The sequence below is a fragment of the Hyaena hyaena genome, unplaced genomic scaffold, assembly GCF_003009895.1.
Source record: "Hyaena hyaena isolate Hyena2069 unplaced genomic scaffold, ASM300989v1 scaffold_1544, whole genome shotgun sequence".
In the NCBI taxonomy this organism is placed as follows: Eukaryota; Metazoa; Chordata; class Mammalia; order Carnivora; family Hyaenidae; genus Hyaena; species Hyaena hyaena.
The window spans coordinates 151,702-295,880 of NW_024082179.1; the positions used below are offsets into that span (position 1 = coordinate 151,702).

Below are 144,179 nucleotides of genomic sequence, written 5' to 3' on the forward strand. Positions count from 1 at the left end.
GGGTAACAGGTATCTTTGGGTGGCTTGGTGGATTCCCATATCTCAGGTTCCTTGAAGGGTGCCCCAGAAGAAGCAGGTTCTGAAGGTACATGCTATAGTATCTGCAGGGAATGATATTGAGCACTCCCTCTACCATACAATACTTTGAAACCATGCTGCTCATTGAGGGCCCAGGACCATGGAGCTGATGGAGGAGTTTGTGTTCCAGCTGTCCCAAGTTGTGAGTGAGTAGGGTTGCAGAAAGGCCAGGTTCCTGGATGGTGTAGCTATAGTCAGTGGCATTAAAATTCTGTCTGCATCTGTATCAGACACTTTGTTTGAGCTAATGTGTCCTTTCAGTGCTGTCTCTACCAACCATAGAGCAAATAATCCCACAGGGCAGGCAGATTCTGCAAATTACAGTACCATGATCATGTAGAAATATGAATAATTCTGAACAGATTTAAAATCCATTTGCATTATTAAAAGACATTGCAATATTACATTTATCAAGAAAACAAAACAAAAGCAGTATTCTAGTCTTTAAGTCTAATTACATTTGTAAAGTCGTGTGGCTGGAAACACTGTTTTTAAGTTTTTATCATCTACCTCTATATTTCTCACATTAAGACTATCAAAAATTTAAAGAACTCATTATTTTAAAAGGCTTCTCAGAGACTTCTGCTTCCCACCATGGTGGAGTAACTGGAATTGAATTAATCCTTCCGCTATGAACAGTTGTAACACTGGACAAAATAAATGAGGTGATTGTTTTCTGGTATGAGATAATAAGTGGTGCAAAACTACAATCCTTCAGAAAGGGGAAATTCATAGATGAGTGCTATAGTCAGCCTAGTTTTCTGCCTCAGGTCACTTTCCACACTACAGTGTGAGGAGATGTAGCCTAAGCAGAGCACAGTTGTCTCACTGAGGTTGGGGGACTGAGACCAGAGAATAGAGCTGCTAAAGTGAAAGAAGTTTTTAGGGCAGCATGCTGGAGAGAAGAGAGCTGTACGTAGAAGGAGTTCTAGAAGTCCTCATAAGAGTCCCCAGTTATTTAACCAAATAATTAAGCTGTATGTATGCAGGGTGAGATTCTACAGGGCCTGACAGAGAAGAAATGCTGGAGGGCAATGAGCTGAACAGATTTCAGAAGCTGCACAATAAGGCAAGGAGTTCCAATGATGAGAAGACATCACTGAAAAGCCTGGGCAGTGAGCCCTAGCCTAGAAAGGCCATGGTTTCAGAGTAGATCTACCTCAGCTCTAGAGTAAGGATTACTATAGATTGTGGGTTGGCAATCTATGGTTCATGGGCCAAATATGGTCTTTTTGCCTGTTGTTCAACCCATGAGCTAAGAATTATTTTTACATTTTTAAAGTGTTATATTTTTAAAAATAATAATGAAGAAATATATTCAACAGGGAACATACATGACCCACAACATGTAAAATACTTACTAAAGAGGAAAAGTTTGCCAATCCCTGTTCTAGACCCATCTTAATAAATCTTAAAGAGAAGCTCAAAGGGATTCAGCTGATCCACCAATAAACCAATTACTTGCTAGAATTAAATTCACTCTCTGAAGGAAGAAACTAAAATCCAGATTCTAATAGTACCACAATTTCTAGCATACAATCAAAACTTACTAGATGAATTCATTAGAGAACAAGTTTCAGACAACCAAAATGACCTGAGACATTGACAAAAGACAATTGGAAAGCTTTTACTGGCCAAAATTGGGACAATATGTTCATCAAAAGGAATAAAGTTGAACAGAGGAGTGAAACATATTAAATGTGTTTTGATCTATGAGTTCATAATGATCTTTACAAAAAGCAAATTTCTACTCCCAGATGATGCTAGAGAACCAATTTATTCTCTTGAAGACTAAATACAGGGAAAGATTTAATCACAGTAGATAAATAGTTCCATCTCCATATGAAAGAATTCAGGCTAATAAATGAGGAAGAAATAATATAATTAGAGTATCATCACTTTGCAACCTCCAGCTTATTAATGAATCTAGGAATTGGCAGCCCGATTTGACAAGGTTTCTTACGAGTGAATACAGTATGACCTGTAATCTTACCGAAGAGAAAGAACCTGAGTCCAATCAGGCCTCTAAATCCTGTTGCTTATTTTTTGTTGTTGTTCTTGCTTGTTTTTAAGACATTCATGTGAGAAACAAACATTTTGAACTGCGCCAAAAGTAGACAATCCGTGAATCCATACAGGGGACTACAGATGAAATGCCTGAAGCCCTTCAATAAGATAAAATATAAGGAAGAGGTACGGATGGAGATTAAAAGAGACAAAAAGACATGACAGTTTTTAAAATGAACAGATGAAACTACTGTGTCTTGGGATGCACATTTAGTGCTGAAACAATAAAAGAATGAAGTAGCAGAATGCACATGGTTCCTAGAACATTTATAAAAATTGGCCATATGCAGGGCAATAAAGCAAGCGTCACCAAATGTCAAAGGTTTGAAACACAAGAGAGTATGGTGTCTGAGAACATATTGAGCTAGAACTACATAACCAAAAGCTAAATAGCAAAACTGTATATAGGGTGCCTCAATGGGTTGGGTATCCAACTTCGGCTTAGATCATGATCTTGCAGTTCATGGTTTCAAGCCCCGTGTCGGACTCTACACTGACAGCTCAGAGCCTGGAACCTGCTTCAGGTTCTGTGTCTTCTTCTCTCTCTGCCTCTGCCCCCTCATGCACTCTCTCTTTCTTAAAAATTAATAAACATTAAAAAAAGAAAAGCTGCATATGTTTGGAAATTAAGTACTATACTTCTAAATAGCCTATGGATCAAAGAAGAAATAATAACCAATAGTAGAAAATATTTTGAATGGAATGATCATATCAAAACTAGTGAGATACAATTAATGCTGTGTTTAGAGGGAGTTTATAGGTTGGAAGTATATATAAGAAGAAACAAATCTGCAAATTAATGACCCATTCCTCTCAGGAATTTAGAAAAAAAAACTGCAAATTAAATGGAAATTGAATAAGGAAGAAATAATAAAGAATGAAGATAAGTACAGAAAGTAACAAAATAAAATTTTAACATATAATAAAAAGGATGAATAAAGGCCAAAGAGGTTTGTTGCTAACTCATAAAACTGATAGATCCATGGCAAGACTGTTGAAGAAACTAAAGCAAAGGATAAATCACTAATAGCAGAAATGAAAAGGAGGTATCACTTAAGATCCTGCAGACATTACAAAGACAACAAAAGATACTGTCAACAAATTCATGACAATACATTTGAAAATTTGGATGAGGAATGCTTAGAAAAACACAAGCTACCAAAACTGAAACAAGAAATAAAAAAAAAAAATTGAATAAACAGTTAAAGAAATTGAATTCATAATGAAATGCCTTCCCTGAAAGAAAACCTCAGGCCTAGATGACTTCACTGGTAAATTCTACTAAACACTTAAGGGTGAATTTGTGTCAGTTGTACGTGAATTCTTCTAGAGAATAGAAAAAGAGGGATTATTTTCCATTGCTTTTATTATTTTATTTTATTTCATTTCACTTCACTTTATGTCTTATTATTTACTTATTTTTTTGTGGGGGGTGGGGGGAGGAAGTGGAGTGATAGAGAGAGAGAGAGGGAGAGAACCCAAGCAGGGTCAGCATGGAGCCCAACATGGGGCTTAAACTCACAAACCATGAGATCATGACCTGAGCTGAAATCAAAAGTCTGATGCTTAACTGGCTGAGCCACCACATGCCCCTTCCATTGCATTTATGAAGGCAGCATAACTTTAGTACCAAACCTAACAAGGGCCTTTTGATAAAGGAAAATTACAGGACCATATCTGTCTTGAATATAGATGCAAAAATCCTTTAAAATTTTTAATAAACATGACTCTGAAATGAAGGAAGAAAATCAAAGGAAATATATATAGACATAAAATTGTCAGTGTTTTCTGGAAGGAGTCAAAAGATACCAATGGAAATGTCAGGGAGAGGGAATGGAATTCAGGTGACACTGGATATCTTACCTTCTCATTTAGTCTTTTTCTTCACAGTTTGAATTTTCTAATGATGCTATTAATATTTTTTCTTCAAAACATCAGAAGGGGTTTTCTTGGTGGCAAATGAGTTTTTTTCCTGCAGTGCTCATTGCTAAAATAATAAATAATTGCTATAAAATAAAAAATATAGGTAATTTCATTTAACAAAATTCATGAAAAGCATTGCTAATCTTTAGGGACTTCCTAGAAGTATGGAGAGGTTAAATAAAGATTAAGTGGCACTCAGTATTTTCTCTTTGTTAAGGCTGAAAACTTCTACTCATGTCCTTAAGGTATTCATCAACAAAAATTTCATATCATCAGAGCACTCTGTTCCCTACACTGCTCTCCTGTAATTTTATTCTAATTCATTGTAGATTGACAGACTCTTAGCAAATGGGAAAAGTTTTAAAATTTGTATACTAAGTTTTATGTCTGAATCTGTGGCTCTAGATGTTGACCTTGACTCCTTGGCACCATGATTATCAATTAAATTATAGTACCCTGGAGTTCTCTAGGAGAGCAGGACTTTTGAAGCCTTGGGATATTTGTCCAATTTTGTGTAGTTAAGCTATAAACCAATGTCCATTTTCTCTGTGCTTTTTCACTTTTGATGTTTGCTCAGTTTGTAACATGTTTTCACTCTTCATCTTCACTGCAAATATCTGATATAATACAGCATTTGCTGGAGGCTCCTTTTCCAGTAAAATCCCATGAGGAGAATGAAAGACAAATATCATTTTTTTTGGAAAATTGAAGAAAGTCATTTAAGGAATGCATCTGATTACCGAGACCCACAAAAATGACTTCATTTATCATGATAACCTTTTCATCTATCTTTTCATGTTACAATGTGAAATATAAAGTCCCCATTTACTGACTTTTTTAAGTAGGGTGATGCTGGCTAAGAGGAGTGCAGATTTCAGTGTTTGGACAGTCCTGTGCAGCTCACTTACACTGAAGGCAGATAAGAATTAATTCTACTGGAACTTGATGAAGTTTAAGTCCATCAGTAGCCAGACTCCTTTATATTAGATTTTCAAATGAATGAAAAATTAATGAAGAGCTCCCACAATAGCTTCAGAATGGGCATATTTATAACCTTATCCTGCTTGCCAAAAATAATTATATCCCATTTTTTTCCTGCCAACCACTTTAATGCCTTTCACAGAAAATGGGAAAAGGGAGTTGGTGCAAATAGGGTGTTTCCTACAAGAAAGAAGAAAGGTTTTGGAACCTTTGAGCAACTTGTATGTCTTTTTGATTCTGGAACACTTAGGTTCCCTATATTTAGGTTTATTTGTTTACATATCATCCTCCAAGTCAATTACATGACATTTATTTCCAAATTCCATAATTATGAAAGTCTGGCATCACATTAGAAGTTGCTTCTTATGGCACACAATTGCTGAGGATCCTGGATTTGTTTTATAAACTGAGGCTGAGCTCAGTGACCCCAGCTGACCTGATTCTGGGTTACCCTGGGGAGGAGCACACCAGCCTGACCAGACTTGGTGGGGAGAGAAGGAGAAAGGGGGACTTGCTTCTATTTAGACCCATCTTGCCCCCACCACCCTAAACCTCTGAGTGATTTCTAAACTCACCCCGCCGTCTTCTCAGGAGCTGCCCGGGCTTGCCCACCCCTTGGAATATGGGACTTTGGCACCTGATATTCTTTCTCAGTCCTGGGAGAATCCACTAAAAAGGAGACAAAAAAGATCCACTTTCTAACATTATAATGTTTTAGTGTTATTGCTGCTCATTTAGTTCATAGATGGGTGCATTTGTTTCACTTTTTAGATTTGTATTATATGTCCTGAAAAAGTTATGTGGTTTTATTTTTTGGTCAGTGCCGTCAAATGCACAGAAACGCTTAATGTATGATCAAAACAGATTTTTATTTTGACTCTAGAGCCTTAGAGAGTTTTTCCAGGTGAATCCTGGGCATTCTTAAATTAAGAAAATATGTCTAAGTGAACATAGCTTTAAAATGAGAGTTGAGTTAATAAAATTAGAATTAATTAAAAAGTGAACTACCCTTTTAGAAAAAAAATTGTAGGTAATCATGAAAGTACAAAGTGGGAATGGGCAGATAGAGACAGAGCACAGAGAAGAGATAAATTTTATGCTTTGTATAAATTCCTTTTAAGAAAGTTATGATTTCTTACCATGATGACCACATCAGAAGAGGCACGTGTTCTTCTTGGGTCCCCACCATTGACCTGTATAGGTGCACCAGGACAGGTACAGTTTCGGGCCTGAGCTTCCTTCCCCACCACACCCCCACCTCAGTGTACTTGTATTTTAGTAGCACGGTGAGGGTGTGGTTGAAGGCAGAGTTGGTTCATTCTTGGCTCTAGCCACTAAATGTTAGGCTCTGCTCCTACATTCTACATGCTTCTCTGAACTTCCAGAACGCTGGTGATAGCGTGCCTCCAGGATTTGCCAGTCCAGCTTTGCCCTTCCTGATGCCCTTCCTGTTTCTTCATTCCTGGTCTTTTATGCTCACTTCTGAGGCTCTGAGCTCTGGTCTCCTTGGGCTGACTGACCAGAGGGCTCTCATTCTGATGCGATTCAGTATGTCCTCTTTGGCTCTGGGCACCTAGCCTAGAGGTTAGAGGCTTTGCTGCTGGCCTTACGCTGCAGGACTGCCTGGTGACCACATAAGGGGGTGAGGAGTGGAGGTCAGGTTACTGGAACAGTGATCATGGGCTCAGCAGCATCTCTTTGCTGCCTGCAGTTACTCCAAGAGCCCCCTGTGAGGACAACATGACTGTATTGATTTGGATATAACAACTAGCCCCTGGTAGACTAAAGAGTTCTGCTACTCAGAATATCTGGACTTAAATCAGGGGGTCCCACAGTCAGTCTGTCTCCATTGGCAGAGTTTGAAATGTGCTGCTCAGTACTGCCTACTTTTTAATGTTTTATTTATTTCTAAGAGAGGGAGACAGCGTGAACAGGGGAGGGTCAGAGAAAGAGGAAGACACAGAATCTTAAACAGGTTTCATCCTCTGAGCTAGCTGTCAGCACAAAGCCTGACATGGGGCTCGAACCCACAAACCATGAGATTATGACCTGAGCTGAAGTTGGACGCTTAACCGACTGAGCTACCCAGGCGCTCCATTACTGTCTACTTTTGTGCTTCCTGTGTGTGACAAAAGCCATGCTGCAGGGAGAGAGTAAAGCCAAGGACAGAGAGATGGGTTTCTATCACAACCCCAAATCTACTTACCTAATACATATGTCCACCTCTGTTTTCTGTTTTCTGCAATAATGTTGGCCCCCAGGAGGATCTTAATCCAGAAAAGATGTCATGATAAGCAATGGTTGTTGTACTGTGAATCATATAGATCCATCCTGCTGGTATGTTTTTGTGAAGCATCATTGACACGTGGTCTCTCAAACAGATTCTGGGTGCATCACTGCAGTGGAAAGAGGGCCATCATTATATTTTAATACTAAGTAGTATTGAGAAGCAGGAAACTTTGCTTCTTGTTTTCCATGGCAAATGTATTTGACCTGCATCTGGCATTTTTTTATAACCACGTATTCTAGAAAATAACATTAGAGTGGAAAAGAAGTGAGAAGGGAAAGAAGCATTATCCTCCCCACTCTGTTTCTTTTTAAACCAAGATATCCAGGGCTTCTGGGTGGCTTAATTGGTTAAGTGTCTGACTTCGGCTCAGGTCATGATCTCACAGTTTGTGGGCTCAAGTCCCATATTGGGCTCTGTGCTAACAGCTCAGAGCCTGGAGCCTGTTTCAGTGGGCCTCACTGGGGGTCCCCCTACGTCTCTCTCTCTGCCCTTCCTCAACTTGTGCTCTTTCTCTCAAAAATAAACATTAAAAAACCCCCATAAGATATCCAGTGGTGAATCTCTGTATTTTCCAATCTCAAAATATACCTCCCCATTATACTATTATACATTTTTGTGTTTTGTGACTTAATCCTATTAAAAGTCATATATGAAATTATGAACCAAAGCCTATGATTGTTGGTATTCATATATTGGTGAAGTAACTTGTTAAAGTCCTGAAAGTATTGGCAAAATTACAGTCAGGCCTCAGCTAGGTATCCTTTGAGTGATACAGATGAACTTTTTATTGAAGGTGGGAAAATGGGATATAAATTATAGCGCTCAAGGCAGTGTCTAGTAGTAGAAAATCAGAAAAATATGAGATGGGAGCTTAGACTGTGTCCCAGTGTTTAGGTGGTGGACAGTTTCTAAGCTCTCACGGGGCTTTACTCTGTCTAGTTTCAAAAAGATAGTAATGACATTTCCTTTTGTTCTTTTAGCTGATATTTTAAATGGACTTTGAACCTCTTGGAAGAAAGAAATTCTATGTAAACCTAAATGTTTTGTTATTATTAACAATGACTACAATAAATATTCAAAGTAAGTATGCAATAAATATTCATTGTTTATCACCATTCCTCCTGAAATACCAATAAAATGAAGATAAAGAAATTAAAAAAAAAAGATTCAAAACTCATAAAGAACAAATGAGCAGATAGGAAATACCAACAGAGTTTTGCAAGGATGAAAAGGATATGGCTGTGTGGGGACTGGCTTAGGTTTCTGCTTTTCTCCATTTGGCTTAGTGCTGGGGGTGCAGGGTGGAGCCAGGAAGAAACAAGCTGATTTGTACCTTATGGCCCTCAAAAGTCTCAGGAATTAGAAGGCAGGGATGTGGGTGTGGCAAAAACTAGAAGACTAGTTTAATCTGTGTGATAAGCAGTTAACCTCCCACCCCTCAAGTCTCAAGCTGAGACTATACAGCTATGAAATTGTCCCTGTCCAAGGGCAGACAGAGGTTGAGCCAGAGAGACATCAAAGGGAGCTGGAGGGATGCCAGGTAAGCTAAGGCAGGAATGTGGTGCCTTATGGAGAGTCAGGATGAGATAGTCTATGCTGCAGTAACAACAACAGAAAGACCTTGGAATTTCAGTGGCTCAACATAGCAAAGGTTTGCTTCTTGCTCACAAAATGTCTTGTTGGCTGGACAACTCCTCAGGGCAGCTTTCTTCTGTGTGGTTAGGATGGTATTGAGGCCATACATAGCTAACTGCCTAGGGAGAAGAAAGGGATGGAGGAAGTCCCCTGACTGCTACGTGCCTCAGATGAGAGGTGACATACTCCTGCTGCTCCAGATTTGGCCACATGACCCATCGCATCTGTGAGGTAGGCTGGAGCTCCAGGGGAGCACATCGGTGTTCTAGAAATACAAACTGTCTCTGTCACATGGGATTAAGTGAGGGTCTGGGGAGAAGGGTGAGGCTGCACCTTCATCTGCCATCTCAGCCTCCCCCTTCTCCGCTCTCTGAGTGCTGACTGCTGGTCTGAATCATTCTCAGGCTGAAGTGCGAGGCTTCCTTTCTGTAGAAATCCACTGTCCAAGGGAGAAAAAGACACAGGTCCAGAGAGGTAGGGGGACCCCCAGTGAGACCCGCTGGTAGATAAGCTCCTCGTGAGGATACAGAGCTTCTGTCAGCATTTTAGGGCCTTTTGTGTGGTTTCTCTTAAACAGGATTTTATTTATTTTATTGAGCACATTCTGTGTCCCAGGAAATGTTCCGGATGCTGAGGATATAACAATGCAAAAAAAGAAAATAGACAAAATTCCCATTCTCATGAAGCTTTATTTTAGTTCGGGGAGATGGAAAAACATAGATAGATCCTATGTCACATGCAGGTAAGTGTTAGAGTGAAAAAGGAAACCTGGGAAGCAGATAGGGAGTGTGTGGAATGGGGAGCTATTTAATGGAGTGATGAGAGGCGCTGTTGCTTGAGACCTAAGGAAATGAGGGAGTGAGCTGTGTGATCATGTTGTGGGGGGAGAACTTTCCGGGCAGAGGGACTAGTCAGTGCAGAGGCCCCCACATGGAGGCATGCTTGGCACACTCCAGGAATAGCAAGGAGAAGTGTGGCTGGAGGGAAGTTAGAGGCACAGCAAGGGCTACCTTGTGTGGAGACTGGTGGATGATTTAAAGGACTTTGTCTTTTTACCCTAAGTAAGGCTAGGACCACTGTAATGGTGAGCAGAGGAGGGACTTTTAAGAGGGTCCCTCTGGTACCTGTGCCTTGGGAAGGCAGGGCAGAATCCACAAGAGCAATGAAGAAGGAATGAGATTACTTCATGTTGCATTTAGATGTGGTGCCTTAATTCTCACTGCTGTGTTGTATTCCATTGTGTGTATGTCCCACATTTTATTTATGTATTTTATTGTGAATGGACTGTTGGATTATTTCAGTTTGGTGACTATTGCAAATAATGCTGCTATGAACACTGACTTCTGTATCTTTTTGTGCATCACCTAGAAGTGAAATTCTGGGTGCATGGGTTCCATTTTAGTAGATAATGCCAAATAATTTTCCAAAGTGTTTGTTTCATTTACATTATCTCCCATTATCACCAATATTTGGTGTTGCCAGTTATTTTCCTTTGAGCCATATGGTGGGTGAGTCATGATACCTCACTATAGTTTTATTCTGCATCTCCTTGATTATTAATTAGGGTGAATACCTTTTCATATGTTTATTAGACATTTGGATCCTCTCATTTGTGAAGTACCTATAAAAGCTCTTGCACATTTCCCAATGTGTTGTATGTACTTACTTGTTTTATTTTTTTTTATTTTTTTTATTTTTTTACAAATAGTTTATTGTCAAATTAGTTTCTACATAACACTCAGTGCTCATCCCCAAAGTGCCCTCCTTCATGCCCATCCCCCCCTCCCCCCCACATCCATCAGTCCTCAGTTTTTGTCAGCATTCAAGAGTCTCTCATGGTTTGCCTCTATCCCTTTCCCCCACCATTTCTGCCCTTCTTCTCCCCCTTGGTCCTCCGTCAAGTTCCTCCTAATCCTCCTATACGTGCAAACATATGGTATTTGTCCTTCTCTGCCTGACTTATTTCGCTCAGCATAACACCCTCAAGGTCCATCCATGTTGCTACACATGGCCAGATTTCATTGTTTCTCATTGCCATGTAGTATTCCATGGTATAGATAAACCACATCTTCTTGATCCATTCATCTGTTGATGGACACTTAGGCTCTTTCCATGTTTTAGCTATTGTGGAGAGTGCTGCTATGAACATTGGGGTACATGTGCTCCTATGCCTCAGCATTTCTGTATCCCTTGGGTAAATTCCTAGCAGTGCTATTGCTGGGTCATAAGGGAGTTCTATTGTTAGTTTCCTGAGGAACCTCCACACTGTTTTCCAGAGGGGCTGTACCAGTTTACATTCCCACCAACAGTGTAGGAGGGTGCCCGTTTCTCCACATCCTCGCCAGCATCTAGAGTTCTCTGATTTGCTCATTTTAGCCACTCTGACTGGCGTGAGGTGGTATCTCAGTGTGGTTTTGATTTGTATTTCCCTGATGAGGAGGGATGCTGAGCATCGTTTCATGTGTCTGTTGGCCATCTGGATGTCCTCTTTGGAGAAGTGTCTGTTCATGTCTTCTGCCCATTTCTTCACTGGGTTGTTTGTTTTTCGGGCGTGTAGTTTGGTGAGTTCCTTATAGATTCTGGATATTAACCCTTTATCTGATATGTCATTTGCAACTATCTTTTCCCATTCCGTTGGTTGCCTATTAATTTTCTGGGTTGTTTCCTTGGCTGTGCAGAAGCTTTTAATCTTGATGAGGTCCCAACAGTTTATTTTTGCTCTTGATTCCCTTGCTTTTGGGGATGTGTCAAGTAAGAAGTTGCTGCGGTGGAGGTCAAGGAGGTTGTTTCCTGCTTTCTCCTCTAGGGTGTTGATAGTTTCCTGTCTCACGTTCAGGTCCTTTATCCATTTTGAGTTGATTTTTGTGCATGGTGTGAGAAAATGATCTAGTTTCATTCTTCTGCATGTTGCTGTCCAGTTCTCCCAACACCATCTGTTAAAAAGGCTGTCTTTTTTCCATTGGATATTCTTTCCTGCTTTGTCAAAGATCAGTTGGCTGTATACTTTTGGGTCCACTTCTGAGTTCTCAATTCTGTTCCATTGGTCTATGTGTCTGTTTTTGTGCCAATACCATACTGTCTTGAGGATGACAGCTTTGTAGTAGAGGCTGAAGTCTGGGATGGTGATACCTCCCGTTTTGGTTTTATTTTTCAGTATTACTTTGGCTATTCGGGGTCTTTTGTGGTTCCATACAAATTTTTGGATAGTTTGTTCTAGTTTTGAGAAGTATGCTGGTGCAATTTTGATTGGAATTGCATTGAATGTGTAGAGTGCTTTAGGTAGTAATGACATCTTAACTATATTTATTCTTCCTATCCATGAGCATGGAATGTTTTTCCATTTCTTTGTGTCTTCTTCAATTTCCTTCATAAGTTTTCTATAGTTTTCATCATACAGATCTCTTGTATCCTTGGTTAGGTTTATTCCGAGGTATTTTATGGTTTTTTGTGCAATTGTGAATGGGATCAGTTTCTTGATTTCTCTTTCTGTTGCTTCATTATTGGTGTATAAAAATGCAACCGATTTCTGTACGTTGATTTTGTACCCTGCAACTTGGCTGAATTCTTGGATCAGTTCTAGTAGGCTTCTGGTGGAGTCTGTCGGGTTTTCTATGTAGAGTATCATGTCATCTGCGAAGAGTGAAAGTTTGACTTCCTCTTTGCCAATTCTGATGCCTTTGATTTCCTTTTGTTGTCTGATGGCTGATGCTAGGACTTCCAGCACTATGTTAAACAACAGTGGTGAGAGTGGACATCCCTGTCGTGTTCCTGATCTCAGGGGGAAAGCTCTCAGTTTTTCCCCGTTGAGGATGATGTTAGCTGAAGGCTTCTCATAGATGGCTTTGATGATGTTTAAGTAGGTTCCTTCTATCCCAACTTTCTCGAGAGTCTTTATTAAGAAGGGATGCTGTATTTTGTCAAATGCTTTTTCTGCATCTATTGACAGGATCATATGGTTTTTATCTTTTCTTTTATTGATATGATGGATCACATTGATTGATTTGCGAATGTTGAACCAGCCCTGTAACCCAGGAATGAATCCCACTTGATCTTGGTGGATGATTCTTTTGATATGCTGCTGGATTCGATTTGCAAGGATCTTGTTGAGAATTTTTGCATCCGTATTCATCAAGGATATTGGCCTATAGTTCTCTTTTTTTGCTGGATCTCTGTCTGGCTTGGGAATCAGAGTGATGCTGGCTTCATAAAATGAGTCCGGGAGTTTTCCTTCGACTTCTATTTTTTGGAATAGCTTGAGAAGAATTGGGATTAATTCTGTTTTAAATGTCTGGTAGAATTCCCCAGGGAAACCATCAGGTCCAGGGCTCTTATTTGTTGGGAGATTTTTGATCACTGATTCGATTTCTTCACTCGTTATGGGTCTGTTCAGGTTTTCTATTTCTTCCCGTGTGAATTTTGGTAGTGAGTGTGTGTTTAGGAATTTGTCCATTTCTTCTAAGTTGTCCAATTTGTTGGCATATAATTTTTCATAGTATTCCCTGATAATTGCTTGTATTTCTGAGGGGTTGGTTGTAATAAGTCCATTTTCATTCATAATTTTGTCTATTTGGGTGCTCTCTCTTTTCTTTTTGATAAGCCTGGCTAGAGGTTTGTCAATTTTGTTTACTTTTTCAAAAAACCAACTCTTGGTTTCATTGATCTGTTCAATTGTTTCTTTGGTCTCTATGTTGTTTATTTCTGCTCTAATTTTTACTATTTCTCTTCTTCTACTGGGTTTAGGGCGTTCTTGTTGCTCTGCCTCTAGCTCCTTTAGGTGAGCTGTTAGATTTTGGACTTGTGCTTTTTCTAATCTCTTGAAATAGGCCTGGAGAGCAATGTACTTTCCTCTTAGGACTGCCTTGGCCGCATCCCATAGATTTTGAATTGTTGTGTTTTCATTTTCATTTGTTTCCATATATTTTTTAATTTCCTCTCTAATTGCCTGATTGGCCCATTCATTCTTTAGAAGGGTGTTCTTTAACCTCCATGTTTTTGGCGGTTTTCCAGACTTCTTCCTGTAATTGATTTCAAGTTTCAAAGCATTGTGATCTGACAGTGTGCATGGTATGATCTCTATTCTTTTATATTTATTGAGGGCTGCTTTATGTCCCAGTATGTGATCTATCTTGGAGAATGTGCCATGCGCACTTGAGAAGAAAGTAAATTCCCTGGCCTCAGGATGTAAAGTTCTAAATATATCCGTCAGATCCATCTGGTCCAATGTGTCTTTCAAGTCCATTATTTCTTTAGTGATTTTCTGTCTGGTTGACCTATCCATTGCTGTAAGCGGAGTATTAAAGTCCCCTGCTATTAGCACATTCTTATCTATAAGCTTGTTTCTGTTTGTGATTAATTGTTTTAGATATTTAGGTGCTCCCATATTCGGTGCGTAGACATTTATGATTGTTAGTTCTTCCTGATGGATGGACCCTGTAATTATTATGTAGTGCCCTTCTTCATCTCTTGTGATTGTCTTTAATTTAAAGTCCAGTTTGTCTGATATAAGTATCGCTACTCCGGCTTTCTTTTGATTTCCTGTAGCATGATATATATTTCTCCATCCCCTTACTTTTAATCTGAAGGTATCTTCCCGTCTAAAATGAGTTTCTTGTAGACAGCATATTGATGGATTTTGTTTTTTAATCCATTCTGCTACCCTATGTCTTTTGATTGGAGCATTCAGCCCATTTACATTCAGTGTTATTATTGAAATATGTGGGTTTAGAGTCTTTGTATCTTTTGTAGGGTTCATGTTTGTGGTGGTGTCTCTGGTATCTTTGTTCCTTGCAACCTTTCCTTCAGAGCATCCCCCTCAGGATTTCTTGTAGGGCTGGCTTCGTGGTGACAAATTCTTTCAATTTCTGTTTATTTGGAAAGGTTTTTATCTCTCCTTCTATTTTGAATGACAGGCTTGCTGGATAGAGGATTCTTGGCTGCATATTTTTACTGTTCATCACATTGAAGATTTCCTGCCATTCCTTTCTAGCCTGCCAAGTTTCAGTAGATAGGTCTGTCACCACTCTGATAGGTTTCCCTTTGTATGTTAGGGCCCTTTTCTCCCTAGCTGCTTTCAAAATTCTCTCTTTGTCCTTGTATTTGGCCATTTTCACTATGATATGTCGTGCAGAAGATCGATTCAGGTTACGTCTGAGGGGAGTCCTCTGAGCCTCTTGTACTTCCACATTTACTTCCTTCCCCAGGTCGGGGAAGTTCTCTGCTATAATTTGTTCCAGGACTCCTTCAGCACCTTTCCCTCTCTCTTCCTCTTCTGGGATTCCTATGATACGGATATTGTTGCGTTTGACCGTATCGCTGAGCTCTCGAATTCTTCTTTCCTGTTCCTGGATCAGTTTGTCTCTTTTTTTGTCAGCTTCTTGTTTTTCTATAATGGTGTCTTCTAAATCACTTATTCTCCTTTCTGCCTCTTCAATCCGTGCATTGGAGGCCTCTAATTTATTATGGATCTCATTTATCGCATTTTTTAATTCTTCATGCCTATTTTTATTTTCCATTCTGTCTGTAGCCATAGTTTCTTTGATGTCCCCTATGTTTTTTTCAAGCCCAGCTATTAATTTTACCATTATTATTCTAAAATCTTGTTCAGTGATGCTGCTGATATCTGTTTTGAGCAGTTCATTAGCTGTCATTTCTTCTTGGAGTTTCTTTGGAGGAGAGGTCTTTCGTTTCGTCATTTTAGTTAGCTTTCCGGCTCTTGTTGGTTTTAAAGACCTATTATTCTCTCTGTTTCTATGAGCACTGCTATATCCAAGAAGGCTCTTTGACTTTCCAGGGCCTACCCTTTCAGAGAGTGTTTTTTGAATGGTATCCCCTGGTCTCTCTTGTTGGGACCTTGGTTATTTTATTTTCCTATTCGTAGTGATATTTGGGACTCTCCACCTTGTGCACTCTAGCTTGTTTCTTGAGGTAGCCCTGGAAAAGAAAACAGACAGACAAACACACAGGGAGCAGGAGCACACAAACGCACAGGCTAATTCAACTAACATGCAAAGCGGGAGGGAAAACGAAAAAGTTAAGAGAAAAGATGGAGGAGGGAGGGCGAATAATAGGGAATATAAAATACATAAAAGGGTCAAAAAGGGGAAAGGAAAAGGAAAAAAGAAGAAAACCGATGGACAAAGAACGGTTTAAAGGATATAACCAGATTTCCCAGCTACAGTTAAATAGCCGTGTGTATGCAGTGCTGGTTGAGGAGCATAGAGAAACAGAGAGAAAGCAGGGCGGGATGAGACACAATTGGAAATAGAATGAACAGGCAGAAGGGATAAGAAGCTTTTTTCAAAGAGGTAAAGGGTAGAATATGGTTGGATAGGTGAGAGAAGGGTGCTGGAATTATCCAGAGAAACTATATAGTCTAATTACTCCTGAGAGAAATAGCTGAAAATGTCAGTAGGTGTAGAATTTACATTTACACAATGGACTCGTGAACGTTTAAGCAAGCTGGCGACCAGAGTTAATCAGGTCAGTGTTCTGGGGAAAAAAGAGAGAAAAGAGAAAAAGACGAAAAAAAGAAAGAGTAAAAAAGAAAAAAAAAAAGGAAAAAAAAAAAAAAAAGGGAGGAGAGCACCTCTCAGGCAGGGATGGGCGTGGCGTGATCCAATGCCTCAGGCGGGAGCTCTGCCTCGGCGGTTGTGGGGAGGAGAGTGACGGTGCTCCAGTCCCTTCTCGAAGCAAGCGCTGCTCCTCACTCTTTTGGGGGTGTAAACTCCCCGTACCAGGGGCGCAGCCGAAGTTGGTTGCACTCTTCAACCCAGGGCAGTTCCAATCTCCAAATCCCCGTCCGCGCGCCCCGCTGAAGTTGCCTTAGACACAGCTTCCCAGGCAACCCCCTCGGGCAATTCCAGGCTCCCTGCCGAGCTCTGGGAGCGGAGTCAGAATCGCTGCTTCCTTCTCTGGGTCGGGCTGGCGCGCATGGGCGGGGGCTTGCCCGCAGGGTGTTCTAAGCCGGAGTCCGCTGGAGTGGGGAAAACCGGGTCCCTCTATGGCTCGTCACCCGAAACACGAACTCACAGGCTAATTTCCCAGTTTTTAGTTCCTTGCCTTCCCTCTCGAGTCCCAGCCAGCCAGGGGCGCGGACGCCCGGTGTCTGCGCGGCTCTTCCAGGGGCCCCAGCCGCCCGGGAGCTACAATGGCGGCAGGCGCGCCACCACTCTGAAGTCTAGCCTCCAGGAGCAGCACAAAGAAGCAGTTTGTGTGATCAGCCCCCTCCAGGACCAGCTGGCGCGAGGGGACCTGGTGTGCAGGTATTTGGCAAGTACGGTCTTTCCAACGGAGGTTTTTCTCCCCCGTGCGGAGGTTTTTCTGTTTCGGACTCTCTCCTTTTCCCCTCTCACTCCCCGTAGAGGGTAGAGGGGGATCGCCTCCCACCCTGGAGTCTCCGATCCCGGCCCGATTTTATCTTCCCCGGTTCGCACTCACGTTAGAAGGCTCTCTCAGTGGATTCTGCGTCTTTTTTCTCCCAATCTCTCAGGTTTTGTAAGGTTTCCAATGTCTTCAGATCTTTTCTGTGTGATGTATGGGCGCGAGTGCAAGTACGGAGCTCCTTACTTCTCCGCCATCTTGCCCTCTCTCCTGTACTTACTTGTTTTAAAGAGATCTTTATATATGCTAGAGATAAGCCCTTTGTCCAGTTATTTGTAATTTGTCAGATGTGTATAGACACACACACATACACACACACACACACACACACGTATTACCTTCTTGCATTCAGGGGCTTGCCTTTTAATTTCACAATGATCTTTTTGATGTCTTGATTAAAATAAAGATTTCCTACCTCAATTTTAGAAAGATTTTTTTCCTGTGTTATCCTTAAATAGTTTTATTTCTCCCTTTTGCATTGAGAACTATAATTTACTGTGAGTTGATTTTTTTTTTTTTGTGAGTTGATTTTTATAATAAAAAATTTTATTTCATTTTTCCATATGAACATCCAGTTGATCTAGATCCATTTATTCAAAAGTCAGCCCTTTCCTCACTGCTGTGCTATATCGTCTTTGTGATGTCAAAGTGTTCTTATATGCAAGAGTCACCTCCTGGATTCTCTGATCTTTCGGGTTATTTGTCCATACCATACATTGTCTTAAGTAACTAAAACTTTATAAGTAAATCTTGGTATCCAATAAAGTAATCTCTTTTTTTTTGTTGTTCAATATTGTTTGGCTATTCATAGTTCTTTGCATTCTTGTATAAATTTTGTAGTCAGTTTGTCAAATTCTACAGAGAAACTCCACTAGAATTTTTGATGGGATTATAGTGCATCTGTAAATCAATATAGAGACAATTGACATCTTTACCATAGTTTGTTTTCCATCTTGAGCATCTACTAAGATCATCTTTTTTAAAAAAATTTTTAACTGTTTTATTTATTTCTGAGAGAGAGAAAGAGAGAGAGAGAGAGAGAGAGACAGCGTGAGAAGGGGAGGGGCAGAGAGAGAGGGAGATACAGAATGTGAAACAGGCTCCAGGCTCTGAGCTAGCTGTCAGCACAGAGCCTGATGCAGGGCTCGGACTCACAAACCATGAGCTCATGACCTGAGCCAAAGTCAGACACTTAACTGACTGAGCCACCCAGGCACCTGTACTCAGATCACTTTAATTTCTCTCAATAATATTTTGTTTTATAATTTTCTGAGTAGAGGCATTACATAGCTTTAATGAGCTAGAAATCCTATCTATCTTTCATTTTTTTGGCATCATGGTGCATAGTGTTCAATTATCTATTGCTGTGCCACAGGCCACCTCAAAATATCACGGCTTAGATATCTATAGTTTATTATCTCTGATGATGCTATGGGCATGACCTCTGCAGGTCTTGCCTGGAGTCCTTCCTGTGATGGTGTTCAGATTATGGCTGGAAGATGCTTGATGGTCCCAGTGGCCTCACTTATATATTCAGAACTTTGATGCCACTGAAGTTGGGTCTCCCCTGTCATCAGTTAGTAATCTAGGTGGGGCATCTGTCTGTGGCAAAGAGAGCACTGTGAAAAGGAGTGTCCTAAGAGGACAAAAGCAGAAGAGGCAGTCCTCTTAAGTCCTAGGCTCCAAAATCCACATGATATAACTTCTGCCACACTCTGTTGTTCAGAGAAAGCCATAAAGTTAGTCCACATGTGAAGGGGTAGAGATTATCCCCACCTCCTGATAGGAGAAGCAGCCACCCACATTACAGTACGAAACGGCGCGTGGGATCTGTCTCTGGGAAAATGTGTCACATATGGCATGTATTTTAGTTCCATTTTCTGTTTGTCATTGAAAAATGGAAATGAAACTGATTTATGGATATTGACCTTATACTCAACTACTTTGATAACTTATTAATTCTAATGGCTGATCTGTACATTCTTTTGAATTTTCTTTGTATAGAATCATGTCATTGGGAAAAGAAAAGACAATTTTGTTTCTTTTCAATCATCATAAGTTTTATTCCTCATCTCAGAGGGAACATTTTCAATATTTCATAATAAAGAGCAATGTTTAATGCAGATTGTAGTGATCAGTTAAGTTCCCTTCTATTTCAAGATTGCTAAGTTTCTTGTTTTGTTAGTATTTAAAAATTTTTTTTTAAATATTTATATTTGAGACAGAGAAACAGAACATGAGCAGGAGAGGAAGAAAAGTAGAGAGAGAGGGAGACACAGAATCTGAAGCAGGCTCCAGGCTCTAAATTGTCAGGACAGAGCCCCATGCAGGGCTTGAACTCACAAACTGTGAGATCATGACCTGAGCCAAAGTCAGTTGCTTAACCAACTGAGCCAGACATCCCTGTTTTGTTTGTTTGTTTGTTTGTTTGTTTTAAGATCGTAAGTAGATACTGAATTTTCTACTGTGACTTTTCTTTCTTTTTTGAGATGACCATAAGAAAGTTCTCCTTTATTCTGTTAATATATATAGTGAATCACCTTGATTGATTTTTGAATGTTCAGCAAATTTGCTTCCCTAGGTTGAACTCAACTTTCTCATGCTGAATCTCTTGATTTTGTTCAATGTTTTTGTTCAGGGTTTTGATTATGTGTTTTTGGGGGAGATTGGCCTTTTATCTACATTTTTCAAAATGTCTTTATGAGGTTCTTAATATTAAGGTTATGCTTTCTTTATAAAACACAATGGGGAAATAAGTCAGGCAGAGAAGGACAAATATCATATGTGTGCACGTATAGGAGGACTAGGAGGAACTTAACAGAGGACCAATCGGGAGAAGAAGGGGGGAAATGGTGGGGGAAAGGGAGAGAGGCAAACCATGAGAGACTCTTGAATGCTGACAAAAACTGAGGACTGATGGATGTGGGGGGGAGGGGGGGATGGGCATGGAGGAGGGCACTTGTGGGGATGAGCACTGGATGTTATGTGGAAAGTAATTTGACAATAAACTATTTGTAAAAAAAAAAAAAAACACAATGGGAATAGTTCCTCGTTTTCTTTTCTGGAAACATTTACTTAAAAGTGGTGTTATCTGTCATTTAAGTGTTCAGTAGATTCCGCTAGTGAAGTCTAGTGGGTTGGATTTTTTTGTTTTTTGCTTTTTGGAGTTTTTTTGAAGGAAAGTTTGGAGTTACAGGTTCAGTAGTACCCAGGACTAGTAAAATTCTGTGTATTTTTGTTGTATATGTTTTGTTTGGTTATGTTTTCAAGGAATTTGCCCATTTCATCTGTTTTCAAATGTATTGGCAAACATTGTAATTAATATTCTGTTATCCATCTAATATCTATAGGGACATACCTTGTTGTTGTTCATACCTGTGTGAGAGCACAATGAATCTAGTCTTGGAGTATTAAAAGAGGTTGGAACCAATTGCTGCTGTCAGAGCAGAGGTATTCCTAGGACCTTACTGACAGGAAGAGCATGCAAATAGGAAGAAGAAAGTCCTACTCTGTGCCCAACTTTTCAGGTTACTCCATTTTCCCCTATTAGGAGATCCCAAAAGCAAGTCACTTAACAGAAAAAAAAACATAAGCTTACAGAGATCCAACCCCAGTATTAGAGAGCAGCGGATTTGGAATGAGAGATCATAGCTTAATAAACAGCACACTCTCACACGGAAATATTTTCAGTGTCCTCTTGACCTCACCCCAGCTAGAGGAGACCTGAGAACAAACTGAGGACTAATGGGGGGTGGGGGGGAGGGGAAGGGGGGTGATGGGCATGGAGGAGGGCACTTGTGGGGATGAGCACTGGGTGTTATATGGAAACCAACTTGACAATAAACTATTAAAAAAAGAAAAAAAAGAATCCTTTTTCTTTCCGCTCCATGTTCCCACTCTTATCCTTTTCCTTGGGGTATGCAGAGATCATTTGGGTCGAGGCTCTTACCAAGATCTTCCTTTTCCTATTTCAAGAATCCTTATGAACAACTGTAGTACAATTTACATTCACATTGTCATTGTCCATTAAGATTTTAAAATAAATATTACAAGATTTGTTCTCACTATTGCTTACTAAACTCTGTCTTCACCTCCCATGGGTCCTTGTTTGATTTGGTTCTTTGGCAAGAGTATACTGAAGTATCCTCAGCGAGGACACCTGAGACCCCTGCTTCCCACTCTGCACATCCCATGATCTCCTTTGTACTCACATAATAATAGCTTGCCCAGGTTGAGAATTTTTGGATTAAAAGTGAGAAATGTGATGTTAAGCTGATTGTTTCTAGAAACAACTTATTCTTTTTCTCTGGAAGCTTATATCTTGTTCTTGAAATTCAGAAATTTTAGCAGGATGGATCTAAATTCTGCTTTTTCAGAACCCTTTCAAATCTGAAGACTTGAGTTGCTTTTCCTTTGATATAGTTTCTCTGCTTATTCTCTGTCACATGTTTTGTCTTCTCCCCCAACATCTTTGATTTGCATATTATACCTCCTATTCCTGCCCTTCATATCTTGATTATTGTTATCCAATTATTATCTTTATTCCATTAACTTTTGTCCTGTGTCATTCATTTGAGCCTTCTTGGTTTTCGACAGGGACCATTCTCTTTTATAGTATCTCTACTAGAATTTTACATTTAAAAACCAAGGACTATTCCATTCTAGAAGTATTTTATCGTGTTCTAATAATATCTCCTTATGTGTTCTCATTATGTTTTTATTTGATAGTATTGTTCTATTTATTCTATTCATTGTGCTTCATTGTAGCCATCTGTTCTGGAATTTGGCTGTCTCCTTCCTTTAAACCACTGTACTTAGGTGTGCATATGAGTTTACTTTGCCTGATCATTGTGCTCTGAGTTTTCCCAGTGCTGGTTTGGGCTCAGCTGGTGGCCATGACAGGATCCCCTTAAGGCCATGGTAAATAGGAAGAGACAGAAGCAGGTAGGGGAAGGATTTTCCTCTGTGGGGAGGGGGTAATTGGGCCTCACAAACTATGTTATGCTTTAGATATGGCAGGGGGAGGGGTGAGGATAGGGATAGTGTCCGTTTTCAGAATCAAATAGAGCTAGATTATCTTCAGGCCCACCTTGCAACTTTTTTTTTTTTTTAACATTTATTGTTGAGAGACAGAGCATGAGCAGGGGAGGGGCAGAAAGAGAGGGAGACACAGAATCCAAAGCAGTCTCCAGGCTTTGAGCTGTCAGCACAGAGTCAGGGATGGGGCTCGAACCCACGAACCGCAAGATCATGACCTGAGCCAAAGTCAGATGCTTAACTGACTGTTGGGGTGCCTGGGTGGCTCAGTCTGTTAAGCATCCAACTTCAGCTCAGGTTACGATCTGAGTACGATCGAGCCCCATGTCAGGCTCTGTGCTGACGGCTTGGAGCCTGCTTTAGATTCTATGTGTGTGTGTCTCTTTCTCTCTGCCCCTCTCCTGATCATGCTCTGTCTCTCTCAAAAAACAGAAACAAAAACATTAACTGACTGAGCCACCAGGTCCCCCCCTTCTTTTCTTAAGTTGTTTATTTATTCTGAGAGAGAGAAAAAGCAAGGGAGGGGCAGGGAGAGAGGGAGACACAGAATCTGAAGCAGGCTCCAGGCTCTGAGCTGTCAGCACAAAGCCTGATGTAGGGCTCAAACTCACAAACTGTGAGATCGTGACCTGAGCCAAAGTCGGACTCTTAACTGACGGAGCCACCCAGACACCCCACAACTCCTCTTTCAATAGGGAGAGCAGGGTAACACCTCAGGTAAGCCTTAAAGGCTCCCTTTCTGCTCACAAGTCTCCTGGATGACCCCACTGTGGCTTGGAATGTCAGTTTCTCACTCTGAGCTTTTCCAGAGGTGCAGCTTTTCTCCATACTACCTGACCTTTGGCCAGATCTTACTGATTTAGGCTTCCTGTGCTGAGCCTGCACCTCTGCCGTAGGCCACAGGGTGCAACTATGAGTCAGCCTCCTGACATACCTCCACGCTAGGCAACATGAGTACCCGCAGGATGCAGAACATGTGGCTAACTGGCCAGCCTGAGGCTGTTGGAGCTCAGCTGTCCCTGGATCATCATCACATTAGGAACACCTCTTGGCAGGAAACAAGGCTAGACTTGGGGGGTGCTGCAGAGTCCAGGCAACAAGGACATACTGGCACTCCTACAAACCACCAGAGCTTCAGGCTGTAACTTCCTGTCTTCTCTTTCCAAGAAAACTGGGGACCAAAGTTTGTAGCATATAGTAGGGTCTTAGGGGTCAGGTGACAGTGAACTAAAGAATCAGTCCTCTGCAGGATGGCCTTGAGAAGCTAAAGTTCCAAGTCCATCAGGTGGGTAGAGAAATGGTGACCTTGCTGGAAAGAGTAAGAGCAGAGCACTGGGAAGTCTGCAATATCCCCTGAGGTTCTAGCATACGGTCAGAGTAAACTCCTCAGTAGATGCTCACAGGGAACCACTGGCTGAGGATGGGCATCACTCAGGCTAGGGTGAAGTTCCTTAAATATGAGGATACATCTTCAGTACTTCCAAGCAAATTCTGCCCTTCCAACTTACAGACTCTAGATATCTGGGCAAACGTTAGATTCTTTCCTTTCCCAGGTCCCAGATAACATCTAAATGTCTTTTTGCACAGAAAGGAAGGCTGACTGCCAACTTGTGGTCTTGTACCACTACCTCCAGCAGCGTTTCAAACTGGTGTTCAAATGTCTATAGATGTCAGAGCTAGGTGGAGGGGTTGGCTCATGGCCAATGACTGGGAGCCAGGGCTTCACTAGGTGAAGTCTGTGAACCACCAACTGATATATTCCCTTTGTTGGGATTCTCTCATCTACAGATATCAGTTGGGATGCTTTGGGCTGCAAGTGATATAAAGCTCAACTCAAAGCTTCAATGACAAAGGAAGTAAATGATCTCAAATAACAAATTCAGAGGTGGGCTTCTCCAGAGTTAGTTGGTTCAGCAGCCTAGAGAAGTCATCCAGGATCCATATTCTTTCCAGCTTTTCATTCTGCCAATTTCAATATTTTGATGTGTTGGCTTAGCTCTACTTATGGTCACAAGATGATTACCACTGCTTGAGGCATTACATGCAGATGTAAAATGTCTGTAGAAAAGTAGAAAAAAGTAGAAAAGGATTTTTTTCCTGAGAACCTCTTTTTGAGAGCAAGTAAACATTTCTCAGATGACCCTTACCACGCACGCGCACACACACACACACACACACACACACACAACCAAAATATTCCTCACATCGCGCTGGCCAGAACTGGGTCCCATGTCCACTCTTAAACCAGTCACTTGTTATTTGGGTTGTATAACTTATTTATAAATTTAGAAAATATTTCCCTTGAGTAAGATTAATCAAGGGAACATGTGAATGGATGTTAATATTAAGTGGCGATGAGTTATGTTTGCACGTATAGGAGGATTAGGAGGAACTTAACTGAGGAACAAGGGGGAGAAGAAGGGGGGAAATGGTGGGGGAAAGGGAGAGAGGCAAACCATGAGAGACTCTTGAATGCTGACAAAAACTGAGAACTGATGGATGTGGGGGGGAGGGGGGATGGGCATGGAGGAGGACACTTGTGGGGATGAGCACTGAGTGTTATGTGGAAACTAATTTGACCAACTATTTGTAAAATAAATAAATAAATAAATGGCGATGAGTTGCACTGCATTTCTGTCATTTGCACTTAATAATTACACCTGGACACAAAGGATTAGGCATAAACATAACATATATATCCATATTAATCATTGTGTGAAATTTCCCAGTGTAAGTTTTTAAAGGCCCAGAGTAATAACCACACTGAATCAGGTAATTTGCTTAGAGGTGCATGTGAAAGGAAAAGAAAACATGCATGAGTAGTATGAACCACTTGGATAATTGCAAACAATTGAGCAGCTCAAGAAAATTTCATAAGCACATTTTTAATGACTGATTGGATCCTAGGAAGCAGTTAATTAGTGAACATTTGCTTTTCCCATGCCACCTCTCTCCAACCTGTGGGATTAATAAAATCTGAATAAAAAAAAAAAAAGTCTTGCTTCTCATGAAAGAAAGATGCCCTGCTTTATCCAGCCAGATGAAGGGATGTTGTTGCCAGTTTCAAGAGGCAGGGGTCCTTCAGAAAACCGAGCTCCTCTGCCTCTCATGTGTTTAGGGCTGGCCTTCCCACAGTGGCTTCCTGGTTGCTGGAAGCAGCACTGCAGCCAGGCCAGTAGGGTCAGACACATATGTAGGCGGCAGGCTCCCCCTCTGTGCTTTCTTCCTTCCCAGATGCTTGGGATTCTCACTGATGTGCAGGGCTTTCTCTCTCCCTTGAATCACTTGCTCCTGCGCAGCACTGATAGGTTTGCTGTTCAACATATCTGTATTTCTAAGGTTGCTATTTTCCCCTGATGTTACAGGGTGTGTTCCATCTTACCTATTCTGTTTCTTCCTTCCCCAGGCCTTGTGCCTCCTTTTGTCCAGTTGAGGTCAAACTTGTTTATTCCCTGGAATGTCATTCTTTCTTATTTTCTCTGTTCAAGGCTTCTGAAAGCTCCACATAGTTGCCAGAACATCTCATGTGTGTGCAAAGAAAGCACTTAGAGGATACAGGACTGAAGTTTCCTTTAGTATTTAGCTTCTGGGGGTAACTTCTTCGAGAACTAGACACTTTGTAACAAATGAGCTGGTCAAATTCTCTTCTTAGCAGGGTTGTCAACTATGCCCTATATGATTACAAATTTTCAAGGAATTAGAGTAGCAATCAGTCTTTTAATGCTCTAAGACAAGTGGACAGAAGTGAGAGTTCTGGCTGAGCACAGGTTTTGCTTGTTTGAACAGTTTTCATACTAAGAAAGGCAGTGATCATAGGTGAGTGAGAGAAAGTCCAGGTAAGAGAAAGGGTTGCCCATGTACAAAGGACAAAGCATCTGACTTTCTTGTTCCCTCCAGGTAGAAAGATAATTTACGTCAATTCTTAGTTTTGAAAATATTTTGGGGGGAAGTATTACATTTACTTGACTACATGAACTGAAAAAAAACCTGTTGTTGCTGTTCTTCCCTTTCTTCTTCTTTTATAGTAAGATTTTCTTTTTCTACCAGATGGGCAGCTTCCAGAAGGTACACATGGAAATCTGGCTAGCCAAATAAGTGGACTGAACCCCATGGTCAATGAGGTGACATGTCTCACCTGAATCATTCTCACATTTCTAGATTTTTTTTTTCTCTAGGTTTGATTAAGTTTCATGATCCTTGTATAGTTCTTGTATATGATCTCATTGTTCCCAATTGTCATGTTAAGAAACTGTAAGAGCTAAATTCCATTCAGTATAGTGTAGTAAAGAGATGATATAAGAGATGATACTACACTATAAGTATAGTGTAGTAAAGAGATATGTAAGAGATGATATAATATAAGAGAGACTGTCAGTGTTTGGGCTAGATCAGTAATCAAGTTGTATATGACTTGTTTATTAATCCATTGTATGTGTCTGAAAGACTTTTTTGGGGGTGGGGGTAGGGGTGCTTTATTTTTTATTGCAGATCCTGTCTTCAGCTCAGTGTTATATGTGGAAATAAAAAAACGAGCATGTGAAACAAGGGAAAATTTAGTTTAAAATCACATACTATAAATATACCTATACATATTTTTGCAGATGTTAACTTACTTTGCATTTTTTGGTGAATATCCTGCATTGAGTTATACATACTGCACTATGATTAACTCAGAGGCAATTTTCACAGTAGAGGTTGATATGTTTTGATATGGTAGATCTCTTTGAAGGCACAGGTACTTGTTCTTGCTCGTGAGTGGGAAGATACAGTTTTGAAAGCACTGGATCACGATATAGGCACAGTTGACTTTATTACCTGTTTCTGATTTTTCCCTTTTCTCAAAAAATATCTGAGGGCCAAGGCTATTTATGTAGCCCCCAGAGCCTACATTTGTCTGATGTCTCTGGTACAGGGAGCAGCAGGAACAAGGAAAGCCCCCATTTCCTCAAGATAGTTTGCAGCTATTGAAGATTCATTCAACATCCTAGTGGTTTTAAATGGAAACCTCCACTTGTCCTAAAAGTCACAGAATTTTGTCACTTAAAGAAAAAGAGAGCCAAGTTAGGAAGTATTTTGTTTAACGAGCAGATGCTGTGAGAAACTTAGGATGCTCCAGCACATGGGCATCTAATAAATGAGGAACAATGAGTTTCTTTAAATGTTACTTTCAGGGGCTCCCGGGTGGCTTAGTCGGTTAAGCGTCCGGCTTTCGCTTAGGTCATGATCTCGTGATTCGTGGGTTTGAGCCCCGCGTTGGGCTCTGTGCTGACTGCCAGCTCAGAGCCTGGAGCCTTTTTCAGTCTGTGACTCCCTCTCTCTCTGACCCTCCCCTGCTCACGCTGTCTCTCTCTCTCTCCCTCCTAGAAATAAATAAAACATTAAAAAATTTAAAAAAAAAAAGATGTTCATTAATCGCCTAAAGTATAAACAAACATCTTTGTGACAGTGGCAGAAATCATTATTTCAACAGTAGACTCTCCTCCACTTTAGTTTAGCTTTTTAATTTAAAAATATCTTTCTGTTGGGGCATCTGGGTGGCTCAGTTGATTAAGTGTCTAACTTTGGCTCAGGTTTGTGAGATCTCATGGTTTGTGAGTTTGAGCCCTGCATCGGACTCTGTGCTGACAGCTCAGAGCCTGGAGTCTGCTTTGGATTCTGTGTCTCCCTCTCTCTCTGCCCCTCTGTGCTCTCTGTCTCTCTCTAAAAAATAAATAAATATTAAAAATTAAAAAAAAATTCTTTCTGTTGCTATTGACCCAGAAAGTCTGGTTGCCCTAACTGCATCCACTTGATGGTTTTCATTACTGTTTTCTTAGTCTTTTCTGATTTCATCTCATTATACTTTAGAAGGAACAGCTTATTAAAGATTCTTCAGCTTGGCTTTCTTCAGGTTCTTTTTAAAACAGGTTTATAAAGATATAATTAACATATAAAATTAATACATGTTTAAAGTATACAATGTTTTTTAGCATACTTCAGAGTTATGCAGCCATCATTATCTAATTTTATCACACTTTAATCACCCCCCAAAAGAAATCACATACTCTTTAGCAGTCACACCCCACATCCCCATGACAAAACTATGTTCTACAGAAGCTGTACCATTTTACACTCCCACCAGAAATATATGAAGTTTCCAATTTCTCTACATCCTTGCTAACACTTGATATTACCTCTTTTTTTGTTTATATCTATTCTGGTGAATGAGCCATTCTTATATCTTTGGAGACAGGTCTATTCAAATCCTTTGTCCAGTTTTACAGCTGGATTTGTGTCTTCTTACTAAGTTGCAAGAGTTGTTTATATGTTCTGTATGTATGTCCCTTATCACATACATGATTTGAAAATAATTTCCCCCAGACTATGCAGATTGCCTTTTCCCTTTGAGTATCCTCGGACACACACAAGTTTTTCATTTTGATGAAATACAACTTCTCAATCTTCCTGTTTATCACCTGTGTTTTTAGTGTCTTATCAAAGAGATCATTGATGAATGCAAAGTCATGAAAATTTGCTCCCGTCATTCTAAGAGTTTTAGAATTTTAATTTTTACATTTAGGCCTATGATTCACTTTGAGTGAATTTTGATGTGGTGTGAGGTCAGAGTCCAATTCATTTTTTTGAACGTGGATATCCATTATACCAACACCATTTGTTGTTATCCTGTTGAATTATCCTGGTTCCTTTTTTGAAAATCTGTTAACCATAGATGTATGGGTTTACTTCTGCACTCACTTCTATTCTACTGCTCTGCATGTGTATCAGTTACTAGAGATGCCATAACAAAATACACAGACTGGGTGGGTTAAACAACAGAAAATTTCTCACAATCTGGAAGCCAGAAATCCAAGATTTTAGTAAGAAATCCGAGTGTTAGTAAGTGTGGTGTCCCATGAGCCTCTGTTCTTGACTTGCAGACAGCTGCCTTTCCACTGTGCCTTCACAAGGCCTACTCTCTGTGTGCACATATCCCTGGTGTTTCTTCCAGTGATGAAGAAGGATGGTGTCCTTATGAGGGCATTAGTCTTATTGGATTAGCAACCTGCCCTAATGGTCTCATTTCAACTTAATCCATTTAAAGACCTTATTTCCAAAATCAGTCATATTCTGAGGTAGTAGGAATTGAGACTTAAACTTATGAATTTGAGGAGGAGGGAGACACAATTCAGCCCATAACAATATGTCTTATGTTTGTGCTTGTACCGCACAGCTTTGATTACAATGGTGTTTTATTTTTTTATTATTTTTTTAATGTTTTTATTTATTTCTAGGAGAGAGAGAGAGACAGCGTGTGCAGGGGAGGGTCAGAGAGAGAGGGAGTCACAGACTGAAACAGGCCCCAGGCTCTGAGCCGGCAGTCAGCACAGAGCCCGACGCGGGGCTCGAACCCACGAACCACGAGATCATGACCTAAGCGAAAGTCGGACGCTTAACCAACTAAGCCACCCAGGCGCCCCTCTAGTACAGTTTTTAAAGGGCCTCAATTCTTTTTTTTAAATTTTTTAATGTTTTATTTATTTCTGAGAGAGAGCGAGCGAGTGAGAGCAGGGGAGGGTCAGAGAGAGGGAGACACAGAATCCAAAGCAGGCTCCAGGCTCTGAGCTAGCTGTCAGCACAGAGCCTAATGCGGGGCTCCAACCAACCCACGAACTGTGAGATCATGACCTGAGCCAAAGTCGGACAGTCAACCAACTGAGCCACCCAGGCGCCCCCTTAATTCTTTTTTAAAGAATTTTGGTAGAATTCACCAATGAAACCATCAGGACCTGGGTTTTCTTTATGGGAACTTTTTAAACTACTAATTCAATCTTTGTTTCTTCGTATTTTCTGTTTCTTCCTGAAATCTGTATCTTTCTAGGAGCTTTTCCATTTCATCAAAATTCTCTAATTTGTTGGTATACAGTGGTTTATTGCTTGTAGCATCCCCTTATAGTCTTTTTTTTTTTCATTTTTAAGGTTGGTAGTGATAAACCCCCCTTCATTCCTGATTCTTTTACATTTTATTTATTTTGAGAGAGAGCACATGCAAGTGGAGCAGAGAAAGAAAGAGAGAGAGAGGGAGAGAGAGAAAGAGAATCCCAAGCAGGCTACGCACTGACAGCACAGAGCCTGATGTGGGGCTCAATCTCACAAACTATGAAATTATGACCTGAGCTAAAATCAAGAGTCAGATGCTTAATCTACTGAGCCACCCAGGTGCCTGCATTCCTGATTTTTTTTTTTTAAATCAATTTGAGTGTTCTTTCTTGGTCAGTGCAGCTCTCTGTCAGTTTTATTACTTTTTCAAATTCTTGGGTCATCTTTAATGAGTTGTTTTCTTATTTCACTTGTGCCAGGTTTGCACTTCCTTCTTTCCTCTACAGATCACGCTTTTGGGAGTTGCTGGTAAAATACTAGGCTGGCGCAAGTGGTGAGAGGCCCAGAAGTTTCTGGCACAGCAGACTTTTTTATAAGCCACTGGGAATCAAAGAACACACTGTTTACATGTCTCCTGAGGCACCATGAAGCAGCCTCTGGGAGCCCAGGCTGAAAAGGAGCAAAACTGCTCAAGGCCTCCATAGCATTTGACCTGCCTGTAAGGCTTCTGCTGTGGGCAATAAGTCAGCAGTCTGGGGGAGGCTTTTGGAGAACTAGCCTCAGAAAGAAGATAGCTGCAGGCTCTCAGAGGGGAGACATGGGTTTCTGAAGGCTGAAAGTATGTGATCCTGGGTCTTCCCAGGCCTTGGGAAGGGGCAGGCCTTCTCCTTATCAGGTACATAAGCTCTCACTTTCATCTCAGGAAGGAGGAAGCCCTGTACTAGCTCTCTTCTCTGCAGATTTTGGAGAACCCATAGTCTTGGTGTACTCGCTAGCCTTGAAAGCATCCCTGCTTCAGTTGTTAATTTAACTCAAGGGAAGGAACCAGGAAGGAGAGGGTATCAGAGACAGGGGACCTGTGCAGAAATACCATTTCTCCAGGATTCCTACAGCCACCTCTAAAGTACCTCAGAATATTATTTCTGGTTTTCTGTTTATAATTGTTGTCTCCTTCAGAACCACCAGTTATGCATATGTGGGATCTTTCTTGTCTGCCTTCATTATTTCTGTATTTTGTTCTAATTCACTTCTTTTATTCTTAATCCATTTCAATTTGCTCAGTTTTCTCAAAACTTACCTGTCTTATCCCTCTCTGGGTATTAACTTTGTCCATTCTCTTTCTTGGTGCCCTTGCCTTGTGAGTTACCTCTGTTATAGGCTAAAGTGAAATCTAGAAGAAAAGAATGAGGCTTCTGGCATCTTGAATGGTATGACCTGTAGGGAAATGCTTTGGGTTAAATATGGAGAACACAGCTACTCTAGAATAGCAAATGCCTTCAAATACGTTTAGGTCATCTGAAACTTCTTTCTGCAGAGGTAAATCACCAGATTAGCTCACATGCACATTCTATAGGGAAAAACAGTCTTTCATGATTTCTATGTTGGCCTTATTGCCAGCAATTAAAATCTTAAGTGCATACATCAACCATAGAATATGCCAAGAAACAATAAAAATGTCAAATTGTATTCAGATAATATCTGATTACACTCAATAACCTTACAGGTAATATTAACTTTGTCTAGCCCCCTCCTTTTGAAACAAAGTCTCATTCCTTAGTACCCTCTTTTCCCCTGCTTAATTGGGTTTGGATATTGCTTGGCCATAATTTTTTCAGTTCCAAGTGAGGAGAACCAACCGGAAGCAGATAAAGCAAAAGAACATCTGACTTGCATCATTAAGTAGTTATCCCTAGGAGTCTGACCTTGAACTCAGGATCCAGGAGGTGGTATTAGGATTGCCTTTGAGTTGGCAGTCACCATGAAGCAGGTTATACCCAAGCAAAGGCAAAGGGGGCTAGGCTTCCATCACTGTTTAGCTTGTTAGCTCAGGAAAGGAGAGCCTATGTGAGCCTCTGAAAGGATGCTGACTAGACTTTCCAAACCAGTCGCTATGGCTGGCCTGAACCATGTGCACTCAGGAAAGACAGGTAGAGCCTTACTAAGGTCTCCTAGAGATGGGAACCAGTTCCTAAAGGGAAAAAATGCAGAACAAGAGGCAAAAACAAGCAAACAAAAAGAAACTTATTGACCACTACAGAGACCTTGTGTGTTTCTAATTTTATAACTTAGCAGACCTTAATGATTTTCATAAGTAAACTGGATAACTGGAAGGTTTTTATTTCTTGAAAAGAGAGTCTGAGAAGGTACTTCTGGACCAAATGGCTGCAATGCTTAGAAAGAGCTATCTCATCAAGCTGCACCTCTCCACCCCCTTCCACCAGTCAAGGAAAGCTCTGTTGACACTTAAAAGTATTCTTTCAAGAGCGACGACAAAGTGTTATCATGTAGTCCTGCTGTGTGGATCTTTGTTATGAGTGAACACAAGGAATTTTATTACAGCCATTAAAAATATCTGGAATCCTTTTCCTCCTGTCTACTCACCAAAATAGTACCTGCCTCCCCCGCTCCAACTCCTTTGCTCACATGCTGCATAAGGTCCCACTTTCTTTCACTGGAAAAGGCAGTGAAGCTGCTCATACATGGGGCTGCATGCTTTTATCATTGCTTTTCTCCCCAAAAAGCCTTTCCCTACTTTTTGCACTAGGTTGCCAGCAGAAAATTTTAAACCTTTCTCTGGTTCTGCAAGATATACTAGGGAATGAAGAGGAGAATCTAGTAAATAAAGATGATTAGAGATTGCTGGCAGTCATTTGCTACCAAGGAGATGAAATAAAGCAATTAATTACTCAGACATCTAAAGAACAAGTGATAGTAGGCATTTCTTTGTTCAATGCATTTGAAATCTTAGCTAGCTTAATTTTTGCCTCAAAGAATTTTTACTTTTTTGTCTAGTAATAAAACCATAAGGTCATTACCATAAACTATTTGAAAATGTTTTTCTTTTTAAACCACTTGTCTTTATTACTTCACTGGCTGAACAAAAAGTCACAAATGTCATATTCAGGTCACACTGCATTTACTGAAAATTTGAATGTGCATAACTGTTAATGGCATGGTGTCACTGTGAAGTTAAAATCATTGAGAATGTATTTCTATCTCCCAAGCAAGACAATCAACATTAAATTTCATTTTTAAAATAATTTTAATAGCACCTTAATGTTTTTTTCAGACTTTTTCCCCCTGACTTTTGTATGTACATGTGTTTCACTGCAGTAAACATCTTTCTATATACAGTTTTCTAAAGTCTCCAGATATTTTCTTTAACATAAACCCTCTAACGAAGTAAACTTGTTATCAACTACGTCGTCCCACTGTTGGGTGAGGTACTTGGCAAACCTATCTCCTTAGTTCCCTAATGCCTGGATTATTATAGCAGTCCCCCCTTACTGTGGTTTTGCTTTCCAAGGTTTTCGTTACTTTTGGTCAACTGTGGTCTGCAAGCAGATGATCATCCTTCTGACATATTCTCAGAAGGTCAATGGCCTAACGCTACATCACAGTGCCTGAATTATTCACCTCACTTCATCTCATCCTGTAGGCATTTTATCATATGAGAAGGGTGACATTTTAAGGGAGATGACATTTACATAACTTCAATTATAGTATATTGTTGTAATTGTACTACTTTATTATTAGTTATTGTTTTTAATCTATTGTGCCTAATTTATAAACTTTGTAATAGGTTATATGTATGTATAGGAAAAAACAGTATATATAAGATGCGGTACTATCTGCAGTGTTAGGCATCCTTTGAGGGTTTTGGAGCGTATTCCCTGTGGACAAGGGGAGACTACGGTACTCTCATTTTGTTGATTTGGAAACAGAAAGGAGTGTCAGTGGGTGCCCAGATATTACACAGATTTCTTTTTTATTTTTTGAAAATATTTTTAATGTTTATTTTTGAGAGAGAGAGAGAGAGTGTGAGTGGGAGAGGGGCAGAAAGAGGAGACACAGAATCCAAAGTAGGCTCCAGGCTCTGAGCTGTCAACACAGAACCTGACACATGTGACAAGCCATGAGAACAGGGCCTGAGCCAAAGTCGGCCACTTAACTGATTGAGCCACCCATGTGCCCCTACACAGGTTTCTAATCTAGGTCTATAGGGCTCCATAACTTTGCTTTTTTAAGGACACTATGTTTATGTTCTCTCTGCTTTAACATATAGTTAAGAGCAGTCTCTGAAGGCACACGGTCTTAATTCAGAACCACTTACTTGCTATAGGACTCCAACACAGTTAATTTGTTGTGCCTCAGTTTCTTCCTTTGTGAGAAGAGAAACATAATAAACACACAGGCCTTATAGGGTTGTTGTAGTGACTAATGAAGTAATATATGTAGACCACTTAGAATAGTCTTTGTAATAATTATTAGCTGTTGTTTGTATGTATTATTATTAGTGTTTGTGTCATTATCATCACGTTTTCCCCCAAACATCCATGGTTTCCCTTGTCAATCTAAAATGGAGTGTGGGTCTGGGTGACTTCTCCATGTGATGCCTAAACTTCATTCTCATATTATTATATGTATGTCTTTTCTCAGGTGCACTCTCCTGGATACAGTGTAGAGAGGTGCTTTAACTGGTATCTTTTCTGACTTATTTTGAGTATGACAATCTGCTGAGTAAAGATGCTGCTGAAGGACACTGCAGATTTACACTGAAAATGAAGCCTAATTGTTAACAGTGGGTTTCATTTCATTTTGCACTTCTGTTTTCTGTTGGTTGCTGATCCTTCCCACCTTCTTTCTTTTTTTTTTTTTTTTTTAAATTCACAGTACAGCTGATCCTACTGGAGGGAACTTTTGCAGAATTCTTGATTTCAGGAGGTTTAACATGAAGTCCTGTAAGGAAAATTTTCTCATTGTAAAAAAAAAAAAAAAGGAGTGCCTTGATGATATATTTGTTTTTCTTAGTAGGCTTCTGTCATTAAGACTGATGCTTGAGGATATACTGTTGGATCGTGTGTGGAACAGTCATTACTCATAATTCACTAGATTTTAGCATACTTGCATCACAACATGGAATATCATTTTACATTTAGTATTGCAGTTCCAATGCCATTATCAGATTGCATTTTCATATTGAATTACAAACAAAAATTTTATGTTACTAACACTTAATGAAATTTTAATAAGGTTGTGTTTTGATGCTATTATTCAAATAATGTGTTTTGAATTGCTTTCCTTTGAATATATTTGCATTAAAGAGGAACTCAATTTGATTTGGTTCTTTGAAGAGTTTTCCCACTTTCTGGGCAGCTTTAAAAAGGCAAAGTAGGAAATTCAGTTTCTTCTCTCCGTAAATAGAAAAGGAACACATTTGCTAAGATCTGTAGAAGTAATGGCAGCAGACTGCAGATGGTCTGAGTTAATGAAATGACTCATGTTGGCTATTAGGGTTGCACAATTAAATACATACATACACACACACACACACACACACACACACACACACACACACACAAAGGGCACACATTACAGATTATGAGGAATGATACCCCTGGGTTCTCTTTTCTTTCTGAGCCCTAAGGCTAATATATTAAAAATTAAGAAATTTAAGAGATTCACATTATTGCAGTTCGTGATCAGTGATGCCCAAAATTAACTGAGAATCTCTTGAGAGAGCACGTTTCTGTTTGTAGCATTCTTACCTATTTCTGCTAAAATCGTGGTGTGGCCCAACGCAGTTTACATGAGCAAGTGCTTTCCAAGAGAAATAAGCAAGAACACTTGATTATAATGGGCTTTATATAGCGGCGTGTCCTGGTTGTCTAGCAGGGGGGAGTTTAATGCATAGACTATAAATACTGAAATAGCGAAAATATGGTCGAGTCCTACTTGAAAGGCAAGCCTGCCTTTACCAAACATTCATTTTTCATAAACTCCTCGGAGCGTTACAGAAAGTAACTGGTGGTAAATGCTTAGGCGGATTTGAACCTGAACCGAGGGAGTGGCGAAAGCAAAGCAGATGGAGTCATCTGGGTCTTTTATTCTGTCAGTGTCGCTGTATGTAGAGAGAAATGCTTTTACTTCACTTCCATACTCTTAATCTTCCTCCTCCCCTTACTTTTCTCTCACATTCATCCACTGGAGTTCCCTCCATCTGAAAATACTCGCGATTTTAAAACTCTTAATACTCTCTGCAGTACTTGCCTGAGCCCGTATGGTCCTAAAATCAGCCGCACACTTGCTTAGGAGTTTCGGTTCCTGTTCTCTATGTGGGGGGCTTGGTAAGGACAACACTTCTAATTACAACAAAAACCAGGGCTGTGACTCCCAAGACTGCACGGAGACCCCCGCTTCTTTCCGCCGACGCGCGGCGGCAAGGAAACGCCCCTGACGCAACGCGCAGCCCTCGTGACGCAATACGCAAGCTCCGCCGACGCAAGCGCAGTCTCCGTGATGCAACGCGCGCCCCCTCCGGCCCTGCCCAAGGTCGACCAGACGGCCGTGCGCTAACCCACAATTCCCGCTGCGCGCTGCTCTCGCGCCTGCCGCCGCTGCCCCTGCTGCCGCCCGTTACGGCTCCAGCCGCCGGGGACATGTTGCAGAAACCGAGGAGCCGGGGCCGCCCTAGCAGCCAGGCCGAGAGGGAGAGGGACTGGGGCCGCGACGCCGCGGAGGAGGCTCCGAGCACCTCCCGCGGGGCGGGAGGCTCCCGGGAGTCCCGGGGCACGTCGTCGCAGGGCGGCCGCCGGGCCGAGGCCTCCCCTGAGGTGGGGCCCAGATCCCAGCAGCAGCTGGAGCTGAAGGTGGCCGAGCTGGTGCAGTTCTTGCTGATCAAGGACCAGAAGAAGATCCCAATCAAGCGCGCTGACATCCTGAAGCACGTCATCGGTGACTACAAGGACATCTTCCCTGACCTCCTCAAACTGGCTGCCGAGCGCCTCGAATACGTCTTCGGGTACAAGCTGGTGGAACTGGAACCCAAAAGTAATACCTACATCCTGATCAACACTCTGGAACCGGTGGAGGAGGATGCCGAGGTGAGAGGCGATCAGGGCACGCCCACTACCGGCCTCCTGATGATTGTTTTAGGTCTCATCTTTATGAAGGGCAATACTATCAAGGAAACGGAGGTCTGGGACTTCCTGCGTCGCTTAGGGGTGTACCCCACAAAGAAGCACTTAGTTTTCGGGGACCCAAAGAAACTTATTACCGAAGAATTTGTGCGACAGCGTTACCTGGAGTACCGGCGGATACCCCACACTGATCCTGTAGACTATGAATTCCAGTGGGGTCCCCGGACCAACCTGGAAACCAGCAAGATGAAAGTTCTTAAGTTTGTGGCCAAAGTGCATAATCAAGACCCCAAGGACTGGCCAGCACAGTACTGTGAGGCTTTGGCAGATGAGGAGGCCAGGGCCAGACCTGGGACAGGTGGCCCTGCTCCCTCCTCTTGAAGTCCGAGATCAATTCGGGCTCCAGGGGAGGTGGTGTCAAAGGCACTGAGTCAAGGGGTAGGGGTGGGAGGGAGCATATTTCTGTAACGCTTAAATGTGTGTGTCTTTAGGATGTGTTTGCAAACTTCTGTTCTCTTTTAATATTGTAAGTTATTTGGTTCCAACTTCTTATAAAAAATATTTGGAGAGGATTATTGTCTGTATATTTTGGCATAAAAAACTTGCTAGCTTTATACAACTAGTTGGAAAACTTTGCACCATCATCTGGAACAGGTGTTTAAGAAAGAACACATCGGTAAATTGCTTTGGCGCCAAGAAAGTAAAAAAGCAAAGTGGCTACTCTCTGGGCTCTTAACTTGTCCAATTTGTAAGTTAAAATAAAAGCCTTTATAAATTAAAAATAAAAATGTAATTGCCTATACCCTTTTTTACCTTAAGACAGCTATTGTATATTTATATATTTTTTATGTGTATAAGCATCATGCATCATTTAAGCAATGTGCATATTGTGTTTTCTCTGAATAACAGTTTTTTATATTCATAATTCTCAACTCTGGCCGACCGTTTAGTTCCATTTAGCTTTTTTATTTGTTTTTGAGGGGTTTTTTGTTTGTTTGTTTGTTTTTTGCTGCTGTGGTTGTAATAAATACAATATCTTTGAAACAGTTAAGCACTATGCATTTTCCAATCGTGAGTCATGAGATGGTAATTTCATGACTCAAAACCAGCATCTTAAAAACAATATTTTTAGCTTGCTACAAATTATTAAGGTAAATAGCATTTTGTAGAAGTTGCTTTAAAATGATCTAAAATAAATTTCTCACTGCGTACAAAAAAGTAGGTAAAACTGTTACTGATTAATCATGCCTATTGGGTTTAGATCCTGGCTTCACATAACTAGCTATGTGAATTTAGGCAGGTTACTTTACTTGCATACAAATGTTTCCTTACCTGTAAAATGAGCTCATGATGCCCATGTTATGTGTAGAAATGTGATTATTCTATATTGGAAGTATATAAAGCTCTTGATAACAATGTCCGGTGTGGAGGATTTTAGTTTGTTCCTTAATGTTTTAAACGTGTTTTTTGTTGTTGCTGTTTTTTTATTTATTTTGAGAGAGAGCATGAGCAGGGGACGGGCAGAGGAAAAGGGAGAGAAAGAGAATCCTGGTCAGTCTCTCTGCACTGTCTGCACAGAGCCTGACACCGTGATGGAACTCGTGAACCTTGAGATCATGAGCTGAGCCAAAACCAAGAGTCCGATGCTTAACTTACTGAGCCACCCAGGTGCCCCAATTTTTTAATCTTTTTGGTCTGGAGCAGTTAAATTTTTTTTCAGGTTTTCTTTCACTGTCTTCTAAATCATAGATTAGGAGTTACTGGTTCAAAAGTTATCACAGTATTCTGCAAGCCTGATTCTATTGTGTGATTTCATGGGAAAACATAACTCATGGTATCTTGTGAGTATAGCCCACATAGAGTAGAGCAGGACAGTTAGACATAAGATCTCCCCTGGACTTGAGAGTTAGTTGTATAGTGAAAAGGACATGGGTTCTGAGGTTGTCTGACAAATAGAATTTGAATTCTGGCTCATGCTATGTCAGCATGGTGACTAGGAGTATATTTAAGTTTTCTGAATCTCAATTTATCTGTAAGATTGGAAAAACAGTAACTATATTATAGTTTGTTATATGGATTAAATAAATGTGAAGAAAAGAGCTCAGTCTCCTAATACTCCTCCATAGCTTCTGGCAAAATGTTGTTCATAGTCAGAGATTCAACAAATAATTATTCAGTGAGGGAGTAAGTTTAACTGGGGGGAAGGTACTACAAATTAACCCCAAAATGAGATAAATACTTGAGTTCAAAAAAAATGTGGACTTGATCAACGCCTGACTAACTACTGCCATTTAGAAGAGTCTGGAGGGTGTGTAGTGGTGTGGAAGAATGTGGTAGGCTAACTGGGTATTTTGTTTTGTTTTTTTTTCAGTTGAATTGGAATTTGCCTTTATTTCATCAATTAGAATATCATTGCTCCTTGAAGGCATTTCTCCTTGGTTTGCATTTTATTTCAGTATATAAATTATCTTGTGACTAAGCGTCCTGCTTACTGGTCCCTCGCCTCACTGCTTTCCCCTTAAACTGGCATTTTCCTTTGTATGTGAAAATTACTACCCAACACCCACTCTTAGTTACATCTGAGGCAGATACCTTCTCCCAGCACTTTTCCATAGAGATGTTAACCATTTACATTTAATGAGTTACCATTTTGTTTCAGATTTTATTTTAAAAAATTATTTTTTAAAGCAGTCTCTGCAGCTAACATGGGGCTTGAACTCACGACCTCACGACTAGAATCAAGAGTTGAATGCTCCTACAACTGAGCCAGCCAGGCAACCTCATTTTAAAATATAAAACGTTACAGACCAGATTAGGCCCTTAACAGTTTTTCTTTTTACCCTTCTCAGAGGTGTCTAAAGTTTGTGGATATCGTTCCATTGCATTATTTAACTCTTTTTGCCATGTATGTGTATATATATGAACAATATATAGTAGTAGTTTTTGAGCTTTGATGACATATATGGGGTATCAGACTATACTCTTTTGCAACTTGTTTTTGAACTCACTTTTTGACATTATTGACATTAATTTTGACAAATTAATGATTTGTAAGATTTCTTTATATGTTCTGTATATATAATCCATTTCATGCAAATAGTGTTACATTTCACTTTTGTCATATAGATGATTTAATTTTAATGTGTTGAAATTATCAGTGTAGTGCTTTAAAAAAAAGTCTCCCTTATCCTAATCAGTGTTAAAATTTTTGACTTACATACACATTTATGGGTTTTTTAAAGTTTATTTATTTTGAGCAAGAGAGAGTGCATGCACAAGGGGGGGGGGTGGTCAGAGATGAGAGAGAATTGCAAGCAGGCTCTGTGCTGTCAATGCAGAGCCCAGTGTGGGGCTTTATTTCATGAATTGTGAGATCCTAACCTGAGCTGAAATCAGGAGTCAGAGGCTCAACAGACTTGAGTCCCGCAGTCAACCCACATTTATGTTTTTAATCTTTTTTTGTATTTATGGATATAATTTTCTTATTTATTCCTGTAGAGATTGCCTAGCACCTATTTCTCATAGTTTATCCTTTCCACACTGATTTATAATATGCTCTTTTATTATAAAGCAATATCTCATAAATAAATTTATGTCTAGGACCAAATTGATTTATTTGCTATCTCTTTGCCAATACTATGCTATTATGATTCTATAGCATCATAAGGTTTTTTCTCCTTTTCCAATTCTTACACCTTTTATTTTAGTCTTCTTTGCATTGGGTGGAACTGCAATGTGTTTTGTTTTAAAATTTTTTTAATGTTTTTATTTTCTTTGTGAGAGAGCGTGAGCAGAGGAGGGGCGGAGAGAAGGAGACATAGAATCTGAAGCAGGCTCCAGGCTCTGTTTGAGCTTCTGGCACAAGGCCCGATGTGGGACTCTAACTTACAGACTGTGAGATCCTGACCTGAGCCGAAGTCGGATGTTTAAGGGATGTTTAACAGACTGAGCTACCCAGGTGCCCCATGAAATTGCAGTATGTTTTTGAAAAGAAATGGCAACACAGGCTTCAAAGATGTTATTGATTCCTTTCTCCTGATTTTAAAGGGAATCTTTTTTAAAGTTCTACATCGACTAGGTTTGCTTTTAATTTCCCCTCCCACAAATATCTTTACTTGTATTTTTAAATTTCTCCCATTTCTAGTTTGCTTAGAGATAGTTTTAAAAATTATGAATAGTTTAAAAAAATTTTTATTATGCTCTTTATTAATCTGCTAATGTGATTAAATTTTTATTTTTACTCTGTAAGTTCATTATACTTTTTGATACAGTTTAGTGTAACAACACAGGTTTTTCTGATATCTGACCATCCTGCAAATCCTTCTCGTGGGTGATATATTTAAAAGACAGTTTTTTACTTGCTAAAAAATTCTAAATTTTATGTCTTTGGTCCTAAAGGGAATTAGCATGTAATTTTCCTATCTTGTATCATTATTGACTTTGAGATTACATTTATTTTATTTTTTTAATACCCATACTTCAGAAAAGTTGCAAGTACAGTGAAAGGAACTCTTCCCCCGCCCCCCCAAATATTTGAATGCATTAGTTATCATGTTTCTTTAGTCTCCTTCAATCTGCATACAATTCCTTAGTCCTTTCTTGACTTCCCTGATGTTGACAGTTGAGGACCGTAGGCTGTTACTTTGTGGAACATCTGCAATTAGGGTTTGTCTGCTGTTGCTTTGTGATCAGATTCAAGTTACACATATTCGGCAGGAATACCACTTAAGTGATGGCAATGTTTTTCTTTTTGGATTCTATCAGTGGCACAAAATATTAATTTGTCCTGTTATATTGTAATCTTGCTCACTTTGGTTAAAGAAATTTTGTTTTTGGGTTTTGTTTTTGTTTTTTGTTGATTTTTCATCATTCCTCTTTATTGTGAAATTGTTCTGTTTCCTTCTATAATAAATGAGTAAGTGGTGTGGAGATACTTTGAGGCTTTGTAAATACTGTATTCCTCACCAAATTTTCAGTTTATTCATTGTCTATTTTTATTTGTGTACTGTGTAGACTCATGGGTGATAATCTTGTACTATCATTATTTGATACGCAAACCAGCCCTGATTTGGCCAGTACTAACCTTTTTCAGCTGCCATGTGTCTCTAGGCCATTATTCTGAGGCTTCCTTACTTTCTGGGTCTGTCCACTATCTACTGAAAACACTGAGATTACACTGATAACATCATTTCTGTTCTAACACTGCAGTGTTTATTCTAGCATTGCCCCTCTCTATATTTGTATTTATCTTCTCCAACAATGAGCAACTCAGATCCTGTTATCCTCATAATGTTTACTTGATCAATCCCCCTATACATAACAAGTCTCCTGTTGCCGCTGCTGCACCTTCCCACATGGGGATGCCCTTTGTCCCCCAGTGCTGAGCTGACATTCTGCAGGAACTACCCTCGGGGCATATACCCTCCTCACTATGTTTGGGCTCTGGCTCCCTCCTAGGGCCCTTGCCTTTTTCCTCCCATGTATGTATCTTGCTCTGTTTATGCTTCATGGCTTTAGCATTGGATTGCCCAGGAAGTAGGAAATATTCTATTCTCATAAATGAGTTGGGCTGCTTTTCTTTTGCCATGTTATATAAGGATTACATGTTTTTGAAGGTTTTGAAGAAATCCACCTATAAAAGTCTTGGTCTAGTGTTTTTGGTGTGTAGATTTTTAACTACTGCTTCTATCTCCTTAATAGGATGTTCAGGTTTTCTCTTCAAATTACTTTTGGTCACTTATATTTTCTAGAAAGTGTTTTCATCAGTTTTCTGATGTATTAATATAGAGTTGTTCTTAGTATTTTCCTTTGATTAAAAATAACTCTATTTTTGCATTCTCAGAATTATTTTTGCTTTCACTCTTTTTTTCTCCCCCCACCCCCACCCTGGCCCCAAGCCAGTTTTGCCAAGAATTTTGATTATCTGGGATCCATTAAGATTTCATATGAATCCTAGTAGGGTTTTATAATGTTGATTTATTTATTTTTAAGAGAGAAAGAATGCGTGCTTTAGCATGAGTGGGGGAGGGGCAGAGAGAGAGGTAGACCGGAGAATCCCAAGCAGGCTCCGTGCTTTGAGTGCAGAGCCTGACATGGGGGCTCAAACTCACAAACTGTGAGATCATGACCTGAGCTGAAATGAAGAGTCGGACACTTAACTGACTGAGCCATTCAGGCGCCCCAATCCTAGTGATTTTGCTATAATATAAATTCTTGGTTTACTTTTAGCATGACTTTACTTTTAGCATGTAAATAAAACATTGTCATTTATTCCATAACTACAGAGAATTGTCAACTGTTCCAAGAATTCTATTATGAATATATGATGAGAAAAAAGGAATTTTTAATTTCCTTTCCATTTATTAAACAGAACATGTATTGACTTGGCCATTTTGGAGCTCCATTGTAGTTTATCTGGCCTTGGGGTACTCCAGAGTTCCTAAGTATCAAAATCGTGTTCTCTGGTTATAAATTGTCAAGCCCTAAGGGGGGTCATGGGGAATACAGCGGGCTTCCATACACATTTGTAAACCCAATCTCTTTTTTCTGATTTATATGGAAGGAAGCAGATTTTAAAAGGTTTATAAGTGCCATGCCATATAAAGAAATGACATAGAAACTTCTGTCGAGTAACTGTAATGACATAGGTGATGTCTAAAGATGAATTGGAAGTGAAATTTAAAGGAAAAAGATGGTTTTTTTTTTTAATGAAACAGAACAGCATAGTGACTGTTCATTGGCGAATCATTTCTTTTCATGGTAGTTATTTCATTTTGTACGTTTGTGAGCTTTTCTTATTTTCTCACTGGGAAATAACAAGCCTACACAAGTACCCTATAAAACTTAAAAATGCCTTTTCCTTATTTGGCAACTTAGATTCTCATTTTAGCCAATTTTTAAAAATGTTTTATTTATTTCTGAGAGAGGGGGAGAGAGAGAGAGAGAGAGAGAGAGAGAGAGAGAGAGAGAGAACAGGGGAGGGTCAGAGTGAGAGGGAGTTACAGAATCTGAAACAGGCTCCAGGCTCTGAGCTAGCTGTCAGCACAGAGCCCAATGCGTGGCTCGAACCCACCAACCGTGAGATCATGACCTGAGCTGAAGTCGGACACTTAACCGACTGAGCCACCCAGGTGCCCCGCCATTTTTTATAAAGCAACAAATGTGTCATTGTTTCATGCCCTTATATAGGAGATCTTCTAGTTAAATGTAATCAGCCGTGTTTTGGGCTTTGTAGAGGCAGCACTGATTCCTAATTACTGGGCTCTAATTCTTAAGAGAAATTGCTGAGTTTATGACAACTCTAGCCATCATTTGTTGGATTTTTCTCCATGTGTTTCCCTGTATTTGCATTTAGCCCATTACATACTCAGACCCATTTACCTATCTCATTTACTAATATGTGATGTATTTTGTTTCATAAGTTATGCTTTAAAGGACTAATTAGCTCTTATAGTTTCAAAAAACATTTTGTTGCTAGATCAGTAATCTTCCTAAATACTCAGATCCGTGTTAACAAGTTAACTTTTCCATCTTGGTCTCATATCTTCAAAATTGTTTTCCCTATCCTAGGGCGAAAGTTCATGGAATCAAAGTGAAATTTTGAAGTATTCTGCCACAAAGTATCCATAGTTCTGTGGCCACCAAGAATGTGTGTTCATTGCTTGCTTGAGATTGGACTGAACGTTTTGAAAATCTAAGTGGAAGAGTTTTACATGGACTAGAATTGTATCTTGATATCCATGTCTAAAAATTAGTTTGGTTCTGTACTAACACTTGAAATTAGGTCTAGGAGAGCCACTGCAGCAGTCCTGATCTTTGAAGATGTAAAGGTAAAGACAAAGAACCTTTCCCAGTTCAAAATCATTCCCCAAAATATAACAGATTGTGGGCAGAGTAGACTCTGGGTGATTTCATTAGGCCCTGAGTGAAGAGGGGAGTATGCATCCATCCATTTTGGCATCCACACCACTTTTTACAGCATCTGCCTCCTGCTGGGGGCTCAAAATATGCTGAATGAGTTAATGAATGAATGGCCCATTAGTCCCTACTTGTGTAGTCATATTAATAACAGCTGACATTTAGTAATCTTATTCTCTGCTTGGCATTTATGCAGTAAGTGATGAACTGTCAAGCTGATCCTCAGTGACATTGTTTTCTCCTCCTTTTTGCAGATACTCATTTCCATTTTGATCATTGTGCAGCAGTGGCTTATGTATTTCCTCACCATAACCTTTCTTGTATTTATTTGGTAAATATTTTTCAACACCTCCTGGGTATCAGTTACTGAGAATGCAGTTGTGGGCAAGATACACACAATCTCTGCTTCTGTAACAGGGAATCTAGCCTCATCTACAGGAATCAGTGAAGGCTTCTCAAGAGGTCAATATCAGATGATGGCTGAGGGATGGATAAGAATCAAGTGAAGAAACCAAGGGTGGAAAGCAGCATGTTTAGGGAAAAGAAAATAGCATGAACAGAAACTTAAAGAATTCCAGGAATTAAGACACTCACTATAGCTAGATGGTAAAGGATGTGGCAGGAACAGCTGGACATAGGCTATGGAAATAGACAAAGGCCAGGTCAGCCATTTATAAGATTTGTCAAGCCTTGGACATCCAAGCCAAAGAGTTTTATTTGGTTAAGGAGATGCTACTGAAGAGTTGTAGGCAGAGGAATGGTGTTCATTCATTTATGGTTCATTATATGGTTCATACCATATAAATGGTATATTTATCCAACAAATATATATTAAATGCCTAGCTGGACTCTTGGGGTAACCAGTGAATAAAAGAAATCCCTGCTTTTGATAATCCATTTATATTTTATTAAGATAATTATTGTCCCAGAGTCAAGAGAGTCAAGACCGGAGGCAGGAAGAACAAAGAAAAGCCATTCATGGAGAAGATGATGATCATTGAAATTATAGAGTGGCATCATTAGGGAAACACAAATCAAAGCCACACTGAGATACTAGCTCATAACAGTCAGAGTGGCTAAAATGAACAAATCAGGAAACTGTAGATGCTGGCGACGATGTGGAGAAATAGGAACCCTCTTGCACTGTTGGTGGGAATCAAACTGCTGCATCCGCTCTGGAAAACTGTGGAGGTGCCTTGAAAAATTAAAAATAGAACTACCCTTTGATGCAGGACTAGTGCTACTAGGAATTTACCCAAGAGACAAAGGAGTGCTGATGCATAGGGACACATGTACCCCAATATTATTGCAGTGCTTTCAACAATAGCCAAATTATGGACAGAGCCTAAATGTCCATCAACTAATGAATGGATAAAGAAGATGTGACTTATATAACAATGGAATACTACTTGGCAATGAGAAAGAATGAAATCGTGCCATTTGCAGCAATGTGAATGGAACTGGGGGGTATTATGCTAAGTAAAATAAGTCAGAGAAAGACAGATATGTGTTTGCACTCATATGTGGATCTTGAGAAACTTAACAGAAGACCATGGGGGAAGGTAAGGGAAAAAATAGTTACAGAGAGGGAGGGAGGCAACCATAAGAGAATCTTAAATACAGAAAACAAACTGAAGGTTGGTGGGGGATAGGGGAGAGGCGGAAATGGGTGATGGTAATGGAAGAGGACGCTTGTTGGGATGAGCACTGGGTGTTGTATGTAAGCCAATTTGACAATAAATTAAAAAAGAAAAAGAAAAGAAATTGTACAGTGGCACCAGTAAGGATGGAGAGAGATTTCTTATGTAGAATTAATAGGACTTGCTGATTTATTAGATGTGGTCAGAATAAGGGAGGGTGAATGGAAAATGTCTCACAGCTCTAATGTCGGAAATTAAAAAGGATGGTGGTGATGTCAGTGGTTTAACAGCACGTCAGGAAGATTTTCCTGAGTTTGATTTTCTATGCTAAGTGAGTATGAGGAGCCTCTGAGATGCATAGGTAGAAATGTTGAACAATTTTTTGTATAATTGTACAATAAGTCTGGGAGGGAGACAAAAATAAGAGTCATCAACATAAATGGAACCATACATCATTTTCTTAGACAAAGTAACAGAGGGGATTTACAGTGTAAGAACAATATATGGATGTTGTGGTTATTAGGAATGTTCACAAATAATCAGGTTATTTCTTTTCAGGGCATTTGGTAGAACTGTATTTCCCCATCCCCTTGGATGTCGAGTGTGGCCATGTGGCTTCTTTGGCCACTGAAATGTGAACAGATCTTGCAATACAACACCTCCTGGCAGCAGCTTTAAGTTCTATAGCTGAAATGATTGTAAGAGCATCGCTGAAGTGAAGCCTTCATTGACTTGAGTGCCTGGGTGAATCTGAGGCAAAACCCACTTGCCCTGTTTTGGCCATACAGTGGAAGCAAAAAATACACTTCTGTTGTGTTAGGCCACTGAGATTTTAGAGTTATTTTTAACCTATCCTATCCTGATCGGTCCAGAAAGAGATCCAGAAATCCTACCCTGATACAGAGGAGATTGGAAAATGACCATATATGTTAGGTAATGGAAAAGCATTTGATAAAAGTAACTTTTGTGGTAACTTGAAGAAGCAGGTCATGCACCTAATGAACCTATAACTCTAAAGTTAGTAAACAGAACCCTGGGAACATGAACGTTGGTGCCTGTGGCTTCATCTAGCAACTTTAAGGAAAGAGATGAAATTGGAAAACACATGGTTGGTACTTATTCAGTGATAAATAGAATAGAGAGAATACAGAAGTGTGTGGATATGCAAGTGCTTCTGAATCCCCAACCAATAAAAAATAAAAGTGAGAGGCAATGGCAAATTAAACCACATTCTTGAGGCAAAGATCATATCCATGGAATAGTTGTAATTCCCATTGTCAAAACATGTGAATGTATTAAAGTGGCTTAGGATAAAGGTTTAACTATGAGTTGGATGTCCATATTTTAAAAAGAACAAGGTGAGAGTAAAGAATTTAAATGTGGTCTGTCCACCAAAAGCATGAAGACTGGAGGACACAATCAAGTAGAGAGAGAAAGAGGAAAATGATGGGAGTAAATATGTGTGTGTGTATATCAAATGATATGTCATATATTTTGATATATATCAAAAAAAATATATATAGCAATATACACACACACACACATATATATGCATTGAAATATAAAGTGTATGCCTAATGCCTAGGAAAGAAGTATACAGGTGTGGGGGCGCCTGTGTGGCTTAGTCGGTTAAGTGTCCGACTTTCGCTTAGGTCATGATCTCGCGGTTCATGAGTTCGAGCCCCGCATCGGGCTCTGTGCTGACTGCCAGCTCAGAGCCTGGAGTCTGTTTCAGTCTGTGACTCCCTCTCTCTCTGACCCTCCCCTGCTCACACTGTCTCTCTCTTTCTCTCCTAGAAATAAACAAAACATTAAAAAAAAAGAAGTATACAGGTGTGGCTATTGGTACATGGCACCAAATAAAATCAACCTGTACTTAAAGATTTGACCTGTCAAAGAAACACTGGCCTGAATTTGCAAATGTTTATGACTGTTTGAGGCTTAAAATAACCCTTATATCCCCACCTTTTGTGAGCCAATGCCAGTAGTACATGTGGCCCAGCAGGGTACTGGAAAAGATAGAATCCCAGAGCGGAGTCAAGGCATACAGTTTCAAAATAAATGTCATGACTTTATTTACATAAAAAAATATTAAAATCTTACTTTTTCCCCATGGCCAAGTGGGATTTATTCCTGAAGTGCAAGGGTGATTAAACACATGGAAAGCAGTGTAATATGCCACATTAATAGAATTATTTGAAAAAAAAAAAAAAACAAAGCTTAGAGGTGCTTGGGTGGCTCAATCAGTTAAGTGTCCAACCCGGCTCAGGTCATGATCTTGCAGTTTGTGAGTCTAAGCCCCACATCGGGCTCTGTGCTGACAGCTCAGAGCCTGGAGCTTGCTTCAAATTCTATGTCTCCCTCTCTCTCTGGCCCTCCCCCACTCACACTCCATCTCTTTCTGTCTCAAAAATAAACATTTTAAAAATGTAAAAAAATATAAAAACAAAACAAAGCTTGATCATCTTAGTTAATACAGAAAAAGCATTTGAAAAAATTTAACACACTTTTATGATAAAAATACTAAAAAAACTAGAAATAGAAGAAAACCTTTTCAGCATAGTAAAAGCAATATATAAAAAAACAAACCCATAGGTGACCTCACACTTAACAGTGAAATACTGAAAGCTTTCCAAGGTCAGTAATAAGACAAGGATGACCACATTCACCACTATGATTGAGAACAGTATTGGAAATTCTAGCCAGCTAGGGAAAAAAAAGAAATAAAATATATCCACACTGAGAAGGATTAAGTAAAATCATCTGTTGCAATTGACATGATCTTATATGTAGATCTGTAAAGGTTCTATTAAAAAAAAAAACTCTTAGAATGAATAAGTGAGTTCAGCACAGTTGCAGGATACAAAATCGAAGTGTAACAATTGGTTGTATTTTTATACAACAATAATTAATCTAAAAGGGGAGTTAGAATAACAATTTCATTTACAATAACACAAAAAAGTAAATATTTTAACCAAGTATGTGAAAGACTACACTAAAGATGATAAAATATTGTTGAAAGATATTAAGGAATGCATAAATACAGGGAAAGACATCCCATGTTCATGGATTAGAAGACTAAATATTTTAAGATGTCAGTAGTGCCAAAGTGATCTGCAGATCCACTGCTTTCCATATCAAAATCTCAAAAAACCCACGTTTTTCAGAAATAGAAAAATTCATCCTAATATTCATATGGAATTTTAAGCAATCCCCTCAATGACCAAAAAATCCTTATAAAGAGCAAAGGTGGAGAATTCACACTTCCTGATTTCAAAAGTTTTGGAGCAATAGTAATCAAAACTGTGTGGTACTGGCATTAATGACAGAAACGTAGACCAATGGAATAGAATAAAGAGCCAAGAAATAAACCCTCACATATATGTGTTATATGGAAACCAACTTGACAATAAACTATTTGTAAATAAATAAATAAATAAATAAATAAAGGTATATGAATGAAAAATAAATAAATAAAATGCAAAAAAAAATTTACATTACTAGGCTTATTCTACAATGTAAAGAGTTGTAAAATAGCCTAAAGACAATGAAAGACACAAATAACTCAAAAGAGTGCACTAGACAGGATATACAGTATTTTTTTCCTATTTCAAAGTCTTTAACAAGTTTTCATGACACTCTCTCCTCTCTTGATTATATTAATGTTAAAGATTATTCTTGGTTACAAGAAGAGTTTTGTTTAAAGTTTTGTTTCATTAGAGTTAACCTGCTTATTTACATAGGTGCAGCAAGAGTATTAACTAACCATTATAGGCCTGAGTTTACTTAGTAAAATAGCACCATATCAACTAATTATTTTGAAATCTGGAAAATAAAGAATTAAGCATACATCCTGGTTTCCTATATGAACTGTACTCTAGAGTGACAAAATAATTGATGAGGAAAAGTATTCTATATACTGATCCCTGAGAATAAACAAAGAAGAAATGATGGCATTATGCTAGCACTATTTTGGAAACCCTAACAAATTAATGATCTAGGCAATCATTAAGAAGGGCTGCCAACATCATAGAGATACACTGTTTGCCTTCTATTAGTCTGAATGTTATCAAACCTCTGTGTGTAACCACCAAATTACAAGAAATCCAGAGGATAGGGAAATAATAACTAATAGGAAGAGACATTCAGCAAAGTTAGGCTGTAGAAAACTCTATAGGACAAATTAACTGGTTTCTTCAATAACTTTCATGGAAGAAAAAAATACAGTGGAGGAGAAAATCCATAAATTAAAAAAATACCTAAGATTCAGAACAATTAGTTGCATTATATGGAACTCCTTTGTATCCTGTGTAAACGGATTCAAAATGAGATAGGGAAACGTGAACCATTGAACATTTGATATTAATGAATGATAAATTTTCTAGAGGTGATGACATTATTTTGGTGATGTTTTCAAAAACAAGTCTTATTTTAGAAATTAACTGTCATATTTAAGGATGAAATCATATAGTGTCTGATACTTACTGCAAAGTAATATGGAGTGGAGAGGGTATAAATGAAACACAATAGACCATGAGTTGGTTAGTTGTTGAGTCTGGGTGATAGGTATGTGGAACCTCATTTAACTGTCTTTCTGGTTTTGCATAGGTATGAAGTTTTCCACAAAAAAAGAAAAGAAAAGAAAAGAAATACATTTAAAGGCCTTCTAATAAACAAACTTCTTTCCTTTGGTTTTCTTTAGTAATTTCTAACTTGTTATTTTCAAGACTGTATAAAACTGTTTTTGTAGTTTTATAGTATTTTCAAGATATTTAGCCTCTAAGCTATTTTAGCCCCTAAGATATTTTACAATGTAATTCAAATGGAGAAATAATACTGCCCTTTAAAAAATATAACTGTTATTCAGTTTTTTGATCAACTGAAAGCTTTTTTAAAGCCAAATCACTTTTCCTTCAAACTTCTCCAAGTGAATAATCATTTTTTGTTTGGTTTGTTTCCAGATAACCTTTTTCATGCTGCTCTCTGCAGTGTGTGTAATGCTGAATTTGGCTGGTTCAATTCTCTCCTGTCAGAATGCTCAGCTAGTCAACTCCCTAGAAGGCTGTCAGTTGGTGAGTAATGAAATGCAAACCTTTTGATAAAGGTCATAGACTTTGATTTTACCTGAAAGTAATTTTAAAAATAAATTTTGTTATGTCCTTGGATTTACTCTGATATTTTATAATTGTGTAAGGAATTTAAGTTGACTCATTTCTAAAAGCTACCTCATATTAAAACCCATCCTTCTTGTAAATCAGTTACAAATAGCATATTTCTAAGGATCACAGTATGATGCTGTTTTAGAACAAATGTCTTTAGTAATGACTATATTTTGGCATTTGTTGCATTGATTTTTCTCTCCACTGAATTTTTTAAAAATCAATTTTTCAAGTCGATCTTAGGTGCTGAGATACATATAATATAGATTGATAATCGGTGCTATTTCACATTTTTTTTTTCAATTCAAAAAGGGGATTAACTTTTAGGAATAGATCTAGGAAAGGTGTAGACAGTGTGCTGTGTACATTGTAGGGGATCAATAAGGGTTTGGTTAGATACAACCTTCATTCCATATCATGACTTAGCTCCCAGTACAGTAATATGTGCTTCTGGGTGGGGCAGAAATTAAAGTGTATCCAGTCCCATTCAGTAAGAGTACAGTTTGACTCCCGATATGATCATGGCTGCTGGATGTGAGGCATTGGTATTTGTTTATTTATCTTGGAGACTACGTAGGCTACTTTTTAGAGCCATTCTCCTTCACAGCTGCCTGTGCACTTGCTGGGCCTTTGGTGATTGTTTTTGGGAAGTCAGAGGCTATACAGCTTTTCTGTAGCAGGGAGATGCTTACTTTTCCCGTGGCCCTGATTTTTGGGTTCAAAGGAACAGCTGTTGCAAACTGCTACTCTCGACAGTTCTTAGCAACAGAAGGCTAGAAGGACTAGTTTAAGTTGGCACAGTTTCAGTCAGAGGCACCTACTGAGTTCCAAAAACTAACTGTGAGAGCTTCATCTTGCTATTTTCTGTTCAGTATGACCTAGACCAACTTAATCAGATTTCACCCCGATATGATGTACATAGTATCCTCGGTATGATGCAGTATTGCTCGTGACTTAGAAATGATAAACCTGGAGCCCCTCCACCATCAGAAAGGGTGACTGCCAGCTTGTGTCCATAACTGGGTCAGCCTCTTTATTCCTAAATACAGGGTGCTGTGAATATGATAACATCTGGCAAGTGACAAGGGACTGGCCATTTTTCCTCTGACCCCCATGTTTCAATGCGAGACCTTGTGTGTGGGAGGCAATGTTTGGGGTGGCAAGAAGTGCATGGAAGTCCGGATCAAGCAGAAGGCCCACACCTAGGGCCCCATCTCGAAAGGCTGACACCTGTGGGTCTTAATCCCAGACCCCGTTTTCCTACATCAAAAGCATTATGAAAGGATAGAACAGGTAGATTTGGTTTCCTTTATTCCTTTCTGTCTTCAGTAACCCCTGAATAAATTAAATGGACATCATGTACACTCATGCACTTTCACATACATCTTAGTTATATAGTACTGTGGAATCATCAATATTTATCTGACTTTAGAGCTTAATCCTAATCATCGCTCTGCCCTGGCTCATACATGGCCGGTAATTCCTAAATGAGATCAGTGTACTCGCTTGTTGAAGTGCAGTGTGTATAATGAAGAGAGTAGTGGATTTGGAATCAGCAAACCAGGATCAGTGTCATGGCTTCATAACTGACTACTTATATGACTTAGGACAAATCACTTTCCCTGTCTCATCTTTACTTCTCTTTTCTGTTATGTGTGGGCATTACCTTCCCTGAGCTTCTCATAAGATACTATTATTTAATAGGAGGTATAAAACAATGAAAAATATACTCCTTATAAAAATGTATAATTATATAATTACTATATATAAGAATTACATATAAAATATATAATTACTATAGAAAATATACAATTACTATAGAAAACTCAGGAAAACAAAATACACTCGTCACCCTACAACCCAGTCTATTATGTCTTTCCAGTCTTTTCTGTACGTATGTGTGTATGTACGTATGTGCATATGTATGTGTATACATATGTGTGTATTTAATATATATTTAAATATGCTATACTCTTCATGCAGCTTTGTGATTTGGTTATTAATTATGAACATTACTTCATGCTTTAAGTTTTTTCTATAACTTTATTTGTAATGGATGCTCTGTATGAATGACTATAGCATTGTTTATTTAACTAGTCTCTGCTTTTCACATGTATGAAAGTTGCCATTATCTTTAAAACATGTGCTACATATTGACCTACTGTGTTCTAAATGAGTTTACCAATTTATAATCCCAATTTATGAGAATGCTTTTCTTCCCACACCCTTGCCAGCACCGCAAATTGTTACTTTTTAAAATTTATGCTAATTTGAAAGGTATAAAATGACATCATTACTTTAATTTGAATTCCTTTAATATTAATAAGACTGAACTTTATTATAATTGCATATATATGAGTTTATATATGTACATACATATGTGCAGTTAAATATATGTGTATACACACCATTTATATTTCTTGTTCAGTGAGTGAGTTGACTCTGACCTTTACCATTTTTAGAAGTATTTATCTTAGTGATTTGTAAGATCTCTTCATATATGCAATTGTATAATTCACTTATATTATAATTGTACATACAGAAGTTTATATGTACACATACAATATTATTTGTATATCATTTATATTTCCCCTATGAATTGACTGGGGCCTTTACCCATTTTTAGATTTAACTATCCTTCTGATTTTTAAGAGATTCTTACAAATTATGGTCTTGAGTCCTATAGCTCGTATTGGTCAAATATATTTCCTGGATTGTTAGGTGCCTTTTAGATTTAGTGTATTTAAATCTATGAATGTTTTCCTTTGTGGTCTTATCTTGGAACCAATAAAAAAGACATTCTTTCCAATATCATGTTACCCCCTGCCCCTTTTTTAATATAGTTAACTCTTTCATATTTGGAACTTATTTAATGAATTTGAATAATCTCCCCCAAATGAGTAGCTAACTTTCCTAAAATGACTCCCTGAGTAATCTAATATTTTCCTGATGATTTGAAATGCCACCTGAATTCTAAGAGTCCTTTGGTGGCAAGTTACAAAAGCTGACAAAGCTATAGGCTATATATTGCAAAGACGATAGGGCCTGTAGAATAACCAAGAGGGTTAAAGATTAAGCTTGGAAACTGGATGGTTCCAAGGAAACTTCTGTGGATACAGAAGCCTGTCCCAGAGAGTGTTCTGGCTGCAGGAATCCTGAACTCATCGAGATACTGTTCTCCTCAGTGAACAGTTCCAGTGCTTTTTAATCTCTGTCTAGAGTCAGAACCCAGAGAGAGAGCATTTGACCGATGGGTCAGGGCAAGACAGAAATCTGCATAACTGTTCCACCACACTGAATCCAAGGCAATTTAAGAGATAATTCCCCAAAATGAATTTAGGTGCTATTAGGAAGGGTAGGGAGTTGGAGGAGGCAAGAAATGTATGATCAGTGGTCAAAAAACAACCAATGTCTGCTCTATCAGCATTATCACATATATGGACACATACACGTATGTTCTTAGGTCTATTTGTCTATGATTGAACTTTTCATTCTTTTTTTTTCTTACGAATAGTTTATTGTCAAATTGGTTTCCACATAACACTCAGTGCTCATCCCCACAAGTGCCCTCCTCCATGCCCATCCCCCGTACCCCCCCACATCCATCAGTCCTCAGTTTTTGTCAGCATTCAAGAGTCTCTCATGGATTGCGTCTCTCCCTTTCCCCCACCATTTTCCCCCTTCTTCTCCCCCTTGTTCCTCAGTTAAGTTCCTCCTAATCCTCCTATACGTGCAAACATATGATATTTGTCCTTCTCTGCCTGACTTATTTCGCTCAGCATAACACCCTCAAGGTCCATCCATGTTGTTACACAGGACCAGATTTCATTGTTTCTCATTGCCATGTAGTATTCCATGGTATAGATAAACCACATCTTCTTGATCCATTCATCTGTTGATGGACACTTAGGCTCTTTCCATGTTTTAGCTATTGTGGAGAGTGCTGCTATGAACATCGGGGTACATGTGCTCCTATGCCTCAGCATTTCTGTATCCCTTGGGTAAATTCCTAGCAGTGCTATTGCTGGGTCATAGGGGAGTTTTATTGTTAGTTTCCTGAGGAACCTCCACACTGTTTTCCAGAGGGGCTGTACCATGAACTTTTCATTCTTATTTCCTCCTATGTCCATTTATTTATATTCCAAACAATATTTCTTTAATTACACACACACACACACACACACACACACACACACACGCATATAATAACTGGAAGGGCAAGCCCTACCCCCACCTACTTTCCAGGCTTTAAACTACCTCTTAAAAAATATTCTTGCCTAGTCTTAAAAGTTTAGTCTTCCAGATGAGTTTAAAATTTTTCTGGTAAAGACTCAAAAGGAATAGACTTGAGAGATGAATTGGACTCACATTAAAATTATAGATTGCATTGGGATAGAATTGACATGTTAACATGCCATGTGTTCCCATTCAGGAACATTGTGTGTTTTGGTTTATCCAAATTGTTCTAAAAATCCTTCACTGGAGTTTTTGTTTTCCTTTAGGATATCTAGCATATTTCCATATCTGTAGGTGTGTTTGTCTTTTTCCTCTGTGTAATTAAAAATTAATTTATTTTTCTCTGCGTATATATAATAAAATAAATATAAGTATATATTTGTATTTCTATATGCTAAATCTCTTTTCTATTCCAAACTCTCACCCCTTCCAGAAAGTTTTTGATAGCCAGACATTGTATACGCTTATTTTGTATATTATCATTTTTATACACATGGGGAACCTTTTCTGTACATCATTATTCACACTGCTTTTGTCAGCCAGCCACTTGGAGAACTTCCAGCTGTGAGAGGGCAGCAGAGAATTCCACTGGATGGATGGATGCAGGGTGACTGATTCAACCACTAATGAAGGATGGGTTAGGGGTGTTTCTGGTGTCTTGCTAAAACAAACATGGCAGACATCACCCTTTGTGCACATTCATTACTCAACCAGTAGAGAATGGTTATTATAGCTGCTGTGGGGACCGGTCTAATGTAAAGGGTACCATGGCCAACCAGAAAGGAATAAGCAAGTAGATCTCGAGAAGAAATTACTGAGTGTCCTTTCGGACAAAGTGTAAGAAGACACTTTACATTTCGGATGTTATTCCTACATTAACCCCAAAGATGGGACACCAGACTCTTGCCAACAGTATATGACTGTGCCTGATTACCAAGACACCCGCAAACTTCTGTGTGTCATCAAAAAAATTTTTCTTGGTGTTTGCCAATCTGACAAAAGTATAAGATCTTAATCTGTAATTTGCATCTCTTTAATTAAAAGCAAAGTTGAGCATCTTTTACATTTGTTTAGAAGTTATTTCTTTAGGGGCACCTGGGTGGCTCAGTTGGTTAAGCCTTCAACTCTTGATTTTGACTCAGGTCATGATCTAGATCAAGCCCCATGTCGGGCTCTGTGCTGACACTGTGGAGCCTGCTTGGAATTCTTTCCCTCTCTCTCTGCTCCTCTCCTGCTCTTTCTCTCTCAAAATAAATAAACTTTTTAAAAAAGTTATTGCCGTATTTTCTGCCAGTTCATTTTGGTTGTCTATTTTACTGTTAGGTTGTTGCTGTTCACAATTGATTTGTAAGTGTACTTTCTGTATTAAGGAAACTGCCCATTGTCATATGTGTTGTAGGTATATGTTTTTTCATAGCTTGTTATTCATTTCTTGACTTTTTTTGGTATTCTTGTGTGGAAGTTTCATGCACTCAAATTGATTTTATTAGTTTATATATGTTGAGCCTTAATGATTTCTGATTTATATGTTTTGCCTAGAAAAGCTTTTCCTGCTCCAAAATTATAAAAAGTTTTTTTTGTTTTCCTTCCAGAATTTTAGGGTTTCATTTTAAAAATATTTATGTTTCATCAATCTTGGATTTATTTTTGCTATAAATATCATTATGTTTTTATAATCTAAAAAAACCACGTGGACCTTCCATATTTCTTTTAAATTTTAGTGCTAGATGTTTTAAATATCTTGTTGCTCTGGTGGGTGCACTTTTAAAAATTAATATTTCATGTTGCAAGAAGACCCTAGTGGTGTATAAGACTTTCAATGATTTTTTTATTACTTGAATTTAATGGTATGTGACGTTGAATGTAGAATTGAGTCTTTGACCCATAGTTTGTCAGAGTAATTATAATATCGTCTCTGCTTTCCAATGTTTGTACTTATTTTGCTGTCCTGTCTAGTTATTTTGTCTAAACTTATCAAAATAACATTAGATATTAATGGTGACTCATCATTTACTTTTTGTTTCTGAATATAATGATTCACTGTCAAACATGATGCTGAGCCATGGTTTTAGATGGCTATTTTGTAATGTTAAGGTGATAAAGTTCTGTTCATATTTTACTAAGAGTCTTTTAAAAATAAAGTGGAGGTTAAATTCTATCAAGTTCTTTTGACATCTGTTAGGACTATATATTTTTTATTTTGATCCATTGATATGGTAGATTACATTAACAGTCTCAAGACTAAGCTACGTGGAACATAATTGGAATGAAATCCCCACAGTCTTTTAAAATATTACTGGATTCTGTCTGCTGATATTTTATTTATGATTTTTCATCTGTATTCATAAATGTAATTAATTTGTAGTTTTCATTTTTCTCCTGCTCTTCCATATTTTGTTTCATGATTATAGTAATTTTTATAAAAAATTAGTTGAATAAATGAAATGTAAGGAATTTTCTGTTCCTTGATGAATATTAATACTCAAATGTATAATTCTCTGGATCCAGCACTATTTCATAAAATAGTTATTTGGTATAATTTTCTATTCCAGTTTTTTTCTATTTGTTTCTAAGCTTTTGACAGTATTAGTATTATTAACATTTTTTCATTGTATTGTTCTTTCCACATTTATTAATATGAAGTAATGCAGCAAGTGGTCTCCAAAAAAAATATCTTGTAACATTACATTCTTTTTCCTTTTATGTGTATTCATTCTGCTTTATATTTTCTATTTCTCTTCCTTTCTTGTTATATTTTTCCAGAAATGTATCTATTTTATTTATTTGATGATTCAAACTACCAAAGAAATGTATCCAGTGAAAAAATTTTAAAACTACTGAAGTATAAAAAGTCCACTTTAATACCTCTTTAATGCCCTCCATAAGGAGATGTACCCTTATGAAAATTTCTACATGTAAAATCAAGAAATATCCTCAGATCCAGTCCATCTTTTTGACTCTTGCATTAGGTTCAATGGATGCCAGTTGTACACAGTATTTACCAGACCCCAACCTACAAGGCACTTAAGTGGTCTCTAGCTGCTAATGTCGTAAATAATACTGGAGCTCATTGTCTTATAAATAACTCTGTGGACAAGTCTGTGTATATTTATGTATATTTATATAAATATGTATGATATTTATATATTAAAGTTGTATTGATGGCCCAAAAGGTAAATGCATTAAAATTTTTGACTGGTATTGCCTTCCAGAAAGGGTTACATTCATACACACTTCCACCTGCAGTCTGTGGGAATGAGCATGCCCCACTCCCATCCCAACATTACATACTACCAGTATTGAAAATGTTTGCCAGTTTGAAGGATGAAGAAAGAAATCTCCTTATTTTAATTTGCATACCCTGGTCATTAGGGAGGTTGAGTTTTTTTTTCACAGAATCAGAATTGAATGTTTATTGGGAAGAATAGAGATCTATAAAGACCAAGTCTTTGTGTGCAGAAATGGATTCTCTCTTGTTTTCAGGTCTTTCATGCCTTGAGAAAAGTCTTACTCCTTTGTCAAGTGCTTAAACATTTTGTATTGACTTTACTCCCAGTTTGCAGTTTCTGATGCTAATGTCAAGAGTATTTTTCTTCATAATTTTTTATAAATGCTTATTGCTATAATATAGGAAAGCTATTGATTTTTTAAATTAAACTTTTCATTTTGAGATAATCATGGATTTGTGAAAAGTTGCAAGAATATTTCTTGCATATTGCAATATTGCATATTGCAGAGATCTATGTAGCTTTTCCCAGTTTGCTGCATTGGTAACATCTTAGTAGGTTACTGACATTGATACAGTCAAGATGCAGAACATTTCTACTACTATGAAGGTCCCTCACGTTGCTTTTTTTTATAGATATACTCACTTTCCTTCCACCCCTACTTCCTCTTTAACCCTGGCAACTACTAGTCCACTAGAATACTCCATTTCTTTCTTTGTTTTTTTATTTTAGGGAGAGAGAGAGTACGTGAGTGAAGGAGTGGAGGGGAGGGAGAGAGAGAGAGAGAGAGAGAGAGAGAGAGAGAGAGAGAGAGAGAGAGAGAGAGAGAATCTCAAGAAGGCTTCATGCTCAACACATAGCCCAACTCAGGTTTTGATCCCATGACCCTAGGATCATGATCTGAGCAGCTTAACTGACTGAGCCACCCAGTGCCCCTCTGTTATTTTTTCCCTAAAATATTATAGAAGTGGAATCATACAATATAAACCTTTAGAATTGGCTCTTTTTGCTCAGCATAATCCTCTGGAGATTGACTCAGGTTCCTGCACAGACCAATAATTTTTTCCTATTTACTCCATGGAGCAGTATTCCACCATATGGATATGCCATCGTTTGACCATCTACCTATGGAAGGACATCTGGACTAATTCCACTCTATTACAAATAAATCTGCTATGAACATTCATGTAAAGGTTTTTGTGTGAACATAATTTTTCATTTCTCTGAGATAAATGCCCAGGAATTGCTGGGTTGTGTATGGCAGGCACACGTTTCATTTGGGGGGGGGGGGGGGCTCTGGTGGGTTTTTTTTTTTTTTTTTTTTTTGAGACACGGCCAAGCTGTTTTCCAGACTGTCAGTATCATTTTACATTCCCACCAGCAGTGTACAAGAGATCCGGTTTCTCTGCATCCTTGCCAGCATTTGGTGGTGTCTTTTTTTTTTTTTTTTTACTTGAGCCATTCTCGTGGTATGGAGTGATGTCTCATGGTACTTTTAATTTGTCTTCCCCAGATGAATAATGATAAACAGCTTTTCCTGTGCTTCACTACCATCTGTATATCCTCTTTGGTGTAGCGTCTGGTCATATTTCATATCTTTCCCCCAATTTTTTAATACTCTTGAGTTTTGAGAGTTCTTTGTATTCTAGATCTAATCATTTGTCAAAGATGTGCCTTGCAAATGTTTATCCCTGTCTATTTTATCCTCTTAATACGGTCTTTGACAGAGAAAAAAATTTAACTTTGATGAAGTCTAATTTATCTGTTTTTGCTTTTATGGAACATGCTTTGGGTGTTAAGTGTAAGAATTCTTGACTTACCCCAGATCCTACTAATTTTCTCCTAGGTGGGGGCAGGAACTGCATTTCCCTAGTAGGTCTCCAGTGCTACCTGCCTGGCTGGGAAGAGGGGGGAACACCTCACAACTGCTCCCCATATGGCTTATACTGACAAGGGGTGGAAGGGGGCTAATTACCACTGTGGGCTAGGAGTACAGGCTGTCTGTGGTTTCCCTCCACACTGTGGGGACCAGGTGGCTTCGTCTTCATCTCCAAATATGGGATATATGAGGCATAAAGAAAACCCAGGAAGCTCATTGCTGTTCCCTTCCCTGGGTCCTGAGGTCCCTAACAAGTCTATACTTTTCAGAGTCTTTTAACATACATTTTATATATAATACAGGGTTTCTGGTTGTATTTACAGGAATAGGAAAAGGTATATCTCTCCTCTTTCCAGAAGTAGAAATACTATTGATTTTTGTTTGTTTTACAGAACTTTCTTATTCACTCTAAAAGTTTTTCCAGTATATCTTTTCATTTTGAGGTAGACTACCCTATTGATATGAGAATAGGGGTGTTGTCCACTTATTATGAATATTTATGTCCATATATTTTTTCTTGGCTTTTCACATTGATATGGGTTTAAGTTGGCATTCAGTACCTGCAATGTAATAGGCTTTTAATCTAACCACAGAGCGTCATAGACACAGGGTAGGAGCGTCAGACACGGGGTAGGAGACACGGCAGAAAGAAGGCATCTTCTCACCATTAGGAGGCCCAGCAGCTTCACTTGTCCATTAGCTATGAAGCCATTTATTGCTCTCACAGCAGAGGTACAGAAGAGGTTCAAGTACTAACAGGCTACTTGACTCAAAGAAGCCACAGCCTATTTCTAGCAGTTTGGGGTTTTGTTTGTGTTTTTTTCTTTTGGTCTAACATTTATTCGTTTTTGAGAGACATAGAGAGACAGAGCATGAGAGTAGGAGGGGCAGAGACAGAGGGAGACACAGAATCCAAAGCAGGCTTCAGGCTCAGATCTGTCAGCATAGAGCCTGATGCGGGGCTCGAACCCATGAATCCTGAGATCCTGACCTGAGCCAAAGTCAGAGGCTTAACCGACTGGAGCCACCCAGGTGCCCCTCCAGCAGCTGTTTTTAATCACACGTCTGTAGTCACAGAGTCCCAAGGCCGGCCTGCCAGAGCTTTCCTGCTCAGGTGGACTCCTGCAGGCAGAGCATTTCCAAAGCAGTGACGTAAGAAGTCAGAACTTACAGGTCACTTTCCCCAAGTAAGTCTGAATCAGCCAAACCCTCTGTCACCTCCTACTCACGATGAGGATTTACGGAAGAAGCTTGACGAATGAGAGACCTTTTTTATGCCATGCTTTATTCCTGACTTTCACAGGTTTGAAAGTGAAAAGGGTTGACCAGAGACATCACCCTTTAGTGTAATGCTTGCTGTCAGCTTATGAGAAAGGTGCTCTTAATAACTTAACGGCACATCCATCTGGCCTAGCTAGCTAAGATTTTTATTTTAATCAGAAATGCATGTAAATTTTATCATCATCTTTCAACATCTGTGAAGCTGATCATATGACTTTCCTCTTTTAGTTTATTAATGTAGTGATTTGCATTAATAGGTTTCCTAATGCCAAACCAGCTTCGCATTATGGAAATAAGCCCTCCGTGGTCCAGGTGCTTTTAAGGCATACATATTATGCTGCATTCAAATTGATAATATTTTATTTAAGAGTTGTATGCCTAAATTCATACATGAGATTGACTAACGGTTTACCTTTGGTCGTAGCCTTATCCAGTTTTTGTATTGGAATTATTGGATTGGAATGCTATGCTTGAAAGCACTTGGTTTGATCTGTATTCTGACACGGTTTAAATAACCAAGGAATTATTCAAGTTTGTTGCATCTTGGGGAGTTGATTTGGCTGCTTTTAAATTTTTTAATAGGACCATTGTGTTATTTACATTTTCTTGGTAATTTTTGTTAATACATATTTTCTAAAATTGTGTATTTCATCTGTTTTCTGATGTATTGTTATAAAACTATGGTTAATGTCTTTTATAATTAAAGCAGAACTGTTGAGCAAATCTATAGGCATAGAAAGTAGATTGATAGTTGCCTGGGGCTGAGGAGCTTAAGGAAAGTAGGTTTGGGCAGAGTTTAAGATTTATTTTTGGAGTGATAAAAATGTTCTAAAATGGACTGTGGCTGCACAACTCTGTCAAGATACTAAGCACCGATGAGTTGTAAACTTTTTCATGAACTGTATGTGATTTATCCCTCAATCAGGCTGTTAATAATTTTAAAAGATTTTTATTGGTATATTTTCTCTGATTTCTTTTTTTATAATTTTTATTTATTTATTTTGAGACAGAGAGACAGAATGAGCATGAGAGGGACAGAGAGAGAGAGAGACAGAGAGAGAGAGAATCCTAAGCAGGTTCCATGCTCGGTACAGAGCCCAATGTGGGGCTCGAGCTCACCACCTTGAGATCATGACCTGAGCCAAAATCAAGAGTCAGGCACTTAACTGACTGAGCCACTCAGGCGCCCCTGTCTTCTCTGATTTCTAATGCTAAATTATATTTCCTCTCTCTTGATTTAAAGTTTTTTTTAAAAAAGTATTTATTTATCTATTTTGAGAGAGAGAGCACACATGTGCACACCCCAGGGTGGGGCAGAGAGATAGAGAATTCCAAGCAGGTTCTACACTGCCAGCACAGAGCCTAAAATGGGGCTCAAACCCATGAACTGTAAAATCATGACCTGAGAAATCAAGAGTCAAAGGCTTAAGCAGCTGAGCCATCCAGGTGCCCCAAGTTTATCGTTTTTTAAATTGTTTTCCCTCAAAGACCCAGCTGCTACTTTTGTTAATCAAGAGAATTCTTAGATGTATTGCTTTGTTGAGTGTGCTTTTTATTTTAAGTATTAGCTTTTTTTTTTTTTTTAATTTTAGAGAGAGAGAAAGAGCAGGGGAGTGGGGCAGAGGGGGAGAGGAAGAGAGAGGGAGAAAGAAAATCCCAGGCAGGCTCCACACTCAGCACAGAGCCTGATGCTGGCTTTATCCCACAACACTGGGATCATGACTTTAGCCAAAATCAAGAGTTGGACTCTCAGTTGACTGAGCTACCAGGGACTCCTACCATGCTTTATTTGTTAGCCCCTTCTGCTTTCCCAAGGAATATTATGTTTATTTTCTACCTTTTATACTTGAGTGCCAGGGGTACTACTGATAACACAGTGCTCTCACTGAGTTTCACTGAATTACAGTGAAATTGTAATTTCAGTTTTGCTTTGTTCTTTAATCTAAGCATTACTTAAATTTATTTTCTTAACTTTCTAGGTAGCTAGAGGTTTGTTTGGTTTTTGTGCTTTTTTTTTTTTTTTTTTACTGTTGATTTCTAATACTATTGCATGAGAACATGTGTTTTCTGGACATATGTGTATATATATTTTTTTTAGTGTGTGGGGTTCAAAATTCATTCACATATTTTTGTGTACAGAGCCTCTTAAGATATAAATTCATGGGGGGACGCCTGGGTGGCTTAGTCAGTTAAGTGTCCGACTTTCGCTTAGGTCATGATCTCGCGGTTCGTGGGTTCGAGCCCCGCATCGGGCTCTGTGCTGACTGCCAGCTCAGAGCCTGGAGCCAATTTCAGAGTCTGTGTCTCCCTCTCTCTCTGACCCTCCCCTGCTCACGCTGTCTCTCTCTCTCTCTCTCCTAGAAATAAATAAAAAAAAATTAAAAAAAAAAAGATATAAATTCATGGGCCCCTGGGTGGCTCAGTTGGTTAGGCGTCTGACTTCTGCTCAGGTCATGATCTCACAGTTTGTGGGTTCAAGCCCCGAGTTGGGCTCTGTGCTGACAGCTCAGATCCTGGAGCCTGCTTCAGATTGTCTGTCTTTCTGCTCCTCTCCTGCTGGCACTCTGTCTCTCAACAATAAATACATGTTAAAATTTTTTTTTAATATATAAATTGAATCTCATGCTTTCCATTGCACATGGGATGCTGTGCAGAGAGCCCTCCTTGTGGCCTGTGAGCTCTTTGATGTGTCCCCTCCTGCTTCCTATTCCTTTGGAGCCCTCCTGCCCCACTCCTCCATGACGCTGCTTGTGACACCCACCCCCCAGCGTCCCCCTCACCCCCCCTTCCCCTAGGCCTCCCCATTACTCTATCCTCCGACAGCTTCCTGTGGTAATCCTTAACATCCCCCCACTCTCCCTTACGGCTTATTCTGGTACGACTCCCTCCCCTCGCTCTATTCCCCCACACTTCCCATGCTGTCCCTGGGCTTCCCCCACTCCTCACCCCAGCTTTCCCAGGGTGACCCTCAGTCCCCCCACTGCCCTCCCCAGGCCCAGCTGTGGGATTTCCAGGCTCTTGCTCACCTGGGCTGCTCTTAGTGGTGCACCCTCTGCCTGGGCTGTGCTTCCTCCAAGGTGGCCAGTGGGAGGTTCCCTCTCATGCTCTAGATTCCAGAATGAGCAGCATATCCCCTGAAGGGCCTTCTGGACCGGCCTATCCCGGAGGCTCCCCACCTGTGTTGTTCTTTCCCTGGGGCCTTCTCTTTTCCCCCAGAGACTGGCCTTTTCCCCATCATTTCCTGCTTGGCAAAGCAGCAGAGAGGAAAAGGCCACATCTGTGTTGCATCTTGTCACACATCCAGGGCCTGGTGCCCTTCCTGGCCCCGAGTGCCTGGGAGCCAGTCAGTCAGTGAATTTTCCTAAGAGCCTGGGAGGAAGATAAAAAGTCCTTTTGGGATTTTAAGTAAACATGTTGTTTTAGGTTAATTACAAGAAAGAGCGTTGTTGGTTTTCAAAAGCCCTTTAAAATGCCTCATCACGTTTTGTTTCATTGGAGGCTGCTTGTACAATGACATATTACAGCATCAAACATTTGCTTAAAGATCTTTTTCTAGGCTTTTTTTTTTTATTTTTTGGGTTCATTCTGCCAAAGTTTTGGATCTAGTTTCACACTTTTCTTGCTCTTTTTAAAAATATATTTTGGGTGCGCTGGGGTGGCTCAGTCAGTTAAGCATCCAACTTCGGCTCCAGTCATGATCTCACAGTTCATGAGTTCGAGCTCTGTGTTGGGCTCTGTGCTGACAGCTCAGAGCCTGGAGCCTGCTTTGGATTCTGCGTCTCCCTCTCTGTCTGCTCCTCCACCACTCATGCTCTCTCTCTCTCTCTCCCAAAAATAAATATTTAAAAAAATAAATTAAAATGCACTTTTCATTGAAGTATAGTTGACACACAATGTTGCATTAGTTTCAAGTATAAAACAGTGATTGACAGCCCTGTGTGTTTTTACTTTGCTTTTAAATGAAAGCATAACAGAATGCTCTTCAAATGCAGATCAATACAACGTAATGCATTATGTGTGTTGATGAGTATTTTGTCTTAAATGAGAAGATGCTGTTTTCCTTTTTTAAATATGAAATAAAATATTAATAGATTCTTGTGTAAAAGATGCAGGCAATACATAAATTAGAATAAAAATGAAAGTTCCTTCCTCCTCTCTGCCTCCCACTCCCTGCCACACTGGGTGATTACTTTATGAGGCATCCAATTCTCTTTTTGTGCATTCATATTTATGTTCATCTGTGTGTACATGTACATACACAAACATATAGTGTTTTTCACATAGTTTTTTAGAAATAAACTTACATACTTTAAATTTTTTTTCATGCTTATTTATTTTTGAGAGAGAGACAGAGACAGTGTGAGCGGGGGAGGGGCAGAGAGAAAAGGAGACACAGAATCCAAAGCAGGTGCCAGGCTCTGAGCTGTCAGCACAGAGCCTGAAATGGGGCTCAAACTCAAGAACTGTGAGAACATGGCCTGAGTCAAAGTTGGACATTTAACCCACTGAGCCACCCAGGCACCCCTAAACTTACATACTTTTGTCTCATTTCCCTCCTTGGTGATATTTAGACATATTCCCTGCTCAATGATATTAGTTCAGACATTAGGGTCGAAGTACGTACTTGACCCTTGGACAGCATGAGTTCGTTTATACACGGATTTTACTTAATAGATACAGTACTGTACATGTACTCTTTCTCTTCCTCATGATCTTCTTAATAACATTTTCTTTTCTCTAGCTTACTTTATTATAAGAATACAATATATAATTCATATTAAAATATGTGTTATCAATGGTTTCTATTATTGGTAAGGCTTCTGGTCAACGGTAGGCTACTAGTAATGTTTTGGGGAAGTTAAAAGTTGCCTGTGAATTTTGGACCATAAGGGTGTGTGTTGGCACCTCTATCCCCACGGATAGAGGTTGGTCAATGTCAACTGTATAAAGGGAGTTCCTCATTCTTTTAAAGGCAGCTGTGTACACTTCTCCATAGTGCACCATATTTATCTGTGCTGAGAGGCAGTTAGTTCATGTCCACTGTTTTGCTGTCACAGACATGACCAGAGTGAACATTCATTTTGTCCTTGTTTTTGGTAAACTTAAATATAGTCAGGTTTTAATAAGAAAATAGGGGCACCTGGGAGGCTTCGTCTGTTAAACGTCTGCCTTTGGCTCAGGTCACAATCTCACAGCTTATGAATTCAAGCCCCGCATCAGGTTCTGTGCTGACAGCTCAGAGCCTGGATCCTGCTTCGAATCCTGTGTCTCCATCTCCTCTGTCCCTCCCCTGCTTGTGCTGTCTCTCTCTCTCTCAAAAATAAACAAAAAATTTTTAAAAAAGAAAACAAACCTAATCTCCATCACTGTAGCACAGAGTGGATTAAAATACTTAGAATTGCCACAGGAACTAGACATTTAAGTGGAAAATTTCATAAAAGATCTACAACTAACTCATTATAATAGATGTTTAAGTGTAATCTTGAAATGTGCTCTTTGTTATTTTTATACAAAACTAGTAGTAATTAGTGTGTGATGATAGCAATGGTGGTAGTCACTGAGTTTCTTGAGCACTTGTAATGTTGAAGACACTATTCTGAGCACATTATATATGTTCATTCATTTATTCCTGACAATGAGGTATAGGTGACAGGCACTATTTTATCTCCACTTTACAGGTAAGGATATTGAGACCTTGGGAGTCATAGAGGTAGCAGGTGCTGGCTTCAGTCATCCTATGCCCACAACCACTGGCAAATCATTACATTTCTGTTTTATATAACATTTTTACTTTAGGTGGATACTAATAGTTCAAAAAGAAGGAGAGGGTGAGAAGTGTCAGAAAGTGGAAGTAAAGACTATGTCTTATTTATTTTTGGTCAAATAAATCATTGAATACATGGGAAATACTTTCCTAAATAGAGAATAATTTCAAGGAATTTAAAGCATAGTTTATATATGACAACAAGGGGAAGTGAAATCAGTGTGCAGTTTTGTAAGAGATGTGAACTCTCCTCCGGCCATATCAAGCTTGTCACTGGGAGAAGTATCTTTCCTTGTAAGTAAACAGTAACATGAGTTATTTTGTGCTTACCCATGACCACACCAGTGTTTTTCTGACCCTAAGTCCTTTGTAATCAGATCCATCACACTGCAAGGACAGTGGGATATATCCTCATCAGGCAGAAAACCTGGCTATCCCTGACCCTACTGTGCCTGTTTTCTGCACACTAATTGGACATCTCTCATCTCTGCCCAGGTTTTCAGTTATGTGCCTGTAACGCCAAGAACAAAATAAAAGGTGGTCTCAGGAGATATGACACCTGGGCAAGTGTTTTGATGGGAAGCAGATCTCTCTGCCTTCTTCTTTCTTGTTTGTTTGCATTTCTGTTTGGAGAGCTTGATTTCAGCCTCTCCCCTGTGAATGCCTCCCAGATATATTAAGTGATTTATTCACCTACTCTGGTAGGTGAAGCCAGAGTACATCCTCTGTTCCTAAAAGTAATGAGCCAAGAATATTTTATAGAACCCAGGAGAACAGATGATAAAAGAAAAAGCACTTGATAGTGAAGGAAGAAGGCATGATATACTTGGGAATTATAATTTCCACCTTATCCTTATTTCCAAGTCCACCTAAGAGATGTGGAAGGGATTATGATTTTGTTAGGAGGCTGTTTCCTGCATTTGTGTGCAGAAAAGATACGCTGGAGTAGGCTTGTACTGACTTGGGAGAATGGCTTATTAAATTATCAGCTTTTGTGATCTGGTTATAGCCATTATTAAAATTGTATTACATAAATTACAATTAAATGCTTTCTATTAAAAACAAAGATAATATATATTCAAAATTCACCATTTTAAAAATAAATATGCTTTTCTATTTTCGTGATCTTGAGGTTATTTACATCTATTATATTCTTATGCTAGAAATACTGTGTAATGTATTATACTAATAGGATTCTCCAAAGAAACAGAATCAGTAGGAGACATGCAATTGACCCTCAAACAGCACAGGTTTGAACTGCTTGGGTCTACTTATATGTAGATTTTTTTTTTCATACTGTACTGTAAATGTATTTTCTCTTTCTTAAGACTTTCATAATACCATTTTCTTTTCTCTGTCTTACTTTATTGTAAGAAATAATAAAATTAGCAAGAACTGAGGGGCTCCTGGGTGGCTCAGTCAGTTAAGCATCTGACTTTCGCTCAGGTTATGATCTCACAGTTCATGAGTTCCAGGCCTGTGTTGGGCTCTGTGCTGGCAGATCAGAGCCTGGAACCTGCTTGGATTCTGCGTCTCCCTCTCTCTCTGCCCCTCCCCAACTCGCACTCTGTCTCTCTCTCTTTCTCAAAAATAAACATTAAAAAAATTTAGCAAGAACTGAGATAGACTGATATTCTTTCTGTACCTGATAAACTATAAATAATTATGACTTTAAAACTATAATAGGAAAAGTTAAAACACATAGATGCTTAATATTCTAAATAAGAGTTCTAAGAAAGAGAATCCAATGTCTTGAATATAATACATATGACATACAAAATATGTGTTAATTGACTACTTATGTTATTGGTAAGGCTTTTAGTCAACATTAAGCTATTAGTAGTAAAGCTTTTAGGGAGTCAGAAATTACATGCAGATTTCCAACTGTGTCGGGGACTGGCACCTGTAACTCCTGCATTGTTCAAGGGCCAACACATATATACATGCATACGCATACAAAAAGAGAGATTCATTCAGCCATATGTGAAATTTATTATGTATGAAGAGGTTTGTTATGAGGAACTGGCTCACATAATTGTGGAAGCTGAGAGGTTCTGTGATCTGCTGTCTGTATGCCGGAGACCCAGGAAAGCCAGGGGTGTAATTTGGTCTGAGTTCAAAGGCCTGAGAAGCAGGGGAGCCTACAATGTAAATCCCAGGTGAAGGGCCAGAGAAGGTGAGGTGAGGTGTCCCAGTTCAACAATGAGGCAGGAAAAAAGGGGGTGAATTCCTCCTTCTTCCAACTTCTGTTCCATTCTGGCCTTCAGTGCATTGGATCATGCCTACACACTTTGGGCAGAGCAGTCCACTGAATTACTGATTTAAAGGCTGATCTTATCCAGAAATACCCTACAGACACACCCAGAAACAGTGTTTAATCTGGATGCCTGGAGTTGATGTGTGAAATTAATCATCACATGTGTGCTACTGCGCTGCTTCTCATAACGCTTTCACCACTGTCTTCCTGGTAGCTTGAAACTGGCCATGGTGGGAGTAGAGATTTTTTAAATCATGTTTCTTTTACTAAGACATTGAATTCTCTTTCTTAGAACTCTTTAGAATGTTAAATATCCATGTGTTTTAACTTTTCCTATTATAGTTTTAAAGTCATAATTATTTGTAGTTTATCAGATGCAGAGAGAATATCAGTCTGTCTCAGTTCTTGCTAATTTCTTAGCACTTCAGTGTTAATTTGAGTAAGATACATCTTGGAAATCAGCAAAGACTAAAAATCAGGGGTTGATTTATTATCTTGTTGATTGTCCATATCAGGTATAGATTTTCTTCTCCACCTCCTCCTCCTTTTCCTCCTCCTCATCTTCCTCCTCCTCCTCCTCCTCCTTTTATTGGAAAGGCCAAATAGTAAATATTTCAGGCTTTGCAGGACAGATGGTGTCTATTGCAACTATTCAACTCTAACATTGTAGCACAGAATCAGTCACAGACTATAATTCAGTGAATGGGCATGGCTGTGTTTTGATAAAACTTTATTAAACCAGGCAATGGACTGGATTTGGCCCATGGATGACAGTTTGCCAACCTGGGTATAGATTTAAGAAAGTAGTGGAAAAAAATGTTAATAATGCAGATTAAACATTAAAGTGTGTTGTGTCTATAGCTGTTACACTGAATATAGCACAAAAAGTTGAGGACATACTCTTCCACTATCCAAAAGTAATATGATTCAGCAAAGAAGTTGCTCATTTCAGATAAAGTTCCAAAAGTCTTTGTTATTTCACATTTATCAGATTTGTTAACTTACACAAAAATGCCAATCAAGCATTTATTTATAAGCTGATTTATTTGAATAATAAAAATGGATAATGAATTTTTCCAGAAATAGCGAGTCAAAAAGTTGCTACAGGTAAGAGGGACAAATCATAATGATTAAAATGTCTACACAACAGGAAGATATGGCAGTTGTAAACATATATGCACCAAATAACAGAACACTAAAATACATGAAGCAAAAACAGAGACACCTGAGTTGCTTAGCTGAGTGAGCAGCCAGCTCTGGAATTCAGCTCAGGTCATGATCCCAGGGTCATGGGATCGAGCACTATGTCAGGCTCTGTGGTGAGAATGGAGCCTGCTTGGGATACTCTCTCTCTCTCTCTCTCTTTTTCTCTCTCTCCCCTCCCCACCTCTCTCCCCTGCTCAACTCTGTCTCTAAAACAAAGTATCTGACACAATGAAGGGAGAAACAGTTGATTCAATAGTAATAGTTGGAAGCTTCAATACCACCATTTAATGATGGATAGGACGACTAGACAGAAGATCAAAAAGAAAGTAAGAGATCTGAACCACACCATAAACCTGACAAACATTTATAGCAGACTCCACGCAACAACAGTGGACTCTGTATTCCGTTCAATTGCACATGGAATATTCTCCAGGATAAGACCTTATGTTAAATCATAAAGTTCACTGACTACAGTGAAATAGTCAAGAAATAGCAAGTCAAACTGAAGTTATATACTTGTGAATGGTATATAGATTTTTGTATTTTTATTATTATAAATTGCTTATTAAAGACCCTTTGTGCTATTAAAATTTATAATTAGTTCATATATATGTACAGTTTTATTCAGAAGAATCAGTTGTTAAACATTTATTAGCACATCTCTGTACTGGAGTTTTATCCTTTGATTATTTTCTTCTTGCTCCTTTCATTAATGCATAATTTCTTCTTTACCTGAACAACTTATTTTTTTCCTTTTCCCTACCCTGCTTACTATATTCCACTCCAGGCTGGCTGTTTTATTTACCCTTTTGTTCATGTTTCCTTTGTTCCAAATTATGGCACTGAATAGAGAAAGAAAGGAAAGAGGAAAGAAGGGAAGAAAGGAGGAAAAAAATAGTGAATGAATTAATGATGAAAATAAAGCACATCTTGTCTTCCATGTATAAATACCAAAAGGTACTATACCTTACTCAGACATTATCTCTGGAGTCAGGACAAAAGTATTGGGCTAGAGTTTCATCATCTACTGTTCCTAGGATATTGTATCATAGACTTGTTTTGTATTTGATGCTACTCCACAATGAGTGTTATCATAGTGGTTATGCCTTTCTTTGTGTATGCATCTGCCTCTGTGTGCTTATTTCTCATGTATTTTAAGGCACTTGGAAAAATCATCTAGACCTTTATTTAAACTCTTTAGTTATTCTCTGAGCTCTTGATTGTTAGTGGCTAACTTGAGGAAGCAGTGATGTAGTTAATTCAATATAACATGTCAGCCCCAAATTTACTTACTTTGGACAACAAATATGTTTTTACAGCTTATAATTGAGTGTGGCATCCACTGTTTTTGTAGGAATATGTAATTCAAAAAGGATCATGCAGTTATCCACATTTTCATTCCATCTCTGACCCCAGTCATCTCACAAGTTGTTCCAAAGCAGTTTTTCAGGGATAGGAAATGAAATGAAATATTTTGGTTTAAAGTGTGGCTAAACCTGGTTGTTAAGGATTTAAAAATGCATCCAGACATTTAAAAAAGAGTTAATACATATTCTTCTCAAACTGTTCCAAAAAACATAAATGGAAGAAATGCTTCCAAACTCATTCTATGAAGCCAGCATTACCCTGATTCCAAAACAGACAAAGACCTCGCTACAAAGGAGAGTTACAGGCCAATATCCCCAATGAACCAGGATGCAGAAAAATCTCAACAAGATACTAGCAAATCAAAATCAGCAGTACATTAAAAGAATTATTCACCATGGTCAAGTGGGATTTATTCCTGGGCTGCAGGGCTGGTTCGATATTCACAAGTCAGTCAATGTGATGCACCACATTAATAAAATAAAGGATAAGAACCATATGTTCCTTTCAACAGATGCAGAAAAAGCATTTGACAAAATACAGCTTCCTTTTGTGATAAGAATGCTTAAAAAAGTAAGAATAGAAGGAACATACCTGCACATCATAAAGGCCGTATATGAAAGGCCCCCAGCTAATACCACTCTCAGTGAGTAAAAATGGAGAGCCTTCCCCCTATGGTCAGCAATACCACAGGGATGTCCATTCTCATCACTGTTGTTCAACATAGTACTGGAAGTCCTAGCCTTCAGCAAGCAGACAACAAAAGGAAATAAAAGGCATACGGATTGGCAAAGAAGAAGTCATTTACTCTTCACAGATGACACAATAGATTGAAAACCTGAAGATTCTACCAATAATACTACTAGAACTGATACATGAGTTCAGCAAAGTCGCAGGATGTAATATCAATGTACAGAAATGTTTTCATTTCTATACACCAATAATGAAGTAGCAGAAAGCAGACAACAAAAAGAAATAAAAGGCATACAGATTGGCAAAGAGGAAGTCATTTACTCTTCACAGATGACACAATACTCTACATTGAAAACCTGAAGATTCCACAGGGGGAAAAAAAAAAACTACTAGAACTGATACATGAGTTCAGGATAGTCACAGGATATAATATCAATGTACAGAAATGGTTTCATTTCTCTACACCAATAATGAAGTAGCAGAAAGAGAAATCAAGGATTTTATCCCATTTCCAACTGTATCAAAGGCCATAAGGTACCTAGGAATAAACCTAACCAAAAATATAAAAGATTTGTAGACTGAAAACTATAGAAAGTTTATGATAGAAATTGAAGAAAACATCAAGAAGTGGAAAATCCTTGCTTATGAATTGGAAGAACAAATACTGTTAAAAAGTTGATGCTACCCAAATCAATCTACACATTCAATGCAATCCCTATCAAAATAACACCAGCATTCATCACAGAACTAGAACAAGCAATCTTAGAATTTGCATGGAACTAGAAAAGACCCTGAATAACTAAAGTAATAAAAAGGAAACCAAAGCTGGAGGTGTCATAATCCCAGACTTTAAACTGCAAGCATTAAGACAGGATGGTACTGGCACAAAAACAGACATAGATCAATGGAACAGAATAGAGAACTCAGAAATGGACCCACAAATGTATAGCCAATTAATCTTTGAAAAAGTAGGAAAGAATATTCAGTGGGAAAAAAAAGGTTTCTTCAGCAAATAGTGTTGGGAAAACTGGACAGTGACATGTAGAAGAATGAACCTGGGCCACTTTCTTATACCATACACAAAAATAAACTCAAAATATGTGAAAGACCTAAATGGAGACAGGAAACCAGGAGAAAACAGACAACCTCTTTGACCTTGTCTGCAGCAACCTCTTACTAGACACTTCCAGAAGCAAGGGAAATAAAAGCAAAAATGAACTACTGGGATTCATCGAGATAAAAATCTTCTGCACAGAGAAGGAAACAGTCAACAAAACTAAAAGGCAACTGATAGAATGTGAGAAACCATTTAGAAATGACATATCAGATAAATGGTTAGTATCTAAAATCAATAAAGAACTCATCAAACTCAACCCCCAAAAAGCAAATAATCCAGTGAAGAAATGGGCAGAAGACATGAATAGAGACTTTTCCAAAGAAGACATCCAGATGGCCAACAGAAAGATGAAAAGATGCTCAACCTTACTTAGCATTGGAGAAATACAAATCAAAACCACAGTGAAAAACCACCTCACATCTGTCAGAATGGCTAAAATGAACAACTCAGGCAACAACAGATTTTGGCAAGGACGTGGAGAAAGGGGAACGTTTTTGCACTGTTTTCAGGAATGCAAACTGGTGCAGCCACTCTGGAAAACAGCATGGAGGTTCCTCAAAAAATTAAGAATAGAACTACCCTACAACCAAACAATTGCACTACTAGGTCTTTATCCAGAGGATCCAAAATGCTGGTTTGAAGGGACATATGCACCCCAAGCTTTATATCAGTGCTATCAACAATAGCCAAATTACGGAAAGAGCCCAAATGCCCATTGACTGGTTAATGGATAAAGAAGATGTGAAATATTACTGGGCAATCAAAGAGAATGAAATCTTGCCATTGGTAACAACACAGATGGAACTAGAGAATATTATGCTAAGCAAAACAAGTCAGAGGAAGACAAATATGATTTCACTCATATGTGTAATTTAAGAGACACAACAGATGAACGTAAGGGAAGGGAAGGAAAAATAAGATAAAAACAGAAAAGTAAATCATAAGTGACAAATACAGAGAACAAACTGAGAGTTGCTGGAGGGGAAGTGGGTGGGGAGATGGGTTAAATCAGTGATGAGCATTAAAGAGGACACTTGGGATGAGCACTGGGTGTTTCATGTTAATGATGAATCACTGGGTTCTATTCCTGAAACCAATACTACACTGTATGTGAACTAACTTGAATTTAAATAAATAAATTTTTAAAAATGCATTTGGATATAGAGCAAAATAATACATGCTTGTGTGGAGAAATAAGCAAATTACAAATCAATTCCTCTTTTTTTCTTCTTTTTCTACATTAATACTTTTGGTATAAACAAGTAAATGAGAAATTGGAGGAGAATGAACACAGATAATGGAGCAAGAGTGAAATTTAGAAATTTTCTGTGGTTAATTCCCTCATGTTAGAAATGAGCAAGGTTAATAGTTCTATCTATATTGTTCAGATAACTTATGTAAAATTAGAATAACCACAAATCCCCGTTTTTACTCCCTATAGATACTGGATCTGAAAAATCTCAAGAACCCTGTGAAAATGCGTACAAAAACTTGTTTTGTATTTAATGCTACTCAACAATGAGCATCTATAAAAATGTCACCTACAAATGCTTTGTTTTTAGAATGGAAACAGTGGAGGGTTAGGGTTGTTAATATAGAATTTAAATTTTTTTCCATTGAAATTTTTACTAAGAAATTTGTAGATTCACATGAAGTTGTTAAAAATAACAGAGATCAACTGTACTCCTTTTCTGGTTTCCCCCAATGGCAAAAATATCACAACCACAATATTGACATTGATACAATCAGTTCATCTTATTCACATTTCCCCATTTTTGCTTAAATTCATTTTTCTGTCTGTATAGGTGTTAGAGTATGTGTATTAAGTTCAATGCAATTCTGTTACCTGTGTAGGTTTATATATCCATACCACAGTTGAGATACTGAACCACATATTTCAATGCCACAATACCACAATTATTCCTCATGCTAATCTTTTTATAATGACACCCACATCTTTTCCACCTCATCCTGGGCACCGCTAATCTGTCCACCATTTTGAAAATGTTGTCACTTCCAAAATGTTACATAAATGAAATAATGGGGTGTATAACTATGTGGAATTGGCTTTTTTCATTCAGCACAATTCCATGGAGATTCATCCAAGTTGGTTTGTGTATCCATAGTCTATTCCTTTTAATTGTTGTCTAGTATTCCATAGTACATACATATGACTACTGAACCATTTATCTGTTGAAGGACATCTCAGCCAACTCCAGATTTTGACTATTATGAATAGGATGCAGTGGACATTCATGTACTGTTTTTTGTGTTCATAAGTTTTCATTTCTTAGACATGAATATCTGAGAATGCAATTGCTGTATCATATGATAATTACATGTTAAGTTTTATAAGAAACTGCCAATCTGCTTTCAGTGTAGCTGTATCATTTTATATTCCTGTCAAAAGTGTATGAGTAATCCAGTTTCTCCATATCTTCATCAGCACTTAGTGTTGTCTGTATTTTTTTTTTTTAGTCATTGTTGTAAGTATGCAGTGATATGACTGTGTTTTTATTTTTCATTTCCTTGGTGGCTAATGATGTTGAACATCTTTTATATGTGCTTCACTGACATCTTGGTATATGGTTTAGTAAAATAACTGTTCATGTGTTTTGTCCATTTTCTAATTTGCTATTTTGTTATTAACATTTGTATTTTACCATTGAATTTTGAGAGTTTCTCACATAACCTAGATATGTATCTTGTGTCAAAAATGTGGCTTGAATCTCCCAGTCCATAACTTGGCTCTTCAAACTCTTCTGAGAACAAAAGTTTTTGATTTTGATAAAGTCCAATTTGGTTTTTTTTCCTTTCCTAAATGATGATTTTGGTGTCAAGACTAAGAACTAGTCTGACCATTTTTCTCTGATGTCTTTCCTAAAAGTTTTATAGTGTTACATTTTAAATTTAAGTCCCAATTGAATCAGTTTTTGTATATGGTATAAAGTTTAGGTCAAGGTTCACTATTTGCCTGTGATTGTCTGATTGCTTCAGACCATTTATTGAAAAGGCTGTCCTTCCTCAACCAAATTGCTTTTTTGCACCTATGTAAAAATACCCGTTGAGAATATTTGTCTGGGTTTATTTCTGTGTTTTCTGTTCTTTCTCACTGATTTATGTGTCATTGGGAGTACTATCTGCCAATACCACACTGTCTTGGTAGAGTGATTCTTCCCACTTTATTCTTTTTTGTCAAGATTGTTTTAGCTATTATACAGGCCTTGATTTAAATGTAAATTTTAGAATGTGCTATATCTGTCTTCAGAAACTATTGCTGAGGTTTTAATAGGAATTATCTTTAATTTTATATAGCAGTTTGAAGAGAATTGACGTCTTTCTATGTTGAATCTTCTAATCCGTGAATATGGTAATTCTCTCCATTTATTTACATCTTTAAAAAATTTTCAAAATCATTTCATAATTTTTAGCATACAGATCCTCTACATATTTGTTAAATGTATATTTAAATATTTTGTTCTCTTTGGATTGATTGTAGATGACATTTGTTTTTGATTTTAGTTCTCTATGTTTTTTGTTCGCATATGGAAATGTGAATGATTTTTATGTGTTGATTTTGTATTCTGTGACCTTGCCGAATTCATTTTTCAGTCCTAGGAACTTTTTTGATAGATTCCTTGGGATTTTCTTCCAATATGTGTGCATTTTATTTGTGTTTCTTCCTTATTTGCACTGGCTAGAATTTCTAGTATTATGTTCTATAAGTGTGGTGAGAATAGACATGTTTGCTTTGTTTGTAATATTAAAAGAAAGGCATCCCCCCTTCCACCATTAATTAATATTAGCCACAGGACTTTTGTATACAGTGTGTGTGTGTGTGTGTGTGTGTGTGTTGTTTCAGAATGAGATCATTTCCTTCTATTCTTGCTGAGAGATTTTTAGATGGATAGGTGTTAGGTTTTGTTGAATGTTTTTTGTTATTAATTAATATAATTAATATAATATAATTAATAATAAATCACATGATTTTTCTTATTTAGTTTACCAAATGTGGTGGATTACATGGATTGATTTTTTAAAAAATGTTTTTTATTTATTTCTAGGAGAGAGAGAGAGAGAGAGACAGCATGAGCAGGGGAGGGTCAGAGAGAGAGGGAGTCACAGACTGAAACAGGCTCCAGGCTCGGAGCTGGCAGTCAGCACAGAGCCCGACGCGGGGCTCGAACCCACGAACCGCGAGATCATGACCTAAGCGAAAGTCGGATGCTTAACCAACTAAGCCACCCAGGCGCCCCTACGTGGATTGATTTTTAATGCTAACCAGTTTTATATATCTCTAGAATAAATATTTTTTTGGGCATGGTGTGTAATAATTCTCATACATATTTTAGACTTAGTCTGCTAGTGTTTTGTTAAGGATATTTTGCATCAAAGTTCATGAGACGTAATTGGTCTGTCTGGTTTTTTTTAATTGTCTTTGTCTGGTTTTGGTATCTGGGTGATAATGGCCTCATAAAATGAGTTGCAAAGTTTTCTCTTCTCTTTTCTGGAAGAGATTGTGTAGAATTGGTTAGATTGTGTTAATTTTTCTTAAAGTGTTTGTTAGAATTTTTTAATGAGTCCATCTAGGCCTAGAGGTTTCTTTTTGGGAAGGTTTAAAATTATGAATTTAACTCCCTTAACAGTTACAAAGCTATTAAAATTATCTATTTCATATTGGTTGAGTTGTGGTAGTTTTTGTTTTCAAAGGGGTTGATTCATCATTTAAATAGGGAAATTTATATATGTAGAGTTCATATTGCTCCATTATCATTATTTTAATGTCTTCAGAGTATAGTGATGTCTCCATTTTCACTTCTGTTATTGTCATATGTTATGTGCCTTTTACCTTTTTCCTTGTTAGAGATTTGTCAGTTTTCTTGCTCTTGTCAAAGAACTAGTTCACCAAATTGCCTAAGAGTGGTGATATTTAAAAGAATTATTTGTCAATTTTTGTTCTTTTTTCACATTTTTGATTGATTTGGGCTTTGAGTAATTTTTTAAGTCATGAATATACACAGTTTATATGATTCTTTTATAAATATTTTATAATGCTCTGAATATTTTTATATCTCATGTTCCTCTATATGCAAGACTTTATCTGTTATATCATTGCTACTTATGCATCTTGCTTTTTTCTTCTTTATTGTGCTTAAAAGTTAATAACTAAATAGTATATTAATCTGCTTATAAAGATAAGAGTCTTTTTTCTCCTTTTTTTCCTATTATGGTAAAATACATATAACATAAAATTTACTATTTTAACCATTTTTAATTATATACTTCAGTGCCTTAAGTACATTCACATTGCTGTATAACCATCACCATTATCCATTTCCAGAACTTTTTCATCCTCCTGAACAGAAGCTCTGTGCCCATTAAATAGTAACTCCCTGTTCCCTCCTCCCCACAGCCTCTGGCAGCCGCCACTCTCTGTCTCTGTAATTTTGTCTACTCTAGGTACCTCATATTAAATCGTACAATATTTGTCTTTTTGTTTCTGGCTTATTTCATGTAGCATAATATTTTCAAGGTGCTTTTTTTTTCCTTTTAACTGGTGAGTTTAGCCTATTTATGTTTATTTATGAGAGTTTGGGTGTCATTCCTATTGACTAATAAGTGGTGTGTTTGAATTTTCATAATATGCCTCAGATCTGCAGAAATGCAGTTGTCATTTTCTGTAATGCACTTCGACTTGGCACGTGCCCACTGATTTGGGAAAAATAAATTTGACTCTTATCACTTCCCAGTGATTTAGTCCCTGTCAGTTTAAACAGTATCAACAGTTTCTCCTCCAAGATCAACTCTATCTCTTTTCAGAAGGTATTTAGCCCTTCAGCACTTCCTCCCTCTGCATCTTCTTCTTTTCTGTCCCTGGTATTATCCGGGGGTGGGAGAAGCAGACTTAGCATTGCAGCAGTGGGGATGGGCAGGCTGGCACCTGTTCTGTCTATCCTCCGAGTCCTTTCTGGCCTGTGTGGATGATGGCCTGTGGCCCACCCAGCTGGACAGTCTGTCCTGGCAAACACTAGGGATGTCTGAGGCCCTTAGCAGGGTCTCAGCACAAGACCTACCTGCTTCTCAGGACCACCTAGGGCACAAAGGAATTCTGGGACCCCCTCACATCCTGCGTGTCCCTTATGAATGTAGATGTGAGGGCAACAATTCAGACCCTCTCACCCTGAATATGTCACTCCTTTACTTTTACTGCCTTGCAGCTGTCACTGGTTAGCTCCAAACAAAGGACGCCGACCCACAGATGCACACCAACATGTTTAGGATTTCTGCAGGCTCGTAACCCTTCTCCCTTGTTCTCAGCCCGATGTCAGAGGTGTGACGGTTCTGGACCTCTAAGAAGGGACCCTGGGTAAATTCTGACTGTCTTCGCTGGACAAGGCTGGTCTTTCTTTTTGGAAACTCCACCTTAGGCCACACCCATGGTCATCTTTCTTCTAACCAGTCCTCCACATTGCTGCTCCCCGGAACTCTTCCTTCTTTCGGGATCCAGCATAAGTCCATGACAGGAGCTCAGGAAACATTTGCTGAGTGCTGGTGTGAGCAGGATCTTCACAGCAAACCTCACATCCTGTGTGTGACAGTCCAATTTGCTTAGCCAGAACAATCAAATTAATAGTTTCCTGATTCAGTCTGTTATTGTTTTTAAAAAGTCATCTGTAATTTTTATGAGCCAGTTGTTTTCTATCACTTGGGTTTCTCGGGACCCCAGGTTGAGACCCTCAATGGCATATTTTGGAGGAGGACTTTAATTTTGTAACAATCTCATTCTTTCCAAAGCCTGTTAGGATTTTTTCTTGAGGCTCCTAGCCTTGTTTATTACCATCACTCCAGTCTCAGAATTGAAAGCATCCAGTAACCAAGCCAACACCAATTATGTAGCCATAGCCCTCCGAAGAGCCCCACAGTAACCAGGGCAACCCTGATTTAGCTTCATCGTGATGAATAATAAATTATGAGAGGACAGGGCATTGGCCGGGGCTGTTGAAGATGCCTGGGTTTAAAGATGAAGGGCGAGTTGGCAGAAAGTACACAGCACCTCTGGAGATCTTGTGGGCCTGGGCTCCTTCATAGTTTACACTGTTGCCAAAGGGTGTAGCTTTTATTCTACTAATCAGGGGTCAAGAAGAGTCGTGGCGTCTTGGCCTCCCGTAGCTTCACAAGAAACTTAGCCTTTGACTGCTCTTTGTGGTTTGTCGTGACGACACAGAACCTTTCCCCTTGTAGCAATGTGATTCTGTTTTAACTCATCTTCATGTGAGTGTGCCATGATCCTGCCTAAAGCAGCGATTTGAAAGTTGATTCTAAACCCCAAAGTTTTCTAGCAAAGAACATTCTCAGCAAAAGAAAAATGGATATGTGTAAAGTAGGCCAACAGCACGGCTCCATACAAAATTTCTCTGTCCTGTGTCCATTCCTCTACTCTTTCATTCATTGGGTCAGTACAGTTTTAGAGGCACAGCCACACGTCTGGACAGACGGGTCCTGGTTCTGTGCCCTCCATGCGTGCAGGTCTCCTTCTAAGAGAGAAGTGGATGGCAAGCAAAGAAGACCATTTCCAACAACCAGAAGTGCTACAAGGAAACGGGCAAAGAGGCACCTGGGTGGCTCAGTCAGTTAAGCCCCAGACTTTGGCTAAGGTCATGAGCTCATGGTTTTTGAGTTCGAGCCCTGCATCAGCTCTGTGCTGACAGCTCAGAGCCTGGAGCCTGCTTTAGATTCTGTGATTCCCTCTCTCTGCCTATCTCCAGTTAGCTAGCTCTCGCTCTCTCTTGCTCTCTCTCTCTCAAAAATAAACATTACAACTATCTTTTCCCATTCCGTTGGTTGCCTATTAGTTTTGTGGGTTGTTTCCTTTGCTGTGCAGAAGCTTTTAATCTTGATGAGGTCCCAACAGTTTATTTTTGCTCTTGATTCCCTTGCTTTTGGGGATGTGTCAAGTAAGAAGTTGCTGCGGTGGAGGTCAAGGAGGTTGTTTCCTGCTTTCTCCTCTAGGGTGTTGATAGTTTCCTGTCTCACGTTCAGGTCCTTTATCCATTTTGAGTTGATTTTTGTGCATGGTGTGAGAAAATGATCTAGTTTCATTCTTCTGCATGTTGCTGTCCAGTTCTCCCAACACCATCTGTTAAAAAGGCTGTCTTTTTTCCATTGGATATTCTTTCCTGCTTTGTCAAAGATCAGTTGGCTGTATACTTTTGGGTCCACTTCTGAGTTCTCAATTCTGTTCCATTGGTCTATGGGTCTGTTTTTGTGCCAATACCATACTGTCTTGAAGATGACAGCTTTGTAGTAGAGGCTGAAGTCTGGGATGGTGATACCTCCCGTTTTGGTTTTATTTTTCAGTATTACTTTGGCTATTCGGGGTCTTTTGTGGTTCCATACAAATTTTTGGATAGTTTGTTCTAGTTTTGAGAAGTATGCTGGTGCAATTTTGATGGGAATTGCATTGAATGTGTAGAGTGCTTTGGGTAGTAATGACATCTTAACTATATTTATTCTTCCTATCCATGAGCATGGAATATTTTTCCATTTCTTTGTGTCTTCTTCAATTTCCTTCATAAGTTTTCTATAGTTTTCATCATACAGATCTCTTGTATCCTTGGTTAGGTTTATTCCGAGGTATTTTATGGTTTTTTGTGCAATTGTGAAATGACATATCAAATAAAGGGTTAATATCCAGAATCTATAAGGAACTCACCAAACTTCACACCCAAAAAACAAACAACCCAGTAAAGAAATGGGCAGAAGATATGAACAGACACTTCTCCAAAGAGGACATCCAGATGGCCAACAGACACATGAAATGATGCTTAGCATCCCTCCTCATCAGGGAAATACAAATCAAAACCACACTGAGATACCACCTCACGCCAGTCAGAGTGGCTAAAATGAGCAAATCAGAGAACTCTAGATGCTGGTGAGGATGTGGAGAAATGGGCACCCTCCTACACTGTTGGTGGGAATGTAAACTGGTACAGCCTCTCTGGAAAACAGTGTGGAGGTTCCTCAGGAAACTAACAATAGAACTCCACTATGACCCAGCAATAGCACTGCTAGGAATTTACCCAAGGGATACAGAAATGCTGAGGCATAGGAGCACATGTACCCCAATGTTCATAGCAGCACTCTCCACAATAGCTAAAACATGCAAAGAGCCTAAGTGTCCATCAACGGATGAATGGATCAAGAAGATGTGGTTTATCTATACCATGGAATACTACATGGCAATGAGAAACAATGAAATCTGGCCATGTGTAGCAACGTGGATGGACCTTGAGGGTGTTATGCTGAACGAAATAAGTCAGGCAGAGAAGGGCAAATATCATATGTTTGCACGTATAGGAGGATTAGGAGGAACTTGATGGAGGACCATGGGGGAGAAGAAGGGGGGAAATGGTGGGGGAAAGGGAGAGAGGCAAACCATGAGAGACTCTTGAATGCTGAGAAACGAACTGAGGACTGATGGATGTGGGGGGGAGGAGGGATGGGCATGGAGGAGTACACTTGTGGGGATGAGCACTGAGTGTTAAGTGGAAACTAATTTGACAATAAACTATTTGTAAAAAAATAAAAAATAAAAAAAATAAACATTACAAATAATTTTTTTAAAAAGGGAGGAAGAGGCAGGGAAGTGTAAGGAGGCAGCCCTGTGCTTCTCTGAGCATGTGACATGTGACCTGCGGCCTGAGCAAGGCAAGGAAGCACTGTGAGGAGCAGAGGGAGGAGGGTTTCAGGAGTGGGAGCACCGTGAGGAGCACTGTAAGGAGCAGCAGGGAGGAGGCCCTGAGGCTAACTGGATGAGGTTAAAGGACAGGAAGGAGGCCGTGCAGCTGGAGCCCTGTAGGCGAAGAGGGGACAGGGACTGAGGCTCCCAGAACTTACCATCAGCCCTTACTGCGTGTCCTTCTGTGTGTCCCATGTATTCAGGCCCTAGAACTTCTCTCCACTGTGCTTGACACCTACCGGGTGGTGAGACAGACTGTACTGTCTGTCCTTTGGTGGTTCTGTTTCTGTGACCTCATGGCTGGGGCACTTTGTGACCTTTCCACTCTGTCTCTCCAGTGTCCTGCCACCCGCTAGGTGATGCTGCCTCATCCCTGTGCAGAGATATGCGTAAGCTGTGGGTGGGACTGATTCACTGTCCTGCCTCCCGCAGTTCATGGAAATGTAAGAAGAACTTGAAGGCAAACCATTGTCTGTCCCCAAAATGTGGGCTCCACTAGAATATCTAGCACTCTTTAGGAGACCCCCACATGTCTGTGTGTAGGTGTTTTCCCTTGGGCATGGGCCCCTTGGGTTCTGTGAGCATATGAAGCAGGAAAGGAGCTGGGAATGGGCAGCTTCAGACTTGACTTAATCCTTTTTGGGACTTCTCCACCCTCCTCCGTCCTCTGTCGTCTGTGCCTTCTCTAACGGAGGGTGTTCATTCTGCTGAGGTGTCCAGGGTATGGAGGGGTGAGGATGCCTTGCAGGGGCTGGAGAGGAAGCTAGAGGTCCGAATGCTCCAATCTCAGGCGACTTTTCTGTCCCCTCCGCCTCCTGGCCTATGGGCCAGCATGGTATTTAGCAGGCCTTTAATATCTGCTCAAAGTGTGGCCTCTAGAGGGAAAAAATAGTGATTAAAACCAACTCATTCTCAAGGCAGCTGACTCACGGACTGCGGAGGGAGAAGCCAGATACAGACTCACTCCAGCCCTGAGGCTTCTCTTGAGGGAGCAGCTCCCACCAAGGACCTAGTGAGCCTGGGACTGGAGGCTTTTCAAGAAAAGACAGAAAATAAGATTTTCATGTGAATTTCCCCAATTTTACTCTCAAACACTAGGTGAGTTCCCCCAAGAATAAAAGAAATTTAAAAAATCACTGCCCAGTGATGGATGACCAGTCTGCAGCCTTGCCCAAATCCTTTCTCTCTTGGTTCTTCCTAGATACTGTTGCAAGATTTTTTTTAACCTCAATACCAGGGTTCATCATCTCCCTGCTTCAAAGGCTGAAGATGGAGATACAGAATAAAATGAGCAGCAGGCAAAAGTTTATTAGAGTATGAGATCATAAAGGAAGAATAGTTTGAAAGCTCTCTTTACAGAGAGGGGACATTCAAAAATGAATGCGCGCGACCATAGGCAAGGAACTTTGTTTTATAGGGTTTTGATCGGCCCCTTCCCTCCCCACTTTTTCCTTCTCAGGTTCTACCCTTATTGTCTAGGTAACTGTAAATGCCTAGTTGTGCCTTTTTGATTGGCTTATTTCTATTGTACGAGGAGTGGTCTATGCCATACTGTTCCTTGTGGGTCATAAGTTTTATTGTCTAACTATTTTTAGTCAGGTCTTTTGTCAATTTCTTAACGGACAACTGAGGGGGAGTTGGTGGTGTCTGTTACATTTTTTAAGAGGAACTTGATGCCTGAGGGAGTTTGCTCATAGTTGGATGCTCCCAGCATTGTTTTAAAATATGTTTTCCCTACTCAGGTGCTGTAGCCACCCGAGCTGAGATCAGTGACAGAATACAGGAACACAAATTGATGTCACACACTTCTTTATTCAGCACTGGGCATGCTTGGGGAGCACCCAAATCAAGCAGCCCCGAATAACAGTAGGGGAGAGTTTATATTCTTGAGCTTATCAGGCTTGACTAGGTTCCCAGGCATCTGTGTGACAAGGATCTGTTTCTTTAAAATACAAATATTGTCTATGTGGCAAGTAGGCTATAGAGGGAGACAGCGTAGTTATTGTGCTAACCTCTGGCTTCCTGCCTAGCTTTCTAGTGCAGTTCTTGAGAAACTTTTCTTGCAAGGATGAGGCTAGCTTGCTGTGCACAATGTTCTAATCTTCTAGTTCTTCATGTATTGGCCAAATGTTATAAACAGGGGAGGGGACGATAACACAGGGACCTCAGGCCCTAACCTTTCCCTCTCTGCCTATTTTATCCTGTCATTCCCTATCACAATGCCCTCCCCCATTATTGGATATGCTCACACCACTGAAATTGATGAGCAGATCATCATTTGCTAAGGGCCAATTAGAGGTCTAGTGCTGTAGTAGTAGTTTCAGTTTTACTCAGAAACATAACACAATTTCATGTATGACTCTAAAAGTTGTGAGAATATCACATCCCATTAGGTGAGAGACCAGAAAGAATTTAAAACTAATAAAAATGTTCTTCTTTATTGGCTAATATTTATGTTATGTTCTAGGAATGAACAGATACTAGTTGACAGGAATCTGTGTCTGTAAACCATGATTTCAAGTGGAAAGAGCAGGAAGGAGCCATCAGCCTTGAACTTGCCCCCACTAAAGCAGGGGATGTGGTGGGTAAAGGAGGCCGCCAGCCACTCCTGAACATGAGTTGCTGTGAATGGAAGTTCTTTTTTCTTTTTTATGTTTACTTATTTATTTAGAGAGAGAGTGCCAGCCTGGGGAAAGGCAGAGAGAGAGGAGAGAGAGACACACACAGAGGGAGAGAGAGAGAGAAAGAGAATGAATCCCAAGCAGGCTCCATGCTGTTAGCACAGAGCCTGACCTTGATCCCACCAACTGTGAGATCATGACCTGAGCTGAAATGCAGAGTCAGATGCAAATGAGCCACCAGTGCCCCTGAATGGATGCTCTTTTAAAAAGGAGGACCAAGAGGAACTACATGCCCTAGATTATTAAAACTGAGAAGCCATGCATACAGGGAGTCCCCTTTAATTTTTTAAAACACTATTCTTGGGGCACCTGGGTGGCTCAGTCAGTTAAGCGTCCGACTTCGGCTCAGGTCATGATCTCATGGTTCGTGGGTTCAAGCCCCACATCAGGCTCTGTGCTGACAACCAGCTCAGAGCTTGGAGCCTGTTTCAGATTCTGTGTCTCCCTCTCTCTCTGACCCTTCCCTGCTCACGCTGTCTCTCTCTCTCTCTCTCAGAAATAAATAAAACATTAAAAAAATTAAAACACTATTCTCCAAATTAATTTGGCCACAGAACCTCATTAAAAATTTTTTTAATGTTTATTTATTTGTTTTTGAGAGACAGAGAGACAGAGCGTGAGGAGGGGAGGGCAGAGAGAGAGGAAGAGACAGAATCCAAAACAGGCTCCAGGCTCCGAGCTGTCAGCCCAGGGCCCGATGTGGGACTCCCGACTCATGAACTGCAAGATCACGACCTGAGCCGAAGTTGGCCGCTTAAGCAACTGAGCCACCCAGGAGCCCCTACAGAACCTCATTTAACGTCTTTCCAGTTTTTTTGTTTTTCCAAACACAGCTGCTCTAAACATTCTTGTTTGGGCCTTTCTGGAAGAAAAGCACTAAATGCTTCTCATTTTCCTGTTAACCAGCACCATTGTTCCAGCCCTGTCTCCCTTTCTGCCAGCCATGTTAGAGCTCTGCTTTGATTATACTGGTAATGAAATTTCAGAGTCTGGATTAAAAATGCAACTCTACATATGTAATTAACCAAAGGCGTCTCAGAAGGAGATGAAGGCACACCCCTCCCCTGTGAGTCCAGAAGAGGAATCTCTGTGTTCATCTAGTTCCACGCTTCTCTAGTGATGAGAACATCTCAGGAGGAGCTGCCTCGTTTTCCTGTGCACAGAGGCTGGTGTGAAACTTCATAACTTTCCAAATGATTCTGTCCTTGAAAGTATCATTTGAACAAACAGGTCTTGTAAAAATTCCCAACAGTGTGGAAATCATTGCCATTGAAGGTCCTGTGAAGATGACCTTCAAGGAGAGCTGGGAGTCTGAGTTGGTGTTCTCATTGACCATTGCTGTCTGGCAGGAATGTTGCCTATGGGACCTTCAAATATCCACACTACCTAGATTCTCTCTCTCTCATCAGGATGGCAAACACGTGATGAAAATTTTGAATGGGTAGGATATAATTACACAATGACAGAAATAAAAGTAAAAAAGCTGATGATATAAATGACAAGGAGGACTTTTCCCCCCTAAAAGATCAGGGAAGTATATAAAGGCTTAATTGTATGATTTATATACATGTATACATATACATGTATTTTAATTATATTATCGATATACATGTATATGTATATAGTTTTTTAACAAAGCAGAAACTTTCTTTAAAATTTTTTCAATGTTTATTATTTTGTGAGAAAGAGAGAGAGAGAGAGAGAGATTGAGAATGAATGGGGGAGAGGCAGAGAGAGAGGGAGACACAGAATCTGAAGCAGGTTCCAGGCTCAGAGCTGTCAGCACAGAGCCCCATTTAGGGCTTAAACTCACAGACCATGAGATTATGACCTGAGGTGATGTCTGATGTTTAATCCACTGAGCCACCCAGGCACCCCTGATTTATATTGTTAAAAAACAAAGTCCAACTGAGTGCATACGAAGATCTAATTGGTTTTATTACATGTTTCTTGAATCAAGCAGCACCCCTTCTGGTAAATAGAGAGAGGCTCTGAGGAGTTGTGCGAAACTTGGGAAGGTTTCTATAGGAAGGAGGCTGGGGCGAGGAGTCAGTAGGAATAGAAGAGAAAGGATTGTTCCAGGTGTGGTCACTTTCTCTTTCTTAGGGGGAGGAGCAGGGGTCCACTCCGGCAGATGACCTCATCTTCTTTGGGGGATGGAGAGGGCCCCATGACAGGTGACCTCCTTGGTACTGACCAGGAAATTCCTGATTGACTGGATACAACTACATTTCGGAGGAAGTTTCAACTGCAGTTAGTTTAGGTAGTAAGCCCTGGTTTACTGACTCGGGGATTGAACCTAAGTCATGTCATTTGGGGCGTGTGGTTTTCTTTTTAACAACATAAGCTACAATAAAAGTCCTATCTTGTGGAATTAGATAACTTTTCCCTTAATTGTTTTGTATACACATACATATGTACACACACATACAAATTTTTAAAAAACCCAGATTCTTATTAGCTTTGGGGTTTTAAAAGAATACTTTTTATATTGTCCCTTTATAACTTGTTCCAAAGCACAATTAAAGAAGGGTGCGGCTCTTCACCTCCATCAGCAACATGAGTGCACTTCCTGTACCGTGTCTGTGTTCTAATGTACTTTCATTATAGGAGACGTGGAATTTGGAAACATTGACCGGTCATAACTGCCAAGCTTCTTGGATGGTATAAAATGTCATAAGAAAAACAGTGTAGGAACTTTAAAAATTCTGTCCGTGTAAGATCATGACCTGAGCTGAAGTCAGACACCAAACTGACTGAGCCACTCAAGTGCCCCTCCTTATTGATTTTCTTATTTTCTTTACTTATCCTATTGATTCTTGAGGGAGGGGTATTGAAATCTCTAGCTATAATTGAAGATTTGTCTACTTTGCATTTGTTAGCTTTCACTTCATGTATTTTATTTTATTCTATTTTTTAAAACTTATTTACTTATTTATTTATTTTGAGAAAGAGACAGAGAGTCAGGGAGAGCAGAGACAGAGGGAGAGAAAGAGAATCCCAAGCACACTCTGCACTGTCAGTACAGAGCTGACACAGGGCTCAAGCTCAGTAATCAGTAGATTATGTCCTGAGCTGAAAGCAGGAGTCAGATGCTTAACCAGCAGAGCCACTGAGGTGCCTCTTCACTTCATGCATTTTTGTTAGTAGGTACATAATATTCAGGAAGCTTTGTTAGTAGGTGCATAATATTTAGGATTTTTATGCCCTCTTGATGAAGTGGCTCTTTCATCACTAGAAAAGGACATTTTCTATCCTTGATAATACACTTTACTCTAAAATCTACTTTGTCTGAGCCACTTTGGTTTTTTTTATTGGTATTAACATGGTAAACTTTTTCCCATTTTTTAGAAAATATTTATTCATTTTTGAGAGAAGGAGAGAGAGAGTGTGAGTGGGGGAGGGGCAGTGAGAGAAGGAGACAGAGGACCTGAAGGAGGCTCTGCACTGACAGTAGCAAGACAGATGCGAGGCCCAAACCCACGAACCATGAGATCATGACCTGAGCCAAAGTTGGACACTTAACTGACTAGCCACTCAGGTGCCCCTACAATCTATGCCTTTTAATTGAAGGGTTTAGACTATTTACATGTAATATAAAGCTAGCTTTAAGCCTATCATCTTTTTTATTTTCTATTTGTCTCATCTGTTCTTTGTTCTTTTTCCTCTACTTTTTTCCTCCTTTTCTATTGAGTACTTTTTACAATTTCATTTTATCTCCTTACATGGTTTATTGAATATAACTTCATTTCCTTACTTTAGTGTTTGTTTTGGGGGATTGTAGTATACATTATTAAGATAGCATGATATGCTTTCAATTAAAATTATATCACTTTACATAGAGAACCTTATAATAGTGTATTTCCAATTCTTCCCACTAGGCCTTTATACTAGGTTTCATGCATCCTACTTATACAGATGTTATTAAATTCACAATTAATTGTTATTTTTGTTTAAACAATTATTTGTAACAGCTTTATTGAGATATAATTCACATACTATACAATTCACCCTTTGGAAATGTACAATTCAGTGGTTCTTAGTATATTCACAAGATTCTGCAACCATTACCACTGTATAATGCCAGAATATTTTAATCACCCCAAAAGGAAATCCCTTTTAACCTATATCTCCCAAATTCCCCATCCTTCCAGCTATAATTTCTTTTCTGTTTCTATAAATTTGCCTATTCTGGACATTTCATATAAACGGAATCATACAATATGTCATTTTCTTATGACTGGTTTCTTTCACCTAGCATACTTTCAGCGTTCATTCATGTTACAATATGTATTAATATTTTATTTCTTCTAATTGATGAATAATATTCCATTATGTAAATATATTACTTTTTAAATCCTTTCATCAGTTAATGGGCATTTAGGTTATTTCTACTTTGGAACTATTATGAATAATGTTAATATGAACACTCTAAAAATAAATAAAGGAAACCTTTAAAAAAATTCTGTGTAAAGGTGGAAATTTAAATTCTAATGAGTTTGGAGAGATAAGGGAACCTTCATGGTACTAGATGAACCTGGTCAAGCCCCAGCCTGGGGCTCACCAGCAGGCTCTGGGCTCTGGGGGTGATCCCTGAGGGTGATTTAGGGCAGGAGGAATATTGGCCTGGAGTGAGATGTAGATGCTGGGTGGTTGGGGGTGTGGAGTCCACAGTGGCTGGTTTGCATATAAAAGGCAGGTTCACAGACAAGTTGTTTATTACTTAACCAGCCCTGGGAACAGCAGTCCCTCCAGGATCTAGAAGGCCCCAAGGTGTCAGAGCGTCAGGCAGTGCAAAACATAAGCAAACATAATTAATACAGAACTTCTTTGAAACCTCTAAACTCCGACTTAATTAACCCAATTGACACTTTGAGCCCATCTTTTTTGTGTACTAATTCTATACCCACACATGCATGTCAGAGTCAGTCCTCCCAGACCCCAGCACTGGGGTGGAGAAGGCAGTGCTTATCCTGCTATGATAGGGAGAGAATAGAATCAAATAGGCAGAGAGGGAAAGGATTAGGACCTGAGGTCCCTGGATGGGAAAACACATACTTTGGAACAATGCTGAGAGTGTCTGACCACAGCAAATCCCCTCAGGTGTAAGATTCCTCTTAAGAATGTGACAGACACCACCTACTCCCCCTCAGGTTCCCCTCAGGAATTTGACAAAAGACTTGACTAAAAATAAGTAGACCATAAAATGTATGACCCACAAGGAACAGTATGGTATGGCCATAGCCCACCCCTCACACAACGGAAACGAGGCAATAAGGAATGGACAGCCCAGCACCTAGAGTTATCAAACCAGTTGAGAAGGGACGAGAGGGAAGAGTTGGGGAGGTGGTGACCAAAACCTTATAAGACAAAGACCCTTGCCTGTTGTCAGCGGGCATTTACCTACGGATGTCCCCTCTCTGTGAAAAGAGCTTTCCTACTCCTCTTCCTTTCTGATCTCATACTCGAATAAACTTTTGCCTGCTGCTCATTTTGTGTCCACTTCTTCATTCTTCAAAGCAGCCAGACAATGAGCCCTGGGAATTGAGGTAAAAAAAAATCCTGTGACACTGTGGCGCTTTGCACTCTGAGGAGGTGTCAGGGGGTAGTGTGCAGAATGCCCTGAGAGACACACACAGGGTGAGGGGAACTTGAGACTCAGGGTCCTGGGTCCCACTGGGGAGAGCAGAGGTGTTTCCCAGAGTAGGGGATGCTTTTGCCAAGTCTTGGAAATCCTGTCTTTGTATTCTTCACCTTGGGTAATGGCAACAATGAGAGATGGGGAAACTGTGTGTGTGTGAGGAACCAAAATCAAAATGAAACTTTCTAAATGGTTCCCACCATCACTTGAAGGTGTCCTCCTGACATTTACAAGTGTCCAGCTTCATAACTTTGCACAAACTCGTGGAAGCAACACCAGGTGTAGAGATAACATGGCCAACACCCCCAGGAGCCCCTGTCTTTCCTTCTCCTCTAGGACTCTTCCTCCCCAAGAGCAGCCACTGTCTTAACCTCCATCAGCTTTCCCGGCTTTTAACATTCTATAAATAGTATCCTACGTCAGAATATTGTTTCCTGCTTTTTTCTTTCTGCATGTCCCGTGAAGTGTCATCTCATTGCAAGTACCTCTGGTTTCTAACTGGATGGATGGACGTACCACGGTTTATTTTCCCATCCTTCTCTTGATAGACATCAGGGTATTTCCAGAAAGGCTATGGAGGAGGGTGCTGCTGTGGATATTCTCACATGCATCTTCTGATGAACATCCCTATGCCTTTCTGCTGGTCAGGCCTCCAAGCGTGGTCTCTGGGTCCTAGGGTACATGTGTTTGGCTTAGGCAGATGGGGAGAAACAAGTTGTCCAGAGTGGTTTGTACCATCTCCATTTCCACCAGGAGTGTACAGGCATCCCATTTGCTGAGAAATCTGACATCTGTGTGCACTGGTGCTCCCTTCACCAAACCCGGGCTGTAACTTGGGGCAGAAGCACTGTGGGCAGAATCGCTTCTCCCAGCTGCTGGGCAGAGAGGTGAGGAGAGCACTGGGAACCCTTGTTTTGTGCCAACCATTTCAAAGTAGACTCTCCGTGTTTAAGGAATAGGCCAGTACTCCATTAGTTGAGCATGAACACTTTATCCTTATGCACATTCAGTTGGAAGCAGGTTTTTATTTTTTGTAGCCATTATCTACTATGACATGTCGGTTTCACCTCGTGTGCCAGTTTTCATCATCTGGCAGTGAGTGCTGAGAGCAGTGTTAAGTAGGAATCTGAGGCTGTGTCTGGGCTCCATGGGGAGCAAGTATGAAAGCTGTTTGTACCAGGAGCCAAAGGGGGAAAGGATGGGATGTGTGTCTTGTGTTCGCCATGCCTTCTGAGGAGGAGGCAAAAGTAAGTCCCAGTTCTCAGGGATTCTACAACAGTGTTTTAGGAAGAAGAAAAAAAAAAGGTAGAGTTAAAATATCATCATAACGCAAAATAAAGTGAGTGCTGTCATTAAGAAATGACATTAAGAAATGAGCTGTCATGGAGCCTGGGTGGCTCAGTTGGTTGGGTGTCCAACTTCAGCTCAGGTCATGATCTTCAGGTTCGTGAGTTCTAGCCCCACACCAAGCTCTGTGCTGACAGCTCAGAGCCTGGAGACTGCTTCAGATTCTGTGTTTCCCTCTCTCTCTCTGCCTCTCCTCTGCTCACAGTCTGTTTCTCACTCACTCTCTCTCTCTCTCTCTCTCAAAAATAGATAAACATTAAAAAAACTAAAAAAAAACAACAACAACAAAGAAATGAGCCGCCAAATCTGAGAGAAGAGAAGACAAAGGTTTAGAGAGATCAGGAAAGTTTACACAAAAGAGGGCAGCTGAGCTGGGCCTTGGGAAATGTGAGGTTGGTTCGAGGAGGCAGTCCAGGGAGACTAGTAATAACGGGCAGAGTGGAAATGTCTCAGCTTGTCCTGGGAGCATAAGCAATTTGGTGTGTCTGAAACACATGCAAGGTGGAAAAAGGATGGTGTGTACTTACAGCACAAGTTCTGGACTCAGTCCTGGCTCTGACTCTGACCCACTCGGTGACCGTCTCTAAGCCCCATTTTCCTCATTCATAAAAATAGTGGGGATACAGAGTTCTTAACACAATATCTGGCTCACACAGATTTCAGTAATTGTCACATCATAGACACCAATTATTCATCACAACACAGTGATTTTGTGTCTACTTATAGTTAAATGTAAGTATACATGTGTATATATCAGCATATATTGACAGTTGGAAATTTTCACCCCAAAATATTTATGTTTATCTTAGTGCTGAACAAAAGTCATTTTTTTCAATCCTTTTTATCTTATTTTCCCTATTATTATTATTATTACTATTTTAGAGAAAGAGAGAGCACAAGCAGGGGAGAGGAGCAGAGGGAGAGAGAAGCTGAAGCACATTCCATGCTCAGCACAGAGCCCAGTGTGGGACTTGATCCCACAACCCTGAGCCAAAATCAAGGGTCAGACACTCAACCAACTAAGCCACCTATGGACCCCTGTATTTTCCCTTTTCTTTTTTTCCTTTTTATTTATTTTTATTTTAAAAAAAATTTAATGTTTATTTATTTTTGAGAGAGAGAGAGAAATAGAGTGCAAGTGGAAGAGGGCCAGAGAGAGAGGGAGACACAGAATCTGAAGCAGGCTCCAGGCTCTGAGCTGTCAGCACAGAGCCCAACTCGGAGCTCAAATTCACAAACTGGAGACCATGCTCGGAGGTGAAGTTGGATACTTAACTGAGTACTCAGGCGCCCCTGTATTTTCCCTTTTAAACCCTGTAGGGACATAGGTAATTTCATTTATATTTCTTAAGAATCTAGAAATTTCAAACTTTATCATATTTTTAGATTATTTGAAAAACATACTCGGAAAGTTTTCCTAAGGATAAATCGATCTTTACAATGTATCACAGTAACTGAATTGGTTTAAGAATTAACTTTACTAATGAAAAAGGTGTTCCTATTTCAAAGTCTTAGGTGAGAGAGAATCAATGTATCCTATATGTCTATACGTATTTACTTGACATCCTTTGCATTTTTCTTTCAAAATTAAGATTCAAGGTGTGAGTAATTTTTTAAATCCCAAACATTTCCCAAGAAATAAAAAGTGGTAGGAAATCTATAACTAATTATTAATAGTTTTTGTCATTATTATTGCTCCCTTGGCAAAAAGCTTCTAAAACAATTATTAAATTACATGGATACATTTTAAAAATATTGTTTTATCTTTAAGAAAGAAATATCAGCCAAGGCTCACATAGGTGAAATCCAAATCAAAAGAAAGCAGAAGCCATCCACATCTGGAAAGTGGTTGGGGGGCTGCAGAGTGACACAGTGGCATTTCCTCTAGGCCATTAGACTTGGCTTATGGTCTCAGAGATTTTGTTATCTATCTATCATCTATCTATCTATCTATCTATCTATCTATCTATCTATCTATCTATCTATCTATCTGAATCCTTACAAGCTGATGGGAATTGAAGATACTGGATTTTTAATTCCCAGACAAGCTATGGTCTGCAGGTTGGACCTGGGGTCCTTCCTGGCTTCTCTGCGTGGGGTAGTTGCATAGTCACTTTCTCATGAAGCTGTCCTTGCTTCTTCTTGGCCAGCAGGCTGGTTCTGCAGAAGCTATTACTTTTCTCTTCCCTGGGTGGGTGATAAGCTGAGGCAGAGTCATGGATATTCCACAACTACCGCTGAGATGTCATACAGCTTAAATTTACACAAGGTTAGATGTCGGATGTATTTCAATTTTAAGAAATACAGCTGAGACTTAGCTATTTCTGTATTTTTTTAATGTTTATATTTGCAGGGGTGGGGAGTAGAAAGAGAGGGAGACAGAGAATCTGAAGCAGGCTCTGCAATGACAGTGCAGAGCCTGATACGGGGCTCAAACCCATGAACCGTGAGTTCATGACCTGAGCCAAAGTTGGATGCTTAACTGACTGAGCCACCCACATGCCCCTATTTCTGTATTTAAAATTCAGAGTCACAGGTTGCAAGCCATGATTGTAAGAACAGGCTACCCTAACCCATCCCACCCCCAATCCCTGCCTGGGAACAACTTGCCTGGAATTTTCCTTCAGGGATCCTAGGCCCGTTGAGGAGAACCAGGTCAGGAGGGGTTGCACGTGGGGCTGTGTGACTGACTTGAAAGGGAAGCTGGAGTGATCGTGATGTGCTGGCTGCCTCCCCAAGCTTGGCGGGAACCTTCTGCCTCTCGCTTAAACAGATGCTCCAGTCCCTAGTACCTCCAGAGCAAGAAAGAGCCCAAAAGGCCAGGAAAGGGTACCAGCTGCAGGGGCTACTGTGGTAAATAGATTCAGATGCTTGGGAAGGAAGGGGGTGGTCCTGCTGTCATCAGCCCAGAGAGTCCTGTTAATGCTCAGCTCCCAGCAACGTCACATTTGGGAGAGCATGGTGGAGAAGGTAGAGTTCATTGGTCTTAAACTTCCTGTGTTCATGGTGCACTTGTGAATTATTAAACATTCTGGCAGAACATTGAAGCTAAGTCAGTAGTCATCACAATGTGATGGTTATTGTTTCTTTTTTTCAAACACCGTTATTGTGATGCAATGAATATACCATACTAGTTACTCATTTAAACTATACAATTCATATATTGGTATCCACCAATATATGTAACCATTAACACAGTCCATTTTAGAACATTTTCATTACCTCAAAAAGAAACCCTGTACCCTAAGTATCATCCCCTATGCCCTTATTCCCATCTCCACCCCCAGCCCCAAACAAACACTAATCTACTTTCTCTCTATTGATTTTCCTGTACTGGATATTTCATATGAATGGAATCCTATATTGTGTGGCCTTTTGTGTCTGATTTCTTTCACTCAGCATAACGTTTTCAGGATTTGTCAGGTTGTAGCATCACTACTGGAGTTTCTGGGGGTCCTGTCAGTGTCATTCAGTGTCCTGAGTGTCCACCAGTATGAGAGTTATTTAGTCCTATATCAATAGGGCCTGTGTTTTAGGAACCCTCCACTGTCCACAGCAGGGTGGCCACAGGACAACAGAAGGGTCACTCAGGATAAGCAGGGCTGGCATTGGCTGAGCCGAGTTACTGAGTTTGGCAGATGTTGACAGATTAATGAGATTGTCTGCAAGAATGATATAATGCTAGAAGTATTCAAAAGTAGGGGTTAATTTTTGCAAACCTATTCTCCAATTAAAGTAATAAAATGAAAACACCAACAACTGACAATATTTGCACTTTGCAGTTTTACCTCTGGAATGCAAGCCTCAGAGAACTTCTGTGGCCTGTCCTGGGTCACTCCTTAGCAGACAGGACCCTGAATGGGTCTGACTCTGTCCCTCAGGCTTTGCTTTTTTCTGTGGCTTGGCAGATTTGTCACCCTCAAGGATGGTCTGCCCAGTGAGTGTCCCCAGAATCCGTGGGCTGCCCCCAAGGTTCAGCCTTCTCTGCTGTGTTCCTTTTGGGAGTGTCTGAAGGTCACTATCTGTTTCCATTGTGCTCCTTAAAAGAATCTGGAGGCCTCCCTCTCTGTTGTATAAGCTCTTTGTACTCCCAGACAGGCTGATGGACCATAAATAAGGAGGGGCAGGCTAGCTGTTAAATGCTCCAAAGAGATTCATGAAAAATTACTCCAGCTTCATTTGCAAAGCTCTGCTGTGTCGTTCCCAGTGACCGGAGCAACTGAGGAGCACTCCTGAAATAAATCTGTCAGCCTTCCCCACACCCAAGATGTTGAGGTCAGAGAACTGATCAGGAGGTTTCCAGAATTTTTCTTACAATTAATCACAAACTCAGTGAAACAACTGATGGAAAAGATTTATTTTGGTATCTATTCCTTGAGGTCACTGAAGGGTTATTTGACGTGATAATCTCTGCTTCCCAGCCAAGCTGGGTTTTCTCTCTTCCTTTTTCCCCCAAGGAAGCTATTTTGCTATTTACATAAGCTCCTTCAGTCTTCATACCAAGGTAGAGGCATGAGCATGTGAAATAATTCCTTGCATGTTTTTGAGATTTGGGAGAGCAGACTAGATCAGGAGAACTCTGGACACTTAGTCCAGTTGATCAGTGGGAGGACACACCAAAGCCAAAGGCTGTACTCCTGGATCCTGAGATTGTGAATCCCCAGTGGTGCCTGCTAGCCAGTGGTCATGGCATGATGTGAACTGGCCAAAGTGTAACTTATCTCTTGTTTATTAATATAGTTCCATGGGCAGAAGAAAAGGAAAATAAGCATCTGGTGCATTTCTCATAGTTTCTTTTTGTGAGTTGATTAGACTGTAAACCAGATGAGACTTTCTGGACTCCCATTTGGCACACTTTCTTTTGGGTAGCATGTCTCCCCATTGTGTGCATTTCCAGTGCCCAGCACGCACTCAGCCATGAGGCAAGCCTGTGAACCAAGCTGCTCCAATTGGAATTCTCCAGAACTTGGGATCCTTAGTAGAGTCACCGAAAGGTGAGGGAAATGAGGGACTTTGTCACAGCTATGTATCTAAAGAAGGTGGCACATACTTAGGCCACCTAGATGTCCTCAGCTGCTGCCTTGTAAGATTCCTTCTTTGGTTCATAGTCTGTTCATGTTTGCGCAAACCTTGCTGTTCCATTTTGCTTTGTTTTTCACATTGTCAATTTTATCAACTGATGTTTGCATAGAAAGTCATCAATTTTTTTCTAGATTTTCAAATTTATTGGTACAAAGTTATTCGTAACATCTCTTCTCATTTTTAATCCTCTCTGCATTGGTATTTACGTTCCCTTTCTCGTTCCTAATGCTACTAGGGATATTAAGTCTTTGCCCATCTCCTGAAAACATATCTAGGAGCTCCAGACCCATAACATAGAAGGTTAGCAGCAGTGGTAGACATTGTGTGTGTTGCAATTGTTCTGTACTCCAGACCTGGCTGGCTGGAGACTTTGTTCTTGTCTTTGATTTTAAGACTTTTCTAGCCTTCTGAGATTCTTGGTTTTCTCTTAAAAGGACTCTGCACCTCATGTTTATGCAACTATCCTTTTACATTTTCCTGGGTTTTTATTGTTTTAATTTAGATTCTTAGTCAAATATATTTTACTTTGATATGTTTTGAGACAATTATAGATGAATAGCTTACTATGCCAGCACCACTATTAAGCAAACTGCCTTTTTCCTACTGAATTGAAATGCTGTGGTGTTTTTCATATACTGAATTCCTATGGATTATCAGTCTGATTTCTGAAACTCTCCTATCCCATTGAATTCTTTATTTATTTTTAAGCCGTGACTTTACTGTTTTGATTACAACATTAATATCTGTTAAGACATCCACTGCTCCCATTATCACTTTTTGTTTTCAATTTTTTTTTTGATAATTCTTCCATGTTTGTTATGCTATAAATCTTTCAAATGATTTTGTCCAGGGCACCTGGATGGCTCAGTCAGTTAAGCATCTGACTGTTGACTTTGGTTTAGGTCATGATCTCATGGTGATGAGATCAAGCCCTGTGCTGGGCTCTGTGCTGAGCGTGAAGCCTGCTTGGGATTTTCTCCCTCTCTCTATGCCTCTTCCTCTCACTCTCTCAAAATAAATGAATAAACATTAAAAAATGATTTTGTCCAGTTGTGTCCACTCCATTGGGATTCTGATTGGGATGCCAGCATATGTGTGCATTCCTTGGGAAGGATTGACAGATTTTAGGATATCACATCTTTCCATTTAGGAATAGGCTATGCACCTCCACTGATTCAGGCAGTATGTGTCAGTTGGGGTTTTAAGTTACAAAAAAGCAAACTCAATCTAGTTTTTACCTAGAAGGAACCCAAAGACTTCACAGAGTCTCCAGGATAGCCAGAAAACAAGTTTGGAGACTATAAGGCCAGGAAAGGAAAGATGCTTCAAATTATACTCATAAACTGCTTTGAGGAAGACCCCATCATCACTGGGCTTGAACCAGTAGCATGACCCTGCTGACCCTAGGTTTTGGATACTGTCTCCAGAACCTCACTTCCTGCCTCCTCTGGAAACTGGGTGTGTCTGCTGCCCCCTATTTCAGAATGGAGTCAGTTACATACATATCTCTGTGTCCCAAGCTCCTCCCTAAAGTCCTGTGCAGGAGTGTCCCATGGTGGTGCCCCCCTTCAAGGGCTCCTCCCAACAAGGCAGGCCTGGAAAGCATTTCTGGAAAATGTAGAAGACTCAGAAGGTGAGTATTCCCCAAATTGAGGAAGCAAGCTTAATGGCAGTGTGTGGCCAGATAGAATGACCCGTATCTACTGTGCCTGAGTTATGGCTATTTAACAACATTTTATATATAGCTTCCCATTGGTAATCTTATTTTCATATTTAATTTATTTTATGTTTAATGCATTTTAGGCATTTCGTATTTCTTACTATAAACTGAGTACAATATGTCATTTTTATTTTTTAGATTTTTTAAGTTTTATTTATTTATTTTTAATAATCTCTTCACCCAACATGGGACTCAAACTCATGACCCCAAGATCAAGAGTCACATGCTTCTCTGACTGAGCCAGCAGGCACCCTGCCGTTTTTATTTTTCTTTGGTTATTACTAGTATCATATTTGTTATAATCAATATAACAAATACTCTTAATTCCAGTTGCTTTTTTGGTATATTCCCTTAGTTTATTTTGGATATTCAATCATATCATTTGGAAAGAAAGACAATTCTGCTTTTTCCAATATTTACACAGCTTACAATATTTTCTTATCTTATTTCATTAGCTAAAACATGGGAATTATCTTTTCATTAAAGGTCAGAAGCAACTCAGCTTGAAGTACCATTTTGGACTTTCTAGTATCTTTCATGGTTATTGGACTTTGGGTTTACTGCATCTTTTGGATTCAGTGCAGTAGTTTGTATTTTGCTAGGAAATTATCTAGGTGCTCTAGATTTTTGGCTTTATGGCTGTATTCTTTAAATCTCCAACATTCTATAGTTAAAGCTTCTTTCTCATTTCTAATGTTGTTTGCTTTGGCTTTTATTGTGTTTTGTTTTGTTGAATCCTACCCGGGGTTTGTCTATTCAAGAATTATCTTTAGGCTTTATTATCCTAATATCTTTATTTCTAGTCTCTATTCCATTACTTTCACATTTTATGTCAAATTCTTTTTTGCTATTTTCTGTTAATTTGGTTTTGTTCTTTTCCTAAGTTTTACATTTTATTTATTTTCAAGCAAGCCATTCATTTTTAACCTTTTCCCTTGAGAATATAAAACATATTTAAGAAAATCCACAAAACAAAAATATAAAGTTGATCAGTTTATCATGAGGCAAATATCCATGTGACCTCCACTAAAATCTACAAATAGAGCATCTCCAGCAACCCAAGGCCCTTGTTATGCACTCCCAATTCACTGCCTCTCTGCTCCCAGTGAGGATAGTCACCATCCTAATTTTTATGATATCACATCTTTTATTTTCTTTATAGCTGTACCAACTATGCATGCCCCTCTGAACAGTATAGTTTAATTTCTCATGTTTTTTTGGAACCTCATCTAAACAAAAACATTTCATATTTCTTCTTTTGTGTCTGGTTTCTTGCATTCAACTTTATGTTGTGCAATTTATTCACGTGGTATATAGTCATAGTTCACTCATGTTCATTGCTTTATAATGTTGCATGGTATGAGTATAATATAATTCATTCATTCCACTGTTGATGGATCTCAGGCACTTTTCTGTGTGAGGCTGTTTTGTGTAATGTTGCTCTGAACTTTCTACCACATGATTTTTGTTACCATTGCATGCATTTTTCTGGATATGGTTTTAGAATTAGAATATCTATTGGATATTACATTAGATTGGATAGGAATCTTTAATGTAAATGGATAATGCCAAGCTGTTTTCCAAAGTTGTTGTCCCAGTTCACAACCCCATTAGCAATGTGTGAGTTCCTGTTGTTTCACATCCTTATCATCACTTGGTATTGTGTGTTGTAATTATTTCTCAATTTTAGACATTCTGGTGAGAGTGTAACTGACATCTTATTATAATTTTGATTTCTATTTTTCAGATTACTGTTGTGGTGGGGTTCCTCATCACATGCTTCACATTGGGTTGTTTGTCTTTTCCTTAATGTTTAAGTGAGGGGTTTTTTGTTTGTTTTGGATATAAGTTCTCTGTACTTACATGTAATGCAAAATCTTCTCCTATTTTTTATTCTCATATGGGTATTATTTTATGAAAAAAATTTAATTTCAAATACATCAGTCATTTGTTTATGATTAATACATTTTAACCATGTTTAAGAAGTGTTTTCCTACTCCAAGGACATGAAGGTATTCTTTATTATCTTCTCACAGTTTTATTGCTTTGACTTTCATATGTTCATCTATAGTCCATGATAAAATGCCTCCATGAGCAATTATGAACATTCCTGAAATAAATGAATAAATAAAAAGCCTCAGCAAAGAAATAGAAGACATAAAGAGCCAAATGACAATTTTAGAACTCAAAAATGAATGAAATAAAAAGCTTTGTGGCTACGCTCAATGGCAGAATAAAAGGGAATGAGAAAAGAATCAGTGAACAGGAAAATGAACAATAGATAGAAATCACCCAAATTGAACACCAAAGAGAAAATCAACTGGAAACAAAAATGAACAGAGCTTCAGTGGTTTATGGCCTAACATTCATGTCACTGGAGTTACTGAAAGAAAGGAGTTAAAAAGCAAGCCTGCAGTACCTGGGTAGCTCAGTCAGTTGAGCACGGGCTCTTGATTTCAGCTCAGGTCATGATCTCACAGTTCATGAGTTTGAATCCTGCATCAGGCTCCACACTGCCAGCTTGAGTCTCTCTTTCCCTCTTTCTCTGCCCCTTCCCCACTCATGCTCTCATTCTGTCTCTCTCCCTCTCTCAAAAATAATAAAATTTTTTTTAAAAAAAAAAGCAAGGCTGAAAAATACTTGAAGAAACAATGGCTGAAAACGCCCCAAATTTGCCAAAAGACATTAACCTCAAAATTCATGAAGCAGAGCAAATCCAAACAGGATGCTCCCAAAGAAATCTGCACCAACATACACCAATAGTCAAACTTATGAAAACTAAAGACAAAGAAAAATCTTGAAGTAAGCCGTTTAAAAAAAAAAAAGATAATTTACCCATAGGGAAAAAAACAATTAGGAAGAAAAGATTGTTTTCTAAAACCATTATAATAGTAAGGGTCCTGTTTATAGGCTATAATTCCTTATTTCCTCCTTAGAATTCTTTATTTAAATAAATGCTCTATTTCCTGTCCCTTTTCTTGCTGTAGGCTATTTGCGTGGTTGTTATAATTTATCATTTCATCTTACTCATCTTACGCATAGTGTAAGTTTTCTTTGCTGTTATGGGGAATATTTCTAAACATGTGGAACTTAAACAGCACACTTCTAAATAATCCACACTTCAAAGAAGAAACCCCAAGGGGAATTCAAATATATTTAGAAAGGAATGAAAATAAAGCATGGCATATCAAAACATGTGGGATGCAGCTAAAGTAATACTGAGGGAAATTTGTAGCACTAGATGCTTTCATAAGAAACAAGGAAAGGTCTCAAATCAATAACCTAATTTCCTACCTCAAGACACTAGAAAAAGAAAGATAGAATCAACCCAGAGAAAGGAGGAAATGAAGAAGATGGGAGCACAAGTCAGTGAAATTGCAAACAAGAAAATAATTGAGAAAAACAATGAAAAAAGGAGCTGATACTTTGACAAGATCAACAAAATTGACAAACTTCCCCTAAGAAGAAAAAGATAAAGGACACAAATTACCAATATCTGGAATGAAATGGGGACATACCTTCAGACTCTGCAGACATCAAAAAGATAATAAGAGAATAATATGAACAATTTCACACAAATTTAACAACATAGATGAAATGGATCAACTTCTTAAAGAACACAAAACTACCATAACTCACACAATATGAAACAGTCTGATTTGCCCTATAACTATTAAGGAAATTAAAATTTTAATTTAAAAACTCCCCAAAACAAAATTTCTAGGCCCAGATAGTTTCACTGGAGAATTCTACCAAATATTTAAAAGAATTAACACCATTTTCACATACTCTTTTCCAGAAAATAGAAGAAGAGGGAATATTTCCAAATTGATTTTATGAATCCAGTATTACTATCTACCACAACCAGGCAGAGAGTACAGTAACAGAAAACTACAGACCAATATCCCTAAAGACACAAAAATCCTTAACAAAATATTAGCAAGTAGAATTCAGCATATATAAAGAAAATTACACATCATTGCCAAGAGGGGTTTATTCCAGGGATGCAAGGCTGGTTCAATATTCAAAAATCAATCAATGTAATCCATGATATTAATAGATGAAAGAAGAAAATCACATGGTCAGATTGATTGATACAGAAAAAATGCTTAACAAAATTGAATACCCTTCCATGATAAACAAATCCTTACAAAAATAGGCTTAAAGGAGAACTTCCTGAAGCTGAAAAAGAGCATCTACAAAAACCCCACAGTGAACACAATACTTAAAGGGAAAAGACTGAATGCTTTCCCCCTAAGACCAGAAACAAAGCAAGCATGCCTGTTCTCACCACTATTGTTCAACATAGTATATAGTGCTAGAAGTTCTAGCTACTGCAACAAGGTAGAAAAAGCAAATTAAAGGCATATAAATCAGAAAGGAAGAAATAAAACTAACCTTATTTGTAGATGACATGAGTGTATACATAGAAAATCCCAAAGAATCTCCAGAGATAATCCCTTGGAACTAATCAGTGAATTCTGCAGGGTCACGGGATACAAGATGAACATACAGAATTCAACTGTATTTCTCTATATTAGCAATAAGTATATGGGCACTGAAGTTGAAAATATAATCTATTTATAACTGCTCAGAAAATGCACAGGTGTAAAGCTAACAAAATATGTACAGGACATGTACACTGAAAACTACATAATGATGATGAAGTAAATCAAAGAATTCTAAATAAATGGAGATATATACAGTGCTCATGAATTGGAAGACTCAACACAGTAATGATATAAATTCTCCCCCAAACTGATATGCAAACTTAATGCAGTTCCTTTCAGAACCCCAGCAAGTTTTCTTGTAGACATAGATAATTTTATACTAAAATGTATGTATACAGAAAGGCAAAGAAACAATTTTGAAAAGAATGAAAGGGGAAGAATCAATCTATTTGATTTCAAGACTTATAGCAGTAATCAAGGCAGAGAGATACATAGGTAAATGGAACACAATAGAGAACCCGGAAATATGCCCAATTGATTTTTTGACAAAGGCCGAAAGCAATGGAGAAGAGATAGCTTTTTCAACTGATGGGGTTGGAACAATTAGATATATATGGGTAAAAATATCAACTTCATCCTAAGTGCCATAGTAAAAAGTAGAAAAGGTCTAACCATTCTCTGAAGTGGCTGTGCCAATTTACACACCCACTGGACGTGTCTGAGGGTCCCCAGTGCTCCACATCCTGGCTTCTACTTGGGAGTTTCAGTCTTTTTAATTTTAGCCAGGAAAGTCCCAAAGGAACTCACTTCCCCCAAAATGAGATTGTAAGCCGAGACACAGGAGAAGAGAGGATCTGACACAGGAAAGAATTCCAAGGTGATAAAAGAAAGATGTTCCAGCATGTACATGACCAGCTTATATAGACTGCTTATAGATTGATGAGTCCAGATTGAAGCAGGACAGAGAGGCTCCATGGAACTGTCTCTAAGAAGAAAATAAAGCTGAGAGACTCTTGAATGTTGAGAACAAACTGAGGACTGATGGGTATGGGGGAGAGGGGGAGGAGGGGTGATGGGCATGGAGGAGGGCACTTGTGGGGATGAGCACTGGGTGTTGTATGGAAACCAACATGACAATAAACTATTAAAAAAAAAGAAAGAAAATAAAGCTGACAGACCTCTGATGAGTAGGATTACACTCGGGATATTTTCAGTTCTCTTGGGGAGATTGAGGGTGAATTAGAGACAACCACATAGGACACTAAACAAGCAATAAAACAAAAACAGTTAAGACTTTAGAATAAAAGACAAAGACCATATATAGTACCTGGTTTGGTTGACTCTGTGGTTTGCAAATATTTTCTCATGGTCGATAGTTTGTCTTTCATTCTTGTAACAGGTCATCTGTAGCACAAAAGTCAATTTTTGCTCATTATATTTTTGGTGTTACTCCAAGAACTCTTTGCCTACCCTTAGATCCTGAAGATTTTCTCCAGTGTTTTTTTCCTAAAGGTCATATAAGTGTATTTTTTTACATTTAAATCAAATTAAAATTAAATTACATTAAAATTAAATCGAATCCCAGCCATACCACGACACAATTGGTTGCAGTAAATTGCTGGGATGTGCAGTTACTTGTGTGGGTGATGCCTGGTCTTGGGCTTTACCTGAGCCACTAGGTTCTTACTGTAGCTTAAATAGATTTTCCCTGATTATAGAATCTTAATTCTTCAGGTGGAAAAAATTGTTGTGTGCTCTGTAGCAAGTATTGGGTGGCTTTGAATTCAGAGCGGGCATACTTTAACAAATATCTAGCATGAGACACTGTTTCAAACTTATTATGCAGACTTGGCAGTGGGCGCCTTGAGAATCTTGCTTCAGGCCTTCCTGTTCCATTGAAGGAGACACTTAGACCTGTCTCCCCCACAAATTATCTCCTCCTTCCTCTTCCAGCATTAGGTTATTTTATCTCCCCCCCCCTCCCGGCCCAGAGTGCCGTGTGATAAGCTATTTAGACAAGTATAGCTAGTGGACCATGCGATGTGGTGTCTCTTTCCAGGAATCTTCTCACGAAGATGCCAAACAGGTTGCACTTCATGTTGTTTCAGCCAAGGTAGCAGGCAGCAATGGAGAGATTAGGAGAGAGAGCCGTTGTAAGTTCAGTAAGCTGGCACAGAGCCAGCACTGTTGTAAGTTCTGTGTGCATCTGTGAATAAGACAGACCCAGATCCTTTGCTTACACTGATGGGCGGAACAGAAGATAAACAGAATGAGTCCGTCTCAGGGCATGTGAGAAGGTGGTAAATGCTATTGTCAGGGGAGAGAGCAGAGGGGAGTGAAGGGGATCAAGAGTGGAGTGGAGGAAGAGAGAGAATAGGGGAAGGCACTAAGGAAGTTGTCACGAAGCCTCCCTGGCAAAAATGGGACATCAGGGGGAGGAGAGTGGATCTCTGGGGAAAGAGTTTCTAGAGTAAGTGCCTGGCATTAAACTTTTGATGGCCGAGGCATTCATTTCAAAGACCTCCATCTGGAATAAACACATTACCCAGAGTTACAAGCCACACAACTGGATAAGGAGCCAGACTACCCCAGCCATGAAGGTTTCCTCCCCTCTGGGTGACCCAGATAACTGACCTCTTGAGTTACCCTATTATCCCTTCCCATGCCCTAATTCCTCCTCTTATGGTTTAAACTCGCCAATAAACAACAAACCCGTGAAGCTCTAGACACCCCACCCTGGACCACAGTAAAGGTAGAGCCCCAGGCCCCCTCTACCCCTCACTCCCTATCATGACATCACTACATGGCCCTGGATGTGCTGCGTCCCCTCCAGGAACTGCAGCCAATAAGCTTTGTTTTGTCCAAGTTCCCAGATGGATGTTGCTGAGAAGTGTCTTGCAGTCATTTCAAGAACCACGGGGCTGGTCTAGCCACAGGGGTCTGTGAGGAGCTCATCACAGGGAACGGGGCTCAGGTGAATGCATCCAGGCATTCCTTGTCGATAGCATCACTATCAATAGGCTGAGACCAACACAAAACAGTTCCCAGGACAAGAGCAATGACTGGCTTCCCAGTCCTTCATTTCATGGCGTCCCTAGCTGAAGGAGAACCTGTCTGAGGGGTCTGTTAGGGAACAGAGTCCCCACAGCCACAGCCCAGCCCTGGCTAGCCGGCAGGAAGGGACCTTGCCCAAAGCACACATCAGGTGTGCAGGACTGAGGGGCCCAATCCCAGCCGTCCCACTTGACGCCCTGAGCTCTGTGTGTTCTGGAGGTCAGCAGGACACGCTGCCTCATGCAAAGGGGGAACTTGTACCGGGTGGCCTGGCCCTGCACACCTCCTGTGCACCTTCGCTGGGGAGTGTTGTTACGGGTGACAGTGTTGTTAGGGCTCCCTTAGCTGGACTTCATGCTCAGTGTGGACTTCAGCTCTGGAGACTGGAGACATTGCTAAAAGCATTAAAGGCTAAAGCAGCCTTCCCGGCCCCCTCCTGTAGGTGGGGTGGCTGAGGCACCTGGTGGTGGTTGGTGCAGGTGTGCCTCTGCTCCTCCTGCTGGCCTCCGCCCTCAGTTCCTCCTCCAGCCTGTCACTCATCATTTTAGAAGATGGAATTAAAAGAGCAGAAATTGAACCATAAAGTAGGTAAAGGATAAACTAACTGGAGGTTTAAAATAGATGAAAATTTGACCTATGGCTGTCCCTTTTTAATCCACTTTCGTGGAAGTCTGTGTTTGTGAGCAGTTGGGTGTGTGATTGCACTTAGGCATGGAGGACTCAACCAGCAGTGGAACAAGTCAATAGGTGGGCACATGGGGCTGTGAGTTGCAGAAGACAGTGACTTCTCATTTCTACATGTTCCACTTCAGGCTGCAGGGGGCAGGTGGGGGGCAGGTGTGCTCTGAGGGTTTCCTCCTGGGCTCCAAGCTTTTAAAACACTTGAGTTGCATTTTTTTCCTTTACGTGGTTTTTAATTTTCCAAGACATTTTTATTTATACAGCATTTATTGAAATGTCACACCTCATCACATTGTGAATCCTGTGACTGTAACATGTGGTGGCTGCCCTCGGGGAGCACACAGGACATGAATAACTACAGCTGGATAAAATAAGTCTCCAGCAGACCTGGGAGGCAGAGTGCACTTCCCAGAGAGGTAGGAGACACCTCCGGAGAGGGAAAACCAGACAAAGCCTCAGGGATGACACTGGAGTTGGGTCTTGATGGATGAGTAGGAGTTTGATAGGCCATGAAGTGAGTCATTAAATTGCTGACCTTGGGAGTGGAACATGCCAAGACACAGAGCTATGATAACGTGTCTCCATACATAACTCAATATGAGTAGCTTACTGATCATTTTCTTTTGTTTTTAATGTTTATTTGTATTTATTTTTGAGAGAGAGAGAGCAGGGGAGAGGCAGAGAGAGAAAGAGAGACAAAATCCCAAGTAGGCTCCACACAGCCTGATGCCAGTTGGAACTCACAAACTGTGAGATCATGACCTGAGCCAAAATCAAGAATTGGACGCTCATCCAACTGAGCCACCCAGGTTCCCCTCCATTCGTTTACTTTAATCTCTTTCTGTGACTCCTCTGTAACTATCTGTAACTTTATTGCTTGGGTTTCTTCAAGCTTATTTTTTTTCTATTTATCGCTTTGAAAATCGGAATTTGAAGTTATTCCTCCTGGTGTTTTGTTTTGTTTTTTTTCATGGCTTTTGTCAAGACAAATCGTTTTGGCTTTATTACTTAAAGAAAACTGAACCGGGGTGCTCTGAACTGAGGCATTTTCACGTGATCTTAATTGTGTAGCTCAAGTGTACCCGCCAGGGCAGAATGCCGTTTTAATTGTGAGATCTGTCTGTGTTCCTCTGTCTAGATTAAGTTTGACAGTGTCGGGGTGTGTGTCTGCTGTGAAATGCAGCACCAGTCATCTGGCTGCAGCAACCTTGGGGAGACGCTGAAGCTGAATCCGCTGCAGGAGGACTGCAACGCCGTGAGGCTGACGTTGAAGGTGACGGCCAAGGGCACTGCTTATTCATGCATTCCATCCCATGCATTCACAGACATTGTAGGAGGGTTTTGCTCATGTATCTATTCCTTCCCCTTCTTAATTCATCTCCGTAGCTGAAATGCAAGAGGGAATATCTTTCTGGAGAACATTTTATAGGATTATAGATTTTCACTGAAAAGGTGTTGCTTTCTGGATCTCGTTTTCCATTTTTACCATTTCACTTTCCTGCCTCTGACATATGTGGAATAGGATATGAATGGTTGAAACAGGTCTTTACAAATATGGATGTGATGCATTCTACTGCTTTTCTAACATTTTTGCTGGTATGCCATCAGGGAACAGATGGACATTTATTTTGCCTTTTTTAAAGATATTTGGAGAAAGACATTTTACAATTTCCCATAGCAATCTATTCTTGTGTACAGCATCTCATTTTTTTTTAATGACATGGAGAATTGTTTATATTATTCCTTTCCTTTTTTCCTACACGTTTTTTTTTTTTTTTTTTTTTTGTTCCTGAAAACCAAAATTGGCTGCCTAGAATGCATATGAACAATGAATCCGGTTCTTCTCTTTTCCCTGGGTGAAAGTGTGCTAAAACTTTTCTAAAAGGATGCGGCCAAGTCAAGGGAATGCTTGGTGGGTGGTGAGATTGTATTTATAGGATGTAGGGAGCTCTAGAGTATGTCGATAGGGAACACAGTATGTGGGGAACCAGAGACTCCGAGAGCCACCCTGGAACTGGGAGAGAAAGGAGGAAAGTGTTGCCCTGGAATTGGGTACCTGGGATTAGTCCTCTCTGGGTGTCACTTCAAATGCTGGAAGGAATGACCCCCCACCCCCCGAGTCTGCGCGAGCTCCCTGTTAGTCCAGGGCACTGTGAAAACATGTGGCAAATGAGCAGTGATGTAAGAGAGAGAGAAGATGTACCTAAAGTACAGGGTGGGACTGGCTTCCTCCCGCAGAGAGGAGTGGTCCAAGTTCAGTGGTCCCAGCTGCCCTCCAGAGTGACAGACCCCAGAGGCTCTGAGGAACCCAGACTGCAGCACTGACAGGCCTGTCCTTTTACGTGCAAGGTGGTTCTTACCACCTCATGTTGCACACAACCATGTTTCTCTCACTACATCCTGGGGCTTGCATAGGGTCAGTGTCGACGGCCGCCATGGCCTCCACTGGGCCTGGGGCCCGCCATGGCCCTCCTGGAATGGGGACATAGGCAGCCAGTGCTCACTCTGAGATCTCATGCTGACAATTCGTAAGTCACCTCCTCAATTTTTCTTTCTGTATTAAAAAAAAAAGAAAAATGGGCACCTGGGTGGCTCAGTCGGTTGAGCATCAACTCTTGATTTCAGCTCAGATCACGATCTCACAGTTCATGGGATAGAGCCCTGCATCCAGCTGTGTGCTGACTGTGCAGAGCCTGCTTAGGATTCTGTCTCCCTCTCGCTCTGCCCTTCCCCGGCTGGCACCCTCTGGCTGTCCCTCAAACTAAATAAACATTTTTTTAAAAACTTAAAAAAAATTTTTTTTAATAAGAAAAAAGGTTTAAAAGTGTTTCTTGCTGCCTATAACAAGACAAAGGTAATTATAATTAAATTACAGTGTCGCTACTGCCCCCTGGAAAGTTGGACAAATCCCCTGGGGAATCTCACCGTCTAGAGGCCACATGGGTGCTGCACGCAGTTAAGCAGCTACGTCATGTCTCACTCAGTGGATGGGCTAGAGGTATTTGGCCTGAAGTCCAGAGGCCTTGGAGTCCTTTATGACACCTGCACTCCGTGGGACCCTCCCAGGACCTGTCTTCTTGACTGTCTATCCCCTGAGGAGGTGGCTGAGGCCTGAAAGATGGTGTCGGAACCACAGTGCTCCTTCTAAGAAGGCCCCGCCGGGCTGACGAGCCTGCAGTCCTCTGGCCCTGACGCCCTAATGAGGAAACCACTTGGGAAGGGTTAGCTACAGTGGAACAAAGTGAAGGATACCCAAAACATTCAAATCAGTGCAGGGAGGTCTTCTTGAAAGGCTCATCCCCATGGATGTTCAAATTGCCGAAGACAATGGTTAAGAACTAAAGGCCTAGGAAAGACTCCACCAAACTTCTGAATGAATTTGTTTAAAAAAACTTTCGTAGAGGTAGGAACTGTCAGAGCTGGTGGCATGAGGCCCAGAAGAAGGAGGATTTATGATTGAAGAACAGGGAGCAGTGAACAGCCTGCCCCCCAGCTGAGGGCCGGTAATGAGAGCAATGGCCTTGAGTGTATGGGGCGAGGAGCTGAGTTTCATCTGGGATCTGGTGGATCTGGTGGACCATTGGAAGTGAGGGTCTGTTTACTGCTGTTCTCCAGCTTTGTTATTTTCCCAAATCGTTTGGCTATCCTAGTTCCTCTGCATTTCTGTATAAATTTTGGAATCAGCTTATCAGTTTCTCCAGAAATCATGCTGGGATTTGATTGGGATGGCATTCTGTATCTCAGTTTGGAGAGAATTGACATAACCATGATATAACTCTCCACTTAAGTTTTAAAAAATTTTTTTAATGTTTATTTTTTATTTTTTGAGAGACAAAGAGAGACAGAGTGTGAGCGGGGGATGGGCAGAGAGAGACACACACAATCCGAAGGAGGCTCCAGGCGTGGAGCTGTCAGCGCAGAGCCCATGGCGGGGCTCAAACCCATGCACCATGAAATCATGACCTGAGCCAAAGTCCAACACTTAGCCAACTGAGCCACCCAGGAGCCCCAGGTCATTTTATATTCTACTAGTGTTATGCAGTGTTTGGGATATTGATCTTAACATATTTTCTATAGTATTTATGCTTATGGTATTTCATGTTTGTTAGTACTATTTTAATGGTACTTAAGTTTTTTAACCATCTCTTGTTCATTGCTAGTATATAGAAATTTGATTTTTGGTACTCATCTTGTATCCTGTGATCTCATTAAACTCACTTAATAGTTCTGGTAGCTCCTTTATATATTCTTTTAGATCTTCTATGTAGGCAGTCATATGAAAGGCAAAGAGAAGCAATTTTACATCTTTTTCTGTCTGGATGCCTCTTATTTCTCTTCTTTCTTTTTCTTTTTTTTTTTTTTTTTTTTTTGCCTCATTACAGTATCGGATAGACATGGTGAGAGCATACGCCCTTGCTTTCCTGATTTTAGGGATTAAATATAATATTAGCTCTAAGTGTTTTCATAGATGCCCATTATCAGGTGGTAGTAGTTCCCCCTGCTTTTCCTAGTTTCCTGAGAGTTCTTTTTATCATGGATCAGTGTTGGATTTGTCAGTCTTTTTCTGCACCAACTTGATGTTCATATATTTTTTCCTTTTTGGTCTGATAACATGGTGAATACACTGATTGACTTTTGAGTGGTGAACCAGCCTTGTGTCCACAAAACATAAACCACATTGGGTTATTTTCCCCTCAGCTCTGCTGAGTCTGCTGATGCCTCAAAGACATCCTTCATTTCTGTGACTGTGCCTTTCCATTTGATTCTTCCATATAGCCTCCATCTCTCTGGTGAATTACCTCCATGACCCAGCACATTGCTTGCCTTTTTCACTAAAGCATCTGTCCCACGTGAACAGGTGCTCATTTGTCTCAACATGGAAATTCTCATGTCCTTAGAATTTGGGTTGGTTGGTTGCCATGTGACCTCAGCTGTCTGATGGGTTCAAATTAAGTTGTGAATTTGCAGAGTGTCCAGCGTTTTGTCATTGAAATGGTAGGGGCAGTGCTCTTTTTAGCTTTCTGCATCATTATCCATGATTGAATATTGAATATTGCTATAAAGAAAGACCTTAAAGTCAGCCTAATGCTTTCTCCCTTTTTGGTATGTGGTGGTCATTAATTCCATTTAAAAGTACCTCTAGATCTCCCAACTTACCTTCATGTGGTAAGATTGTACTTCCTAGTCTCCTTGTGGTTGTTCAGTGCCATGAGAGCAAAACTTAATGTATCACTTCCAAGCCTGGGTATTACCTGTAGTGTGAGATTATCCAGCACTCTCTTTCCCTCTGGCATGGTAATTGGCAAGTTATAGATGGGGGCTGCACCAGTAGTCTAGGTGACTACAATGGGTAGAGCCCCCATAACTCACCCACATTTACCCACATTGGACATGTTAACATGAGTGAGAAATAAACTTGTTGTTTTTAACCCACTGATATTTGGAGGATACTTGTTACCACAGCATAACCTAGCCCAACCTGGCTGATGCAAGGCATCATTTTTTGTTTTTCTTTTAGTTTTGGTATAGGTGTCAGTAATATTTTTTTTTTTTTTACAAATAGTTTATTGTCAAATTAGTTTGCACATAACACTCAGTGCTCATCCCCATAAGTGTCCTCCTCTATACCCATCCCCCCCTCCCCCCCACATCCATCAGTCCTCAGTTTTTATCAGCATTCAAGAGTCTCTCATGGTTTGCCTCTCTCCTTTTCCCCCACCATTTCCCCCCTTCTTCTCCCCCTTGTTCCTCCGTCAAGTTCCTCCTAATCCTCCTATACGTGCAAACATATGATCTTTGTCCTTCTCCGCCAGGTGTCAGTAATATTTTTAAATTATCAAGTCCATTTGCTCCACTGTGATACATCCTCATATTGATCAACCTTTCTCAAATTTCCCATGGTACCATGTACCCTTTGCACAGTGAGTTTTCATCTTGCTTTATTTCAGCAAGTTTTCTTGAAGTATAAACTGAATTTTTTCCTGTTGCCTTTGTTATAGGATAACTGCATTTCTTGGACTGCTTTTACCTGCTTTTCCTATCATTTTTTCCCCTCTAATTGTTTACACTCTTCTTTTCCATCTCATTTTGCTCAGTTTACCTTAAGACTCTCTTCCCACCTTGTTTTCTGCAGTGGGTATTATCTTTGTGCTCTGCTTTTGATGCGACCTTGAGCTTTGGCAGGTCATTTCTCGAGCATTTGCTTCTCTATCACTTATTCCTTACTTATTCCTTGAGCGCTTGTGTCTCTGCTTTTAGCCCTTGGATTATAGCAGCCTTCTCTGTTTGTTCCCAGTTGTCACCACAGATGTCTCTAGCTGGTTAATTACAGTGGAATTTTCAATGTGTTCCATATCTTTCTTAGATCTTTTCTGATGTATTTGGATACTTCAAAGCACAAAAGCCGATTCCTAACCTGTATCAAGTGTTGTGCTCTATTTAAATAGGCTTTGGTATAATTAAGATTTTATACTTCCTTCTCATAAATATAGGTACTCCTTCCTCTGAGATTCATATAGATCTAAGTACCACGTTCTCTAGTTTTCTTATAATTACTGGCGCAGTCATTTTTAATGTGATCATTACTCTTAAAGTCATTCAAGCCACACTGTGCTTGATGACACCCCTGCAGTAAAAGGCTTTGCAGCAGGCACCTGATGTTTCTTCTCCGCATTAAAACTCTCAGAACACACATGAGTGGTTGGGAGGGTAGACACTCTTGTAAAAAGGAACGAATTTCTATGGGAGCCACTTCCTGTGGCCTACAGATGCTCTTAACCCTTAGCCAAAGGAAGGACAAAGGGGGATGTTATTTTCACTAGTCTCCCTTGCTCATATTTTTTTGGTCAGCAATTAGAGCAAGTTCACTGGTCTCTTAATAGTCTGATTTGAGGTTCTAGTTATCTGATTAGTAATACTCCATGCCTCAATTTCCATATTAAATTATGGATTATCCATACTTTGTATCTAATGAATTCAGTTTGTGCTGGGGAAATCTCATGTAATTGGTTTAGGTATCAAAGCTCCTTGGATTTTAGCTGTGTTTGAGTTAGCTGATAGCGACTTAATGAGATTGGTCTAACTACTCACTTAGCATTATGCCACCCTCCTTCCCCCTCGCCCTGCTACTACCCACAGATACCAGAAGGTTGTAAAGGCACAATCTGTCATCAGGGAAAATGAACAGAAACCAGCCTTCTTCCTGGCTAATGAAGAATATATTTGGGACCCAGAAGGTGACACAGATACTGCTTCACTCATCCCTAGGATTGGTTTCTGTGGCATGGGGGCCTGGAAGCCATCTGTCCCTTGGTCTCTTTCCTGCCCTTCCCAACCACCCCCACTCCTGGATTCTCTTGTTCTTCAGCAGAGAACCCCTTGGGGCAGACAAGCCTCTCTCAGGGTATTGATTGCCTCTTAATGCATAACACCTCCCATCCTACCAAAATTTACTACCCAACCCTTACAGAAGTGAGGGCATTGCAAAGGACAGAGGGCACAGGGGAGACCAGAACTCCATTGTGCCACGGAGGGATCCCAGGACTACAGAGCCAGAGGCATGGACCGTCCCGTTGTCCACCAGCCTAGTGTGTGGGGAGAGTGTGGTCAGATGGCTCTACACGGGTCCCTGAGCAAGTCCATTGCTGGGCAGCGCTCCTCAGAGGGTCTAGTTCTCCAAGACCCAAGTTTCAGCTCCCTGATGACGGGACCTGGCTGTGGACATCACATTATGAATAATCTGTAAGTAGAGTGTGAAATTTCAGATTTCAGCATCTGTTTTTCCAAAGCATTAGACAATGGTGGGCAATTTTTACCTAAAGATCAAGTCTACACACATCCCCTCTCCTGATAAAATAATGTCAAGGATTTTGTAAGATAAGATCATAAAATAAATGACAAAAGATGTTTTAGTAGTGTAATGGTCGCCTTAGCCAAGCCAAACCCAGCACAACATTGTGACATATTTTCCGATCAGTATTAACAGAATTTTTAAAAGGTTACAAAATCAGAATTGCTAACTGGTAGAATATGCTTCATCATATGCTTATATGATATCCATCCCAACTTTAATTCTTTGCTAGATCCCAGAATGTCATTATGGTTTTATTATAATGATATAATTCTAATTCAGAACAGAGTTAAAAATCTATTTCTTGCTTCATCTATCTGGATTTAATTTATTAAGCCATAGGAAACCAAATTACCCAAAGAAGCATTATCAATGGACAAGGAGATAAAAGTCTCCCAAGAAATCAGTTATTGAGTTTATGTGCTCTCTTGTCTTATCTTACAGATGGTTTATCTTTGTCTCTAAAAATGTAAAAAAAAAGAATTTAAAAAGGGGGGGGAGGGTGGCAAGATCATTTCCGAAAAAAAACCCTAGGGACTCAGAAAATGGACTCATCACTTAGTATCTGATCTTCAATAAGTTCTTAACCATGCTAAAGAAATAAAAATGATTCTGATGATAAGTGAATGGTCAACATTTTGTGACAAGATTCACAGCATGGACTGGCATTGTGCAACACCACACACGCACACACACACACACACCTGCTAGGTGTGATGTTTTCATTTTGGAAGTGGGCAGCTATGAGAGAGAGAGAGGAAGAGAGAGAGCGCATAAGCTGGGGAGGGGCAGAGAGAAGGAGACAGAATTCCAGGCAGGCTCCATGCCATCAGGGCAGAGCCCGTTGTGGGGCTTGAACTCATGAATTGTGAGATCCTGACCTGAGCCAAGATCAAGAGTCAGACGCTTAACCAACTGAGCCACTCAGGTGCTCTTCTCACCTCTGGATTCTTAAGGGACACTAATGGGTCCCTCTGGCCAGGTGGGATGCTCTCAGAGATGAAGAAGTGCTATTGCACTTAAACTAGCAACCGTGAGACCCATGTAAAGGGATGTATAGAAATAGTAAGTTCTCCTGGCCTTTGAACACAACTCATGTCATGATGTCCCTGAGTGGCATGTCTGGCCCCTCCAATACCACTGGAAGCCTGCCTTGCCACCCTCTGATCTAGTGGCGTCATTCTCTCTGCACGGTTGTAATACCAAGTCTGGTGAGATGTCTGCAGTTACAGATCCATCTAGCATCAGTACCGTTAAATGCCCTTTGGAATAATCCTACAAGTCATAGGTTCTACCCAAGAGGGCCGTGACTCATCTGCACCTGCTGAGTTAAAGTCCAGGATACTCAATATTTGAGGTAGAAGTATTTTGAGTGATACTCACAGAAGTCCCATCCCATGCAGGTGGCCTTGCTGGACTGATTCCCTCTCAGTGTGTCTTGGCACTTCTAGCCCCACTGAGGACTGGTGGGTGGGTTTGCGGGTGCACCCATACCTCCTTGTGCAGTAAGTTAAGTGAAGGCCTAGGCATGGAGAATGCAGGCTCCTGAAGCACAAACTCACTGCTGGGGAGCAGGACACTTTCACTGGTACCAGTCCCTTTCCTTTGTTCCTCCTTTCAGTGGTTTTTTCACAGTCTCCTCTTTCTGGGGAAAGTACACAACATTCCAGGGAGATGCCTCATGCAGAGCCCTGGCATCTCATGCTCTTAACGTCCCCACACCGGAACCCACCTTCTCCACAAGCCCAATAGCCCTCTCCAAGGTCACTACACAACCTGATATTTTCCTTGAACAGAGCCACGCCCAGCTCCACTCAGCAGGGCTCAGGCCTTGTCACCTTTGACTTGCTTCTCCAGCTTCTACTCCCGAAGGAAGTCCAGCCTCAGTTGGACTCCATTGTGCAGCACCACCCCTCTCCCTGTCCTTGAGCCACATCCACCGTTTCAAAGACACGGGGCCATTGCCCCAGGGCTCTTGCACTCTCTTTCCCTAGCGCCTCTCCAGCTGGTTGTTGCACACTCCCTGGATGGTGTGCGCTCTCCTTGACTGCACCCTGACCGGCAAGACCAACAGACCTAGCCTCAAGCCCTGTGCCTTACGCCTTAAACTCATGGTCACCAGCCTCACCTGGCAGTCTGTGCTGCTCAGCACTTCTCCTGCCTTCCTCCTCTGGCCATCTCATTCCTTACTTAGCTCTGATATCTCCACAGTGTTAGTCAGGGTTCGCCAAAGTAACAGAACCAGCGAGATGTGTGTAGCAGTACACACACGTGCATGCACACATATACTACACACACACACACACAGCCACACAGCATACACACACACACATAAATAGAGAGAGATAACCTTAAGGAGTTGGCTCATGTGATTAAGGAGGCTGACAAGTACAAAATTGTAGGGTGAGCCAGCAGGCTGGAGATGCAGGGAAGGGCCATTGTTGAAGTTCAGGTAGGCCATTAGCCAGCGGAATTTCTTCTTGCCCTGGAAAGGTTAGTCTTTTCTTCTCTTCAGACCTTCAACTGATTAGATGAGGCCCGCCAACATAATGGAAGGCAGTCTGCTTTACTCTGAGTCCATTACTCCTCCAAGAACACCCTCATAGAAACATCCAGAATGTTTGATCCTGTATCCAAACACCACCCCAGCCAAGTTGATACATAAAATGAACTAACACATCTTCCACCTGGTCCAAGTGCATTTTCTGCCCCTTGCATCACACCATCACACATTGACGTTAAAATTGCACAACTGATTGCATCACCGCTTGCTTTTAGGGCAAAGACCTAAATCTTGAACATGTCTTACAGAGTCCTTATCTCCTCTCTGTCTTCAGTTTGTGACATTCTTGCCTTTCCCCTTCCCTGCGGTCACACTGGCTTCCTTTAGCCTCCAGGATATCTTGCAAGACCATAGTCTTGGCACACAGTGCTCTCTAAACCCAGAACATTCCTCCTCATTTTGATGAGCTTTTTCCTCCCCAATCTTCATCTTTCCCCTTCCCCCTCAGACTAGCCCAGCCACCCTTGTGCTAAATACTTATAACTGCCTGTACTTTATCTTCACGTGAAGCTATCACAGATTGTAGCTATGCATTTGTGTAATTTCTTTATTAATACCTCCCCCATCTCCAGACTCTAAGCTACATGAAGGCAGAATGGTATATTTGGCTCACTGTGGCTTCCAGGGAAGGGCATGGCATAATCAGCACTGTAAATGTTTCTGAAATCAGTGAGTTTTTCATTCATTCATTCAGGAAGTTTTTTTTTAACATTTACTTATTTCAGAGGGGTGGGGAACAGAGGATCCAAAGTGAGCTCTGTGCCAATTGCAGAGAACCTGATGCAGGGCTCAAACCCACGAACCGTGAGATCATGCCCTGAGCTGAAGTCAGACGCTTAGCTGACTGAGCTACCCAGGTGCCCCCTCATTCAGGAAGTTTTTTAAGCATCTTTTCGTTTCATGCCTGAGTTGGACCTCAGATGTGCAGAAATAAATAAAAGGCAGATTCTTCATACCAGGTCTAATGGGGAAGAAGTCACAAGCAAAATAGCAATTTCAGTGCACTATCTTATTTCCACTGTGAGAGGAGATAAAAATATTAAATTATAAAAGGATTTTCAATCTTCCACTCTGTCCTAAGGGAGGGCCATTATTTTGCTGAGTGGCCTGATGGATAAAGTTTTAGGTATACACAGGAGATGGAGGCGGGTTAGCTATAAGGACAGAATTGGTGGCATCTAGGAAACTGACAGAGTAGGAAGATAGAACAACTATTTTGGATTCTGTGGCAGAATGATCCCAAGCACACCCAGCTCTAGCTAGATGCAGTGATAATGTGACCACAGGTGCTTGGCCACACACAGGCCCCACTCAATCCTAATTGAAATAACTTAGGGTCTGTAAAAATTGATGTATTAGTTCTCCAGAGAGACAGAACTTGCAGGATAGTTATAGGTACAGACATAAATTCAGATATATGGAAGTTTTTTTTAATAAGAAATGGAGACCAAGAAGTCCCACAGTCTGTCATCTACCAGCTGGAGAACCAGAAAAGCCCCTGGTAAAATTTAGTCCAAGTCCAAAGGGCTGAGAATCGGTGGGGGGTGGGGGGTGGAGATGGTATAAGCTGTGGGCTGAGTTTGAAAGCTCAAGAAGCAAGGGCACCAGTATCCAAGGGCAGGAGGAGCAGAGAGAACAAATTCCTCCTTCCCCCATATTTGTTCTATGCAGGCCATCAGTGGATTGGACGGTGTCCACCCACATTGGTAAGGATGATCTTCTTTACTGAGTCTGCTGATTCAAGTGCTTACCTCTTCTGGAAACACCCTCACAGACACACCAGAAATAATGTTTTATAAGCTTTCCAGGCATCCCTTAACCCAGTCAAGTGGGGACATAAAATTAACCATCACAATAGGGGAAAGCCTGCATCACAGTGGACATTAAGGAAAGGTGTCAACCCACCCTTTTTATTTTACTTTTTTTTTAAATGTTTTATTCATTTCTAGGAGAGAGAGAGAGACAGCGTGAGCAGGGGAGGGTCAGAGAGAGAGGGAGTCACAGACTGAAACAGGCTCCAGGCTCTGAGCTGGCAGCAGCACAGAGCCCGACGCGGGGCTCGAACCCACAAACCGTGAGATCATGACCTAAGCGAAAGTCGGACGCTTAACCGACTAAGCCACCCAGGCGCCCCAACCCACCTTTTAGAAAGTAACAATTTTTGCCAGATATACTGCATGTAAGACCAAAACAAAGACAGACGGGGGGCACAGCTCACAACTGAGCTTACAGACTCATCTCTGTGGTCTTCCTGGAGGTCACTAGAAGCCATCTTCCACACTTTAGGAAAGCACCCTAATTTTTAAAATTTATTTATTTATTTTGAGAGAGAGAGAGAGTGAGAGCGAGCAGGGGAGGAGCAGAGAGAGAATCCCAAGCAGGCCATGCACTGTCAGCATGGAGCCTGATGTAGGGCTGAAACCCATGAACCGTGAGATCGTGACCTAAGCCAAAACCAAGAATCGGATGCTTAACCAACTGAGCCACTCAGGCACCCTAGAAGATGCCATAATTTTGAAGAGCCAGGTGAGGTGGTTGGTAGCGTCGATGTGGAAGCAACAGTGATACCAAGCAGTATTTTGGACCCTCACCATCTCCACAGGTTGCACTCTCATTGAGATGGACAACAGACATTTAAAAAAATTTTTTTTGATGTTTTTATTTATTTTTGAGAGAGAGAGAAAACATGAGCAGGGGAGGGTCAGAGAGAGAGGGAGACACAGAATCCGAAGACATGCTCCAGGCTCCGAGCTGTCAGCACGGAACCCGACGTGGGGCTCGAACCCATGAACCGTGAGATCATGACCTGAGCCTAAGCCAGACACTCAACCAACTGAGCCACCCAGGCGCCCCGACAACAGACATTTTTAAGATCTGATGCAACGTGCTTTGTAAACACAGCTTCAGGATCCCCCACTGCCCAGTTCTGCCTAGATTGCTGCCCTCGAACCTCCACCATGTAGACGTTCTGGAGTCACCACCAAGGGATGTGCTACCTTTGGAGTCCTTAGGCTGTTGTGATAGAAGCACGATTAGAGGCAGCTTCTTAGGGAGACACCAGAACTGGGGTCCTGTGCCACACAGGTGGATACCTTTCCAACCCCCACATTGGGACCCACAGTCTTTGGCACATTCAGGTAAGGGACCACAAAGAGATATTGGCCCAGTTCCTTCCTCTGTCAGCTGCAGGATCTCTGCAATGCCAGCACAGCCAGGATTTCAAGATCTGAGGGGAGTGTTCTGACAAGAGCCAGCAACACACAGGCTAGACAACATAATAGACAAAATAATAGACAACACTTTCACTCTCAAGAGTGTCCCAGTCACTTTGGTGTCCAAACAAAATCAGCGACTCCAGGAGGAGCACCATTGCTTTGTCTGGGGGCACACAGCCTGGTGGAAATGCTGAGAATTGATATAAATGCACTGGAGGAGACAGCGTGGGGACTGCTGTTGGAGATGAGAGGCTATTTCTAATGGCTTTAGTTACTTTCAGGGCTCTAAATTCATATAGGGATGGTCGGAGGAGGAGAGTATGAAGAGGAAAATATGCAGTATAAGAAATTTTTCAATATAATTCAATGATGAGGCCATTTAAAAGAATGCACAAAAATGGCTAAAGGGAACGCGAATGCACAAAAGTATTTATAACTCATATTAAAGGAGCCAGATGCAACTTTTGAGGTCAGGAGATAAATTCACTCTCTCAATTGTGGTTCTGGTAACACAGGCGTATAAATGTATTGAAACTCATCAAACTGTTTAAAAATATATGCGCTTTATCTTATGTCATGTACACATTAATGCATCTGTTAAATGTCTTTGTGACAGGTAAGCCAGTAGAGGAAGAAAAGGATTAAAGCAAAGACAGGGAAGGTAGAGACGGGATGATGCAGGAATTCAAAGATGAGTTCAGGGCATCTGATTTGATCCAGAAATCAATAAGCAATTGGTTGCCGAAACTTGGGGAAGAAATAATGTAATCCTGGCAGGGCTGAACAAAATTGTTCTGAGCCACAGTGGAAAGGGGTGAGTTGAGAGGGGTCACAGGAAGAGTACATTTAGCTCAGGAGCAGAAGGGAGAGAAGGAAACCACTGAGCAGAGGAATAATGCATAATCGTTTACGTTGGGCCCCAGTTGGGCTTTTCTGGGTGGTCGTCCTCTGTGAACTACTTTGCCTCACCCACCATCATGATGTTTATCCGTGTGGATATATGTAGCTTTAATTCTGTCTTGTAAAGTTCTGCATAGGTTTGTAAAACCCTAATATTCTGCAACTCACTTATCTAGCTCATGTTAACAGGCATTAACATGTTTTCAGTTTTTCACTATCACAACAATAATAGAATGGAATAGTCACGCATGCATAACGTGTACACATGGGCTAGATTTTCTCTAGCATGCATACTGTAAGGGAACAAAGATGTGCACCTGCACTTTCACAGGACATTTCCTATTTCCTTGCAAAGAAATTGCGCCTGCTCACTGCCGATGAAAGAGATGTTGCTCCATCCATATCCTGGCCAAGAATTCTTGATGTTCAGACTTCTTATATGATCATTGCCTATTTGTGTTTCTCACCAGTGAACTGCCTGTTTTGTCTGTTTGCCTACTGGGTAGTTTGCCCTTTGTTCCAAATGATACCCTTAGTCATAAAAACCTTGCATGCAGTCTGTGACTTGTCATTTTGTTATGTTTTGGATGGCATTTGTCAGAGGTTTTCAGTTTGCAGTCAAATTCTTTTCCTGAACGATGTGTCCTTTCTGTGTTGCATTTAAGAAATATTTTCCTCTCCACAGGTCATATAAATATCCTGTATTTTTTTTCCTGTAAGTTTTGAAACTTGGCTTTTCACATTTAGTTCATTAATCCACCTGGGGTTTAATTAATGATGCGTTTGATAGGAGATATGGGCCTAATTTTATTTTTTACATATAATCATCAGTTATTACAGCACCAGCCTGTGGCCATTTATTTGTACGGTCATATGTCAGGTTTCTATATTCGGAGACATCTATTTCTGAGGTTTCCTTTCTTTTTCATTGGTGTATAGTTTGCCTCTTTGTCAATACCACATTGTGTTAAGTGCTGTTTCTTTGTTAATCTTGTATATGGTAGGCTAAGCCCCCACTTTGTTCTTCAAAATTGTCTTGGCTCTTTTTAGTCCTTTGTCTTCCTCCCTTTTCCCCTCACCCACCCTCCACCTGTACCAAAAAAACCAAAAAAACAAACAAACAAAAAAAACCCACCATGGTTCATAACTGCATTGTATTTTTAGATTAATTAGATGAGAATGGTCATTTTTATATATCTCTCCATTTGTTTAGCCTTCTATTATGTCTTTCAATAAAAATTACATAAATTTTGGTACACAGTCTTGATCATCTATTGTTAAATATGTTCCTAGATGTCGTATACTTTTGTTGCTGTTGGGAAAGTAGAGCATTTTTAAATTAAATTTTCTGATTTTTAGATTAAAAAAAAATTTAATGTTTATATTTGAGAGAGAACAAGAGAGGGAGAGGGAGGAGCAGGGGAGGGGCAGAGAGAAATGGAGGCAGAATCTGAAGCAGGATCCAGGCTCTCAGCTGTCAGCACAGAGGAGGCTCAAACTCACCAGCTGCAAGATCATAACCCAAGCCGAAGTCATTTGCTTAAATTAGCCACCCAGGAGCCCCTCTGATTTTTAGATGTTTCTATAGAGAAATCCATGTACTTTTGTTCACTGATCTCACATCCAGTTACTTCTCACTCAATTTGCTCCAGAAGTTTACCCATAGATTGTTTGGTATTTTCTATTTAGAGGGTTACATTGTTTGGGAATAACTTTGCTTCTTCCTTTCCAATCTTTACATTTATTACTGACTTTTCTTCATTTTTCTTGTCTTTCTGAACTGGCTAGGACTTCTGGTACATTTTTTAAAAGTTTTTATTTTCATCACCTGGTGCTTATCACCACAAGTGCACTCCTTAATCCCCGTCATCTATCTCACTCATACCTCCTCTGGTGACCATCAATTTGCTCTCCAGAGTTAAGAGTCTATTTCTTATTTTGCCTCTCTCTCGCTCTCTCCCCCTCTGCTCATTTGTTTTGTTTCTTAAATTCCACATATGAGTGAAATCATATGGAATTTGTATTTCTTTATCTGACTTATTTCACTTAGCATTATACACTATAGTTCATCCACGTCATTGCAAATGGCGAGACTTCGCTTTTTTAATGGCTGAATAATATCCCATTGTATGTATATACTACATCTTCTATATCCATTCATCAGCTGATGGACACTTAGGCTGCTTCCATATCTTGGTTACTGTAAATAATGCTGCTATAAACACAGGAGGTATGTGTCACTTTGAATTAGTGCATTTGTATTCTTTGGGTAAATATTCAGTGGTGTAATTGCTGGATTATAGGGTGGTTCTATTTTTCACTTTTTGAGGAACCTTCATACTGTTTTCCAGAGCAGCTGCACCATGTTGCATTCCCACCAACATGTGCAAGAGGGTTCTCCTTTCTCCACACCCTCACCAGCACCTGTTGTTTCCTGTGGTGTTGGTTTTAGCTCTTCTGACAGATATCTCAATGCCATTTTGATTTGCATTTCCCTGATGATGAGCAATGTTGAGCATCTTTTCATGTCTTTGGCCATCTGTATGTCTTCTTTGGAAAAATGTCTACTCATGTTTTCATCACATTTCTTAGTTGGGTTATTTGTTTATTGGATATTGAGTTGTATGAGTTCTTCATTTAGTTTGGATAATAACCCTTTATCAGCTATGTCATTTGCAAAATTTTTCTCCCATCCCATAGGTTGTCTTAGTTTTGTTGATTGTCTCCTTCATTGTGCAGACGCTTTTTATTTTGAAGTAGTCCCAATAGTTTATTTTTGCTTTTGTTTCCCGTGCCTCTGGAGAAATGTCTAGTAAGAATTTACTATGGCCCATGTCAAATGGGCTGCTGCCTGTGTTCTCCTCTAGGATTTTGATGGTTTCCTGTGTCACATTTAGGTCCTTCATCCATTTTGAATTTATTTTTGTGTATGGTGTAAGCGATACACAAGTTTCATTCTTTTGCATGTTGCCCAGTTTCCCCCATATCACGTGTTGAAGAGACTGTCTCTTTTCCATTGGATATTCTTTCCTGTTTTTTTTTTTGAAGATTAATTGACCATATAATTATTGGTATATCTCTAGGTTTTCTATTTTATTCTCTTGACCTATGGGTCTGTTTTTGTGCCAGTACCATACTATTTTGATTACTACAGCTTTGTAATATAACTTGAAGTCTGGAATTGTGATGCCTCCAGCTTTGCTTTGCTTTTTCAAGATTGCTTTGGCTATTTGGAGTCTTGTGCTTCCACACAAATTTTATAATTTTTTTCTAGTTCTGTGAAAAATGCTGTTGGTATTTTGATAAGGATTGCATCAAATGTATAGATTGCCTTGGCTAGTATAGACATTTTAACAATATTTGTTCTTCCAATCCATGAGCATGGTATGTCTTTCCATTTCTTTGTGTCATCTTTAATTTCTTTGATCAGTATTTTATAGTTTTCAGAGTACAGATCATTCACTTCTTTGATTAGGTTTATTCCTAGGTATCTTATTATTATTATTGGTGCAATGGTAAATAGGATTGCTTTCTTAATTTCTTTTTCTGTTGCTTCATTATTGGTGTATAAAAATGCAACAGATTTCTGTACAGTGATTTTGTATCCTGTGACCTTACTGAATTTATTTATCAGTGCTAGCAGGTTTTTGGTAGAATCTTTCAGGTTTTCTATATATAATATCACATCATCTGCAAATAGTGAAAATATGACTTCCTCCTTACCAGTTTGGATGCCTTTTATTTCTTTTTGTTGTCTGCTTGCTGAGACTAAGTCTTCCAGTACTATGCTGAATAAAAGTGGTAAGAGTAGACATCCTTTCTTGTCCCTGACCTTAGGGGAAAGGCACTTAGTTTTCCCCCATTGAGTATGGTGTTATTTGTGAGTTTTTAATATAAGGGGTTAATTATGTTGAAGTATGTGCTCTCTGGACCTACTTTGTTGAGGGCTTTTTGTCATGAATGATTTTGTACTTTGTCAGATGCTTTTTCTGCATCTTTTGAAATGATCATATGGTTTTTAAACTTCCTCTTATTGATGTGATGTATTCTGGTATGTTGTTGAATGGAGACTGAGGCAGCAGGTGTCATTATCTTATTCCTGATTTTAAAGGAAATGTAACAAAAAATTAATAATAATATATCCAGTAATTTTTGTTGAAAGTTTCTGGTACTAAATAGTATTTGCCAGGTTAAGGTTATTACCAATTTGTTAAGAGTTTAACACTAAAGAGTTTTAGGGGCACCTGGGCAGCTCAGTAGGTTAAGTATCTGACTCTTGGTTTTGGACCAGGTCATGATCCTACAGTTCATGAGTTTGAGCCCCACCTCGGGCTCTGCACTGACAGTGCAGAGCCTGCTTGGGATTCTTTCTCTCTCCTTCTCTCTCTGCCCCTCTTTCAGGATAAATTTTAAAAGATTTATTGAAAAAAGAGTTTTAAAATTTAGCAAATGCTACATCTCTTGAGATAAGTATGTATGCATGTGTTTTTATATACATACATATACATTTGAATATATAAACATATATACATACTAACCTCAATATGATACAATGCACAGACACAGCATTTGCTAAGACTTAAAAACTCTTTAACATATATTTAATATATTATATAAATAACATATGTGAATGTATATCATATATATATATACATATGACTTGATTCTGTTGATAAAGCTAATTACATTAATGAATTTCCAGAGTGGAACCATTCTTGCATTTCTGGGATAAAACTCAGTCACACTGTTTTCATATGATTTTGAAAATCCACTTAGCTTATATTGTATTAAGAATTTTTCATTATTACTCATGTCATCTTCCTCCTTCTTAAGATAATCTTAGTTTATTTTATTTTTCTGGAAGAATTGTCCATTTTGATTAGGTTTTCAATTCATTGATATGTGAGTATTGTGCTTATAATTATGTCTCTATTAATTTCTCATGTTTGTAATTTATTCATTTTCTTTCTTTTGTTATTCAGCCTTGCCAGAGACTTGCCCATTTTTATTAGTCTTTTTTTTCTCAAGGAATAAGCTTTAGTTTTATGGATCCTGTCTATTGTTACTTTCTTCAAATTTCCATAATTTCTGCTCTCACCTCCATTGATTCCTTCCTTCTAAATTCCTTATCCTTTTTTTCCCTTCTTGGGTTGTCTGTGCTGTTAATAAATTTGTCTTTCTTCATTTCTCATATAAGCATGTAAGATTTTAGTGTCCTACCTGCATATTCCAAGTTTTGGTGTCTTGTCATTTTTTTTTTCAATTCCAAGGATACCCTAATTTTCACTGATTTATTTTTCAACCCTTGAGTTACTTAACAATATATTCTGAACTGTGCAGGTATATGGAGGGTTTTCTTGCTTCTCTTCTATTACCAATAGCAAATGTAATTGCCCTGCAGTCAAGTAACTAATGTGCCTGTGTTTTTGATGTTAGTTTGCTGAATTTCACTTTGTGCCCAAGTTTGTGGCAAGTCTTTCTAAATGCCCCACGTATCATGTTGGGTACAGCCATGTTTAGGGCTTCTTCGTCCTCACTAATTATCTGTTGGACATGTTGACACAGGTAGTTAAAACCATGACAGCAATGGTGGATTTGTCCACGTCTACTCCCAGCTGCTCTTTGTTTCTGTCTTCTTTCTCTCTGCTCGTTCTCATCTTAAGAGTCTTCTCTTCTCCCTCCAGAATCAGTACCGGATTCTGGTTTCTTATCCAAATGTGCTTCTAGCATTTAAGGAGAAGTGGCTCCTCTGGCCAGATAGGAAAAAACACATGCCTATACCTTTAAGAAACTCCAGAAGATAGTTAAGTAAGATCAGAAATGTTACTTCTGGTTATAAATAGTTCCAGGTACACAAGAGGCAAAGGTTAATGAGATCATTTCAATTACTTCTGCATGGTATTCAGTACTTCCCACGAGTCCCTTCATTCCTTTTAACTTCATCTCGATCTGCCTGAGCTCTAATCAGACTACTTTCTCTCACACTTAACCTTGAAGTGGAGGGTTGAAAGAAAGGGCAGCAAAGAAGCAGCCATGGGGCAGAACTCTCAGGACACAGAAAAATTGCAGAACAATGAAAAGTGGACAGTCACCAAAAATTTTTTCCCATCAATTGAACAAAAAGTGCAACAATATAGGAGCAGTTTAGAATGCTGAAGTGTCGTCTTGGGTGAGAACCCAATGATTTTTGGTGCTATTTTTCTGAAGCTTTCATGGATGAGGTATAAAGGTCCTCTACTGAAATTGTATCTCATACCTGTGTTTTCAGTTAGATGGAAGCACTCACATCGCCATCCATGTATAATAATCACAGCCAGCATTGATTGAACCTTGCTGTGTGCAAGGCATTGCTCTAAGCACTTCACATTTATGAACTAATTTAACCTTCACAACAGCTGGGTGAGGTGTAGATACCGTTATCCCCATTTTACAGATGAGGACACTGAGGCATGGTGAAATGAAACAACTTCCCAAGGTCATACAGATCATAAAGGTAGAGCCAAGATTGCCAGCCAGGCAGTCAGCTCTGGAAGCCTGGCTCTCACTGCCATCTGCAGGGGACAGTAGACCTGCTACCCAGGACGATGGCCACGGGACAGTGAGCACGCATGTTCAGAACAAGCTGAAGCCCAGCAAGAAGCCAACTGCTCTGTAAATTATCAAAAATTAAACTATGCTCACTCTAGGGGCGCCTGGGTGGCTTAGTCGGTTAAGCGTCCGACTTTCGCTTAGGTCATGATCTCGCAGTTCGTGGGTTTGAGCCCCGCGTTGGGCTCTGTGGTGACTGCTAGCTCAGAGCCTGGAGCCTACTTCAGAGTCTGTATCTCTCTCTCTCTCTGACCCTCCCCTGTTCACGCTGTCTCTCTCTCTCCGGGAAATAAATAAAAATATTTTTTAAAAAAACTATGCTCACTCTAATTTATGGTCAGTGCCTTAAAAAAGTCCTTTGAAAATTGATAAACCACAAATTCATGTACTAATGAGTGGTAATACTCTTGGAACAGACTGTTTTGTGATGCAAAAGTTCCCTCTCCCATGCAGGCCAAGTAAAAGGCCTTAGCATGTTGTATATTCTGCTTCTGAACTACTCTGTGAAGAGAAGTTCTTATTTTACAAAGTGAAGCTTTAGGGCTCCCAGTATAAGGTATCTCTAGTTTTCACAGACTCCTGGCAAAGCCGGTGTGTCCCTTCCTTGCCAGATGAGTAACATGTCAGTGAAGTTACCTTGCGGTTTCCTTCTCCTGTCATGCAAGGAATAAACTGTCATTTTGGTACATGGGGAGAAAAATGATGTGTCATCCTCCATGAAATCTACATTGACACGCAAGTGATGAATGACTGGTGGGGATCTCCTAGTGAGTGAGGACGCATCCCAGATCTCAGGGCCAGTGCCTGTAACCAAATCATATCTGTAGATGTTCCTCATTCAGGAAATCTCAATCTTAACGAGTCTTCCTTTGCAGATCTTTTTTGAAGGGTTATGACTGTCTTATTTTTCCTTTTAAAATAATGCCTGAAATGAGGCCTGCTACATTTTCTGAATCCTGAATATTTCCCCCTTCCTCTAAATGAGTGACATTTTCTTCCTTTCTTTCCTTCTCTTTCTCTTTTTCTTCCTCCCTTCCTTCCCTCTTTCTCTCCCTCCTTTTTCTTTCTTTCTTTCTTTTCTTTCTTTCTTTCTTTCTTTCTTTCTTTCTTTCTTTCTTTCTTTCTTTCTCTCTCTCTCTCTCTCTTTTCCTTTTTTCCTTCCTTGCTTCCTTCCTTATGACTATCAAGAGATTAAAATTTTTCATAGTTTATTTATTTTGAGAGAGAGTGAGCATGAGTGGGGGAGGGGCAAAGAGAGAATCCCAAGCAGATTCCACACTATCAGCATGGAACCCAACATGGGGCTTGAACTCAGGAACTGTGAGATCACAACATGAACTGGTCAGACACTTAACTGACTGAGCCACCCAGGCACCCCGGCTATCAAGAGGTTAATTTTACCTATAGAGCTTTTACTTATAAATAGTTGTAATCAATTGCTTGTGTACTTGCTAAATAAGAGATTTGAAGACATTTTAAAGCAACAAAAAATTTAATTACCATATGAAAGTAACACAAATGTGGGTCATTATTATAAGTGTTAAATACCTAGAGATGATTCATAATATTCACAGGTGAGTTCATGGCTACCTAGGAGCTTGCCTGTGGAGGGATTAGTCTCTCCAAGGACGCCCCCATGGCGATGAGGCAGAAAAGAGGATGAGAAGAGTGGCCGGTCATGGAGGCAGTGTGGATTTTGTCCTTCTGCTGCAAGCATCCTTTACAGACTTTAAGCTGGGAAGGACAGGAACAGGTGTCCAGGAGACTCTTGGAGTGGCCACTGCAGATGGCGGGAGAGGATTCTGGGGAATTGGGAGGCCCCTGGCAGTCTGAGGAGAGGATGAAGGCTCTGCTGGGGGACAGGTAGATTCTGGGGACCTTGCTAGACACCGTGGAAGGTTTGGGGTGCAGGACAAGTGGAATCAAGGATGATGCTAGGATTTTAGCTCCACCAACTGCACGGATGGCATTTTGGTTAAGCGAGAATAAGGGATGCTGTAGAAAGGCAAGGGGGCCTGTGTTCCTTTTATCCTCTCCACTCTCCCTCTTCCTTCTCTCGCCACAAACTCTGTGGTGCCTTGGTAAGGGGGTGCCTACTTGTTTCCTCTCTCCTCCCTGCTGCCCTGCACCAGTTGAGACCTCAGTGCCCTTCCCCAAGGTTGTGGCCTCTGTGTAATTACTGTGCTATAGGCCCTTATGTATCCAAACCCCCTACTTGCTGACCTCCCTCTGCAGCTGGACCCCCTCCAGATGGCTCCGCTGCCACTCTTCTGTGGAATATAACAAGAGAGGTGCCAAGTGGATAGTGGATTAATATGGCGCTTACCCAGATAAATAACTCAATCAGATACTGTCCTTCATAATCAACATTAAATCAATAAATAACGATGGAGTAACAATTTGCTGTGTTGATCCAATCCCTAAAGTCCAGGCCTCCTGACTGTGTGGATTTTTATGGCCAACTAATTGATTCCTAAAAGATTTCCTTTTAAGCAGGCTTGAATCTAATTGGTCTTCAATTCCTAAGCAAAAGAGGTACGTTAAGAGTACTTTCATGAGGTGAAAACACTCCACTGCTCTTTGTCTCCTTGGAGAATTATTTTGTGGGAGGAGATGAACCACACTGATTGAAGTAAATCAAGGTTAACCAAAATGTGGCAGCACCCATGAGTGGCCTTTTGTATACTTGGTCAGCATTGGTTTCTAGACCTTCACAGTCAGGGTTATATGATAAGAGTGGTTCAACACAAAAGGAGATTTCAAATGGCTTTCCAAGAAGCACACAATGAAGTGTCTAAAGCTACTATGTTGTTACTCTTCTTTTTTTAAAATTTCCCTTGCAGGGTCACCTCAGTGGCTCACTCATTTGAGCATCTGACTCTTCATTTCAGCTCAGGTCATGATCCCTCAGTTCTGTGAGACTGAACCCCATGTTGGGCTCTGCACTATCAATGCAAAGACTTCTTGGGATTCTCTCTCTTCCACTCTCTCTCTCTCTTTGCCCCTCCTCTGCTCAAAATAAATAAATAAACTTGGGGTGCCTGGGTGGCTCAGTCGGTTAAGTGTACGACTTCAGTTCAGGTCATGATCTTGTTGTTCATAAATTGGAGCCCTGCATCAGGCTCTGAGCCTGGAGCCTGCTTTAGATTCTGTGTCTCCCACCCTCTCTCCTCCCCTCCCCTGCTCACTCTGTCTCTCTCTCAAAAATAAATAACATTAAAACAAATTTAAAAAATAAATAAATAAACTTTAAAAAATTTCCCTTGCGAATCAACTTTACATGAAAATACCTCATAAGCAATGGCTGATCAAGTTGGAGTCCTTGAGACATTTTGTAAGAACCTAATCACTTCCTCGGAGCTGCCCCTCATGCCACTTTCATGGGCATTGGGTCACATGTCTTCCAGAACTCCTCCACAGGTGTCCATCACTGCCTCCCACTGTGCCTTATGGGCTCTGCTTTCTTAAATGACACTGCTTGGGCAGTTTATCTAGCCTCTGGCCACTTTAAGATCTTGACATTGAATTTGGTCCACTTCAAATCTTCACATGCAGTTTAGTGCCACCTTCTATGAGGTCCCTCTCAACTCTCTCCACCGTAGCAGCTGTGGAGCGAGGCCAGCTCTGTTGCCTCCTTCTGGGGTCTGGTCTCTCCACAGCACTGGCAGGTGAAGGGATGACGGAGGTAGTCTTGTTCTTCTTCTTCTATCAGGGTTGAGCCTGCTCTGCCTGCCTTGACGAGGCTGATTCCTCAGCTTTTGTGGTCGCCTCTGTGTAGATGTGTTGATTTCCCTGGCATCAGTGTCACTGTGTCCTCTCCCTTATTCAGAGGGTCATCCATGCATTCTCTCATCTTGACAGCAGTCCATGCCCATAACTGCACACACACACACCTGCCCCACATTGCTCTGTGGCTTACCAGGAGCCTTGTGGACGCGGAGTGCCAATAGCCAGGACGTGACCCCAGAGTGGCTATGTCCCTGCCTGGTGTGGAAGAGTTTCCCAGCCTCTGGACGTTGGCTTAGCACCCTCATGTTGCCAGTGGAATTTTTTTCAGAACTGGACATGATGTCAGGAAGATGCCAAACTTCTACCACCGCCAAATTGATTTGACAGACGCTCATTCTTTAAACTTTGGCTCAAGCGCCATGTCTGGGGAAGGCAGCTTTGCTCTGCATTGGCTTTCTTATCCCAGCTTCGCCTTGAGTAGCCAGTGACAAACCATCAGCCATCAGTGCTTTTCTTCTCAAAGCATTTGTTTTGAAGTTGTTATGTTGCTGGACAAAACATCCAAAACTGATCACTGCCAATAAAACTTCTCTTGCCTGGAAATCTGGTTTAAAAATTTTGTAATCCATTGGTTTTTCTTTTCCTTGTCAACTATTTTTACATCATCTTGTCTTTTATTCAACAAGACTTACAGCATAGGACTAACTGAAGGTAGTCTCCAGAATGTAGAGAGTTATGACACTTCCCAAAATTATTCCAAGAGGAATTTTATACAGTAAACTTTAGGGCTTTTCCTCAATACTCCCTTGATTTAAAAAAGGACTTCACTGAATTTTTTTCATTGTAAAAGCAATACTTTACTATTGTGAGAGTTTTTAAATACAGATAGGTGATGGATAGATGATAGATAATCTTACAGTGGATACATTGTCTTCTAGACTTTATTCTATACAACATTCATTTATATATGTAAATATTTTAACACCTAGCAGGAGCTATGTTAAGAGTATATTAGCAACTTTGCCTTTTCCAATTAATATATCACATAAATAGATAACAGATATACTAGTTACTGATTATTGGTTATTTCTCTTTACCCCATACCCCCCTCTATTATCTGCTTTCTCTCAGCCTTGCTTTGGCACCTCAAGACTGATCCCTATTACTCCATCACTCAGACTCTGTTCCTCTGGCACCTCTCGTGCCCAGTGAGAGGCACCAGCAAGAGACTGGAGGGTGGGAAGAGAAGCCAAGACATCTATTTCCATCCTCCCCTGCTCATAGACTGTGGGTTTTTACCTGTAGCTCAAGCTCTTGTGCAGGGGCTCCCTCTCTTGGCTATACTTTTGCTGGGTCCTGCTAACATGGCTTCCTTCCTTTGTACCTTCAAGGCTGGGGTGCTAACATCTCCCTGTTGTTGTTCGTTGGTGGATGATGTACCATTATTCATTGGTTTAATCAACCCTGTCCACAGAGATTATTCATTAAATTTTCTCCAGTCAGTCTCAATACTCAGTACTGAAGTGTGCCAGCTATGTACTGCCAGGACTCAGACTGACAGAGATGGATGGATGCCTGGATAGATATGTGTGTGGGTGGACCTCATTCTTTATAGGGCTGTAGAGGGTTCCACTGAACGGTCTAGAAAATGATACAGTTAATTCCCATGGGTCAGTCATATGTGTTATAAAAGAAGAGGCTATCAGTTCAATAAAAGCACCTCTTCACAATTGCATCTTGTTTCCCTATCCCTTTGTTCATCACAATTTTTCTGCATACATTTGTGTCCCTAAACAGTGATTTCAGTTCTTGCATGTTTTCAGATTCACATACATGGTGTTTATTCTCTTTGTAGTCACCTTTAACTTATGTGGAATATGGTTTGTGAAAGTCATCCATGTTGGTATGTAGGGCTCTATTTTTGCTGCTGTTCAGTCTTCTATTGTATGGATATACCAACACTTAATTTACCTTTCCTCTTGTTGATGGAAATCAGTATAGCTGACAGTATTGCTCTGCACAACCTCGAACACATGTCCCTAGGCTCCCGTGTGAGCATTTCTCTAGGAAATGTATCTAGGGGCAGCATTGCTGGGTCCTGGGCTTCAAGCATCTTCCACCTTGCTAGGTATTGCTGAGTCATTCTCTAGAGTGGTTGTGCTAATGTGTACTGCCAGTGCCCTTTCAGGATCCCCATTTCTCTATGTCCTCGCTAAGCCTTCTATTTTTACCATCATGAAGAAGAACACAGTATCTCATTAAGTGTGTCATGTGCATTTTTCTGACCAAGAGAGGTGAAGCATTCACATGCCAAGGTCCATTGTGTTGCCTATGTGTTCATATCTTTTGTTGCTTTTATATTGGGTTGTCTTCTCATTTTCAAAAGTTGCTTAAATATCCTGAATACTGATCCTTTCTTAGATCTACATTTGTAAGTATGTACACCCTTTCTATAGAGATAGGTAGGTAGGTACATAGGTAACTAGATAGACAAATTCTTCAACCTTTTTATGATATAATTGGTCATATAGAAGTTTTAACATTTCAATGTAGCTGAATTTGTCAGTCTTTTCTTTGTGGATTGTGCCTTTTATGTCTTGTTTAGCAAATACACTTGATTCTTGCTATTTATAGTACTGATATTCTATAAAATCATTGCAAACATTGAATGAGTGAGTACTGAACCATTGCTCCTAGAGAAAATACAGGGTTGGGTTCCCATGAGCCTCTGGTCAAGAGGTTTTGATCAACCCATCAGTACAGAACCTTGTTTCTATTTAAAGACATATTATTAGTGCATATTGTGGATTCACTAACATTGAACTCAAGGCCAACAGCACTATAACTCATGCCCAAGTGAAGCTCATCCTGCACTGGTATTTTCTCCATAAGGCACATCACAGCCTTCCTGCACTTTAGGAACACCATGCAGCACTTTAGCACCTTGCTTGGGGGCCATTTTAAATAGCAAAATCACCAACATGAAGCACAAACAAAAAATGTGGCACTAAATAGGCCACAAGAAGGACACTCGTTTACAGTGTGAGAGCTGAAACAAAAAGACAGAACATCTCCTTGGTGAACTTTAGCTGAGAAATATGCATGTCAGGCAACTCAAAATTTGTACATGTCCTCAAATGACCAGAAAAATCCCTGCAGGTGATTTTTGGGTTACAAATAAATTTTAACAAGTGCATGAATTTGCAAATATGTAATTTCCAAATAATGAGGATTAACCGAGACACCTTGGTGGCTCAGTCCATTAAGCATTAGGCTCCTGGTTTCAGCTCAGGTCATGATCTCAAGGTTTGGGAGTTCAAGCCTTGCATCAGGCTCTGCACTGACAGTGTGGAGACTGCTTGGGATTCTTTCTCCCTCTCTCTCTGCCCCTACCCCACTTTGACACACTCTCTCTCCCAAAATAAATAAACTTTTAAAATGAGGATCGACTATACTTTCCTTTCCCAAAGTTGTAACCAACGGTCTCTTACATATTCTTCTAATAATTGTAGAAATGTTTTTCAGATTTAGATTTTTTAAAATTCCCGCTTGTGAATGGTTGTGAAATTAATTATGATTCTGTATGGGTAAACAATTATCCTCGTACCATGTTTCACTCTATCCTTTTCCTCCTGATTTGCCATATGTCAATTTTCTATGTATACATGGTTCTTTTTGTCAACTCTTCTGTTCCCTTTGTCTATTTTTCGGCATTTTATCACTCTGTTTTCATAATAGATCTTGATATCTTATGAAGGCACATCCTTTCACCTTGTTTTCTTTAATTTCCATTTAGTATCTTTCAATGCAATAATGGATACAGTACTAGAGTATTATGTAGATTATAATGCATGATAATAAAACGAACACCTGGGACTCACTAGATAATCACCAGTCCTTGGCATCTACCTGTGTCCTTCTCCAACAGGGGGACTGCCATCTTGAATTTTGTACTATTTGTTCCTTTGTTGATTTTTTATAATCATATAAGCACATATAATACTGTTTCATTTTGTGCTTTGCTTTGTAAGTGACTTAATATTGTATAAGCATTTACTACTTATTTATCCATGATATTGTGTATAGTTGTACTTCATTTTCATGACTGTGGAACATTCTGTCTGTGAACTTACATGCATTCCTCACTTCCTCTGTGGAATGACCTTGGGTGGGTCCTAGTTGTTTGCTCTTGGTCTGGACAATACTGGTCTGAACAAACACCCATGCATATGTCTCATGGTACATGTGGCAAGACCTTCTCATGGCTACAATCGCAGGAATATGATTGTTGCAAATTTGAACCTGAGTAGATGACGCCCAGTTATTTGCCAAAGTGATTGTAGCAATTTTTACTCCCATTAGAAATTTGTTTACCGTCAGAAATTTGAGTCCTCATCAATCCAGATCTCCAACATTTAGCATTTTAAAATATATTTTGCCAATCTAGCAGTTGTAAGAAAGGAATTGTTTATGATCTCAATTTGGATTTCTCAGTTATTACTGAAATAGATAATCTTTTTAGATAGTTACAATTTATGTTTTCTCTTCTGAGAATTGAGTTTCATGTTTATTGCCTATATTTTTTATGGTTATTTGTCTCTAATTGATTTGTATGAGATTTGGGGTTTTTTTTGTCTTGTTATAGAAACCCATCCCTATTTTGAGGACATAAAACTATTTTCATATATGTATTTTACTAAATTTTTCCTTTCACACTTACATCCTTTATCCATATGGCATTGATTTTTGAGTATAATATACGAATAACCAATTATTTTAGCATTGGTTATTGAATAGCCCATTCTTTTCACAAAAATCTTCTTTGCTCCATCTGTTACGTTTTGTTTTAATATTTATTTGCATCTTTTTTTTTAATATTTTTATTTATTTCTAGGCGAGAGAGAGAGAGAGACAGCATGAGCAGGGGAGGGTCAGAGAGAGAGGGAGACACAGAATCTGAAACAGGCTCCAGGCTCTGAGCTGCCAAGTGAAGCTGTTATTGTCTCCCTTGAGTGTTAATATGTAGTCCTTACATTTTATTTCACCACTCCCTCTGCCCCGAGCCTTTCCCTGTTGGCCAGGACCAGTAGGGCATTATGGCTGGCGTCCTGGGGCTGCAGGTGTTAGTGCTGGCCTCTGTCTGGTTGGCTGGTGCTCAAGCGGTACCAGAGGTTAAATCTTTGAAATCTTACCTCTGCCTTAGCCATCACAACTATACAAATCTATTGAAACTCTTTAAAAACTGTTTGCTTATTTGTTTTGAGAGAGAGAGTGAGCAGGGGAGGAGCAGAGAGAGGAGAGAGAGAGAGAGAGAAAGAGAGAGAATCCCAAGCAGGCTCCACACTCAACTTGGAGCCTGACGTGGGGCTTCATCTTAACCGCCATGAGATCACGACCTGAGCCGATATCAAAAGTCAGACAATCAACCAATTGAGCCACCAAGGAGCCCCTATGTTGAAACCTTTAAAATAATTTTTAAATCTACCTGTTCATTTTTTTTTGTCTTTTCATAATTTATTTAACATAGGTTTGCTCTGTGAATATCACAAGCCGGTAGTGTACTGGATAATGACTCTTAATAAACTAATAAAGAATCATCACGCTCCAAATCAAGGATAGAACTATTGTTCTATGCAAATGAAGATAAAAGAAATAAAGTCCAAATTTATTTCAATTGTATCTGGATAAGAAGAGCTGGTATTCATGACCTCCAGCTGAAAAAAAAATCTATCTGTTCATTCTAGATTATTTCTATTCATTATTCATCATAGTGCTTCTATCTGTTAATACTTCCTTAAACAGTTTACATATAGCTCTTCTGTACTCCATGTCTAACACTCCTGGTATTCTTTTTAATGTCTTATTCTAATGGTTGAGATCTGATATACGGTGTTGAATAGAAGTAATAATGGTAGCCATCTCCATCACCTTCCTAAAATTTGCTGTAGGGCTTCTTAACCTGAGGGAGCATTCATCTGTTTCTAGTTTATTAGGAGCTTTTAAACTCATGTTGAAATACCAACTGCTATTTTGCATCTATTGAGATTAAATATGGTTTTCTCATCTAATGTAGTGAATTCCATTAATAGATTATTTTATGTTAAAACATCCTTATAATACAGGAATAGGGTGCATGGGTGGCTCTGTCAGTTGAGCATCCAACTCTTGATTTTGGCTCAGGTCATGATCCCAGGGTCATGGGATCAAGCCCCACATTGGGCTCCACACTGAGCATGAGTCAGCCTGAGATTCTCACTCTCTCTCTCCCTCTGCTCCTCTGTCCCACTCATGTGCTCTCTCACTCTCTCTCTCCAAAATAAAAAATAATTTAAAAAATACAGGAGTAAATAACACAGGAGCATTTTTTAATATGCTTTTGGATTCAGGTTTTCAGTAATTTGCTTAATGTTTTTGCCTTTATGTTAACAAGGAAGAATTTTCCTCTCGTTCTGAAAAGAAATGATATCTGAAAATATCTAGATTTGTATTATTTTTTTAAATATCCAATTATACCAACACAGGTTATATAATGTACTATCATTATCATAAGGATCTGTATCTGGACTCTTCTATTCCTTTATCAGTCCAACACTATTCTGTGATCATAGATGTATGGTACATTTTGATGTGTGCAAAGCCCTTCTTCTTGTCCAAAGACTTTTTTGACAACACTTGTTTATTTTTTCTTTAATGTAAATATATGGTAATGTTTTATTTGACATTGTTTTAAAGCTAGAGACTAACTAGAATCACAGAGTTTTTAGAAATTTATAATTTATAGGAAAAATATATGTTATAAAGGAATATAAGGAAAGGTATACTTTATAATATATATAGACTTTTATAATTATATTTTATGTAAGCCTCTTGGTAACCACAAAGAAAATACCTATAAAAGTTAAATGAAAGTGAAAGAGAAAGGAATCAAGACCTATCACTATAAAAAAAAAATCTAGAACATGAAGACAGTGGTGAGAGGAAAAAAGGAACAAAGGCCTTCAAGACAAACAACACAGTTAACAAAATGGCAATAGTAAATCTTTCCCTATCAGTCATTACTAAATATACTAAATCCCCAATAAAGAAATACAGAATGGCTGGATGTATTAAAAAAACAATATCCAACTGTAAGCTGCTTACAAGAAACTCACTTTAGATGCAAGGACTATACATAGGCTAAAAGTGAAGGGATGCAAGAGATATTCCATGCAAATGGCAACCAAAAGAAAGCAGTGGTGGCTATACTTCTATTAGACAAAGTAGACTTTAAGTCCAAAACTGTTTATAGACAATGAAAGTCATCAATAAAGTTCAATTCAACAGAAAGATATAGCAGTTGTAAATACATATGCACTCAACATCAGAGCATCTATGTATATAAAACGATATTGACAGATTTGAAAGGAGAAATCAGCAAAACAGTAATAGCAGACTTCAATATGCTACTTTCAATAATGAATAGAACATCCAGACAGAAAATCAATAAAGAAGCAGTGGGCTTGAACAGAATAGACCTAGAAGATTTGTACAGTTTTTCACCCAGCAGTGTAAGAATACATGGAACATTTTCCAGGATAGGTTACATGTTAGGTCACAAAACAAGTCTTAACAAACTTAAGAAGACTGAAATCATACTAGATATCTTTTCTGACCACAATAAAATGAAACTAGAAATCAATAACAGCAAGAAAACAGGAAAATTCACTACTCACACACACACACACACACACACACACACACACACACACAAAGCTGCATACGTGTGTGTAGAGAAATTTATTTTTTACCTGATTATCCTTCCTTAAATTTCAGAAACATGGCAAACAGTTTTCTTGATCTTAAAACCTGATAGAACTATAATAAAGTAATTAGTCTATGAATTACAATTATTTATGTAGTTATCTAGGCAATTTACATCCACCAACTAGAAACTAAAAGCTATTGCTTCCAAGGGCAGAGGACAGGTTTTGAATTGCCAAGTAAGGTGCAGTTCCGCACCATTGTGGAGAGTGTAAATCTCCTCATGAGTCCTTGCTCAAAGTTAAAAGTGCCATTGAACAAACAGCACATACTGTATGAGAAGCAAACCTGTCCTCTCCTGGTAGCATTTGTGTTATTGATGGTGCCTGAGAGACCAAAGCAAGGCCAAAATTCACTTAAATTGGTAGGGATCCTAAGTAGAATGTTTGCATCTTGAAATTACAACTTTCACAGATTCCTCCATGAATCACATACCTTCTCCATATGACAGCCTAATTTTAGCTCCTTTTGTAAGATCAGTATTCAAGCCAGCCACAAAGACCTCTGTCTGCAAGAACTGTTTTCTACAGAGACAAATTAAATGGCCTGGGATCTGTTCCAGGATGTACTCGTCACTTGAGAAATTTTATGGAAAGTAGAAGTCACAAATTTTACACACACACACACACACACAGACACACATACACAGATCATACTACCAACAAAAGTTTTTGTACAGATGCAGAGTCTTGCACAACCATTAGTTTATTTGGGTGATGGTGAATTTTTCTCTTTGTGTGGTTGGAAATTTGGAAATTAAGCATAGCGTTTCCTTCCAGTCTGAACTTTAAATTCAGAAGAGAATAATGAAATATCCCATACATTTCCGAACAAATGTTTACCAGTCATCTGTTTGAATGAGATATTTTACTATAGAAAATAGCAGAAGACTGTCCTCTGTTCTTGACGTCCTCTCAAAATGAAGATGGAAATATACTGCCAGGAACTGTGCAGGGTCTGAGATTTTACCTGCTTTCAAGCTAACAAAGTGGCCTGTTAGAGTTAACTATTACTTCTTTGGCAGAAGACATGACTATGGCTCAGAGACAAAAGACTTTATTACTCATGGTGAAGGCAGTAGCCTGAGCTTCATGTTGGTTTGTGCCAGTTCTCTGTGCCCCTCAAGTCTCCAGGGATGATACAGAGGACCCATAATCTATGCCTGGCACATGCAGTGGACTACATTAGGGAGAGAAGCACTGAGCCTGGAGAATTTGCTGCATTTGTAATAAGCCAACCCTTTGTCTAGGGGCAATGTTACCTTCTTCTTCAAGCTTGCTTGTTGCAAACACAACCCTGGGAAATGGACAAGGTAAGGAGCAGTCAAGATTTATCTTCTTGGTATGTCCAGAACTTGCAGGCATGCTCAGGACCCAGAGCAGACTCTCTCCCAACACAGATCGCGTTGCATGTCAGGTGATAGTCATGACCAGTGTCTAACATCACAGTGCCGTAGAAAATATATGGTGTAGTTGCCCTGTGGGTTCAAAAGAGGAAAAATTCCCTGGAATATCACCTGTTGGAGAAGAAGACACTGAAGGAAGTGAAATTCAACCTGGCCCTTGAAAACAGAATCACATTTGGATCCAAGAGACAAAGAAACATAAGAAAGAACTGTAATGAGAAAAGCCCTTTAATTACTCCACCCGGGCAGGATGGATCAGAGGAGGAAGAGAGCAGTTCCGACACTGGGGTAAGTTGTCCAGGAATATATGTGTCAATGAAAGTCTGAGCTACACAGGCACTGGATTTGGGAGGGGAGGGACACATGGGAAGGACCTACAGAGGATACTTCAGTTCAAGCTGGTGAGACGAGAATGGTGTTGAGAATTTTGAAATCTTTGTATATTTTCTTTGTGCTCAGGGCAGAACAGCCCAATTATGAGTGTACCTTGTGCTTTAATGCAGGGGGTTCTAAGCTCTGGAGGTCTCTGAGCTTGGGCATCCCTGCCTGGAACACAGAATGGGATGGTGACAAGTGTAGTTTCTGGTCATACCCTCCACCACTCCCA

General features: G+C 39.8%; 2 protein-coding genes across 2 annotated transcripts; both read left to right on the forward strand.

The window, feature by feature from the left end:
• Nucleotides 1-9,161: 9,161 nt before the first annotated feature.
• On the forward strand, nt 9,162-110,796 carry LOC120225976 (protein FAM189A1-like; the record flags this gene model as incomplete). Its single annotated transcript, XM_039224169.1, has 3 exons — nt 9,162-9,205; nt 51,905-52,015; nt 110,662-110,796. Coding segments are annotated over exons 1-3 (267 nt in total), but the record flags the coding sequence as incomplete, so codon positions are not given.
• Nucleotides 36,811-38,802, forward strand: NSMCE3 (NSE3 homolog, SMC5-SMC6 complex component). The gene has a single exon (XM_039224170.1). It carries the CDS (start codon nt 36,907-36,909, stop codon nt 37,765-37,767), a length of 861 nt encoding a protein of 286 aa, XP_039080101.1. The 5' UTR covers nt 36,811-36,906; the 3' UTR covers nt 37,768-38,802.
• Nucleotides 110,797-144,179: the final 33,383 nt, after the last annotated feature.

Coding starts and splice junctions, on each gene's coding strand:
- NSMCE3 (XM_039224170.1), top strand. CDS start 36,907: ATGTTGCAGAAACCGAGGAGCCGGGGCCGCCCTAGCAGCCAGGCCGAG.